The following is a 144,179-nucleotide window of genomic DNA, read 5'->3' on the forward strand; positions in this document are numbered from 1 at the left end:
AAAAGAACTAGAAATTATTACTGTGCCAGGAAAAGGGCAAATATATAGAATAAATAGAAATGTGGAAAATGTGCATGAAACAATGCTGATTAGGAAACAAAATCAGAACAGCACATTCTTTAATAAGTCTCATGTAAAAATAAAAGCAAAAAGGTCTTGTGGACAGAATAAGAGGAAAACAGAATGGAAAAGGGGATAGATCAAATAAAAAACTATTGTTACTTTGCTAAATGTGTATATTTTCTTTTGATCAAAATGTTAATAAATTTGGAATTGGTGGCTTGGTGATTGCTTTCATTCCTTATTTTTTTAGACTTTTGTTATACAACAATGGAGATTGTTATTAAGTTTTGGGTAAGAATTCATTTTTAAAAGGACACTTTTGCTTATAGCCAGATGAATTGAAGGAATACAAATTTCTTTTCCCATAATAGTAATGTTTTTATAGATATGACTTCCCAATGACAGAATCTATTCTCATAAATGGAGAAATCTGAGATCAATGACTCACTCCTCATGGGGGCAACTGCCTCTTTGTTCCTCAAATCTGAACCCCTGGGGAGTAATTAATGTAAAATGTTACCTTCCTTTATGCAGGTATGGACAGTGCACAAGTTAATGGTGCTTATCACTTAAAAAAGAGACTCTGCCACTAAGTGGCTGTGTGACCTTAGATTAAATCACCTAATCTCTTTGGGTCTCAATGTCCTCATCTATAAAATGAGGAACTTGAGTTCAGTGATTTCACACTATAAACCTTTAATCTTACCATCCCTAAAAAATCAGAATATATTTTCCTATAGAGACCATGTTCTAAGTGGACATGCAATTCCCCTAGTGAAATTAGTAAAGTACTACTTTAGGTTTCTTTATGGGTTAAGTAAGTCTATAAGCTGGCCAGAGCACCTGAATCATCATATATAACATTGTTTCTATGGGAAAATACTGAGGGTTCCAGGCAACCAACTCGGAAATGGCCCTTTTGGAACACAATCTACTTTAAACTGTGGACTGCCTGTACTCACTAATCCATATAATTTGTTGTCTTGTCATCCTTGAAGGATTTTCTGTAGAGACTACATGACACTTAGTCTTAACCAAAAGATCAAAAAGCAATCCTTTTAACAATCATTATTATTAAAACTTGTATCAGGATCATAAAGTCAGAAATTTATGATTGGAAGACACCTTAGCATTTTCAAAAAGATAGGACTAGAGGACATCTAAATATATATAATACTAAATCTATCTACTTCAAACTCCTGTCCCAGTCAGAAATCCTTTCCTCAGTCTTCCTGACAAGTGGTCATTTGAGCACAAAATGGATCTGTAAGAAGTGGGGGTAGAGGGGGGAGCAGGAGAGGGAGAGTTCTATTATGTAACCCAGTATAAATCAGTTAATCTCCCTAACCCTCAGTTATCTCATATGTAAAATGCAAGGGTTGGATTCAATAACCTCTGGTTTTGTGATTCAAATGGTTGGGTCATTATCACTCATGTTTGAATCTTTCTGACCTCATTTGGGGTTTTCTTGACAAAGACATCAATGCTTTGCCATTTTTCCGTCACCAAATCATTTTTCAGAGGAGGAAACTGAGACAAACTGGGTTAAGTGACTTGCTTAGGGTTACATAACTCGTAACTGTCTGAGGCCAGATTTGAACTCAGAGAAGTCGTTCTGACTCTAGGCCAAGGACTCTATCCAACTGTGACATAGAAAAGGCTACCAGTCAAGACTAAAGTGGAAGGAGTATTGGTGCATGATTTTTTATTTGCTTGTTTGTTGATGATTGTACACTCAATGCAGCCTCTGAAACAGAGATGCAGCAAAATATGGATCAGTCTTCTGCTGTTTGTGCTAATTTTGACTTAACAGTTAACACCAAGAAAACACACATCTCCTCCATCAGCCAGCAACATACCATCCATATGTGGAACCATCAGTTACAGAAAATGGTAAAGCTCTGAAGGCTGTGGATAATTTTACTTACCTTGGCAGTACGCTTCCCAGGAATGTCCACACTGATAATGAGATTGTCTCACTCATCCCCAGAGCCTGCTCAGGTTCTGGGAGGCTCCAAAGGAAGGTGTGTGGAGGGAAGGTATGAGACTGAGCGCCAAACTGAAGGTCTACAGAGCCATTGTGCTGACCTCGTTGTGGTACACCTGCAAAACCTAGACTGTGTGCCAGGGCCGGGCCAGAAAACTGAGCTGCTTCCATTTGGATTGTCTTAGGAAGATTCTCAAGATCCCCTGGCAGGAGAAAAATACCAGATACTAAGGTCCTTTCTCAAACTAAATTGCCAAGCATTCAAACTCTACTGCAGAGAGAACAACTCCACTGGGCTGGTCACATTATTCAAATGCCAAATGTATGCTTGTTCATTATGGAAAACTCACACTGGGCAAGCATTCACACGGTGGTCAGAAAAGACAATACAAGGACATTCTCAAGGTCTCTCTTGAGAACTTGGAAATTATGTGATATAGGAGACACTGGCCCAGGACTACCCAGTGCGGCATGCCTTCATCAGAGGAGATGCTGTGCTCTATGAGCAGAGCAGAATTGAATTAGCTCAAAAGAAATGTGTTGCACAAATTTAGAGAATCTACCCCAAAAGTTCAGATGGATTATTTGTGCCCAATCCTAGCTCATGTTGGTCTATGTGTCCCAGTTGGACAAGCACACTGTAACTTGACTCTAACATAGTGATGTCATTTTGATCTTCTTCAAGAATGAAGGAAAATAACCAAATTCAAACACATTTGGAACACACCAGAAAGGCAGGAGAGTTGATGTCCTTCAGAGAGGAGAGTTTTCCTTATTGCCTAATTAATTAACTCAGCACTATACAAGGTAAGTAGCCCTGCAATCAGAAGACCTGGGTTCAAATCCTATCTTTCTTTGTGACCTCAGGCAAGTTACAACTTTGCTAGTCCTGAGTTTCCTCATCTGTACAATGGAAGAGGAAGTGTTGGACTAGCAGATTTCTGAGATCTCTTTCAGCTCTAGATCTGGGATGCTAGGAGTCTATTCTGCATTTCTGTTGGGTTAAAAAAAAAAAAAAAAAAAAAAAAAACCTGCTTTCATACTGTCCTTCCTCTCTCTTCCAAAGAAGTTCTTCCCTATACTTAGGCTTAGTTATCTCCCCTTTTTGTAATTTCCAGCCCTGTCTTAGGTTTGGTTTCCTGGAATAACTCAGAATAAATCTATTTCCACTGTCTATATGACAATCCTTTAACAGTCTGAAAATAGTTATCTTATCACTTCACATTCTTCTAGCCCTTAGGTTAAATATATCCACCTTTCCTTGAATAAATTGTCATTCAGAAACCTTGTCATATCAGCTGGCTTCATCTGGACACACCCTGATTTGTTGATATTCCTATCAACATCAGTAAACTATAATTGAACACAAATAGAGATGTGGTCTGAGCAGCATGGTTGTTGTTATTCAGTTGTGTCTGGCTCTTCATGACCCCATTTGGGGTTTTCTTGGCAGAGATACTGGAGGGGTCTGCCATTTCCTTCTCCAGCTCATTTTAAAGATAAGGAAATTGAGGCAAAAGGGGTTAAGCAACTCTCCTAGGGTCACACAACTAGCTAAGAATCTTAAGTTGTATCTTCTTGACTCCAAGCCTGAAACTCTATCTACTGCATCACCTCCCTGCTCTCTAAGTACTAGACACAGGTTATAATTATAAAACAGTAGCAACTACTACTTTTTAAAAATCTGGACCCCACACTTCTATTAATGGGAATAGGGTAAAGAACTATAATTTCTTTTTTTAAATAATAGCTTTTTATTTTCAAAATATATATAAACAGCCCTGAAGTCAGAAGAACTTGAGTTTAAATCTGGTCTCAGACACTTAACATTTGCTAGCTGTGTGACCCTAGGCAAGTCACTTAACCCCAATTCCTCAGAAAAAATTAAAAAAAAATATATATATATATATAAAGATAGTTTTCAGCATTCACCCTTGCAAAACCTTATGTTCCAAATTTTTCTCCATACTTTCCCCTACCCCCTCCCTAGACAGCAAGTAATCCAATATATGTTAGACATGTGTAATTCTTCTATACATATTTTGACATTTATCTTTATGTACGAGAAAATTCAGATCAAAAAGGGAAAAAATGAGAAAGAAAACAAAAAGCATGCAAAAAACAAGAAAAAAAGGTGAAAACACTATGTTGTGATTTACATTCAGTCCCCATAGTCCTCGGTCTAGATGCAGATGGCTTTCTCCATCAATTCCAGTATATTGGAATTGGCCTGAATCACCTCAACGCTGAAAAGAGCCAAGTCCATCATTGATCATCACCTAACCTTGTACTGCTGTGTACAATGTTCTAATGGTTCTACTCACTTCACTTAGTATCAGTTCATGTAATTTTCTCCAAGCCTTTCTTAAATCATCCTGATGATCATTTCTTATAGAACAATAATATTCCATAACTTATTCAGCCATTCTCCAACTGATGGGCATTCATTCAGTTTCCAGTTCCTTGCCACAACCATTTTTGCACATGTGGATCCCTTCCCCCTTTTTATGATCTCTTTGGGGTATAGATCCAATAGAGACACTATTGGATTAAAGGGTATGCACAGTTTGATAGCCTTTTAGGCATAGTTCCAAATTGCTCTCCAGAATGGTGAGATCATTTCACAACTCCACCAAAAATGTATTAGTCAGACCTGTAATTTCATTGGTATAGAAAACACTGAGTGAGGAAATACCCTCTATCAATGCAGAATAGTATTCTGTGACTTGTAATCTTAGAAAGTTGTCTAGAACACTGAAAAGTTAAGTATTTTACCCAGAACCACTATGTGTCAGAAGTGGGACTTGAAGATAGGTTTTCTGGTTCTTGAGACCAGTTCTCTATTTACTGTGCCATATTTATGTCTGACCTGGGACAGAGCATTCTGAGCTCATATTGGTCTGATCAGCCACACTGTAATTCGATTCTAATGTAGTGATGTCATTTTGCCTCTTTGAAAATGCAGGAGAGCAACAAACCCTGTGCAGCTAGGAATCAGCTATATTGCAACCCCCTAAACCTATTCATTCATATCATCATATACAGATAGGTATATATGTCTAAATGAAAAGATGGGACCCACTAAAGAAAATAGACAGCTGCTTGATACTCTTCAGAAAAGAAAAGTGTTTCTTTCATCAATAGGGTAATAAGAGTTGAGAGCTCATTAGCATCTTGGGACTGACTTGTAGTCAAAAGAGATGAACATTCCCTTCCCAACCCTAAGAATGTTTAGGACTGTCTCAGCCTTTGAGTTGAAAGATGGACTTAAGCCCAAGAGTCCTTAAAAGGCTAACGATAGTTTTCAAGACACAGTCTAAGGGGAAGAAGTAGGCAATTTAAGAGCTGAACAGCAGCAGCAGTGAGGTATCAAAATCTCTAATCCTTCCTGGAATATAATGAGCTAAATTGGAAAAAAATGGTTATATAGGGGTAACAGACAAAAAGAAAAAATGAATGGAGATCTGAACTACAGCACACAAAGGTGAATTCAAAGAGGACTACCAGCGTTCCACAGGAATCTTGGAACAGAATATGCAAGTTGAAGCTACTGGTTATACCCATATTTTTAAAGTCTGAGAGAAGGTGTCTCCTTACCCCAACTTCCCTTCCCAATGTTCAGTAACAAGCATTGTAATATTTTACTTAAACATTTTCTGTATCCCAATTTTTGTTTCAAACATAAAGATGACAAGGTTTGGCTAGAAGTAAATATAATTTTACCTAGGGCAGAGAGCCAAGCCTGCCTGAATGTTATTTGTTTGTTGTTGTTGTTCAGTCATTTTTCAATCATGTCTGACTCTTCTTGGCCCCATTTGGGGTTTTCTTGGCAAAAATACTGGAGTAGTTTGCCATTTCCTTTTCCAGCTCATTTGGCAGATGAGAAAACTGAGGAAAACAGGATTAATTGACTTAGTAAATGTCTAAGTTCAGATTTGAACTCAGGAAGGTGGATCTTTCTAACTCAAGATCCAGCACACTATTGACTATGTCATCTAACTGCCTGAATATTATGAACTTTCCTAACTGGGGGCTTTAAAGCCACTGTGATTGTACTAATTTTTTATCTGGTATAAATTCCATGAAGCAGCAGAAAGGGGGACTATTTGGTCTCAAAAGGCCATTACATTTTCCCTTTCCTAAAAAGTGAATAAATTGTCATAACAAGGGATGACTTATTAAAACTTTGGAAAGGGAACAGGGAATAGTGACTAGAGAAAAGTTCACATCCTACACCATCTACTAGGGAAGAGATCAGAAAAGCCTGGGAAGGATTCAGCTCTGCCCTTATCAGGTACTAAGGAGCAGAAAAGTTTGAATGCTATTCAGCCAACTGTACTCTCCATAGAAATACCCATTTTGAATTTTATTATAATAGCTTATTAAAAGTTTGTATTTGTTTTTTCATTTTATTGACTAGTGTTTGTGGTAAGTTAAAGCTCTTGCATCTTTGATACATGAACTATTGTCAAATCAGATCTTTCCATATCACACTTGGTCAATTGATTTGTATTTATTGCTGTTAAGTTTCCTGTAATTCAGGGATTCTTAAACTCTGTGCCTTGGACCCTTAGTCAGTCAGGTGAAACTTGAGAAGGGGTTCTTCTTCTCAGAATAATGATTTTAAATAATCCAAATTTCAGCTGGAGGATAGTGGTAATAAAGATATAATTTTTCCCATTCAATTTTATTGAACCCCAGAATGGGATCCCAGGTTAAGAAGCTCTACTCTTGCTGAGCTATTTGTCTTTCTTAAATCTATCATCCATATTTTTGTCATCTGAAATTTCTATAGGTATGTCTCCTATGTCTTTATTTCAAGCTAATATTAATAACAATGATAATGGTTATTATTTCAAAAACTAGCATTGAAATAGCACTTACTATGTGCCAGCTACTATGCTAAGCAATTTACAATTTTTATTTCATTTGATCCTCATAATAATCCTGGCAGGTAATTAACTATTATAAGCCACATTTTACAAATCAAAATACTGAAGCAAACAGGGGTTAAGTGACTTCAAGTCACACAGCTTGTACATATCTGAGGCTCAGGTGTTCTTGACTCTAGACCCAGAACTCTACTTACACCACCTTAAGGACTCTCCAGGAGCTTAGGGATGAATCCTGGAGCCCACCACAAAAGACCTTCCACCAGAATGGATTTGCTGCATTAAACAAGGTTCTTTAGGTTTGATTGCTATTTTGGGATATTGTTATTCAATCATACATTAATTCAACTTATTATCTAATCTATCTCCCATTTCTTTACTTTTTCAACAAAGGTTGAAATCAATAAATTCTTGGTTGAATTCAAAATACACTTTTTTTGTGTATTTTGTGTATTTCACATATGTTATTAATGACATTGAGTTAAACAAGACACTTAAAATTAGAGATTATTTCTTTAAATAGGATAGGAATTTTTTTTTTAAATGAGCTAAAGGAAGAAGCTAAAAAGAATACTAAAAGGACTTAAAGGAAGAGATTAAAAGAAGAAAAAAAGCATAGGCTATGGTGGTGAAAAGTTTTTGAGGAGGAGAATAAAATGAGTGTCCATCCTATAAAGCCTCAATTTTGCAATTAAGTAGGAGAATAAATCATCTGCTTCAAAGGTAGGAAGATGTAGGAGTGATAGGGAGCTTAAAGAGAGGAAAAGATTTGCAAGATCCACTATAGGGAATGGGATATAAAGTCAGGCAGAATTTATTTTAAGCTAAATCCACTGAAATATTAAAACTATCTGATTTTTCACAGCTTGAGATATGTATGAGGAATTGGAAAGAGGAGCTATGATAGTCAATGTCCTTCCTATGAGGTATAGATGGGAAGGTAGAAAGATTTGCTTTTTCCAGATACACTGTCCCTAAAGTACTTTTGGTGAATCAAAGAAAGTGGTTCAGAGAAGGAGGTCAAAGCAGTGTCAGCATGTGGGCTCATCTGAGGGTTCTCCCATAAGGACTACTTTCTCTCATATACTCCTTGTAGGATGTATATAAAGGTAGACTTAAACCTTTTAGACTGTCAGCAGAGAACACAGGAAGGAACTCTGCTAATTGGGTTCATGGTTAGTGCCTTTGTGGGCAGGAAAGTGGAGAATTTGCTAGTAAATAAACCATTAACATTTACTATCATTTCCAATGCACTCATACTCCTCACAATAGCACTAAACTTGGTCAGAAAGATTTGAGTTCAAATTCTGCCTCAGACATTCACTAGCTGTGAGATTGGGCAAGTCACTTAGCCTCTGGGCTTGATTCAGTTTCCTCATCTGTAAAATGAGTTGGAGAAGGAAATGGCAAACCACTCTGCCAAGAAAATCACAAATGGGGTCCAGAAAAGACAACTGAAGAATAACAATAAAAGTACTAGATCAGTGCTAGCTATTATTATCTAAAAAGTGTTTTTGTTTTATCCTTATTGTACTTAAAGGTCCTTGATGCTCTTTTCCCACCTCATACAGTTGTCAGTGGTGGTTTTACACACCCACCCACCCACAAACAAACAAACAACTGATTTTTTTGTTGCCGAAAAAGGAATATCATCAGTCTAGAAAAGCAAGGGACATTAGAGTCCATCTAGTCCAGCCCTTTGATTTAAATATAATAGGAAATAGGCCAAAGAAACCCAGCTTTTATGTGCATGGTTAGCTTGATGCACAAGGGGCTATTCTTGACTATTCTAAGTACATACAGGATTTTCCTTTGGTTTTAGATTTGGAACGGAGCTTGCAAACAACCAACCTTAATTATTTTGATTTGTTCTCTTTCTGTTCTGGCTGCAGTGAGTGAGGGGGCAATAATTATACTGTAAGCCCATAGCTATGGAGAAAATGGTATTGGTGGTAGCAGCTGACCATTTCCCCGTCTGAGCCAACATAAATTTCTGCTCTTGCTTCTACCCTTGCCATATATCCTCTTATCCTGCCTCAGATGAAAAAAATACCAGAGGATGGACGAGGCTGTGACCTTGCCCCAAGGGCACCAGAAACTGCTGTACCCTGCCAGTGTTTGTAGGCAACCGAGGCTGAAGAGTAATACCCAAAGTGGCTCCAAGCAAGGGAGCAACTTTTATCTATTACCTTGGCAGCATTTGGCAGTAAGCTTGGTAGAGAGAATGCTTTATATCAACAACTTTGTTTAAGCCCACTCTTCCCAGGCACAAAGGTGGTATAGGAAAGAATGTGTTCCTGGTTCAGGAGGAATGTGATTATACTTTTGTCCTTGCTAAATTTTCTCAATAAATATCCTATTTATCTTAGGGAGGGAGAGAGTGAAGTAAGGGAAGGAGAGACAGAGAAGGGAAAAGGGATAGAATTTTCTATCCCTTGAATTCAAAACTTGAAAAGTTTAAAATTGTTTTAGCGCATAATTGGGGGAAATAGTATTCAAAATATATATATTTAAAATATACCTTTTGTAAAAGTCAATTGATGTTAATTGGTTAAATGATAATGTGGTACTGATCAATTAGAGAGATGATATTGAGATAACAACTGGCCCTGGTTAGATGATACTGAAAAATTAGTTTGGTGATTGCTATTTGGAGGAACACAATAGGATTTGAGTGAGTAATGTTAGAGAACTCCAACCACTCAGGGATATCCTAGATATTGTTTGCTATTAGAGAGGGGGAAGTAGCCAGATTTGGTCTAGGGAACTCAGCATTTTGGGATTGAGTTGAGAAGAGGAACCATAGAGTATATATAGACTACATAAGGAATAGGAGTGGAAGTCTAGCAAAATGAATTAGTTTATTCAAGGTCACTCAATATGTTAATGTTTGACCAGGTATACTGGAGTCCCACTCTAAAAGGCATTATTTTTATTCATGATAATGATAATTCAGTTTGTATTTACTGATTGTGCTAATGTCACTTTAAAATGAAAGAATAGGAAAAGTACTATCTTAAGCAAGTTCCTTAAAAGTTTTAAGTAAGGTCTTTGGATAAAATTGTTAGCCACAGATAAGAAGAGATGCCTTGATTCATTTCTACTCGTTGAACAAACATTTATTGAGGATCTACAGCTAGGTGATACAGTGGATGAGAGTGCTGGGCCTATGGTCAAGATGATCTGAATTAAAATCCAGTCTCAGACACTTACTACTATGTAACTATGAGCAAATCATTTAAAACTGTTTGGCTTAAAATTCTTAACTGCAAAATGGGGATAATAATATTTCTCAGGGTTTTTGAGAGGATATTTGTAAAGTGCTTATCACAGGGCCTTTCACTGAGTAGGTGCTAGCTATATTATTCCTTTCCTTCTCTCTACTGTATATTTAATATTGACACTGAGGGGGTGGAAATTTAAAAAAGAAATACACACACACACACACACACACACACATATATATATAAAATCTCAATTCCCTCACCCCTAAAGAAATTTAGAACTTAATTGGAAAAGCATTATTTACCCACAAGAATAACTTTAAAAGATAATTTCAAGCAGGGCTATGCTGGTAAATGTTTAACAACAGGGTTCTAGGCAATATGTGTGTGAATGTGTGTGTGTGTATGTGTGTGTGTGTGCAACACATTTTGAAGTTTAAACAGCATTAACCAATTTCTTCATCATTTTCTTCAATCTTGATAACTGACAAAACAATAAATCAAGTCTTGTTTTATAATATTTGCTGGTTTCCAAAGCGTAAATGTTCATATTAAAAATTTAACAACTGGCTCTCCCGAGCCAGTCCAAGCTAACTCTAGGACAGTCCTGATTTCAAGTTACCAAGTGATTAAAACAATTATTAGCTAACTGTAAATGTTCAGGAGTAAGAGAGACTGAAAATAGGTAAGTAATTTTTAAAAGTTCATTTCAGTAAGACCAGGATTCAAATACAGCCCCAGACACTTATTATGTGACCTGTCTGCTATTTATAACTTATTTGTCTCAGTTTCCACAATCCTAAAATGAAGATAATAATTATATCCTCCAAGTGTTGTTAAAAAAAAAAAAATCAAGTAAAATAAGATGTGTAAAGTGCTCAGCATAGTGCCTAGAATATAGTATACACTATTTTTAAAAAGGGTATTATTATTTGTTCAGTTGTTTAAAATATACTCATAAGGCCGAAAGTCATGAGTTGAAATCTCCATATTTATTTCATATCACTTTGCTTTTTAGCTAACTTTTTAAAAAAGTGTAAAGATCACACAGTTAGCAAGTGACACGAGGTGGGATTTGACTCCAGATCCTTTGAATTCAAAGCCAGGACTAACGGTTTTTATGGGACTTCTTCCCTTATAGCTGACTTCTTACATATTTATTCTCCTACAATTATAGTTTGAGCTCCTTGAGAGCAGGGACTGAATTTTTTCCCTTCCTTTTCTTTATATTTTCCTAGCCCTAAGTTTAGGCATGACACGTAGGAAGCACAAATGTTTTTTCATTGATCCATTCACTCACACACAAAAAATCTAGCATTTAGAATCTAGAATTTTCAACCCTGTGATAGGATGTGTTGGGAAGATATCTGAACACAGAGGGAAAGAGCTTTCCAGATGCCCTGTGTATCACTTTATAGGAACACCTGCCTGGTCTCTTTGAATTTAACAATAGCCCTGGCTAAGGACCCTTTAGAAAATACCCAAGGATTATAGAAAAAGTATACTTATAAAGAACAAATACCAGCACTCTAACATCTCATCCTCTCAATCTTGACAGCCAGGGGACTGGCAAGTAAAGCAGCAAGGCACCTGTCTAAGTGTGTGGGTGTGTGTGTGTGTGGGGACTGATGGAGGAACACAGCCTTGATCAAGAACTAGAAGCAGACCCAGAAGCCCAGCTGAAGCATGATATCATCCCCCTGTAGCATGATCGTGTCCCCTTCCCCCTAAGACACCCAGACCTTTCACTTTTTGAAGAGAAGCAGGTGACCTTGCACAGATTTCCCTCACGTAATTCCAACTCACTTGCATTTCATGGCATCACCTCTCAGAAGCCACAGTCCTCTTGGAGAATGAAGAACAAACAACATAAATATGTGCAATTGGTTTCAGAGACAGCAAAAAGTGGATTACTCAATCTTCAATCATTCTTATGTACCTACTTACTTTCTGGGTGCTAGATTTTGGGCTGGGGGCTGGGAATTCAAAGACAAAAGTCAAACAGTCCTTCCTTTCAGGAGATTATAGTGTAGTTTTAGAAGACTCCAGGACACCTAAAGATATTTACAAAATGCATAAGATAATTTTGGGAGGAAAGTACTATCAATTTAGGGATAAGGAAAAGCTTTTTGAAGGAATTGGCTCTTGAACTAAACCTTCAAAGAAACTAGGGATTCCAAAAAAGGGGAGAAAAGGAGATGTTACATTCTAAGCATGGGTGACATCTGGGACAAAGGCATAGAATTAGGAGATTGAGTGTAGGGATCAAGAAAATAAATAGTCAATTTGTTGGAACTGTAATGTGCAGAAAGGAGGATAATATAGAATAAGGCTGGAAATGGTGGGAAATAAGCATATATATATATAGTATCCACTATGGGGATTGGGATCAAATTGTGAAAGGCTTTACATGCCAACTTTTTAATCCTAGAGGAGATAAGGACTCAATCACTTTAACAGTTACATGGATGATGAGTTGGAGTAAGAGAAACTTAAGTCAGGGGGACCAAGTTAGAGGCTGTTGCAATACTCTAGAAAAGAGGTTATAGGATAGTTAAGAGGATAGTAGTAAAGCGAGAATAGGAGTGATGGGACAAACTGTTATGAAAGGAGAAACAATATGGTCTGGCAGTTGATTGGATAAATAGGCTGAGCGAGAATGAGTGGTGGAAAGTAAACAAAAATCCAGCACAGCTGGATTAATGGAAGGATAATTGATGCCCTTATCTGAAACAGGGAAGTCTGATCGAGGAGAGGCTTTGTATTTGCTCAAATCCATCCCCATTATTGGAAAAAACAACTAACTCAAAGTGATGAAATCCTGGGTAACTAGATGAGGTTGGTGGAGAAAACCTGAGGTACATATAAGAGTATTGAGGTAAGGAGGCAAAGGCACTGATGGGGATCAGTTTTAACTTACAGTTCTATATCCCCCCCCCAAGTCTTGGGTAACCCCACCTTAGTGTATCCAATCAGAAAGCCAAGTTATGATGTCAAATCCCCAGGCTAAATTTCCCTATAAATCCGTCCATGGCCTATTCCACCTTTGCAGAATGCTTCTTGGGTTATTTGGCCCTGGCCTTCTGTCTTTCTCCTCACTGACCCGCTTCATGATGTCTTTCTCCTTATTACAGGTAACTGACTCTTTTAGGGTGCTAAAGTCCTCTGAGCATTTAGTCCCAATGGCATATTCTCACCTCGTAGTATATTCTCTTCTGATGATCAATTCTGATGGATGTGGCCTCTTCAACAATGAGATGAACCAAATCAGTTACAATAGAGCAGTAATGAACTGAACCAGCTACGCCCAGCAAAAGAATTCTGGGAGATAACTAAGAACCATTACATTGAATTCCCAATCCCTCTATTTTTGTCCACCTGCATTTTTTATTTCCTTCACAGGTTACTCTTTCAAAGTCTGATTCTTTTTGTACAGCAAAATAATTGTATGGATATGTATACAATATATGTAACATATTTAACATGTATTGGTCTACCTGCCATCTAGGGGAAGGCGTGGGGGGAAGGAGAGGAAAAGTTGGAACAAAAGGTTTTGCAATTGTCAATGCTGTAAAATTACCCATGCATATATCTTATAAATAAAAAGCTATTATATATGTGTGTGTGTGTGTGCGTGTACATATATATATATATTTTTAAAATATATATAATTTTAAAAAAACTATGTGCTCTTTCTATGGAGCTACTGTGGTAGAGTTAATTCTGTTTAAGAAGAATAGTTTTGGTTTGGTTTGGTTTTAAGGCTGGGTCTCCTTATCTCACTAATCTAGAAATTCAGGGTCTGATTCCATTCTGATTTGACCTGTTCTGTTTCCAACATGGAATATTATGCCCCTCCATAGGCAACCTATTCCTCCCCCTCTCTCCTGCTCCTCTGTTCTCTTCCCATTAATGCTGAAATTGGTGTAGACACCTGATTGGCTTAGCCTATTATTGCTTCCCAATGGCAGGGTTTATAGACATCTGCCACATACCCAGAAAGAAAGTCAATAGAGCTACCACAAAATAGATAGTGAGAATTATGTTGTTCTGAACCATCAAGTAAAAAGAAAACACTTATCAAAAAAAGTAACACTAGAATAAGTCTACTTAGGGAGACAATCACCCTTTGATTTTAAAGCATTTGTGTTCATATACGAGTTGGGTTAAGACTATTTTCTAAATCAATAGTCCTATGTCAAATGTTGTTACTAAGCATTTTGTAACATCAAAAGCTCTAGCCAGAAGGCATCATAGTCAGTTAGGCATATATGTGTGAATCACAAACATGTAAATTAGGCAGGAAGCTGATAGAAAGAATGACTGACATGTTGGGACTTGATGTCAAGTTAAAGAGGATGATCAATTCTTTACATTGTTATCTGAGAAGCTGTTAGTCTGTGCTTCCTAATGAAGCCTCCATTTGGCATGCTGGAGCTAACTGGATGTTCCAGGTCCGGAAATATGATCATGGAATTCAGGGATATTCATACATTCAGGGTATTGCTAAACAGGCCTTTCTGATTCCAGAAATGAGACATGGATGACTACGCCAATCGTCAGGCCCCAACCATTCTACAGCTGTGATCATTGTAATGTAAATAAATAGTATAGTGATTGTACAGCAAACGTATAGAGCAAATAGGAATCTTTGGAGACATCTTTCAATGATTGCTTGTTCTCTGCTTATCTTTCGTATAATGAGAAATCTGTTCATTACCAGACAGTACTGTTACCTCATTCACTGAATTAAAACAAAGTACAATTCAGTTTACTTGGACCGTTTGGAATAATAATAGATCAATCAATCATCAGGAATTTACTCAGTGTTTACTATATTCTGAGGGCTGAAGTAGGCACCATCGGCATTCAAAAGAAACAAAGGGTATCATCCCTGTTCAGAAAGAACTGGAGCTAATAAATAAAAAATAAATAATAAGTCTAAATGAAATCTCTTTTCACTGATTGGGTTATGGCACATGTATTAGATATGATTTCTTTTGTTTTACTGTAGGAAAGAGATTTATGCTTTTATCCTTAGTGAGATTATTGTGATTAAGGGATGGTAATCAAAATCAATTGTCCACTACTTTCTGACTGATGCTTCATGATGGCATGAAGGAGATCCTGGGTTCTTAAAAGAAATGGCACAGAGACCCTACCAAACTGAAAAGGTTTCTAGACTATGGGACTATTTACAGACTGTTGTTTGAGAAACAACTCCATTTTGAGAGCCTCATTACTTGAAGACAAGCCAGCATGTGAGCCAGCATTTCTTGAGGAGAAGATAATTCTACCCTATGACCTTGAATAAATGACTATCTCCATGGCTCTTGGTTTCTCCTCTGTAACATGAGGGGTTGGATTAAATGACCTCTAAGCTCTTTTTCAGCTTTAGAATTATGATCCTCTGAGAAAGTGTAGAAGGATACCTATGTCAACAAAAGAAAATGGTTATTTTTAGCAATATTTAAGTATCTAAGCCAGTAATGATAATTGTGTTAAAGGCAAAGCTCTCCTAAGGTTTCCCCAACCAATGACATTTCACAATAACAATGCCAGCTATATGATAACTAAGTTCCACCCTAAGGTTAGTACCCCACTTTGATGTCATTAGGCCAAACCTTGGAGCTCAGTGTAAATCCACCCCAATCCCCAGTACAAGTCTTTGTTCTTTACTTAGGTTACTAAATATCACAGAAAGATATGAAGTACTTTATCCAAATAGTTCTTACTCTTATCAGTAGCAGCCCTATTCACAAATAAAAAGTATAAAATTAGTTGCTCCACCTAACTGCTTTTAAAACATAAAGGAAAAGAACAGGGCGGGGGTGAGGGGAGTGGGGGGAGTGGGGGGGGGGGAATGAGGTTTCTAACACTTTAAATCTAACTTGATAAATTTAAAGTCACTCCCCTCTGATTTTGTGGTCCTCTGCCAATTAAAGAAAGGATGGTGGTAGTGGTATTTGAATCCTGAATCCCAAGACTCCCAAATTTAATCAATCACTCTCCCTTTCCACAGATTGCATTAGGGATCAGTATTTTTCCACTGCTAATATGGATTCCCCTCCCCACATTGTGAGTATGTATTTTTATTTCCCCTACCTATGGATAATTTATGTTCTTTCCTTCTTTCCTTCTTTCCTTCGTTCCTTCGTTCCTTCGTTCCTTCGTTCCTTTGTTCCTTCCTTCCTTCGTTCCTTCGTTCCTTCCTTCCTTCCTTCCTTCCTTCCTTCCTTCCTTCCTTCCTTCCTTCTTTCTTCCAGTAAGAAAAGAAATGCTCTGTGTAGAATTTAAGCTAGAGGAATTCATGAAATGTAAAAATTTGACTACTCTTCCCATACCATTCTCAGGACTTTGCTATATTTTTTTCCCTCTTGCTTCCAGTCAACCACTTCTCCTTTCCCTCTTCTCCCCATTCCATTCCATTCTGCTGGATATCAAAGGCCAGGGTCTTTCTGATGATACTGTGTCTCATGTCTTCACAACACAGCCACTTTTCTCCTAGTCCAGCCTGATTATAGACTCAAGTCTACAAAAACATAGATTGCAAAAGAGCTAAATTTTTTGTGTCCTAGAGGCATATATCTTTCAGTTACATCAATATTACTATGATGTTTATAAGTTTCATGGGTTGCTCTTTTTTTTTTGGTAGACTAATCACAAATTGATTGCATCAAATCACAAAACATTACAGGGTCTCAACAAGATCCTTTTAATAATCCACAGGAAAAATTAAATGTATGAAATTCCTACTGTAGAGATGATGACATGCTATCAGAAAGCAATCCATTGACATAGTCTGTCAGTTTATATATTTTTGACAGGCACTTTAGATGGACAATAGGTTAATTGGGTAGAATGAAGAGAGTGAGTTGCTTTGTGCTTGATATATTGTAAAATGTTCTTCATGATACCAAATTGCTCCTCAGAGAAAAGATTTATTGTTCAAAAAATACAAATATTCTCCTAATTATAGTATGTGGTTAAAAATAATGGGTATATCGATGATCAACTGATGGTCGTACCTCTTTTTTTAACAATGAGATGATCCAGGCTAGTTCCAATACACTTGTGATGAAGAGAACCATCTGCACCCAGAGAAAGGGCTGTGGGGACCTAGTATATAGAATTTTCACTCTTTTTGTTGTTTGCTTACATTTTGTTTTCATTCTCATTTTTCTTTTGATCTGATAAATGTGGAAATGTGTATAGAATTGCTCATGTTTAACATAAATTGGATTACTTGCCATCTAGGGGAGGAGGTGAGGGGAAGAGAGGGAAAAACTTTGGAACACAATGTTTTGCAAGGGTGAATGTTGAAAGTTATCTATGCATATGTTTTGAAAATAAAAAGCTTTAATAAAAAATAAAATAATAATGGGTACATGGTTATAAATTTTAGAACAAATGAACTCCAAGAAATCAAAGTTTTGGAAGAACCAAATAACAATGGAAAGATGTATGGGTAGGTAGGTACAAGTAGGTTGCAGTATCATCCACATAACAATGAAAAATTATTTTCCTAAAGCACAGGTCTTACTAAACACAATGAATTCCCAAATTCTATCAATTTCACCTTCATGATATCTTTTTTAGATGTTTCCCTTCTTTCTTGTGTTATTGCCACCACCCTGAAGCAGGTCCTCATCGCCTGATAACTATACTAGTAAAATAGCCTTCTGGTTAGTCTTGCATCAAGTATCTCCCCAGTCCATTCCATCTTTCACTTAGCTGTCAAATTGATTTTCCTAAAGCATATCATGATCGACTTCTTTACAATAAACTTCAAAAGCTCTCTGTCACCTCCAGGATCAAACATGAAATCTTCTGTATGACAACCAAAGCCCTTATAACCCATTTCCCTACTATCTTACTCACTTCCATGTATTCTAAGATCCAACTAATATTTGTCTTTTTACTTTTCCTTTCACAAAGACCCTTGATCTCCCAACTCCAGACATTTTTATTAGGTACTTGGAACCCTCTTCCCTGACTTTCTTCAGGTGTCAGTTAAAATATCACCTTCCACAAGAAGACTTTCCTAATCACCTCTAATGCTACAACTTCTTTCTTTGATTATTTCATACATATACATATACATGCACACATACACACAAACATATATATATGTATATGTGTATAGATAGACAGATAAATACATAGGTAGACACATAGATAGACAGACAGACAGATAGAGTGGGTATACGATTTTATTTTGCATTTTTAATTTAATTTAATTTTAATGCAAATTAATTTTCATTAAACTTTGAACTTCAGGGTAAAGATTGGTTTCTTGTTTGTTTTTTTGTTTGTTTGTTTTTTGCCTTTCTTTGTATTCCTAGCACTTAGCACAATACCTGACAAACAATTGTTTGTTCTTTGTTCTCTAAGAGGACCACTATGTTAGAGTTAAGTTTCAGTGTGTCTGACTGTGACTGATAGGAACAGTATGAGCTAGGAATGCTTTATTATAGGTCAGGCACAAATACTCCATGTGAACATTTGGGATGGATTCCCATCTCATGTTTCTTCTCAGCTACTTCAATTCTGCTTTGCTCATAGAGCACAGCATCTTCTGTGAAGAAGGCACACCATGCTGGGCAGTCTCGTGCCAGTGTCTCCCATGTCATACAATCAATTCGAAAGTTCTTAAGAGAGATTCTGAGCGTGTCCTTATATTGTTGCTATTGTTGTTTGCTTCACATGAGTACTCACCCAGTGTGAGTTCTCCATAAAATAGTCCTTTTGGCAAGTATACATTTGGCATTTGAACAATGTGACCAGCCCAATAGTGTTGCACTCTCTGTAGTAAAGTTTAGTTCAAGAAAAGACCTCATTGTCTGGTATCTTATCCTGCCAGTTGATCTTCAAAATTATCCTAAGACAATTCAAATGGAAGCAATTCAGTTTCCTGGCATGGCACTGGTCCACTATCCAGGTTTCAGAAGCATACAACAATGACATCAGCCCAATGGCTTTGTAGATCTTCAGTTCAGTAGTCTAATAATACCTCTTCTCTTCCTCTTTGGAACCTCTTAAACACTGAGGTAGCTCTGGCAATACATGTGTCAGCCTCATTATCAATGTGTACATCCCTGGAAAGTATGCTGCCAAGGTAAATGAGCTTATCCACAGTATTCAAAACTTCTCCATTTTCTGTAACTGATAATTCCAATGTGGATGATGGAGTACCTGTGTTTTCTTGGTGTTAATCGTTAGGCCAAAATTAGTACAAGGAAATGTTAATGTATGATTTTTTTGTTTACAGATGATTGTTTACTCAGTGCAGCCTCCAAAGCTGAGAAGCAAGAAAGTTTGGATACATTCTCTGTGGCTTGTGCTATTTTTTTTTTTTTTTTTTTTGCCTAACAATTAACACCAAGAAAATATAAATACTACCTGACAAATAGTAAGTGCTTAATAATAGTTTGTTGACTGACTGAATTGTTGACTGCCTGACTGATTATGCCATTTCTCCTAAAGATGCATTTTCATAGAACCAATTAAAGATGCTTCGTTGAATACATCTATATGTATTCACAATTTGATGATAGTTTTATTTCAACTTTGATTCCAATCTCCAGATGGCATGTAGTTTTGAGACTTCCAAGTGAGGGGTAGGAGAAGGTTAGCTTTTCTTTACCCAGACACCATGGCAAGAATCAACTAGTCAAAGATGTGCTTGAGTCTCTGGCCCCATTCTTCTTTTGTGTTTCTTTAACCTGAAGACGAATATATCCATGATTAGCGGCGATACTATGAATCTGAGCCATTTAATGATTTGTGAGTGTAGACCAGCCTGGTCTGCTTACGAGAAGATGTCTACCTTCAGGAAGACTGGCCCAAGATTGTCTATTTTAACAGTAGACAAGTATTGGGAGTTGTTTGGACAGTGCTGAGCTGAGGTGAAATATGTAAAATATTGAATTAGCTGTTCTATATATTGTTTTGTGTTCTGATGAGGTTCAGATTAGAATAGTAGTTCCATGTTGTTATTGAATTGTTTTATTTGTTTTTGTCAAATGTATGCCCTTAAATTAAGTGTGTTTTTCTTTCTTTCTTCCTCTTTCCTCCCCCCCCCCCCCCCAGGCAATTAGGTCACATAGCTAGGAAGTGTTAAGTGTCTGAGGTCAAATATTTGAACTCAAATCCTCTTGACTTCAGTGCTCTATTCACTGCACCACCTAGTTGCCTCCCCCCACCCCTCCCAGTTAACTGTTTTTCATTTGTCCCTTTTGTATATAAGAATAAATAACTACTACTGGATACATATTGTACAGTGAGACTCTTTATCAACTTACTATTTGGGGAGACCCTAGAAGTGATCTCTAAATAATATCATCCTGAGGGCACTGATATAGGGACTTAAGGAATTGAAGAATATGAAAAAAAAGGAATCCAAGATCCCCTAGGGCTGAACCTGGCGAAACCTCAATCTTGAATCCAGATCAAAGAGGGATGTGTGCCTTTGCCCTTTGGACCCAGTATTGTTTTTTCTTAAGATTAGAGTCTGAAATAAAACAATGGAGGAGAGAGAGAATAGCAGCAATAGAGAGATGAGAAAATGAAAAAACTGGGAAAAAACTTTCCCAGTGCTACTTTTGTGGCCTACAGATTCTTAGGCTGCCCACCCAACATCTGTATGTTCTGAGAATATGTCCAAAAAGATGTTACCGGTAGAATATGTAGAAGAGATGGCATTTTCAAAAGAAAACTCCAGATTTAATGACAGTTGTCTGCCTTTACATAAGATACACCAATCTTCACATAAGTGAACAACTGAAGTAAGAATCAAACCTCCTTTTTGGATAAAGCACAGTAATATCTGGGCCTAAAGATAATATTAAGACAATGTGAACAACCTGTATTTCCATACAAGGACAAAGAGAAAGGTCATGTCAGCTGATTGAGTTGTACAAAACAAGATATTGAGCCACTGAACTGATAAACTGATAGAAATCATCCCAAAACAAGAAGTGGATGAAGTGTAACTGCAATCACTGAGTGCACATACTTAATGTATTAATTAACATAAACTGCTTCCCAAAGGAGGAATTTTCTGCCATTTTGAACATGGACTGTATGATGAGGGAAGGGGAACATGTCAAGGAGGAACATGCAGTGAGAGGACAAGGAAGTCAGTTAACTTTATCATCTCCAGCCAAGTGAGATGGGTCTCGTACTTCAGGATAGGAAATAAAAGATTCATTTCTGCGTCTGTAAGCTCAGATCTACCCAGGGACTGCTCCTTTCCTTAGAACCATAAATAAACCAACTTATTTCATACACTCCTGGATTCTTATTATCTTTATAGCCTATATTTCCCTATATAGTCATAGGGAAGGACCTTAGAGACCATCCCTGCTTCAGGGCAAGAAGGCACATTAAATGTTTGATTTTTGCCCGAAGGGCAACTATGGACCCAGCCCTTTGTGGAGAAGACCTCAGGAATCCTTTTGATCTACCTCGGAAGTCTCCATGATAATTGCTGAATGAAAGCCAACAGAACTGACTTGATGGAAGACCAAATTCTCCCAGTGCTCAATAAAAGTGAAATATGAAATGATTCAACAGACAAAATAGTTCCCTTCTCCTCTTTTCTTTTTTCCCTTGAGTTTCTGGATCAGAATGTAGGAAGAAGTGAGTAGGTATATATCTTTTTTTGCTTCCTTTACCGCAGGGTTGAGGGACCCTGATACTCACATTTAGGGAAACTCTGACATTAGCTCTATTATGTTGTAAATTTTCCTGGATTAATTCCAGGTAGAGGGAGTTAGGCAAAGAAATGGACAGTGATCCTTTTTGGTGGGTGGGAATCAAATTCCAAGTTCATGTTAGACCATATTGTATATGGAAGTCCTGAGCCTCTTAACTGCACAATCAATTAAAATTATTGATTGAATACCTACTAAATGCAAAGTATTTTTGGAGGGTACTTTGAAAGAGCACCACTTACTTGGGAGTCCAAGAAGATAACTTTAAAAACTGGAGCTGGGGCTCAGAACCTTTGACCAAATAATTTTACTTCTCTGGAGCTCACTTTTCCTTCTCAATAAAAAGAGAAGATGAAATAGATCTTCCTTAAAGTTCCCTCCAGCTTTAAATGTGTCTTTTTAAAGTTCTGTAGAAGATGCAAAGAAGTATATTGTAGAATCCAGGACCTCAAGGAGCTTACAATCTATTTAGGGAAGCAAAACATTTGAGGAGATAAATACCTGTTCTAGATAGCAATACAAAATGTTTTAAAGGGCAGAGTAGCATTAATTGTCAAAGAGATAACAAAGAAAGAATATTGAGTTAGGAGTCTGGAAACCTGGTTTCTAGTCACCATTCTGCCTCTAACCCCTTTGTATGCAAAATTCTTGCTCTCCAATTCAGAGAAAACAAAGTGGTTGGCCTAGTTGTTCAATTTCTAAAGCCCCTTTGTTGGACCTATTGTAAACTCAGATAACTGCTGCCACTATGAAAGGTCCAAAGGAGAATTCACGATAGCCTTGGCTTGCAAGACAGATATTAAGGAGGAGAAAGGACCTGAGCTGGGTATTGAAAGGATGAATAAAATTGACTTGGCAGACTTGGACTTGTTTTCTCACATGTAAAATATGGAGGGGAGAGTAGAACAGATAGCCTTTAAGGCAGAAGTTCTTTGACTTCTCTGTGTGTCTTGGACCTCTTTGACATTCTGATGAAGACTTTGGACCCTTTTTTAGAATCATGTTTTTAAATGCATAAAATGAATCTTGTGGGATTACAAAGGAAGTCAATTATATTGAAATAATGATCTACTGTAATTTATTTTCCTCATTCAAGTCAATGGACTCCTTTTGTCTGTGAATCACAGGTTAATAACCCCTGCTCCAAGACTTCATCCAGCACTAAATTCTATAGTCTACATTAGGAAAAGCATTTATGGTAATGCTTCACAATCAATGAATCAACAGGCATTTATTTAACATTTATATTTCAGGCACTGTTTTAGGTGCTGAGACTACAAACACACCAAAAAAGTAATAGTCTCTATTCCCAAGAATCTAACACTAAATCATATTAATGTGAGAATATTTTTCTTCGCTGTAGAATATAGTCTCTTCATGCAATCAGCCTCCTTGGGCTTCATTTTCATTGATCTGTGCTGCTTTATACTAAAAATAAAAGAATAATTTTACACATAGTCATTTAGCCCTAATCTTCCTTTTTTGGATATAAGATGAAACAGAGGTCACTCCTTCTTCCCCTTCTTGTGTCACTTCCCTCACAATCTTTCAGCTTTTGGTAACAATTCCTGTCTTGTTTCTTGTGGGATTACAGTAACAGAGGAAGCTTTCTAGGTAGAAGTGATAGCAGGAAGAAAGAAAAGACAAGTCTGTTTGGGGAACAGGTAGGAGCCTAGTTTTCTTGAGTGTGACTATGGATAGATTGGCTCCTTTTCATTTCTTCCTTCCTTTTTCCCCTACTTCACCTATCAAAAGTACTAAAAGCAAGGACAAGATGGTAGAGATGCTTGCAACTACGGTATTAACTTTGAATCATGTAACTGCAGTATTAGGAAATTTTGGTCATTCCAGTTCTATTCTAAACTGATACCATTTAATAGATTCCTTTGGCTGTCATGATTCTTAAGTCTGGAAGAAAGACATCTAGGGATGTTTTAGGGATAAAGGCAGGGATGAGAAGATATAAGACCATATAGCAATTGGTTTTTAAGCATTGTTTCTCTTTATAGACAAGTGGAAACCTCTGTTAGGGAAAGTACAAAATCATATTTTCTTGGGTTGTGATATGTGACATCCCTTTCCACTCTATATTTCCTTTTGGTCAATGTGGTCAGTGTGACCACAGCCTTGGATTAAATGAAAGGGTAGTGGTGGTCCTGTAGTGAGAGCTTTATAAAATATATCCAAGAATTCCTTCCAAATGTATTGCCAAGCTGAACACTTACTTAAAATAATCTTCAATATCTGGATAGGGAAGGGATGGAAAATAATGGAAAGAGCTGACTGACAGGAGGCTGGGGAGCTTAAGAATATCGTCAAGCTACAAGCTCAGGAATATGCATGAAGTCTAGTAAACAGTTAATTTTACTTTCCTCCCCTTCTCACTCCTTTTTTTCTTTGCCACTGGTTTTCTGTAGGAACTTGATCCATCTGTTTCCATTTCTGCCTCTACCCCATGGGAAAGTTTGGTGTATTTCTAGCCAATCTGTTAAAGCAGAAAGGGTACTTAATCTAAGTAGGCTGATATTTTCTGTTCTAATCAGAAATAAACTGTACTGTGAGATAAATTACTGGTAAGGGACATTGTGGAGCTTATTAAAAATTAGTGATTGCTTCTGATATTTGAAATGCAATAGATATGGATAATTAGTGGGGAAATGATTCAACGACTACAATAGTGCTTTGAGATAAAATAAGGCATTATGCCATTTTTCTTTTTGGACTATTGAGTACCACAAGATCGTAGATTGTTGGAAGAGACCCCAGAGAGATCATCTAAGTCCAACTCCTTTATCTATACATCAAAAAGCAAAAAAACCAAAACAACAACAAAACCCCCAACACTTTAGCAAAAGGGGTTTAAATGACTTGCCTAAGCTCTCAAAGAAAACAATTCTCTGTCAGGATTCAAATTCCAGTCTGCTGGGTCCCATTGCTCATCATTTTAACTGAAAGTGTACATGCATTGCACGTGCATATTTCTCAAGGAAAAGCAGTTTAGTAAACGTAATTTTTTTTCATAATGAAAGTAATAACACAAATTGCCATGCTTTTTATAATGTCATTAGGTGGCAAAGAGCACAGAACTTAAGACCCGAGTTCAACTGTGACATCATATAGTTAGTAGGTGTGTGAATCTGGGAACTTCACATAACCTCTGTCTGCCTCAGTTGTTTCATTTGTAAAATGAAGATAATCGCCCTACCTAGATAATGTGCTGAGCATAAGGTATGGCACATAGTAATCTTTATATAAATGTTGTTGTTGCAAGCCTTCAATGCTAGCTATTATTGGTGTTGTTTTAATAACATGGGAGCCACCCCGAAGCGAGCAGCTGAGCAGCACCAGAAGCTGGGAGCTTTTCTGTCCTAATAGCTAGGGTCAGGGGTAGCTTATGAGTCTGGAGAGGAAGACTTGGTTAGGTGCGCCCCCTTTGGAAAGAGAACTACAATTCCCGTGATGCTAGAGGGTGGTCTCCGTAATGACGCATTCAGTGATGGGAGGGAGGGGGGCAGGAGGAGGGAGGGAGGGCGAGTGGGTCGGCAGAACTCTTCTCGGTGTTCCCTACTCTAGGCTCAGGCAGCCGCCGCCGCCGCCGCCGCCCGCCGGAGCCGCCATGTTGGTTTGAGAGGCGATGACAGGAGGTGGCTGCTGCGTCTCGAGCTGAAAAGTGGAGGCGCAGCAGCAGCAGCAGCAGCAGCTGGGGGAGGAGGAGGAGGAGGAGGAGGACGGCGCTGAGAAAAAACCGGAACCGGGCTGTAGCGGGGGGAGAAGCACTGCTCCCAGCGGCGTCCGGCCTTGATCCACCTAACTGAGGACTAAAGGCACGGGGGAGGTGCGCAGAGTAGACGTGCACGAAAAAGAGAGAGAGAGAGAAAGAAGAAAAGAGTCCTGAGAAGCCGGAGACGATGACTCCCAAGACTCGGCTTGGCTGCTGCTGCTGCTGCTGCCGTCGGTGGGCGACCCCCACGGCCGCTTAATCCTCAGGGGAGTGCGGGGGTTTCCTGTCCCGCCCGGCCCGGCCCGGCCCGGCCCAGTCCGGCTCGGTCCGGCCCCCTCCTCGCTCCTACCTTTTCCCCTCCCCCATCTCTTCCCTCCCCCTGGGCTTTCGCTTTTGCCACTCACAAGTTAAAGGTTCTTTCTGCCTCTGTTTTTGAATCCCTCCACCCCCACCCCTACCCCCTCTAGCCCCTGGAGTGAAAGTTGAGCTGCTGCGTCCCTCCCTCGCCCCCAACCCGAGATATTCCGACCTTCCCCCACCCCTCAGCCCCAGGGTTTTTCCATCTCAAAGTCTCCCTGTCCGAGAGTTGTGCGCGTTTCTGGGTGCTCTGGGACTGGTCCGGCTCTCCAGCTATTTCTTACTCTGCATGTGTATCTGCATAGTTATCTATGTACACATCGGGACATTTTTTTCTCCTGCTTAATGAGGACTTGACTCGGGAGCCACTGTGAATCATTCTCTGGGCTGGCAAAGGAGGAAGGAAGATTTAACCCCCTCCCACCCCACTTCATGTCCATGTCTCATTCGGCTTGGTCTACCTGGCACGGTTGGTACTGTTGCTGCTCCTGCTGCTGACAGGGATCTGCTGCCATCTCTGGAGTTTTGCTCTTGACACAGAGACAGTTCCTGTGGATTTTGCTTTCTTTCTTTTTTTTTCTTCATCAGAACCTCTACCAGTCCAACAATCTTTTTCTTAAAACAAGTTTCTTTTGAAAGCACATTACCAACTTAAGTCAAAATTGGCAAAGGAGCTATTTTTGTGGCTTGAAGATCTCTGTATTTTTATTTAATCTTCAGGGTATTTATCAAACAGCAAGATGTCCAGTAATGTTCCGGCTGATATGGTAAGTGAAGGATGTATTGTTATTTAAGATGTTAGTTTGGTTTTATTTACTTAAGGAAGGGTGTTGAGTGCAAAAGAGATATTTGATGGAAATAGTTGGGAAACCACAGCGTCTGGTGATTTAGAGCACTAAAGTTGCAGCCCCTGATTTTTCCTCCTTTCTACCGGTGTTTTTGTTTGTTAGAATCATAAAAAATTGGAGAAGTAGGAGTGTTAGTAGAAAATAAGTGATCTTCCTATTTCCTCTAGAACTAAATATAAGATACAATTCTTTACCTTAATGCTTCTGAAATTGTCAATGATATCAGGTAGAACTGGAGAACTGATGTTTATTTCATGTACTGGTTAGAAACTGATCATTTAGAAAAAAATCTGTGTTATAAAGACACAGTAAGATCATTAATGCAGTAGCTGCAAACTTGACATTTTCCAAGGACGGTGAAGTACTATTACTTAGTTAAAATTATATTATGGTCTGTATTATAGTTGTAATTAGTTATCTTCCTCCTCCACCTCCCCCCCAATTTGTTGCCTAATATGTGTCTGTACAATAAGAATATTATTAAGGAAATCTCACAAAATAAGACAGTCATTATGTTAGAAATTTGCATCAGTTTTCCACGACTTCCTGTAACTGTATCAAATATTAAATATTAACATCCTTAGACTTAAAAAACAAACCACACATTATTGAATTTCGTCATATGTTTAATATTTGAAACAAAAGTACTCTTTATTAATGCTTTTGTATTTTAAAGGTTAAGGTTGTGACTTTGTTGATTAGAATGGCTGTGTAAGCTTACAATGTGGGTTTATGGTGTGAAATTACATGCCGCTTGAAATGATAAAGGCTAGTATGGTAAAGCATAAAGATGAATCATCTTATTTAAAATAGATTTGTAGTTAATATAGATGACATTAATAACCTTGTTTTTTGATACATGGTAGCTTTTAGTTGTTTATTGTATAGAAAATAGAGAGCCAAGAGAGATATGATTACACAGCAATAAACTGCATTGGCAGTTTTTTTAAATGGAAAGAAAAAAGGATTTAGTACATGTCGATATATGTTGAACTCTTATCTTGATTTTTCATTTAACTTGATGTATACATGCAGAATAAATGTAAATTCCTGCTTTAGTTGGCCTCAGATGGAATCATTTCTTTCTCAAAAAAGTCCTTGTATTCTCCTTTAATTTCTCTTCCAACACCATTCACACATCCTAAACTCACACATGACAAAAGCCATTTTCTCTAATTGAGGATGCCAGGACATGTTATCTTTCACTCTCCTGAAGTTGACTAGAGGGGTCTCTAGGTAGTGCTGTTTAATGCTTTTTTCTCTTGTTTGGTGTTGAGTAATCTGATAGTTGGGAGAGTATTAGAACTCCAGTTAAGAGATTTGTCTGTAATATTACCATTAATATTATCATTATTAATACTGTTATTTGGTATTAAAAGCCCCACATTTTCTGTCCCAAAAGCTATATTGAAGTATCATGCAAGCAAAATAATGTTTCCATTATCTAGGCCTGGTATTTCAGTTGGAGAAAAACTGGAATAAGCGTAGCATCATGTACAATATTGTCCCTGTTACAGATGACTGTTTTCTGGTCAGAGATAGGGAATGGAAGCCACAGATCAAGTATTGGAATTCGGAAAGAAGACTATGGAGTTTTTAATTTACTTTTCTGCTGCATTGCTTACATCAGTTTTTAACATTTGTAAATTAAACTGAACAATTTTATCTTCTTTAGATTGACATTATTGTAAGGCCTTGGTGTTCTCTAGTGCTTTGAGATCCTTTGATTAAAAGGAATGTGCAACCAGGGCAAAGCAGTGTTATGTAATATGCACATAACACCTTGATGTAGATGTTTCTGAATAGGTACTGTGATCTAGCCCAAATTAACTTGTTCAGAAGTTTTTTTCTAATTGTTTTTAGGAATCTTGAGATTTTACTGTGTCAGTGAAAGCTGTTAACATTCTCTTTGTTGTTAGAAACATAGATGTTGGGATATTACTTAAATGCATTATTTAATTTAACTTTAGCCCAGGATTCATAATCCAAGTTACTTTTTGAAATCATATATAAAGATTGCTTAGAAGTTGTAGGTTGATTACTTCCAGATTTGCCAGACTTGTTGGATGAATAATTTACTCTGTTCATATTTACATTGATTATTCAAAACCAATGGAAGCTGTTTTCACACATTTTCTGTTAGAGACTCCAAAAATTAAAAGCTTAAAAACTATACCTCAGAAACCAAGTTGTTTTATTGCAACAAAATTCCTAAATTGATTAGTATGTATATACTACATTCCAGTAAGCTTTTAAGCATGTATCACACAGGTGAATTAGCACACTTCAGTTTTATTTGGCCAAATTTCAAGAATTCCAAATATATAAAATTCTAATATTAGAGTAAGAATAGTACTTAGAAGGCAACATTATTATTATTCTCTTACATTATTGTAGTGAGTGCTTGTTGTCTGAGACAATACACTTTTGGGGACAGGGTGGAGCTATGGAGCTTTTTGTTTCTATCAATGATAATTCATTCTTAAAGTTCAGTAGTCATTGTTAAATCTGCTGATCTTCTAAAAGTTATAATTGTAACTGCGAGATTTTAAAATACATTTAAGTCTTGATTTTGTATTTTTTAAAAATTTTGTTACTAATCTATTTTAAATTTTAAAAAGTTTTTTTTTTTTTTGGCTCACTACATGGTATACCCATTTTCCCAGCACAAACTGGAAGATGGTTTCTAGAACTAGATTTGTGATCCTGTGGATAAGTTGGGGGTGGGGAGGAAGCTGATCATTTTTTAATGTTGTTGTTTTTGGCACTTTTAACATCACTAGCACCGACTCTTTTTTCTTAGTATTATATGAAATATTTCAAGTCATCTCATATGACATAAACAACTGTAAAATGTATTCAATTATTCCCATTTTACATATGCAAATAGATTTTAGGATCTTTATGCTAATTTGATAAGTATTTAATAATTTTATCAATATTTATTTAATGTTTTTGGTTACTGGCTTGGTTGAATAAGGAAGTTCTAGCACTTTTAAGTTAAATGGTGAAAAGTGTGCTAAGTAGCTTTAAAACATTTTTGATAATAGCTTTTTATTTTCAAAATACATGCAAAGATAGTTTTCAACTTTCACCTTGCAAAACTGTTCCATAATTTTCTTCTTCCCTTCCCACTATCTTCCTCTCTTAGACATCAAGTAATCCAGTATAGTTTAAACATATGCAATTCTTTAAACATAAGCAACTTATTTTTAAAAAAAATTTGAATTAAACATAAAAATCAATATAATAATTTTGGAAATGAATCACAAAAGTATACCATATTTTAACTCAAACAAATACAGTTCTTAGTGGATGAATTTAATGTTTCATTCTGGTTGTTCTTAATGATAACTTGAATTATTTTGATGACTGTAGGTCATATCAGCATAAGACTATTTATTATTTGTCAGAAAGAACGACAGTGGTGTAGACAGGAACGTAATCCATCTTTTTGGAGTGGTGGGAGTTCTCAAGCAAAAAATTATTTGTATTTTCAAGCATTTGTTTTTCAACTACTGAGTGTATCGCTGGACTACAATCCCATTTTTTGGAGGGGGAGAATTAGATGATGCAAGTCTGTCCCCTTAAAGATCTTTCTGTAAAATAACATCTTTCTGTCTATAAGAGGAGCTGAGTATTGATGAAAGAATTCTGGGAAATTATTTTTATATCTTTAAAGAAAAATTCCATATAATGTCATTTTTGTTATTAATAGCTAGGTAGTGTAACAAAATTCTGTTTTCCATGTTAGCTCTGAAGTGATATAATATGAAATTAATTTTAATTTATAGTACTATTTGGAGCCTTGTGCTTTTATTTCTTAAAATTGTCAATTTTGGTTAATTTCTATTTTGTATATAGGAGAAATAATTGGAGCCCTCTGGTGGACAAAATTTTATTACTGTGTAAATGAACAAACCTGAAATTGATAGTATTTTTTTGGATAAAATATCTGAATCTAAAATATGTTTAAAATAGGGTGTTGTTAGATATTAATAAAATTTCTTTTAATCTGATCTTTTTAATTTCTTTTCTAAAGCATAGTTTAAAACAGTTGATCCAAAGTATACATGAAGAAAATGCCAGTTCATTTGTATTAAAAACTTGAGCTGTGTAGACTAGGACATTGTTTACATACCCAAATAGCCATGCTAATTATGATGGGTCTAAAAATTCCTTTTTTTCCTCTCCTCTGCCCATTTCAAGCTCTAAGGTTTTAGAATCGACTAAGCACTACCAATAAATATAGGCAGATAAACATTAGTAAATATTTGTTAATATAATTGCTTATAGTTTTAATCTTTTTATAATGTTTAAAGTTTTAAACATTTTCTGTATTTTGGATTGTTATAAGTAATAGAGTCGTTAAATTCATTCCTTAGTAACAGTCTCCATTTAAGCGAATTGCTAATGGTGGCATGACTAGTGAGTATTGCAGCTGAGATTAGAACCCAAGACATCTAAGTTGAGTGCTCTCTTTTGGTTCCAGTCATTTTAAATAGGTGAATTATTTAGAGAACTAGAGACTTAAGTACTCAATTTAAAAAATAACAACAACAACAACATTTTGTATAGAAATCTTTCTAAAAGTTACACGGGGCATAATTTCCTGATGATTCAGGATCATAATTAGGAACATTAATTATTTTACTGCCCAGTTATATATATGTTACATGTTATACCTTCAGGGCTGTTAGTGGATAGAATTATTTGTTCCTATGTTAAATGGTTTCAGAATACATGTTTTTTGAAATTATGACTCTTTTTATAATTTTTCTTTCCCTTCCTTTGGTATCCATTACTTCTACTGCTTTCTTAGCATGTTTTCCTATGGTAGCAGCTCTCATATCCAATTTATTATTTCTGAATCTTCTGTGGACTTCAAATTATAACTAAATTTGCATCAAAAATAAGAAGAAATAAATTCTTAGCTCCTAAAATGTGGGTTTAACTATATATGAGATTATTTAAATATATTTGAGATTCTGAGGGCTTGTTATCATTATTATTAGAAGTTTTTGTTGTCTGTTAGCAGAATTGTGGATAGTTAAGGTATAATTTGTATTTTTGATGGGAAAATAGGCTGATTTTTATTAAAAGTTGATTTCTTTTTAAAAAATCAGATTCAACTTATTGGAACATTGAATTCCTTTCATCTTGCATTTCTTAATACTTCAGTGACTTGGTATTTAATCAGTATGTATACATACTGAAAGACTATAGTCTTTCCATCTAGGCTGATCATAGCTTCTTATAATTTAATAAAAGATCTTTGAGAATTGCTGAAGCCAGCTTGGTTATGAATGCCTTTCTTTTATCTCTCTACATCTATAGCTATAGCTATGACATAGAAGTTTGTTTTTTACATAGGAATTCCCTTTCCTTCTCTGTACTGTGTTGGGATTTCCTTCTCTCATACTTTTCATTGGCTGGATTACTTGTTAAAATTCCTGCTCTGTCTCTGATTTTTATGTTGTTAGTATGGAATCTGTTGTCACATAATTGGTAGTAGGAAGTAGAAGAAGGAGGTAAGGATAAATTCCATAAATGATCTTTCTTTATTCCCAAATATGAATGCTTACCTAGCCCCCAAAATCATTGTTTCTTGTTCTTGTTTCAGTGTTTAGTCATATATCCGTTTATAGCCAGATCTGTCTTAATATTTAATGGAGAACTATTATTCCTATCTGTAATTACACTGAAGAAATGTACAGAATAGCCTGATTATCTCCCGAAATTTAGATAAATTTTAATTTAGCACTTTTGTATAGTGAGACCTATACACTATACAGTTAAGTATCTTTGACTTTCTTTTTCCACACAGGATCTAAGTAAAAAAAAAAAAGATAGAGAGATAGTGGAAGAGTAGGGGGAATAAGTGGTTCTTGGCAGGAGGGGGAGAGAAAATGTTTTAATATTCCCTTTCATACAAAAAGCTATCCCTTCTCTCCTTCCCTCCTCCTCCAAATAAAACATTAAAAAACCCTCTAAAAGATGTGTGGGAGATAGCATTTTGTTCAGTGGTTGGGCTGGAAGAGAAACCGTGGTCAGAAAGCAGCAGGTGGTGTCAGTAAAAAGGAATTTGGCAAGCTGGTGCCTGAGACTGGGGCAAGAAAGAAAAAAAGCTTCCTAAAATCATAAAATGTGTTTGGGACATGGGGAAAGTGAGGAATGGGGAAATCTTTGTAGCTGAAAGATGGTAAAGGAGATGACCAAGCATCAGTCTTCAAAGCATTTTTGGTACTAGTTCTATGCTAAGTGATAGCTACAAAGAAAGGTAAAACCAGTTCTGACTCTTAAGGAGCCTACATTCTAATGGGAGAAACAATATGTAAAAACTTATGTACATAGGACATTTGTGTGTATGTATACATATATATGTCAAATTGGTGTATTTATTAAACTCATTATATGACAGTGGGTCTTCCACTTTGGAATTATGAAGTTATTTTCCAGTAAAAAACATTATTCAACTTGCACAAACATTTTACAGACATTTATGCAATTAACTAGCTGCTGAATTGGGTTGATCTTCTGTAAAGAATTATAGAAAATATAAAAAGAATGGTTTGACATGGGAAAGATGGATAGGTTGTGATTTTTCTGTAAGTACATTGATGAGATTATAGATTTGAGTGGGCGGGCGGAGGCGGCAGCTAGATGGTGCAGTAGATAAAACACTGGCCCTAAAGTCAAGAGGACCTGAGTTCAAATCCAGCCTCAGATACTTAACGTGTCTTAACTGAGATCTTGGGCAAGTCACTTAACCCCAATTACCTTGCCAAAAGAAAAAATTAAGATTTGAATGGGAAAGATTTTAAAGACTAAGGCAATTTTGCTTCTTATATAATTCATAATCTAGAAGCCCATGAGTTCTTAACATCCCTTTTTTATATATCATAGAACCCTTCCTTTGACTGAAGGAAATGCTAATTTCAGTTATAAGTTAGTACAAATAAAAATGTAATTTTTACCCCCATCTGAGTTTCAAGGATTCCTTGAAATCTATCTGTGGAGCTTAGATTAGGATCCTTAGAATAGAGGAATTAGAAATTAATGTGTTAAAATTCTACATAAGGTTTTGGGAGGTAGAGTGAGGAAAGATCCTCATTAACTGGATGGTAATAGGAAAGATTTAGTTGAAAACATAAATTATTGCTTTAGGTTGTAAAAGATGAATAGGATTTCTAGCAGCTAGGTGGTGTACTGGATAGAATATCAGCCCTGGATTCAGGATACTCCTCTTCCAGAAGTTAAATCCAGTCTTAGATACTTACTAGTTGTGTGATCCTGGTCAAGTAATATACCCTGTTTGCCTCAGTTTCCTCATTTGTAAAACAAGTTGCAGAAGGAAATGGTAAACCAATATCTTTGCCAAGAAAACCCCAAATGATAAAAGGGTTGGATGCAATTGAAAAATGACTCAACAACAAACCACAGGGTTTTCAAGAAGTGGAAATAGGAAATACGAGCAAAGACATAGCACAAAGTGGAATATATGTGGGAATAGTGTGTGGATAACACAGTTTAGCTAGAATGTAGTCCATATGGAGAGGGAGTAATGTAAGATGAGATTGAGTGGTATTAGAGGATCACGCATGTTAAGATTACATTTGGTTCAGATAGTTCAAGTTTTTATTGGTATTAGATTGTAAGCTCCAAGAAGTCAAGAACTGTACTGTATCTCATCTGAATTTGTTTTTTCCTTAGCTCTGCACATAGTAAATACTTTCTAATGTTGTTAACTTGCTGTTTATATTGAGTTTTATGTGGTTTGCTAAAACTTGGATAAAAACATTGAATTTTGTAAAGATAAACTTTTGATTTTTGATTTAAAAAAGATAATTTAATATGCTTTAGAATAATGGGATGTTAGGGCATGAATACACTGTAGATACTGTCTACCCTTTATTTTACAGGCGAATGAGCCAGCGTCCAAAGAGATTATCTACAAATTAAAGGCAGAGCCAGTACTAGAACAAGTATCTAGATTACTAGTCATCTCTGACTGTCTCCAAATCATTTCAGTTGTTCACTTGATCATTGTTAGAGAATTTATCTGTTTCAACCTATATTTTACTGCTTCATTTCTTAATTTAGGCATATATGCATTTGTGAAAACTTCAGTACTAATATTTTGCCTCTTGTATTCTCTGGGATTTTGATTAAGATTAAACTAAATGCCTAAATTATTTGTATGTGTTTTTAATGAATAAAAAACAAATTTGAGTGATTTTTAAGATTAAAAATATTGTCATTAAATTTGTTTTTCGAAATGAATTTGATATATATCACTTGAGACAATGATAAAACAGATTATTATTTATTTGCTTTATTTCATTGTATTATGAAAGTTGGTTTCTTTTTTTCTTGTGAAATTGGCTTGTTTGAACGATTGTAAATAATGATCTCCCTACTAAAATGAAGACAGATTTTATTCAGAGTTTAACATCCTTTGTGAAATTAAAATCTTCTTCATATTCCTGATTTGCAATAGATATAAAATTCCAGAGTAAGGTATATTTTTGATCTTTGAAGGTCAGCTGTATCACATATAATGATTTATGATAGAAAAAAAACAAACTGGTTTCTTTTATATTTTCCCAATTTTAAGATTGGCATGGTATCCTTACATTTAGTGCTAGATTATTGGTTAGATATTTACCACTTAATACTGTCTGTTGACTTGAGCATTTATTTATACATAAGTGCTATGTGAAAGTTAGTATAATGGATTGTAGACAAGGACTGAATTTAAAATGTTAATAATTTTCAAAAGGGACACAGAGATTATAGGATTATAATAATTCCTAGGAAAAGTGCCAGTGACACTTGATTAGAAATAAAGAGAAGCTTGCTATCTTCTATTTTTTTTTAAAGCAGCATAAACAGAATTTAAAAAAATTTCTATTTTTACATATTAAGAGATTTTGAACATTTGAACAGTTTAACTTCTGTGATAATTTTAAAAGAGGAACCAACAGAAAGACTATTTCTATCCATCTATGTCTCATTTAAATGTGATTCTGAAAGTTTTATACCAGGACTAAGACATTTTTTGCTTGTGACTCCTTTTTGCCTGAGAAATTTTGGTGTATTACAAGGTTTACAAATCAAATGTTTACTAATAATAGATAATAATTTCACAACACCCCACATTCAGTTTTGCAACCTCCAAAGGGATCACAACCCACAGTTTAAGAAGCTTTGTTATGCTACATATTTTTGTAATTCAAATCTTATTAGTATTATAATTAATTTCTTTAGGTTAAAGTAAAGTGCTAATGAAGCTGAGTTTGTAGTTTTAGTTCTCATGTATACATTTAGTTTAACACTACACAATCATAGATTGTACTCCTAATTCTAGTTAGTTTTTTCTTAAATGGATGCTAGTAGTTGGACCCAGGTGGGAATTATTAGATAGTGCCATCATGAAGTCAGCAAGCGACTATTAAGATCTAATGTGTGCCAAGTATTGTACAAAGTGCTGACACCATAAAGAAGGCCAAAAAAATCCCTTTCCTTCAAGGAATTCATGTTCTCATTGGAGAGAGAACATTAAAAACTACCTACAAGATACACACAAGCCAAATTAGAAGTAATCCCTAACAGAGGGCACAAACAATAAAGAGCACAGGGAAAGACTTTTTCTAGATAGTGGCATTTTAGCACAGAGGAAACCAGGAGGCAAGGGCAGGAGGAAGGAGAGCATCCCAGGTATGGGGGATAGCCAGCCAGTGAAAATGTATGAAGTGTCTTGTTCAAGGGATGGGGGAGGGAAAGCCACTGTCTCTGGATTGTGAAGTATGTGTAAAGGATTAAAGTGTAAGACTAGAAAGAGAGAAAGGGATTTAGGTAGGTTATAAATGGCTTTAAAGACCAGAGAAGTTTATTTTTGATTTTAGAGGTAATAGGGGAGCCACTAAAGTTTATTGAGTAGGGGAATGAAGTGGTTAGACCTATACTTTAGGAAGATTCCTCATTCAAATGAGTGAAGGTTGTACTGAGAAGACTATTGCAATCTTCCAAGGGTAATGAAGACTTGTACAAGATTGTCAGTGTCAGAGTATGTTGCAAAAGAAGAAATAACAGGACTTGGAAAAAAATTGGATTTGAATTTGGGGGAGAGGGGAACAAAAATTAAGGAGTGGAGGATTACTTATTTTTGACATAAGTAGAGAAGTTAGGAAGAGGTGAGCATGATTAGCTCACTTTTGGACATGTTGACTTTAAGAAGTGTTATGAAGCATGTAGTTCAAGATATCCAATAGGCTATTTGAAGATGTGAGACTGGCAGTTAGGAGAAGGGTTAGGACAGGATAAACAAATCTAGAAATCAACATGTAGATAATACTTGAATCTATGGAAGCTGATAAGGTTATCAAGTGAAATATTGTAGAAGACGAGAACCCAAGACAGAGCTTTGGAGTACTCTCCTCACAACTTTGATGAATATCCTGTCAAAGAGACTATATAAAGGAACAGTTAGATAGGAGAACCAAGAAGGAGCAATGTCACAAAAACCTAGAGAGAAGAAAGTATCAGAAAGAATGCTGATAGTGTCAAAGGCTACAGAGACCAAGGATTATGGTTGAGAAAAGTCTAGTAGATTTGATTATTAAAAGGTCATTAGTAACTTTGAAGAAGGCAGTTTCAATTGAATGGTGAGGTCAGAATCCAGACTGCAGAGATTAAAAAGAGAATAAAAAGAAATGGAGACAAAATCACAAGTCACTTTCTTTGAAGGACATTAATCCTAAAATGGAGGTGAGATAGAGGACAACAGGTAAGGGACATCGATAAATCAACTTTTTTTTTTTTTTTAAATAGTAGAGAGTCCATGGGTATGTTTGTGGGCAAGAACAAGCAGCCAGTGGACAGGGAGAAGGTGAAGGTAAATGAGAGTGGGAATCAGTCAATATTTATTATATACTTGGTATGTGCTAGACACTATGTTAAATTCTGGCGATACAAATATCGGGAAAAGACAATCCCTGTTTACATGATGCTTACAATCTATTTGGGAAAGCCAATACATGAAAGGAGTTGAAAAGTGTTGGGGGACTTGGTAAATAAAGATATGATGGAAAGCTCAGAAGTCCCAAAATAGTACAGTTAATGGAAAAATGAGAAGTTTTGAACTGAGTTCTCTCCTTAAATGGAGGTTTTGGAGTTCAAAGAATGCTGATAATGTGGCTGATTGGATTTGGCTGGATGTTTTCCTGAAGTCTGGTGGAAAAGTCAGAGAAGTCCCAGGTGAGAAATGAGGAAATGGGAAATGAGATAAAACGGGATGGAAGGAAATGAGATAAAACGGGATGGAAGGGAATGATTTGTGCCAGGTAAAGGCTTGCTTTGGCATTGAGAAGGGCTGCCTTTTCATATAAGCAGGAACAAAGGAGGACAAAATACCATTTTGCAGAGACCTGAAGAGATTCAAGAATATGTCTCTTTCTTGAACTTTCTCTTTTACTGTTGCAAAGAATAAAAATGACCCTCATTTGGCAATTTTAGAGTGCTCTTCTACCCTATACTATGCAGCCCTTCCCAATCTCATAAACCAGTCTTACGACTTATGACTTAGTAGTGTCATATAATTCCAAGTATTGGTAAGTTTATACTAGCAAGAATTTATTAAAGAGGCAGTACTGCTTGGAAAGCTTAAAATAGAAATCTGTTGTGTTTAAAGGTCTATCAGTTTTATAGATCATTTTAATTCTGGTCAAATTTTTTTTTTTTTTTTAAAGATGTTACAATATATATTAGATACAATATATGTGTGCAGAACCGAACAGTTCTCTTGTTACTCAGGGAGAATTGGATTCAGAAGGTATAAATAACCCGGGAGGAAAAACAAAAATGCAAACAGTTTACATTCATTTCCCAGTGTTCTTTCTTTGGGTGTAGCTGCTTCTGTCCATCCTTGATCAATTGAAACTGAGTTAGATCTTCTCTTTGTCGAAGAAATCCGCTTCCATCAGAATACATCCTCATACAGTATAATTGTTGAGGTATATAATGATCTCCTGGTTCTATTCATTTCACTTGGCATCAGTTCATGTAAGTCTCACCAATCCTCTCTGTATTCATCCTGCTGGTCGTTTCTTACTGAACAATAATATTCCATAACATTCATATACCACAATTTACTCAGCCATTCTCCAATTGATGGGCATAATTCTGGTCAATTTTTTTAAAAAACAGCAAAGGAAAACATCTTCTAAACTGTTGCACTTTAATTTTTATTCTGTATTTCATCAGGCTCATTCTTTGGCAATGATTCACCCATTATCAGATGGGGAATGAAGTAGAAGTTCTAAGTTAACTTTTTGAAATCCTAATTAGTCCAGTTCTGCATATCAAAAAACTGAGACAAAGCTCTGATTTATTGATATTACTATTAACTATTTAAAGGAGAAATTATGCAGAAAATACTTATCCCATTTGTCTCCTTGTCCCTGACCACTTGGATGTTATTCATTTTTGCATGACTATGTCAATTAAATGCTAGTAAGAAAAAAAGGTACATTTGTATTGCTATGATTATTTTTGGTTTTGTGTTCTTCCACAAAATGAATACACCTCTAAATATTTGGTTGCTGCTGCTGCTATATCCCTGATTTTTCCCTCTTCATGTCATTGGGAGGGAGCAGTTATCTGTATTACCAGATAATTGAAGTGTCTTTCTCTAAGTGACATTTTTTGTCTTTTTTAAAAGGATATCTTTTGTACAAAATGTTTTATGTTTGCCTGGCTTATTGATGAATGTAAACTGAATGTAATTTAAAATTTTCTTGATAACAGAGTGTTATTGTTATACTGTTCTGTATTATAGCGATCTCACCAAATGATCTTAGACTACTCTGTTCTTGTGCTTATTTTTCTTTTCTTACCTCCTAGTTGTTACTTATCACTTCTTGTTGCTACCAATATTTTTTTTCTCTAGCCATTTCTCCAATAAGATCACTAGGTTTATTAAAACTGGTTAAGATAAGTGATAATGGACTCTGAGGGAAGATCTAAAGCATGTTTAGTATATTGCATAAATTTTAGTTCATGGGTCTTGTGACATTTTTTAGGTTTACTAAACTAAAATAGTTTTACTGATTCTTTTATACATCAAATGTCTTTTTTTTCTCCCTGTTTCTCTGCTATGATCTGCTATAATCAGATGTTTATCTGATTATGTTGGATAAATAATGTGTACAATTTTACAATACTGTGTAATGTACAATAATATATACATTTTGATCAGAAGTTTTCTAATCCTCTTAATCTAAACTTTAGATTTCATCATCTGATTGGTGTCTTGGAAATTCCTTTCTTCCTTGGATATTATGATAGTTGCTAGGGATAGCCATAAGTGCACTTGTAGGTAAAGTATTGTCAACAGCAGCATACCTTGACATTGAAAAGGTATTAACTTGTTTTAAGAGATATATTCTTCAAATCTTTTACAGGAATAGATTAATTACTCCATACAGAGATTTTTCAAGTAGGGGGTGTTTTTTTTTAATTTTAAAATTCATATCTTGTTTTTATATCATTAATTTTCAAATAAATTCCTTTCCCTATCCAACAAGCCATTATTTGTGCCAAATATTTAAAAAAAAAAAAAAGAAAGAAAAAGGGGAAACAGTTCAGAAAACCCAGCCTAACACATTAACTATGTCTAATATTATATGCAATATTTCAAATTCTCTAACTCTTCATTGAAGCATTTTCTCACTTATTCTTCAGGATCCAAATTAGTCTTTATAATTATATAGTATTCAGGTTCTCTATCTCTTTTTCTTCTCTATTTACAATATTGTCATTGTTTGCATTTTTTCTTATTTTTCTCTACAAGTATTTGTCTAAATCTTATTAAATTTCTGTGAATTCTTCAAATTCATTATATCCTTAAGTGCAGCAATATTCCATTGTACCCTAGTACCATGGTTTGTTGATCCATCCATCTTTTGGACAGTGTGTTTTCCTCTCAGTTCTTTGCTACAACAAAAATACTACAAAGAATCTTTTGGTATACGTGGGATTTTCCTTTCTGTCTTTGATTTTCTTGGCGTGTATATATTTAGAGGTAGAATCTCTCAATCAAAAGATTTGGACATGTTAGTCATTTTAAAAACATATTTAAATTGCTTTTTGGAGCATTAGTCTAATTCAGAGCTCCAGCAACACTATATTAGTGTGCTTGTCTTCCTGCAGCCCAGGAGGGTTTTCTTTTAAAGAGGGGTTCCCTAGTGTATTTTAGTATTGATTTACAGAACATTTACATGATAAATATGTATAAGGTGGGAGAGGCGAAGTTAACTGAAAAGAAGTTTGAGTCAGCTAATTGAAGATCAAGGAATATAAAACATCTTTAAAATAATTGCAAAAATATGATACTGTTTATGAAATTATATGCACATACTTTTTATAATGTCTGATTTTTTTTGTTGACTGATAACCAAATGTGAACATTTCTATTTACAAAGCACTGATAAAGAAACTGCAAATCTTACTGCATATAGCTTGCCATTTCAAAAACTATATACCCAGGTCATTGTGTTTATTTCAAAGCTCTCTCTTACTTTTCTTTGTTTTTCTCTGAATTGTAGAATCTCCTGTTTATTTAAAAAAATTTATTACATTGTGTTTCAACAATGAAATGTGTCATTGATAGTTTTTTTTTCCATTTCTTTGGCATTATTATTCTAATTCAATCCCTTCCTTCTTTCCCCCCGCCCCAAAAAAAAAAAAAAGACTACAATTCCTTCTCTTTCTACATACTTTTCAAGAACAGCTCAGCCTTTATGGGAGTTATAGATTTTGTGATGTCATTGGTAATCTTTAAGAATGAAGGACAAACAACAACATTCAGTAAAGGAGTATCTCTGGCCTTTTACATTTTCTCAGTAAGTTTTCGTTGGGCAGAAACATTCACTGAGACAAAATTTGTTCCTTTTTTGTGTGTGTGAAAGTTGAGCATCCAGCCCAACCTGTTTGTCTTAAATGCTGAAAGGAAGCTGATTGCCACACTCAAGAATAAAACAAAGGACCCCAGATGTAGTGCTTAAACAAGTTGAGATCTAATGGAAAAAAATCTTTTATCTAAACGGGTTATCTATCAGAATTTTTTGAGTTGATATTTGTTGGTGAATATATCTTTGAGTTTAAATGCAATTTAATAGATTAAATTTTGACTAATTTGTAGGATTATTATTATCTCAACTAACAACAATTGAAGATTGAGGTCAGGGAAATAATTTAAAGATTTTCATTGGCATTACTAAACTGAAATTTATCAGTATGCTAGGTAGCATGCCCTCCAATTGTATTTTTTTTTAAAATTCAGTTTTATTTTCAGTTTCAGATCTCTCCCTCCATCCAAATCCTCCTCCATCCATTGAGAAAGCAAGGAATAAAAAGTCATTGCAAAGCTATCATATAACTGACTTGTGTAATGAAAAGGCAAAGCACTGAATACATCAAAGGATGATTTCACTATCTTCATCATATATTATAGAAAGATAGTTTGCTCCTAAGAAATTAATCTGTAGTATATAACTTAATACATGAATCATATACTGTCAATTGTATAATTTTGTTATTCATCTCTTTCATTTGTGTTCCATTCTTTGTGATCCTTTGGGATTTTCTTGGCAAAGATACTGGAGTAGTTTGTGATTTCTTTCTCTAGCTCATTTTACATATGAGAAAACTGAGGCAAACAGGGTTCATGACTTGCCCAAGATCACACAGCTAATAAGTATTTGAGGCAGGATTTGAATTTAGGTCTTCCTAACTCCAGATCTGGCACTATATTCACTGCATTACCTAGTTGTGTATAGTAGTATAGTATTTAGATTTAAAAAAACAATATAAGCTATGCATGCCTGTAGCTCCTTGATATTGAATATAAATGTTTTCTGTTATTAATTTATATAATAATCCATTTCTCCTATCATCTGGTCATGTGTTATATGTCTGACTTTTTCTTTATGTCCATATAAAATATGATGTCTTGTTTTCTTGGTGACTTAAATTGCTTCCATTAAAATTCTATTTTAGTGACTTTTGTGGTGTAGTGGTGATCCTGCATACCTCAGATATGTTAGTGCAATACAGGTTTTGTCAGGTTCTGTCAGAATGAAAGGCTTGAGGTATGGTCCAGCAACATAATATATGACTCATCTTAGGACCAACCTACTTACATTTTTAAAAAAGCTCATCATTAGTTTGGCAGCATAGTGATAAAAATTTTTGGTCATGTACCAACTATAAAGGGACTGAGAATGCATATACTAACGCAAACATGGATTCCTAGGACATTGAAATTAGTTAACTTTATAACTTTTGCTAAGAAAACGCTATTTCTTTATGGAACTCTTACACAAATATGTATGTGACACATATGCGTATTTATGAAAATAAATACACATATGTATAAATATGTGGCACATGTACTGAAATTCCCTATTGTAAAGAATGTACAGTTAAGAAATTTGAAGCATTGTAGCTGAGGATCAGATCACTCAAAGGTCACTTAAGAAATAGTTGGCAGATGTGAATAGGTTACAGTTGTAAACAAGGATTTATGTAGATAAATCAGTATTAAAGGTTGTCATCCAAGAAAATACACAATTATGAAAAGGATAAACCAGCCATGTAATCAGTGGATAGCCTATGTGCTCCTTTGGCTTCCTTTTGATGTTAAGAGAAGATGAGGAAAGCCCCAAACATGTTAGATATGCTAATATGAAAAACTGATAGGAGGATATGGACAATAGTTTCTTAAAGATAGGCAAATATGGATAGATTGTAGAATGGTGGTATCCAGTAGAAATTGAGAAGTTCTAGAATGCCTATTGCCACAGGCAACATTCTTTCCTTCATCTGAAATATTTTCTTCTTCTGTTCCTTTCCTTGCAGTCACTGAACTCTATCTGCTTTCTCCTCTTCTTCCCCTTTCCTTTCCCCCCTTCCCCTCACAGTATAGCCTCTCTGGTTCTCCTTTCTAATTCTGGCTGAATCTTCACCCATTCTACTCTGCTCACTAGTCTAAGCAAGTAAATTAGAATATGCCTTTCTCATCATTGGAACTTTCAGGTTCCCTTCTTACTTCATCACTCAGTGACTTCTTCCCCTGTGAGGTCCATGTTATTCATGTCTCCCACCCAATCAAAATCCTGATGGTTGTTTTCTTATAGACTTGCAGGTCATTCCTCAAGGAGGAGTTTGGTACTTGAATCACAATCTTTCCTCTCCAACTCCTACTCTTCCCTCATCAGAATATGTGTTAACTTCCACTCAGCCCTTCAACTCATTCACTTCACATCATTTATTCAGTCTCATTTCTGCTACATACAAAAATGGTTATATTCTTGATTTTGCCATTACTCATAATCACCACCATGTTCAAGAATTTTGACATCCCATTTTACCATAATCTACTGGCTTTTTACCTTTCCCTCTTCCTTCCCTTACCAAATCCTATTTTTGTTTTTGTTGTTTTTTGGCGAGACAATTGGAATTAAATTACTTGCCCACAATCACACAACTAGAAGGTATTAAGTGTCTGAGGCTGAATTTGAACACAGGAGTCCTCCTGACTCCAGGGCAATGCTCTATACACTGCACCATCTAGGTACCCTAATCATCAAATCCTACTCTTTATCCATACTGCAACCTCCAATTCCTTTACCTCTCATTCTCTCTTAGGCCATCTCCCCTGCATTAGCCATTTTCAATTTTTTTCTCCTTGTGATTCCTTGATGAACCACTTTAACTCCACTGCAATCTCTTGAGTTTCTGTCTTCTTTATCATATTGCCATTTTTTGTTGCTCAGATATTTCAATTGTGTTCAACTCTTCATGATCCCATTTGGGATTTTCTTGGCAAATATACTGGAGTGGTTTAGCAGCTTCTTTGATTTGGCCAGTTATACAGTCAAAAGTGTCTGAGGTTAAATTTGAGCTCGGGTTTTTCTGATTTTAAACCTGGTACTCTATCCCCTGTACCGTCTAGCTCTCCTTGTTGCCAGTTCCACCTGGCCATGGCTTAGCCTTATACAATCCCTACTGTTGAGGTTGGAAAGGGGAGACCCCAAGAGTTTGGGGTCCCAGACTGGTATTGCAAGGTGTCTCAAAAGTATTTGTAGGCTTGAACCCATCTCCTAGTTAAGGGGCAAAGTTTTATTACAATAGTAATGCCTATTACAAAGTGGGATGAATTGTAAGGGAATTCAGCAGAGAAACAGAAACAAGGAGATTATTTTATACAGCTTTCAGTATATAGATATGTTAATTCTATGGTTCATAGGTAGGAAGAAGTGGTCTCCAGAAAGAATGTTTCTCAGTTGATCAGATTATTACTGATAAGATTACCAGTCAGCAACAAATTGGACTGGTTTTAGTCACTGTTGTCTCAGGAGTTTGATCTGTGGGAGTTTACTGAGGCCAGAAGCTATCTGATTAAGGAGTGGTCAGACAGATTGAGTGTGGGGGTTTCCTGAGGCAGAATCTAAAGCTAGAAGATTTAGAACAGAAGCCCCCCTAAAATCAGGGCACCACAAAATCATATTACTAGCTTTACATCCAGTGCCCTTTTTTTTATACATAAATGGTATTGAACGTAGGTGGTGAAAATCATGGAGCCATTCTAAGTTCACTACAAATTTAACCCTATTTATTTAATTTTTACACATTTAATAGTTTACAATTTAACACTGCAACCTTGCTTTGTACTTTACAAAAAAAAAAATTATTTTTGAGACCATTGACCACTGGAGGAAAGTGGAGAAAATAGAGAATGATGTAAAGTGGTTTTAAGAAGATTAAAAGAGGATGTTCACTTCTTAAATTATATATTTATATACAAGCTAGGTGGCATATTGTATAGAGCACCACCCTTGAAATCAGGAAGACTTGTGTTTAAGTCTAGCTTGAGGCACTTATTAGCTATGTGACCCATGGCTGCTTACTTATTAATCTTTTTCAGTTTCTACATCTGGAAATTAAGCATAATAATAGCACCTACCTCCCAGGGTTGTTGTAAGCATCAAATGAGATAATGATCACAAAGGATGTAGCACAACACTTGGCACATAGTAAGTGTTATATAAATGTTTGCTTAGATTGTGATTGTATAACTATTTCTCCAGTTGTTATACTTGTGCAATTATTCCTCATTCTGTTCATCAGGTACTGTGATGTTAGGATCTGAATGATTTTTATGGGGAAGACGGTTTGATATTAGAAATGTGGACAGATTTCCATTTTTTTCATCTTTGTTCCAGGCAAAACCCCTGATAAATAGTAGTATCTAAATCAATACAATAATCAAGCCTTCAGAACATCTTTATCTTCTCTTTCCTTATACTTCCTACTCTTCATCTGTCATTCTCAAAGCCAAGTCATCAGTTTTATATGAGTTTTGATTCAGAGAAATTGTTAGAGACATGAATGAAGTGTCATTTTCCTACAATTTTGCAAAAAGATGTGGAATAAAACTTTTTGTAATCAGAACTAAAATAAGTCTTTACAGAAAATTTAAAATTAATGCTTTTGGGGATGACATGGACAAGAAAGTTGTACAGGTTGAGAAGTCCTAGATGGGTTGTGGTGAAATTACAAATTTATTCTAATTTATGAAAGCGTAAAAGTGCATATTGTGAATTCTTTTGGAATTAAATATTCTAGTTTCATCCTGTAGATCTGCAATGATAAATTTTCTTCAGTAGGAACTTCTCAACCTTGACAAACAATATAAAGATACTATAGAAATTGAGAATACAAAAGCAAAACCTCTTATCAGTTAATCAACAAAGTATTTAGGATTACCTTTTTTTTTTCTTTAATGACTAGACTTTATAAGAAGGAAGTTTTACTAATCTGTTAGAATTTACAAACTTGACCATTAGTATCAAATCCATGCTCCTGTATACAACTACAACTTGTAATAATTGTTCACTATGGTGTAGATATAGGAATTTCTATGATTAAGATGATAAAATTTTTGGAAATGATGGAATGTGTCTCAAGCTTTAGAAACTGTTCTTGTCTAGACCTTCAGGCTGTTGTAATGACTATAATATGGGAAATAATTAGACTTCTACCATCTTTTTTATTGAGCTTTTAAAAGCTCAATTTTTTTGTGACTGGTCATCTGATCTAGACAGTTTGCTCCCTTTTTCTTTTCTCTGTTAGAGATTAGTAGTTATTTAATAATTGATGTTAAGTATCTCTGAATTCCTGTGGTGTGGGGACCTTGAAGATCTTATTAACTGCCTCTTCCTGACTAATGAGGATGTGTGTGCTAGGCTCTTGGCTTCCTTAGTCAATATAAATTTAAATTTCTTGATCATGAATTAGAAAGCTTGTAAGTATATCTGTGAGCTGGAGACTTGGTTTTAAATATGACCATTTTTCTTTTGTCTCTCTCTAATGTACATCTTTTCTCTCATTTTTCTGCTTAATCCATTCAGAAGAAGGGACTGTGATCAAGCATGTCTCTTGATTTGGGAGAGTTTATCATTGTTGTTCATAGTTGTAAATCGAACATATTAATCAACATATCAACAGATTCTCTGGAGATTTGCCTACCAGAAGAAGGGTGGTGGGTCTAAGAAGCCTCACTGTATGTCCAGTTCTGCTTTCAATTCCTTTCTCTGCCATATGGACCTTACTAAACTGGTGCTCTTATTTTTCATCTGTTATCAACTTGCTCTCCCACTTCAGTAGAATTTATTAAGTGCCTACTGTGTATGTGTAAAATGAGAAACTTCATTGTGCAGTGGATAGAGGGTGCACCTTAAGAGTCTGGACACAGTGATTTCAGTTCCTGCCTCTGACTTTTACTGGCTTGTTGCCCCAGGTTAGTCACTTAATGTTTCAGGGCCTCACACAATTCTTTCTTCCCTCCTCCCCTCAGATTTGAATTTTATTTTATTTTTATTTTTAAAACATTTTAAAGCTTTTTCTTTTCAAAACATATGCATGGATTATTTGTCAGCATTGACCCTTGCACAGCCTTGTATTTCAGATTTTCCCCTTTTCCCCCCCATCCTCTCCCCTAGATGGCAAGCAATCCAATATATGTTATACATGTTAAAATATATGCTAAATCCATATGTATAAACATATTTATACAATTCTCTTGCTGAACAAGAAAAATCAGATAAAAAACGAAAGAAAATGAGTAAGAAAATAAAGTACATGCGAACAACAACAAAAAGAGTGAGAATGTTAGGTTGTGATCCACCCTCAGTTCCCACAGTCCTCTTTCTGGGTGTAGATGGCTCTCCTTCGGCACAAGATCATTGGAACAGGCATCAGTCATCTCCTTGTTGGAAGGAGTCATGTTCATCAGAATTGATCGTCCTACGATCTTGCTATTGCCATGTACAATGATTTCCTAGTTCTGCTCATTTCACTCAGCATCAGTTCATGTAAGTCTCTTTAGGCCTTTCCGAAATCATTCTGCTGGTCATTTCTTATAGAACAATAGTATTCCATCACATTCATATACCATAACTTCATCTGCCAACTGATGAGCATCCACTCAGCTTCCAGTTTCTAGCCACTACAAAAAGCGCTGCCACAAACATTTTTGTACATGTGGGTCCTTCCCTCCTTTAAGATCTCTTTGGGATATAGTAGAAACCCAGTAGAAACCCTGATGGATCAAAGGGTATGCTCAGTTTGATAACTTTTTGAGCATAATTCCAAATTGTTCTCCAGAATGGCTGGATCCATTCACAGTTGCACTAACAATGTATCAGTGTCCCAGTTTCCCACATCCCCTCCAACATTCACCATTATAAGATTGTCATCTTAGCCAATCTGAGAGGGATGTAGTGGTATCTTAGAGTTGTCTTAATTTGCATTTCTCTAATCAATAGTGATTTAGAGCACCTTTTCATATGATTAGAAATGGTTTTAATTTCTTCATTTGAAAATTGTCTGTTCATATCCTTTGACCATTTATCATTGGAGAATGGTTTTAAGTCTTATAAATTGCCTCACACAATTCTCAAAAGCTACAATTGCAGATTTATATTGGTTGAATTTCTTTATTAAGAGCTTCCCTTATGGAAAAACTTGAAGTCCCCAGCCATTTACTAACCTTCTTCCCCCTCCAAAAAAGAGGAAGGGGCTAGGCACTGTGTTATACTGAATTGGCCCTTTCCAAGCACCTACTTTTGGTTTTGGGTGCTTTGCAAAGCCCCGATGATACCAAGGAAAAACAAACTGTCCTTGCTCTCAAATTTATATTCTAATAAGAGACACAGTGTATATAAATCGGTACTAATGCTAGCTAGATTATAGAATCAGTCTCTGCCCTCAGACTTCTTATATTTTCTTTTTCCAAATGCACTGTGAAGCCCAGACACACTCACTGCTTTCCCCTTTTGCTTCCTAAGCAAATTTAAAACCCCTTTTAGATATTGCTGTTGCCTGCTGTTAGTACCTTGAAAATAGATAAGGAAAAATAAGCATGAAAAAATTGCCATCAGGACCAAATCCCTTAAAAAAAAAAAAAACAAAAAAAAAAAAAAAAAACTTACTGTGATAATTTCTGATTTTTACCGGAATGTAAAGTTCAACTTCTCTTTGTTATCTTCCTTGGCTTTTATACCAATTTAACTTTTCCTTCTTGTTTTGAGTCAATTCCATTTAACTCCCCCTCTCTACTCTTTTATTTCTGGAGCTAATGCTCCTGAATCTCCCTTTTAGGGCTCTCCCTAGATCTTCTTTTTTGTACATAGTCATTGGGGAGGAAAGAATAAAGACAACTTTAGGAATTACTCGCTAATTAACAAGGAGTCAAGTGAAATTTGTTTCTTTTTTCTGTGTTTTCACATACACCTAGAAGCATAGAACATTTAGAAGGAAATCATGTAATTCGAACTCTTCATTCTACAACTGAGAAAATTTGAGACCAGGGGAGATTAAGTGATTTTTCCTATAATTATCTTAAGTAGTAAATAGTGTGTGGGACGGGTGCTAGACCAGCTTATCCAAATTGACTACTCAGAGGCATCTTCAGATACAAAGAGGAAGCATTTAATTGGTTCTTGCACAAGAACTGAGCAGACATGGGGCCTGAGAGGCTCCCATCTCTCAGCATTGTGCCTGGCCCAGGGGGCCAGAAATAATGAATTTGGTTAAATAGCAAAAGACCCAAGTGTTTTCATTGGATGCACTGAAAAGCCATTGACCAATGGTCAGCAGTGTTGTCTACTTTCTGTAGGTCAGGTCACTTCTTGGATTTTATACCTAGGGTCTGACTTTTCCTACCATATAGCCCTCTGGGAATAGGGATCATGTGACTTAGGCCTAGGTCCTGATCTAATCCATTTCAGATGTTTTGAGAAATCTTTACCTGTTCCCATTCAAGAGCCAGGATTCTGGTCCAAGTGTCTTAATAAGATTCTATATTCTGAGTAACACTGTGCTGCCTTTCATCTTAACACGTACTTCATATACAAAATCATTTTGGGTTGCTCATTGCCAGAGTGTACATACGTTTTACAATATTTTCTTTATTAGACCAGATAATACCTTTGGAATGATTCTGGTGTGTGTGTGTGTGTGTGTGTACACAAAATCAAGAAAAACAAGAATTAGAAAATGATGAATCTGGAAATGACCTTATGCATCTTCTTTTTACATATAAGAACACTAAGGTTCAAAGAGGTGTGGCTTAGAGAATGTCACATAATTAGTTAATTGTGTTAGGTACTTTGACTTTGAACCTATACTACTTTTCTATACTATGATGCTTCCCCCAAAGGGTTGCATTGTTTTGTTAGACTATTCCACATCTGAGGGTTGTTTTTTGGTTCTGCTTGCTTTAACAAAATGATCTTAAAGGTGACTGCCAGAATATATCATATATTCTGGTACAACAAAAAATACTTCTTTAGTCACATGATAGCTTACATTGTAATGGGAGGAGCCTACATAAAGGGGGATTAGAAGAGGAATTGTGGTTCATGGATTGGAAATTATATAGGTCTGGTTCTGGGTAAGATAAGGGTAAAGCTTTTTTTTTTTTTTTTTTTTAATAGCCTTTTATCTACAGGACTCATGCATGGGCAACTTCACAGCATTAACAATTGCCAAACCTCTTGTTCCAATTTTTCACCTCTTATCCCCCACCCCCTCCCCCAGATGGCAGGATGACCAGTAGATGTTAAATACATTAAAATACAAATTAGATACACAATAAGTATACATGACCAAAACGTTATTTTGCTGTACAAAAAGAATCAGACTTTGAAATATTGTACAATTAGCTTGTGAAGGAAATAAAAAATGCAGGTGTGCATAAATATAGGGATTGGGAATTCAATGTAATGGTTTTTAGTCATCTCCCAGAGTTCTTTTTCTGGCCGTAGCTGGTTCAGTTCATTACTGCTCCATTGGAAATGATTTGGTTGATCTCATTGCTGAGGATGGCCAGGTCCATCAGAACTGGTCATCATCTAGTATTGTTGTTGAAGTATATAATGATCTCCTGGTCCTGCTCATTTCACTCAGCATCAGTTCGTGTAAGTCTCTCCAGGCCTTTCTGAAATCATCCTGTTGGTCATTTCTTACAGAACAGTAATATTCCATAATATTCATATACCACAATTTATTCAGCCATTCTCCAACTGATGGACATCCATTCAGTTTCCAGTTTCTAGCCACTACAAAAAGGGCTGCCACAAACATTCGTGCACATACAGGTCCCTTTCCCTTCTTTATAATCTCTTTGGGATATAATCCCAGTAGTAACACTGCTGGATCAAAGGGTATGCACAGTTTGATAACTTTTTGAGCATAGTTCCAAACTACTCTCCAAAATGGTTGGATTCGTTCACAACTCCACCAACAATGAATCAATGTCCCAGTTTTCCCACATCCCCTCCAACAATCATCATTATTTTTTCCTGTCATCTTAGCCAATCTGACAGGGTGTGTAGTGGTATCTTAGAGTTGTCTTAATTTGCATTTCTCTGATTAATAATGACTTGGAGCATCTTTTCATATGACTAGAAATAGTTTCAATTTCTTCATCTGAGAATTGTCTGTTCATATCCTTTGACCATTTTTCAATTGGAGAATGGCTTGATTTTTTATAAATTAGAGTTAATTCTCTATATATTTTGGAAATGAGGCCTTTATCAGAACCTTTGACTGTAAAAATATTTTCCCAGTTTATTGCTTCCCTTCTAATCTTGTCTGCATTAGTTTTGTTTGTACAAAAACTTTTCAGTTTGGTATAATCGAAATTTTCTATTTTGTGATCAGTAATGATCTCTAGTTCTGCTTTGGTCATAAAGACCTTCCCCTTCCACAGGTCTGAGAGGTAAACTATCCTGTGTTCCTCTAATTTATTAATAATTTCATTCTTTATGCCTAGGTCATGAACCCATTTTGACCTTATCTTGGTGTACGGCGTTAAGTATGGATCAATGCCTAGTTTCTGCCATATTAGTTTCCAATTTTCCCAGCAATTTTTATCAAACAGTAAGTTCTTATCCCAAAAGCCTGGGATCTTTGGGTTTGTCAAAGACTAGGTTGCTATATTTGTTGACTGTTTTATCCCTTGAACCTAATCTATTCCACTGATCAACTAATCTGTTGATAAGGGTAAAGCTTATGTCCTAGGACTCAAAAGTACTTGGGACATCCCAAAGAGAGTTCAGGATATTTGGAAGGAGATGAGAATGATTATCTGCTTGATTAGAGGGAAACTGCTGGTGTTATGAAAGAGACAGAGATAGAGAAAAATAGAGAAGGAGAGAGAGGGAGGGAGAGAGAAGAGAGAAGACAAACACACTTGATTTCTCTGTATCCTTTGCAGTGTCAAAGAACTTAAACATTAACATTTGGATACTTGGTCTCTGTCTCTGTCTCTCTCTCTCTGTCTCTCTCTCTCTCTCTCTCTCTCCCTCTCTCCCCCTTTTTCTAAGAAAGTCTGTCTCTCTTCCCCCTCTCCCTCTCTCTTATCTACCTCTTCCACTCTCCCTCTCTCCTTCACTATGTTAGAAGGGGAAAATAAAAAGCTAAATATTCTAGCTGTGATGCAGAATTCAGAAATGATTTTTTAAAAAAAGAAAACATCCATCATTTTTTAAAAATTTACTCATTAGAAAGCAAATAATTCAGCATCTAAAACTAGCTAACATCTAATCCAACAAATCAGAAAGCTGTGTAAGTTAAAATCAAACATAGTCTAGATATATTTCATAAATTTGAAACTTTAAAAATAGATATTGGTTCAATAGTATATTTCTTAATAACTCCATTAAAACTATATTTAATAATTGAATATCCCATTTATTTACTTTATTACAAAGAGAAGCAAATCCTTTAAAATGAACTTTTTATCTTTAACTAAAATGGAAGGGCCCTAAAAATAGTCATCTCTCATTTCTCTGAATTCTTGTTTTCACTTTCTCCTGAACTTACCACAATGTTTTGCATTGCATTTATTTTTATACATGTTTCTCTTCTACTGGAGAATGAACTTTATATGGACAGGGACATATTTTTATTCAATTTTTAATTCCCTTTAGCACCTAGGACAGTATCTTGCCCATATTAGGTGTTGGATAAATGTTGAATGAATATTATATTAATTGTCTGCTTTGTTTGATGCTTTAGTGGGAGATAAAGTAGAACATATTTGGATTTAGAGGACAAAAATATTCTCGTAATTTGTTCAGTACACAAGCATCTGAAACTTAGTTACATCTTTTTAATTTGAATAATACTATGAAACATTTTCCCCATTCAAAGGCTATTAATCCACAAAGAAAATAATTGGTAGACCACATTCAGTTCCATATCTTAAAATGCCTTACTAAATTATATATAAAAGAATGAGATACAATTATATAGAATAAATGTTACAAATTTTTTTAAAAATTACTTCCCAGTTATATCTAGTTGACAGAGAGAAGGGGAAAGGGATAAAGACTAGAGAGGAAAAGGTGTGGAAGTTAAAAGGTTTCACAGAGAATATGGAAGAGCCAGAACTGTTTATATAGCTATTGGATTGTCTAGGCCGTCCCCACTCTCATGTGCTTTCTTCCCCAATTAGAGAATGAACTTGAGAGTAACAGCTGACTTAATTGTTCTCTTTTTATCTCCAGGGCTTTAACGGTGTGCTTGGCACATAGTAAGAGCTTAATAAATACTTTTTCATTTATTCATTCAATAGTCATTTTAAACCTTGATATTCTTTATAGTTGAAGGTACAAATTAAGATACTGCCTATTAATCACTGTCCTACGAAGTTTTTATTAGTCTTTCAACAGAATTCAGTGTCTTTTTTTTTTTTTTTTTTTTTTTAGCAAAAATAGCTTATTTGCTTTTATTTTTCATTTTAAGGTTGATTTTGAAATACAGATTTTTTTATTTCAGAAGGCTTCACACACAAACCAATAATATTGAGTTTTGCACAAAATAGGAATTTGACAAACTTTAAAAAAAATTTACTTTGGAACTTTAGAATCAGTTTTACCAGCTATGGTTGAGGTTTTTTGACATTAAAAAAAAATCTTAGATTGAATTATCTTCTTTGAAAGATTAGAACTGATTCATTTGACTTAAACTGGACTGGTTCTAAGAAATTATTTCCAGATGATTTCTTTGTTTTGAGTCTTTTAATATTAAATCCAGAGGAGTGGATATAATTTTTGGCTCAGTGCAGGGAGGGGAAGGAAAGGAAAGACATAATTGGGTCCTAGTGTAGGGATAAATGCATATAGTAAAAAACAAAATGAATCCACCAAAAGCAAAATAGGGAAAAACCATCTTTTAAAATTGGTGTTTTGACTTCTATTTTCAGTCAGTTAAAGAACATTTTTTTTTAAACATTTCTTATGCATCAGGCATTATGTTAGGTACTGTGGATACAAATACAAAAGATGGAACAATCCCTGCTCACAGGAAGCATATTCATAACTCTTAACTACTCCTATCACAGAATTTCTTATGGACCAAGGTCTCTATCTCTGCATTGAATCCTTTATTTTGATAGATTCTTTTTTTCCTTAGAAATAAACATATAATTTATAGCCTTTTTAACTTTTAAAATAAACCTTGGGGTTTTATGACATGTTTTAAGTTCAATTTCCCCTTTTTGGTTAAGTTTGTGAAGTGGAAAGAATATAACCAAAGTTTTTTGCATTTTAATAAAAAGTATGGAAGTTAATTAAAAAAAAAAGGTAGTTCTTCCATGGGATTAAACATTCCATGGGATGCTTTTAATGTATGTTAGCTTTATGACATAAAGCTGTTTTATTCATTCAACTTATTGATTATATAAGGAGAATTAGAACTCATTCCCAATTTCATGTAAATTATTTTAATCAGAATACCTCATTTTCTTTTTTTGTAGTGGAGTAGGAGGTCTAGAGTAGATTGAGAATTGTGGGTGACCAAAGGGAAAAAGTTCACAGGTGAGAGGATAAGAAATATATTTACTAGCCTCAGTGGGCACTTTTTCATAAGTTGCTGGGGAGGGAGGGAGTCATTGTGTCAATGAAATCACTTAGACTCCCTGCATTCTTTATAGTCTTCTCTGTATGATTTCACCCTGTATCCTGGTGCCACATAATAGATTAGATATCAGGATTGGTTTGAAAGGTTGAAAAATAGTAGTTTACCTCAGGTTAGCATAATTTTACTCAGAAAGCATTTAAGTAACTTGTGGAAACTGTACTGGACTTGGAGTCATGAAGATATGAGTTCAAATCCAGATGAAGATTCTTAAGTAGCTGTGTGACTCTGGGCAAGTCACAACCTCTGATTGCCTCAGTTTCCTCAACTGTAAAAAGGAGTTAATAATAGTACTATCTTCCAGGGTTGTTGTGAGAATCAAATGAATACTGTTTGTAAAGTACTTCATAGAGTGATTGGCACATAATAAGTGCTTAATAAATGCTTGTTTCCTTCCTTTACAGGTTAGACCAATCAAAGATTTACCAGTTTATCTGTCAAGATAGGTATTGAGGAAGAGTAGAAATGTGAAATAATTCAGGGAGGTTAAGTAAACTCAGGGAGCTTAAGTAAATCCTGTGGTTGATGAGTGGAGTCCCTTCTTGAATTTGAATGCTGGTTGGTTGTCCTTCATTCTCAAGAGGACCAAAATGACATCACTGTTAGAATCGAGTTACAGTGTGTCCAATTGTGACTGATCAGACCAATATGAGCTTTAAATGCTCCACCACAGGTTAGACACAAATAGTCCATGTGAACACATGGGTAGCTTCTCTAATTCTGCATAAATCGCATTTTTTTTCTGAAATAATTCAATCCTACTTTACTCATAGAGCCCAGCACCTTTTCTGATGAGGGCACACCATTCTGGAGGGGTCCTGTACCAGTGTCTCTTAGGTCTTACAATCAGTTCTAAAGTTCTTAAGAGATACCTTGAAAGTGTCCTTTTATTGTTTTTGGTTTTTTTTTGACCATCTTATGATTGTTTATGAGAATTTGAGAGAAACATGAAAAGTTCTATATGAATTGTTGAAGAATAAGCAGAACTAGAAAACAATTTATAGATTAACTACCAAAATGCAAATTAAGACAAGTAGAAGGATTAATTTTAATGGCCAGTCTTGGTCCAAGAGAACAGATAATATTTTATAAGCTTCTCTCCGTTCTCTAGATTGGTAGGAAAGTTATGAATGCAACATTGCAGATGTTATCAGAATTTGCTATAGCAGTCAGTGGTTCTGTGAACTAAGTTATCTCCTTAGATATATTTGGTATAATATTGTATACTTTTTTCCTACATATATGCAATAATACCTTATTTGAAAATAGGCTTCAAGATTGCATTTTGTTCTACTGAGTCAAATGCTTTTAAAAAATCAATAATTTATAAATGCAGCAGGATATTATAGTCTCTGTACTTTCAGTCTGTTGAATGTGACTAATAAACATGTGGTCTACCGTGGAAATATACTATGGTATTATAAAAGCTATTAGGGTAATCAATCCCCATTTATTAAGGGATATAAGATGATAGCCATCTGGAATAAAGAAGAAATTTGTCCATTTCCACTATGGTACAGAATTCTCTAATTATATGAATAGCCTCACACCTTTATATGAAGAGAGTATATTATGTTTATTGAAGAATGGCTCTGCCCCTATTTTTCCAAGTTATCCAAATTTAATAATGGAATTATCTGTAAGATTTTGTTTTAATATCTACCAAATGCAGAAATTTTTTATTGCTAAATAATTTCATGACAAGTGCATGATATATTTCATTTATAAAATATATAGATGAGGAATGTATAATTTTGAAATAAGAGAAGAATATGCTGTGAATATATCTGGTGATTATGCTAAAATTTTTAGAATTGCTTTCACCTGAATTAGAAATCTTTATATTTTCTAAGAAACACATGAAGGAACTGTTTAAATTGTTATGTAAAATTTAAGAATTTATTTTTCTTTCAGAAAAACATAGTTCTAAGATGAAAACTATTGGGGAAAATATTTTCTTTTTCATTGTCCTTATAAAATTATAAACATTCTTGTTTTGATATGTAGAACATATGTTCTACATAAAATTTTGGTACCAGTGTTTCAGAGATATTAAATACCTTTTAATCATTCCATCTTTTTAATAGATGTTTTTGCTTGTTTGGTCTAATTGAATTGGCCTCATGATTTGGTTCCAGATGGCAGTTTTGATATTTAAATTTCTGTTTTTTTCAAGTATGTTAAGGAATCTCTCATTTCTAAAACAGAAGAATATGAGCATTATAAACTAGGCTTTCTGCCTCTAGTCTCTCCTTACTTTAGCATAGCTATACAGTACTGCCTTATTAATCTTTGTAAATTAGAACTCTGATCTTGTCATTATACTACTTAGAAATGATTTGGAGAGTTATATTCTATGTCTGGAATATTGCTTTCAGAACATTTTAGAAACAACATTAACAAAGTGGAGCCAGGTCCTGAGGAGGGCAATCCTAGTTGGTGCGAGTACTGAGTAATGTACTCTATGATTTAATGAGAGGAAATGCTGAGAGTTCCATCATCAGAAGTCTTTCCAGGGAGATTTTGTTATAGCATGTTATGGATACATTGTGAGGGTTCTTACTCAGGTACTAGTTGGACTGGAATGACCTTTGAAGTCCTTTTTAAAATCAGAGATGGTGTAACTTTGTGAATCCTGTTTGTCCCTTGGCTCTTATTATGTAGCAAAAAAAATTGGAACTGGGAAAAAAATCCCCTATGTTGAAGACTTGAGAATACAATTAAGATAATAGCCTCCATGTTAGGCATGTTTGTTTGGTAGGAATTAAAATTCTCATTCCTTGGTGTACTATTTTTTTAAGATTTGGAATAAAGGAATTGTTGAGATGATCCAGCTTCTTCAATTTATAGATAAGGAAACTTTGGGTCTAGAAAAAATTAGGGTCATTTTCCCAAAGTCACAAAGCAACTTTGTGATAGATTTATACTTTCATGATTCAGATATTTCCACCTTCATTGGCCAATTTACTGTCAAACTCAGCCAAAGCAATTGCTCACATGCCTAAGAGTTTCCTTACTCCATTGTTCTCTAAATGCTATCATCAGTCTTTATTACCAATTTATTGTCTACCTGGATTGTTGTAGCAGCTTTCTATGTAATCGTCCCATCACCATTTGCTCCATCTTTATATTTCTAATAGTATAGTCTAATCTTGCACACTTAGAGATCTATAGCTATGTCCCTTCTAAGCTTAATCAAATCACCAGTAGCTCCCTTGTGTCTTCATAGGAAAGTTCAAAATGGCTTGAGAGACTTACTTGGCTAGAGCATAGAGTTCATAAGAGAAAGTGATATGAAATACAACAGGGAGGATCACAGTATTGACTCTAAAAGGAAGCTTAAATGTTAGCATTAAACTGTCTATCCTATGCTTTATACTTCAGCCAAAAGGCTTTCTCCAGCCCCCAAAGGGCTTTCCCACCTCCATACTCTTCCTCAGGCTTTTTTCCTCTGTGGTTAAACTATTTTTCCTTCCTCTTCTTGTTAGCTTCCTACCTAACCTTTAAAGCCAATCTATTTTCCTAAGTCCTCCAGAAGGCTTTTTTCATTCCTTTCAAGCTAATAAGTGACTTCCTCTTCTCTAGATTTCACTTAGGATTTTCTTTTGAATTTCTCCAATATACCATGATTGGAATGTTTACAGGGCTTGGCTTTAGAAGACTTAGTTGTTTATGTTCCGGTTATGACACTTGATAGTAGTGTAATATTGCCTAAATCACTTTATTTTCCTGAGTCGCCTTAATTGTATCTATGAAAATGAGTATGGTATATTCAAGCATTTAATAGGCACCTATGTTATGTCAGCCCCTGTGCTAAATTCTGGGATTACAAAGACAAATATGAAACAATTTCTGTCTGTCTGGGAATTTCTGTTCTGTTAGGGAGAGAATCTATGCCAATCTGGGTAAGTATGATATAACTTAAAGAAGAAGACACTGACAAATGAAGAAACCTGTGCTGAATTTTGCTTTCAAGTTATCTCCATTTTACAGGTGATAAAAAGTATTTTAAGATAATAATACTAATATTGCCAACCTTACAGGGCCATGAGAAAATAACTTTCTAAATCTTAAAGTACTATAGAGATAAGTGATTATTATATATGAGAATTGCTTCCGTACAATATTATAATGCTTTGTGGATAGGAATCATATCTTATCTAAACTTTAAATTTCTTTAGAATCTAATGCAGTGCTCTGTTCAAAAGCACTAAACAAATATTATACTGATTGAAATTCTAAATTTTTATACTCTTTAATTATTGTTCAGTCATGTTTGACTTTTCATCATTCCATTTGGATTTTCTGGCAAAGATATCGGAGTGGTTTGCCATTTGCCAGCTCTTTTTACAGATGAGGAACTGAGGCAAACAGGGAGAAGTAACTTATTCAGAGTCACCTCTAACTAAAGGTGTCAGAATCAGATTTGAATTCAGGAAGATGAGTCTTCCTGATTACAGATCCAGCATCAAGGTATTTGGGTTAACAAACTATCTTTAAAAGCAGTTTCAAAACGAGTTCCAAAAAATGTTTTGAGCAATAGTTGCAATATTGGAGATATTGGAATACTCTGAATGATAACACACTCATTTGGATATATAAATTCTGGTATTTCTTAAAATTGGGTGCAACATGTTAAAATCATTAAATGACATACAAAAGTATAATTTATAAAACTTTACTATGTAAATTTTGGGAATTTCTAAAAATAATATATATTTTTAGATTTTTCAGGTAGCTGAAGTGTTTCCTAGTAGATGAGTGGTTTTAAATAATCTTTTTTTGTTCCTTCAAAAATTGGGACTTTAAAAAGAATTCAAGGCATTAATAGGTACAAAATTTGTGTATGATTTTACTTTGAGCTTAAAATTCAACCTATCTCTCTCTGTCTCTCTCTTTTTGCCTTATGGATTTCCCAACACTACATTACTTAAAAAGTGTGGTCCTTTGAGGTATTTGAAATTCTTATCCTTCTAGTCTTAAAAATATTTATTTTCATTATTTACATGTAGAGTTACTAAACTTAGCATTTCACAAGGATGTACAAGTATTATGCATTATTATTGTTATTCTGTTACTAGTTATCCAAAAAAACTATACTTTATAATTACCTGATAACTATTTCTTAATAAGACTACATACAAATTTATTTTCCTTTTCTTCTCTGCATTATTTTCTAGTAATATCCATGGTTTAAACAGGTTACTCTTTAAAGATATTTAGTATCAATATAGTTGAATACTTAAATGAATAGAGCATTTTAATTTGAAAGCTTCTTTTGAAACATTTTTGGCCTTTGAGCTAAATAAACCTGGCCTGTATACTAATTCATCTTTCTAGGGACATTTCTTCTGTATCTACTGTGATCTGTGAGAGACTGCATCAGGTAATCATGGTAATGTTCTTTTCCTCTGTAGAGTAAATAGCCCCCTGATGATTTTATTGACGTACATAGGGAGGAAGGTGAAGATGATCAGCTGGTTTAGTACTTGTAGGAATATCTCATTAAAGATTTTTATAATGTTCTCACTAAAGCACAATCTAAAGTGATCTGGAATATCTCAATTTTTGCATGCCACGCTTGTTCTACTATTCTAGTATTATGTTTACATGTTAATGTGTTTTGAATATTGCTTAATGTCTGAGTCACTAGACTTTGTTCATGCATAAATTGAATTTTTGCCCAGAAAACTTTGATAATGATGAAAATTTCTCTAGAGAGTTGTATTGGTTTTTTAAGAATTAAAGTGGCTTAGTTATAGTAGTATAAACTTGAACAAAAAGAGCCCTTTATACCAAAAGTTTTGTTAGATATTTTTATCTGACATCTTTCTGGGCCTCAGTTTCTTCACCTGTAAAATGAGAGGGTTGAATTAGTTGATCTGTAAGGTTTCTTTCAGTTCTAAATTTAAAGTCTAAGAAATACTTTATTTTAGGAACATGAACAAAATATTTTCCACTTTATTTGCAGAAACAAGGAGTATTACATTTATGTATTTATAAATAATATCTATAATTATCATCATCATTACCATTTACATAACACTTTAAGGTTTGCAAAGCATTTGAAATGTATTATCTCAGGACTTTACTAAAGGCAAGTCACTTAATCCTGTTTGCTTCAAGTTCCTCATCTGTAAAATGAGCTGGAGAAAGAAATGGCAAACCCCTGTAATATTTTTGCCCCCCAAAACCCTAAATGAGGTCACAAAAATTTAGATCCAAATGAAAACAAAACATCATCATCATCATCATCATCATCATCATCATCATCATCATAGTTGTCATAGTCCACAAAGACTCGAGAGATAGGAATTGTTTCCATTTTATAGATGAGGAAATTGAGGCTCATAGAATATGAGTTGCCACATGATAAAGAGCTCATGTCTTTCTAACTGCAAATCGATTACTCTCTTTTTTATTCCACTAGCATTCTTAGTTACTAACCGTCCCACATGCATTTAAATGAATTTTCATATTCCACACGTTTTATTTGGCTATTTTGGGTTATATTAATACAACTTTAATGTCTAGTGCTTGGGAAGTTGTTAAGTTATAGTCTATTAGTCAGATCATATCTGAAATAATATTCAATTTCTGGGTTCTTTATTTTAGGGGGGCATTGGTAAAATAAAAAAAATGGCAAAAAAATGAATAAAACAAACATTTGGAGAAGTGATCAAGAGTGTCATGAGAAACAATTAAAAGCACTTGGTGAATCTTATCTAGAGATGGAAAAGCTGTGCAACATGTGAAAGATGTCTTCAAATATTTCAAAGCCTTTTATGCAAAAGAATGAAGACTTTTTTTTTTCAATAGAAGTCTAAAGTGGGGACTAGTGGATAAGAATTTTAAGGAAGTAGATTTTGTTTCATATAATAATGGAACAGGCAGTTTTGATTGATAAAAAGTGACTTCTTTGTCACTGTAAGTTTTTGGAGCCTGGATTACTGCTTGTTAAGAGGTACATGGGAGGGATTTTGCCTTTATTTGTCAGTCAGTAAATGAACCTTTTGTCTATCGGCCTCTGTGCTAAGCAGTGGGAATACAAATGAAAGCAAAAAGAAAGACAGCTTACCTTCATGGAGTTTATATTCGAATGGGAAAAACAGAACACAAAAGGAAGCTGAAAGGGGTTGAAGGAAGCAACTAGTATGGGTCCTTCTGAGCAGCCTGGTGAGAAATGAAAAAATGTCTGGCTTAGGTGCCATCTTTAAATAGAGATTCTGGCATGAACCAGTTAGAGACAGAGTATACAGATGCAAGTTGTGTGAAAGTTTGAAGTAATAAGCTTTTTGGAGAAAAAAATCCATAAAGTTTTTACTTTTCTGTGTACTTAAATGCTTGATACTGTGCTAGGCTCCATAGGGAATCCAAAATAAGATCATAATATGAGCTCTTGCCTTCAAGGAAGTTATCGTCTTGGGGAGGCAAGATTTACCCACCTTGAACAACTGAGTAATAATATAAATAACAAATTAAAATACCGTCAGTGGATAAAATAAAAACACACTTTGTGTACTCTTTTAGGAAAAGGACCAGTCCTAATTTTTATTCTACAGTTTTTTAATCTTAAATTATGACACCTTTGAGGAATGACAACTGAATATGAATCATCTTGTGGTAAGAGGTAGAAAAGATTCTGTAACCCATGCCTTTAGCCTTTCAGCACATCACTGCATTTTCATTATTAATTTTATTGCCATCTGCTGTACTAACTCCAGAAGTCTCTCTACTTTGCTCCTACTGTAATGATTCAGTGGCATAAGTGAATAATTTAAAATTCCAGTTAATCGTGACATAATAAACAAAAATATGAAATCACTTCTCTTAATAAAAATGAAGCGTGTCTCCAGTTTTATTTTTAAATTATTTTCTCTGTTGTCTTTGCCTTAGTTTTTCATTTTAGTTTAGCTGCTGGTGCTGACCGAGGAAAACCTCATTTCAAGAATACTGGATCAGTTTACCCAAAAAAAAAAAAAAATTAGTACGTGGGGCAACACAATATGTAGTGGAACAATCAGGGTAGATCACCATGAAACAGCTATCAAGGCAAGATTCAAAATGTAGTGTCTAAGAGTCAGAATCTTAGGAATTTTAGGAATTTATTAGTCCAGTGGTTATCAAAATGTGGTCCAAATAATACCTCCTCCACCCCATCTCATTTAGGGGATCTATGATGTCAAAACTATTTTCAAAATACCATTAAGGCATTAAAATTTTTATTACAGTGAATATCAGTAATGAATATCCACATAAGCAAAAGTTCTTTGACTGAAGTTCTTTTTAATTATTTTTGGGCTAAAGGGATCCTGAGACCAAAAAGTTTGGGAACTGCTGATTCTAGACCAAACCCTATATTTTATAGATAACTAAACTGAGATCCTGAGAAGTTATGTAAATTATCCAGGGTCACACAGTTCATCACAGAGTAGAGAATAAAAACCAGGTCTCCTGATTCCAGGTTCTTTCCATATTGCTGATCTTTAGTCTTCAAATACAGTTGCAGTTGTTAACACTAATGACTACCAGAGGGCATTGGTTTCCTTTTAAACTAGAGCAACTTAGTTCTGCCCTACCTGGCACTTAGCCCTGTCCTGTTTGACCAGACTTTTTGGATTTATAGGGCGTTTACCTGATCAGGTTTCCTCATTGTTAGCATACTTTAAATGGTGTATTTTCTCATGGGCAGTCAAGATTTAAGAAACAAATTCATATTGGAATCTAATTGCAGAAGCCTAGATCACAGGGACCCTATTATAACTTTTGTATAGTGACTAACAGGATGCATAAACACAAGAACACCTAATAAATTGTATTTGCCTCCACCTTCAGAAGGACCTTAAAATAAACTGGCAAGTCATTTGAGGTAAAGCTATGATGTACCCTTTAAAAGTTGGATGTTCACTCACTTTGACTGACTGAAATTATGGTCTTTATTCTAGCTGAGTGATTTGGTTGTTTGCATTTTTTAAAAAGATACTTTCATCCCTGAATAATTTAAGAGAACCACAAAGTAGCACTTTAGATTTTATACACAAAGCAGTATTCTGAGAGTACAGCTGACTGATATTATTGCAACACTTATTTGATTTCTGTAGAATCTGTTCTAAATATATTTTAAAAATATAAAATCTAGTATTCAGACACCTAATGTTAAAGACTTTGAACCAAAAGGATAGCAGTTAGAATGATTAATTTTGAAAGATTATTGTAGTATAACTTTTTTCAAACTGGGTTTGGGAGAAATCATTTATTAAGAATGGGAGAATTGTGAATGCTGATTCTGAAATCTATAAATCAAGTCCTAATCTCTCCGTTTAGTTTCATTACTTCATCACCAACTGTTTTCTGTATAGTTCTCCCTTAATTCCCTAGAGACATCATGAACTCAGTATATTTAAATAAGAATTCATTATTTTTCTTCATAAATTCACCTTTGCTTCAAACTTGCCATTTTCTATTAAGAATACTACTATCTCAATCAGTTTCTCAATTCAATCATCCTCAAATTTTCTCTCTCCTTCATTTCTCATATCTAATAATTGAACAACAAGTTGTCTTGTTAATTTTGCCTTTGTAGCCAAACCCTTCTTGCTCACATGCTGCTCTTTCCCCTTCTCTATAGTTCACATTTTGTCTGTATTACTATAATAGTTTACTAATTCGTCTCCTTTTTCTAATTTCTTCCCTCTAATCCATCCTTCACATGGTATAAAAGTAATTAATGCTTTTTTATTGGTACTTAATGTCCTCTGTAGGATCATAAGATCATTGGTTTTATGACTGAAGAGATATATCTCAGAGACCATCAACATCAATCCAATAAAATATATATTGGTGAGGAAACTGAGATGCTCGTGATAGTTATTTTACATTACACTTCATATTTTCCATTTCAGCCAAACTTGTCTACTTGCTGTCTCCCAAACTCGTCATTGCATTTCCTACTCTCAAGGTGTTGGTTCTCCATCCAGTCTACCATGCTGTCTTCCAGTTTCCATTTAATGGAACCTAACTAGTCATTAAAGGCACCACTTGGATGCCTAACTGTGATATGGAGGTAGCTCATACTTATAAGCATATTTTGGGAACCCAAGTTCTAATTTGACGAACTGAAGGAGCATTAATATGTCACAATATGAAGAGCTTATTACTTAAGTGTGGAAGCACTTATTACCAGAGGGTTGGTCAGCAAGATATTTGATTTTTTTTTTCATCAATAACTTTGAATGTTTTGTGATTCTCTTCAGTAGTGGGAATGTCCATACTTTTGAATTCCCAGATCTTTCTAAGTCTCAAACTAAAAGTATACCTAAATGCCCTGAAGTTTCTAAATATGTTTTTTTTCTATGTCATGGTTAAAACCCATCAATAAGCAGGTCTGATATAACTGTTAGGACTTCAGTGGAACCCAGTTCATAATCATGCTAAGTTTTAAGAACCTTCAAAGAGAAAAATTCATAGCATCCTAGATTTAGAACTGGAAGAGACCTTCAAGGTTTTATAGACTAATCCAGTATAGGTAATAAGCAACAGCTACTCTTTTATCCAAGGCAGCGATATTTAAATTTATTTTATTATGTACACACTATAGGAGAATTCTTAGTATGTATATACTTTATATGTAAATATATATATACATATACTCAGTATGGACATTATAAAATAATAAAAGAAAATTTTAAATAAGAGGTTAAATGATCTTTTAAAATAAATTTAAATTCAAAATAATTTTTGTGAATGGATCCAAAAGCCTTTATTTCCTCATTAGAAATTAATACATTTGCAGTATTGATTAATTGTAATTTTTTTTTAATTTTGATTTTTTTAAATCATGGTTTAAAAATTTTTGATACAGCAACTTGTATGTTTGGTTTTAAATTGTTTATTTTGATAACTTGGTTTTAATTTAATGCTTATCATAACTGATAACTATACTTGATGATTATGGCAGTAATATATACATAGGATGAAGCTCTTCATTAAGATAGTTCATAGAAATCCATTATTTCAAATAATAGTCTTTAATTTTTAATGGGGGTAGAATGTCTAACTTGGTCAGTAACTCAATCAGTGTTTAAGGATTTACTGGGTAATAGGCACCAGTGCTAAATATTGGGGATATAAAGGCAAAAGTAAAGTAGTTCATGACCTCAACAAACTTTTGTCCTAATGGTAGAGATAATTAGATGCATTATATAGAATATGTATAATATAGAACACTAGGTACTTTGGAAGGAAGAGAGTGCCCTTGAAGATGGTAGAACCAGGAAATTCATAGAAAAATGTGATGCTTTAGCTGAATCATGAATTTAATCAGGAAATCCAAGAGGTAGAGGTAATAAAGGAATATATTCCAGGCATAAGGAATAACCATTGAAAGGTATAGATAGAAAGGAAGATAAAGAGGAGAATGCATTTTTAAAATTCTTCCTACATGCTAGACACTATGCTAAATACTTTACACATATTATTTCATTTTATTTAACAACCTTGCAAGGCAGATACTATTATTATCTTGATTTTACAGTTGAAGAAACCAAGGCAGACAAATTAAGTGACTTTCCCTGAGTCACACAACTAGTAAGTGATAGCATGCAAAAAACAAGAAGCCAATCACTTATTCCCCAGACATAACTTAAAAGAGGGAGAGTAAAGTATAGATTGGAAAAGGAGGAAGGGAGGATTGCTTTAAATATCAAACAAAAAGCTAATTTTAAGTTTTTGAGAAAGTAGTGAGCCACTGGAGCTTATTGCATAGGGATAGTGATGGGATCAGAACTAGGTTTTGACAAAATCACTTTGGCAGTTCTGTGGAATATGGATTGGAGTGGGGAGGAACAGGAACTAGGGAGATTTAGAACAAGACTTCTCTCAGCAAACATTTCAATCACGCTGGTGTTTTGTAATAACCTCTTATTTGGTTTCTCCAACTCTTGTATTTCTCATGTCCAATACTTCCATAAAACAGCCAAGATGATATTTCTAAAGTAAAAGTTTGATCTTGGCTCTTCAATTTACCTACCTCAGATGCACAAGGATGGTAATAATAATGTTTTTTTAGCATGAATAGGCTTCAAAAGTTGTAAGCCAGAGGAATCTAAATGAGAGTATACATTTTATATGTAAAGTTTTTCAGAGTTTGTAGAAAAAAAAAACATATATACATATATCTGAACCTATAGAATGGTTTATAACAGATGTCTGATTATTAGATGTATGTTTGCAGTTAAAAAAAAAACATACATAAATTAGGCCTCCTAGCAGCTACAAATATAAAGATTATTTCAAAGAATGAAGTGCAGTGTTTTCAAAAGAAATCATTTTTATTTTTTTGCAATTCTGCTTTTACCATATTTTTAAATGTATGTATGTATACAGCATAACATTTAAGAACTAGATGTGTAGTGTATAAGACATTTGGTCCTGGAATCAGGAAGACTCAGTTCAAATCAAGTCTCAAGACATTTACAAGCTGTGTGACCTTGGACAAGTCACTTAATTGTTTGCCTCAGTTTCCCCAACTGTAATATGTGAAAATTAACCTTTGCCAACAAATCCCCAAATAGGGTCACCAAGAATAGGACATAACTGAAATGACTGAACAATAACAACAACAAATGAAAGCATAACATTTAATAATTTACCATAATTACATTTGGAAAGGTGTCTAAAGGAAAAAGAAAGTCAATGATAAAATTTTCCACATGAATTACAAATTCAGGTTATATTAATTTAGAAGGAAAAATGAAGAATACAATAGAAAAAATACTGAAATTCAGAGTCAGTGGGACCTGCATTTGAATTCTTGCTCCACTCTTTTATACATGCATAATAACCCCAGGAACATAAGGATCTGTTGTTTTAAATGTTTGATCATACTGTGATATGTCATTGGGAAGGACCTTGAGGCAGTTGGAATCAATCCAGTGCGCACTCAGGTTTTCTAGAGAATGCCTCCCTCCCCCATTCCTAAGGCAACCTGTGACAGCTGTCATGCAAACAAGGGGTTTTCTTACCGTATCCCACAGTTTGGGCCAGGGACAGCGCCAGGTGCTGGGAATACAGAGAAAGGCGCAAGAGAGACCCTGCTCTTAAGGAGTTCACTGTCTAATAGGGGAGATAATATGCCGACAACTGCACAAACAAGTTATACTCAGGATAATTTGGAAATAATCAACAGGGAAAATGATTAAAATAAACATTCACTGAGAAAAGCTCCCTTTAACATAGGGACTTTAGCTGACATTTGAGGGAAGCCATGGAACAAGCCAGGATATGGAGGTAAGGAGGACATTCCAGATATGGGGCTGGGGGTGGGGGTGGGGGCGGAAGGACAGCTAGTGAAACCTACCTGGAGTCCTGAGTTGGATTGTTTTGTTTAAGGAGGCCAGTGTCTGGATCACGTGGTTTAGGGTGTCAGAATACTGGAAAGGTGGTGGTAGGAAGGAGAGGTAAAATAGAAGTTTGGGCACATGGAGGTGGGGAACAGGTTACTTACGTTTTTTATATTTGAATATGGAAAGGAAAGGGAGTCCCTGGAGATTACTGAATGACTTGGGTACACTTGTGCTTTAAAAGGAAGATCACTTTAGCAATTGAGTGGAGGATAGATTGGAGGGAGGAAAGACTTGTGTCCTTGCCCAATGGTGCCACCTAGTGGCTACCACAAGGGGTCTGAGTGGTCATTTCTTTCCTGCTCCCCATCTTCTCCCTCACTTACTCTTTCTCTCTTCCCCCCCTCTCCCCCCATTGTGGGATGGTGCTCACAGTACTTCATTTTCTTTGTGAGTCTTCTGAAATTTGATTTCATCTTTAGGTAATCCATTTCTTACACATTCTTGCCTACTCATTAACCCCTTTTTCCCCCCCTTTCCTAATTCTTTCCTAGAAGCTAAAAAACAAAAAAGCCCCTTCCAATTTTCCCACATTCCATTCATGAGTCCCCATTCCCATTAAAAACAGTTATCTTGATTGATAGCCAAAGGACATTATTAATAATATATTTCTGTTAAAGGAAAATAGTAATTTTAATGAAAAAAGACTCTTAAGAATGCTCAGAAGTCCAAAACACATTCCTCTTTTCTTGTTATATAAGATAAATTTAAAGGTTGGCCTTATTAGATTTTATTTTGTTCATTTACTTTATTACAACAGAATTTTCTGTTGTTTTTCATATATATGAACATACATTTTAGAAAAATGGGATGTTAATCTCTGCCTTGGTTTCCTCATCCAGAAATTTATAAAGAATATTTAATATATATATATATATATATATATATATATATATACACACACACACACACACACACAACATATATATATATATATATATATTTAAAATACAAAAATGTTTTATAACATTAGGTGTGATTCTTTAGTTTTGTTCTTACCAATTATTTATTTATTTATTTGTTGAGGCACAGAGGATTACATGACTTGCCCAGGGTCACACAGCTAGGAAGTGTGAAGAATTTGGGGGCAGATTTGAACTCAGTCCTCCTGACTTCAGGGCCGGTGCTCTATCCACTGCACTACCTAGCTGTCCCTACTCATTACATTTATATGTGACAATATTATGAAAATCGCCATAATAAATGGTAGAAACCATACAAAACTCATATATTTAGAGACATAAAAAATACTATTTTAATCCAGACTTTGAAATATTACAAGCAACCTGATTTATTTCCCTTTGGAAAAAGTACTCTAGTCTTTCTCATATTCTCTTGATTGATTTGGCTAGCTCATCAGTTAAGTTCTTATTACATATAACTATTTAGAAATTTTTTTTTTAACCTTTACTGTTTCTGGGATAGAAGTCGCTTACTATTCCTTCTAGATTTTGACTTCTCTGCACTTCATAAGTTATTTTAAAATGAAGATATTCAAATAGAATGACTGCCAAATTTATTAATATATAATAATTAATTTGTTATGATTTAAATTGGTTTTGAAAGATTATACAAAATCCATTGTGCTCTACATTTTTAATTTGGGGGAAGTCATTATATGTGAAGATGCTGGTGAAAAGAGAAGTGCGTGACATAAAGATAAGAGTCCTGGCTTGGCAAGTAAAAAAGACCTGTTGTCAAATTCCTCCACTGTTAAATTTACCAGCTTTGTAAATTTAGGCAAAACACCCCACCAGTTGGAAAACAAGTATAATAATATCAATATTTCTTACTTTGTAAGGTTGTTGGGAAAATCATAGGAAATGCAAACTTAAAACTGCTATAAATTTCAGCTCTGACTAAACATCTGTACTAAACACCTTTTGGTTACAGTTTTGTTTCTCTGACAAGGAAATATTCAGCTTCTTCAAAGTGCTTTGCACATGGGAAATACTTAATAATTTAATTACTGAATCAAAATAATTACATTATGAATTATCTCTTTTTCTAGTAATCACTTTTCTCATTTGGGTTCTCCTTATCCAGTAAAGGTTATTATATTTAATTTTTATTATTTTTTATTTTCTAAATTATAGCTTTGTATTGCTTAACTCTATTCTGTCTTTGCCTTCTAACATAGCTACTGGCATTCCTCATACTAAATTGTTTCATTGATGCTTTATGAAGGCATCCTATTTTTTCCAAGGTTATTATAAAAGGTAATGTATTGCAGAATGCTTTCATCTCTAATGATTAGCATCTAGGAAGAATAATGTAGGTTAACAAAGCTGTGATGATATCCTTAATTCAGAGAATATGTTTTGGTGCAGGATTTTGTTATTATGACTGATGGTTTATAATAGAAAAGCTAGACAGAAGTGTATATCTTATTCACCTAGTTCTTTCTTGATATATATTTCTTTATAGTTTTTATAGTTTGTCACATTCATTCCATATATACTAATAGATTACTTATTAAAACTCATCAACCTTATCTGTGAAGAAATTAATGAAACACAATTTTATTTATATAAATTAGTATTCTAAATGGATTAATTTACAAATAATGCCAATATTTAAAAAGATGATGTCACAGCTTTCTGTGGCACCACTAAGTGACAGTGTCTTCTAGTTTTAGCTCGATGCAAAACGGCTCTTTACAGCTGAATAGATAAATATGGGAACTTCGAAACAATTGTTTTCTTGATAGAGAGATAGAATGTACTCTTCTTAACTAGGATATCTTTCTATCATCTTTGCACAATGAATTATCTGACAAACACTGGAAAGAATAGGGTGGTTTTAAACTCTATTCTCTTTCTCTCTTCTTTAAGGCAGCTGTTTGTCATAATCAGAGTGGTATGCTTTATTCCTTTATAGCATGGCATTTGTAATAAATACAATAATTTGTTGTAGAATTGCATTTTTTGTAGCATTATCTAAAAACAATATTTCTTTTCAGTATTTTCTAAATAACTATCAGCAAATCATTTTTCATTCTGCACTGAAGTATGTTAATATTTGTACACAAAGGCGGAACATAACAAATATTTTTAGAAATATTGTCCACATAATGGATAAGTAAGTTTGCCACAAAAATTATTCTTGAATAAACAGACTGGCTTGCCTCCTGAGCTCGATCTCCTCTCAAAGGATACCTTTGGCAATTTGAAACCTGTAGGCTGAATTCAACTGAGGTATACTGGAGAGAGGGCTCTCTTTGGAGTAAGGAATGTTGGGATTTAAATCTTGTGTTTGAGCTACCAGGACTTCTTTAACTTTTTCCACTCATGATCCCTTTTTGCCTAAGAAAGATTTACACAATCCTGGGCATATAGATATACAAATCAAACAGTTATTCATAATAGATCATAATTTTGCAATTCTCACATTGTTAGTTCACAACTCATTGTTTAAGAAATTAGGGTCTAATCTAGATGTGTAATCAGGCAGCTAATTGTCGCAGTGGATAGAGTGTCTGGCTTGCAGTCTTCCAGATCTAGTTTGACACTTAACTAGCTGTGTGGCCCTGGTAAGTCACTTAACCCTGTTTGCCTCAGTTTTCTCATCTGTAAATGGACCGGAGAAGGAAATACAAAGCACTCCAGTGCTTTTTTAAATCAGATTTTAAAAATGAAAGAATTCCTCTTATTTGCAATTTCTCGTTGCTCACTAAAAAAAGGAGAAAAGAATAGTTAATATTTACATGGAGATTTAAGGTTTGCCAATTATTTTTACAAATATCACCTTTTATTGGCTTCATGGAGACTGTAATGTTTGAGCTAGATTTTAAAGAAGAATTAGGCTTTCGGCAATCAGAGATGCAAGGGCAGGAGTATTTCCTAGAAATGGAAGAGTTCAATTAAAGGAGTCAAGGCAAGACTAACAAAAATATAACAATAGCTTAGGGGGCACTGAGTAATTGTATTTAACTCAAGCATAAAGGGTAGGAGAAGGAAAAATGTGAATCATTCTGGCCACATAGAGTAGAATAAGAATGCAAAAGGTTTCAACTATCATGTTGTCATGTAGTATTTATCTCATACACAACAGAAAGTCTTTATAAGTGGAGACATATAGATATATTTGTGTCCCAGGAAGAGCAAACAATTAACTGGAAGAAACTTAATATTTGTGAAGAAGCTATTATAATGACAATGATTTCTGTTATGATTTCTCTAATTACACAAACTTTTATCATATTGCTCTTTCTGTTACAAAAATATGATACATCCTTCTACAATTCAAAAATCCTTCAAAGGCTTCCCATTGCTTACCAAGTAAAGCTCAATGAGGTGGTGAAAGTGGAAATAGCAAAAAAGTATTAGTGTTCTTTAGAAATAGTTGGTGTTTCAGTGAATAGAGCTCTGGCTTTGGCATCAAGAAGAATTGATTGCAAATTTAGCTTCGGTTATTAGCTGTGTGACTCTGGACAAGTGATTTAATTTCTCTTTGGGAAAAGACCCACATGTGTAGCAAGGAAGTGGAAACTGAGTGGATGCCCATTAGTTAGGGAATGGCTGAATAAGTTGTGGTATAAGAATGGAGTGGAATATTCTTGTTCTAAAAGAAATGATCAGGAAGATGATTTCAGAAAAGCCTTGAAAGATTTATATAAACTGATACTGAGAGAAGTGAGTAGAACCAAGATAACATTGTACATAGTAACAATAAAATGATGTGATGATCAACTGTGATAGAAGTGGCTCCTTTCAGCTGTGGAATTATTCATGGCAATTCCAATATTCTTGGAATGGATAGTGCCATATGCATCCAGACAGAAAACTATGGAAATTGAATGTGGATCAAAAGCATAGTATTTTTACCTTTTTTTTTTTGGGGGGGGGGGGGGGGAGAGTGTTGTTGTTTGCTTTTTTCCTCATTTTTTTTCTTTCTGATTTGATTTTTCTTGCACAACTTAACAAATGTGGAAATACGTTTAGAAAAATTGAACATGTTTAACCTGATTGCTTGTTGGCTTGGGGAGGGGATGGAAAAGGAGAGAGAAAAATTTGGAACACAAGGTTTTGCACAAGTGAATGCTGAAAACTAACTTAGCATGTGTTTGGAAAAATAAAATACCATTGGAAAATATTTTAAAATGTTATTTTATCCTTACAACAAACTTAGAAGGCAAGTACTATTATTCTCATTTTACAGATGAGTACACAGATTGAGAAATACTTTACAATAGTATCTTAGGTCAGATTTTGTGCTGGATCTACTGTACCACCTGACTAATGTAATTAGATTAGTTTTTATGCCTTATTCTTGATTAATCTAGGAATCATATTTTCCTAAATGTCCAGAAGATTCTGTGCTAAAATTTTAAGCCTTATGTGATTCCTCCTTAATACTAGTAGTGTACAATCTTTGCGTATTGTCTACTATATTAGATTGTGAGCTTCTTAAGAGCAGGGATTGTCTATGCACTTGGATTAAAAAAAAAAATTTACATGTTTATTTCAATAGAAATTGTTTCCTTTGTAGGCCTATGTTTTTATTTTATGCTTTTTAAAATACTATTCTGAGAAAGAATTCACAAGCTTCCCTAGATTGCCATAGATTTCATGACTCATACAAAAATATTAAGAACCCATATCTTGGGTTCATTCTTCATAATTTCAGAAGAATTTTCAGTGATTTTGTGATATCTGTAAATTATTTTAATATGTTATAATGTAATTATTCTAGGCCTACAGATTTGAACTGATTTAAGCCTACTAATGTGCTATTTAAATAGGAGGTTATGGATTTCCCTGTACATATTTAGGTTTTTAACTTGCATTATTCTTATTATATTTTTTCAGTATTTTTTTTGAACAAAATAGTCTCATTCTTTGTCCATTTTTACATTGACCTTTTCGTCAAAGTTTGCATTTTCCTCATTGCTTTAAAATTCTAAGATTATTTTCTTGTTCATATTCTGTACTTGGTGTATAAAATTCATAATTAATAAATAATAGTGTGACAAGTATAAAGATCTCTGGATCTGGACTTTGAAGACCTGAGTTCAAAATAGATCCATAAAATTTAGAACTTGTAACGTTGAACAACTCACCTACTCTTTCTATTTCTGTAATGGTTCTCTCAACTGAAAATAAGGGATTTGGACTAAGTGATGAGTTGAGGTCCCTTCTAGGTCTCTATCTATAATCTTGTGATTTTATTGTTATAAAGAAGTATTATATATCATTTGTTAAACACACATGTGTACAAAAAACAAAATCAATCACTGCTTTGTTCTTATATTTCATCAAATAGTAGTTGACTCCATTTCTTTTTTTTTTTATGTTAAACACATATAGTTCTATACATATTTCCACATTTATCATGCTATATAAAAAAAATGAGATTTTAAAAAAGGAAAGAAAAAAATGAGAAGGGGGAAAAAAAAGCAAGCAAACAAAAAAGGTGAAAATACTATGTTGTGATACACAATCAGTCCCCACAGTCCTCTCTCTGCCAGTGGTCCTCTCCATCACAAGTCTGTTGGAATTGGCCTGAATCACCTCACTGTTGAAAAGGATCATGTCCATCAGAGTTGATAATCACATAATCTTGTTGTTGCTGTTTGACTACATTTCTTAACCCGCAATCATTTTGGTTTTCAACCTATCACTTGACTAAATCTGGCATAGTAAAATAAAGTGGAAGACCTGGGGTGAACTAGTAGAGATCCAGTGTTATCATAACAGAATTTCTCAATCTTTTTATCTTTAAATCTCTAGGCTCCAAACTTTTTTATACCCCATCAATAAAAATTTGGGACATTCATTATGTATCCCCAAATGGGTATATTTCTTTATAGATTAAACATTTGCTCCAGTGATAATAATTATGTACATTATAAGACTCTTAAAAATAGAAATTAAGAGGAATGAAATACTATTTGATCCCTAAAGTCAATAGGGAATTACTGTGGAGTAAAACCATGGCATCATCAAACTAGCATTGTAGTAAGATCATTATGAAACTATGGGGAAAGACCTGAGACAGGGAAATCAGTTAGGAGGCTATTGTACATTGGAAGTTAGGGGAGGGCAGTTAGACGGTACAATGGATAGAGCACCAGCCTTGAAGTCAGGAGGACCTGAGTTCAAATGTGGTCTCAGACACTTAACACTTCCCAGCTGTGTGATCCTGGGCAAGTCACTTAACCCCAATTGCCTGGGGGGAGGGAGGGAAAGAAATTTGTTGGAAATTAGGAAAAATGAGGAGTCAAAGATGACATGGACGATATAAGAAACTGGGTTACTAGAAAGATGGTGGTATGGAAGATACCTGGGTTTGGATGGAAGCTAATAAAATGATTATCTACAATCCTGATCACAATTCATCATGCTAACTTTCACCCGATGTGACTTGTGTCTCATCTAGAATGGAAAAGAGGGAAAGCAGGCCTATTACCCACAGGTTACTGCCTCCAAAAACAGATCATGTTCTTTGTGGGATGATCTAGAGGTAAAAGTGTAGGGAAAGCATTTTCTTATTGGGATCTCTGCACATTAGTTTAGGTTTTAACTACCCCTGAATGGCCTGTGATAGTTTTAGAGGTTAGAAGCTGAAGGAAGGAGTATTGGTATAGATATAGTTGTATATGTGATAATTAGGTGTGTGGGAAGGAGGGAAATAGATTATATCTTCTCTTTCTGTGATTGACCACATACCCCTTTGTGCCAGGCCTTAGGCTCAGTAGGGTGACTTTTTGAACTTTAGTGGAAACTACTGTTCTATATTAAAAAACTGGCTATATCTTCCTTCAATAAGAGTTAACTCAAAGCTAAATAATTCTTCTTTTAAAGGAGAGAAGGTTGACCATGCCCTACAATATAATATATACTGTATTGTATATATATATATATATATATATATATATATATATATATATATATATAGTCCTGAGTTTGGAATAATTACATTAATAATATTTAAATAATGGAAACTTTAAATGTGTAGTGATTCAGATCATTTCAATTGATGTTTGCCTTTTTTCTCATTAACTTTTTTATGCTTTTCTCCTTTTCAAGTACATTAGTTATAATTGGAAATAGTAGTTCTTTGAAAAGCTGAGTAACATCTACAAATGTGGTATGGTGTCATTTTCTGGAGGTGTTTAATAATGTTATCTATGCAAGATAGATTTAAAAGACCTTTTATAAAGATATGAACATTGTTTCTTTTTGGAATGTTGGAAGATTGTCTGTAGAAAAATAAATGCCCTCTGAAATCATGTCCTTTTAAATCACTGATTCTTTTTTATTCCCCTCCCCCCCAATGTATTAAAAATAATTTATTAAAGAGAGATTGTCCACTAGCACAGGACTAAAACTTTTTCTACTGGCAACCCCTTTTCACCGAAGAACTTTTTATGTGATCCGTGGTAGATAGGTATATTAGTCAAACATTTCTTATATAATTTTGCAACCCCCCCACATTAATTTCCAGGTGTGAGCCACATTTTAAAAACCTTTGTAATAGTAGGAATGAGGAAATATTTGCATTAAATATCACCACTAAAAATCCAATATCTAGGATAAATAAAAAATTGACACATAAGATTGAATTTACCAATAGATAAATGGTAAAATTCAACAGGAGACTTTCAAACTACAAATGACTATATAGAAATGTGCTCTAAATCACTCATAATGAAAGAAATATACATTAAAATTTCCTTGAGATCATAGGACTTTTAATAGGTTTTAATTCATATACCCTGCAAATAGCCAAAAATTGACCAGAAAGATTGACAGAAAGATTAGAAAATATTGAAAAGGACTCTGGGAAGAGACACACTAATCAGTGTGTCTAACCAGTCTGGAAAGTAAGTTAGGATTACCAAAAAAAAATGACTTAAGTTAATTATACTCTTTGACCAAGCCATTCTATTTGAGCATTTTCTCCAAGAAGGTTATTTAAAAAAAAAAAAAAAAAAAAAAAAAAAAAAAAAGTTCATAATATACACATAAATAACAGATATCAAAAAATGTTTGAGCAGTAGCAGTAGTAGTATAGGCCTGGAAACAAACATGGGTTAGCATGGATTTCAGAAGGTTTAAACCCAATCTGATCATAATTTATAATCTTTCTTATGTAGTGCTAATATTTCATTCAAACCTTTTATGACAGTGGTATTGGTCTGTAGTTTTCTTTGTCTGCTTTGTCTTTCCCAGGTTCAGATATCAAAACCATAGTTGTGTCATAGATTGGATGAATGGCTTATTTTCTTATACAAAAAATGCAGATAGTTGGCGCAACAGATGGAGTCTTGGACCAATCAGGAAGACCTGAATTCAAATCCAGCCTCAGATACATGTCTGGAGCTCTGTGTCTCTGGACAAGTCACTTAACTTATATCTACTCCATTTTCCTCATCTTTAAAATCAGAATAATAAGAGCATCTGTTCTTCAAGATTAGTGTGAAGATAAAATAAGATAATATTTGTAAAATACTTTGATTTGATTACATAATCATTATGTAAATACTTACTAATTTAAAAGTTATTAATTTTCCTTATAAGTTTGTGAGGAAAAAATGAAATTGTAATCATAAAATATTTTGCAAACTTCAAAGTGCTATATGAATGACAGTAATTGTTATTGTTGTTGTTATTATTGTTTATTTGGTATTGGAAATGGTTATTTTTTGAATGTTTGAAAGAATTCATTTGTAAACTCCATCTGCTTTTAGAAATTTTCCTCCCTTTGGAAGTTAATTTTATAGCATTGTAACATCAGTTAATCAGTAAGCATTTATTAAATACCTTCTTGTATTTACTGGAACAGTGGAAAAAAGACAAAAGTGATACAGTACCTTCCCTCAAACATCTTATTCTCAATCAGAGAAGACAACGTTTAAATATAAAGTATCCATAAAAATAGATAAATGTAAAGGAATTTCGATAGTTGGAAGATGGGGTAATACCACTTTACCATAAAATATTCCCTACAATAGAGAAAAGAATCTTAGCTCAGAGTAATTCTTATACTATTCTATATTTTACATTCAGGTTAACATCTTAGGTATTATTTTTGGTTGTCTGTTTATTAGTCTTCAGGCAGAAGTGTATTTATTACCTCTTGCTAAATGTAGTAATGGTATCTCAAAGGTAGTTTTAATTTAGTTTAAATTTTGAAGGATTTTTTTCAAGGATATCTTATGACTTAATATTTAGTGTTTGCTACTTTGCTATCATAAAAATTTGTAAGAATGTATTTTTAGAAGAAAAGAGTATCTTAAAGTTGTTCAACTTGATTCTCTGAATTCAGAGGCCCACGTGACATGAAATCTTAGACATCTCGCTAATATTGAATTAAGATGGATCTCCTCTTTATTTGAAGTTTGAATCTCCTCCAGCACCCAGCATAATCCTCTATCCACTGTCATCACTTAATGTTTAATATTGTGGTGGTGGTATCACAATAAAATTCCAAAATATTTCTTTATCATCTAAGGCATAAGAGCACATTTCATTTGCTTATTCACTGAAGTGGAAGTTTGTTAGGCAACTGTACTTTAAAAAGTTTCCCAATGTATTAATTTAAACAGAAGTGTATTATAATAAGACACTGTGATATGTATAGACTGCAACATTCTTGATAGACTGATATGATTTTAACACTGGTACCTTAAAAAGTACTTCAGCTCTTAATTCTGTATTTCATTCATGTTCTAAAATCTAGCACAGATTTTACTTTCCTTGCTTTCTATCACTAATGAATATGAAATTTGAAGTTTCTAAACAATAATGGCTAAGTAGTAAAAATAATAAAATAGTGATCTTAAGTATTTCTATTTTATTAGAATAATTGCACATCAGAAATAGCTGACAGTTATTTTTAAAGAAAATTGTAAGATAAAAATTGAAGTATTTTATACCCTTTAGAAAACTAGGATTAATCTTAGCCTTCTGGATCTTGCAAGATATAATATTATACAATAGGTGTATAATATTACACCTATGGCAGTTTCAGTAAGTTTTATTTTATTGATGATGGACATGGTGAGGTGAGATAATGAAGAAAAGAAATTCTGTTAACCTAAAGAGAACATCTCAGCCCATTTAAGCAATTTTAATAGCTTGTAGTGTGGTAACCTCAATTCTTTTTTTTTTTTTTTTATTATAGCTTTTTATTTACAGGATATATGCATGGGTAATTTTTCAGCATTGACAATCGCAAAACCTTTTGTTCCAATTTTTCCCCTCCTCTCTACCTCCTCTCCCAGATGGCAGGTAGACCAATATATGTTAAAGTATATGTTAAAAAACAATATATGTATACATGTCCATACAGTTATTTTGCTGCACAAGAAGAATCAGACTTTGAAATAATGTACAATTAACCTGTGAAGGAAATAAAAAATGCAGGCAGACAAAAATAGAGGGATTGGAAATTCTATGTAGTAGTTCACATTCATTTCCCAGAGTTCTTTCGCTGGGTGTAGCTGGTTCTATTCATTACTGCACTATTGGAACTGATTTGGTTCATCTCATTGTTGAAGAGAGCCAGGAAACCTCAATTCTTTAATGTCATTATTCATGTCTCACAATTGTGTGCAGTACCCTTTCCAGAAATTTAACCCATTAAATACTTTCTTCACATTTTTCCTATCCTCTTAATGACTTTTTAAGGAAGGCTTCCCATCTGAAAGTATACCACAGAGTTTGGTGAATTGTGTAAAACTTTAAAAATAAAAATATTTCTATCAGATAAGTAGTTTAAAACTATTTTGTGTCTTTCTGTGACAACTTCATAAGTAGATATGAAAATTTAGTCAGTCAATATTATTTGTGTTTCAATGAGTTAAACAATGCAGATATAAAGAAAATGAAAAGGCAAGGCCTGTTCTCAAGGACAGCTCAAGAAGCTACAAGCCAAGTGAAGTGGGGGAAATAACATATAAGCATCTGTGTACAAATTGTAAGATAAATGTGCACTAAAATTTTTTTCTCAATAGCATTTATTTTTCCAATTACTATCTAAAGATAGTGATAGTCTTCATTATTCATTTTTATAAGATTTTGGGTTCCAGATTTTTTCCTCCTTACCTTTCCCCTTCCTAAGACAGCAAGCAATATGTTATAGGTTATACATGTACAATCATTTTGAACATATTTCCATATTGGTCATGTGAAAGAAAAAGCAGACCAAAAGGGAAAAACCACGAGAAAAGTGGAAATACTATGTTTTAATCCTCATTCACTATCCATAGTTCTCTCTTTCTGGATACAGATGGCATTTTCCATCCCAAATCTATTGGAATTGTCTTGGACCAAAGTATTGCTAAGAAGAGCTAAGTCTATCATCTTACTGTTACTGTGTCCAAGGTTTTCCTGTTTCTTTTCACTTCACTTAGCATTAGTTCATGAAAATCTTTCGAGGCTTTTCTGAAATCAGCCTGCTCATCATTTATTATAGAACAATAATATTCCATTACATTCCATAATTTAATCAGTCATTCTCCAACTAATGGGCGTCCCCTTAATTTCCATTTCCTTGAATAGGCAGCAAAATTATAAGAGAATGGGAAAGCATCCTCTAGAAAGTGAATTTTTAAGCTAGAACTTGAAGGAGAGAACAGGCTGTGAAAATGATCAGAATGAGATAGAGTATTTAAAGGAAGGAGGGGAGAAAGGCTATAAAAAGACTGGGCAGGTAGAGGAGAGTAGGTTACCAAGCAGAGCATTCAGCTGGAGCCGTTTTAAACCGGGAATCATTGTATCATAGATTTAGAAGCCATTTTATCTTGTTTAACTTCTAGGCCAATAGTACTAGGCCTTACTTTATCTGTAAAATGGCATAGATGGGTTTAAGTAAAATGCCCCAAGTCACATTGGTAGGAAGCAGGTGACAGTGTTCTTTGACTCCAAATTCAGCCAAAATTCTGTTTCTTGTACCAGACTTTGAAATTTTATGTAGCAGAAATGTTCTCATTATTTCAAAAATTCCTAGAGAGTAAGGAACATGGTATTCTACACTGTAAGTGTCAAATGCAATACTTTTAAGAGAGACAGGAACTAGATTAAATTGTAATGGGAAATATTTAATAAATAAAAAATACATTTAAAATATTGATAATATTACATTTTAAAATTACTGTTAGTATATAGCCACAGGGATCCTGATGCACAGATTAATGACTCCTCTCTCTATTTGAGTTTGATACTACTCTTCTATATCATTAGTAGTCCCCGTTGCCTAAAAAGTAGCTATAATTTAAAATCCAGAGGTTGATCATAAAAATTGGATCCCCTAGGGATCGTACAATATAGAGGGATCTGTAGTCCACGTTTAAAAAAAAAGTCATCTCAAGTGTGTAGAGCTTTTATTTTTAGACAAGCATGTATATTTAAATGTGTCACATACTGAGTTATAAATAATGTTCTCATGTTTACCCCACTATTAAAGCAGCTGTCTTTTACACAAGCTGAAATTCTCTTTAAAATACTTGAATGTTGAATTTGACTGAGGTCTAAAATAATGAAAATACCTATCATGAAATGGATATTTTAAATAACCAATGCATTATCTCAATCTCAGATTTGGGGAGGGCCTCAGAACCCATCTAGGCCAACCTATAAACTGAACTTCCATAATATCACTAAATGTTATCCCTATCTGAATAAGGACTCATTTGGGGGTGGTAACTAAGTATGATCTATTCAACATAGCATAAACTTATTGGAAAGACTTTCTGATAACAGAATTTATCCAACTCTGAGAAAGTGTTTATTAAAATACATTAAAAATGTAGCTGCGACCAATAAGAAGACAACTATCTAGCTGTTACAAATTTTGTGTTATAAAAGCATTTGTTCCTTTCAATATTTTTTCCAGATTAGATTCTAGTAATTTATTGTTTTATTTCATTTTATTTCTGCCATTACATTTCTTTCTCTCTCTCTCTCTCTCTCTCTCTCTCTCTCTCTCTCACACACACACACACACACACACACACACACACACACAAAATCTAGGGTCACACAGGCTAGGAAGTGTTAAGTATCTGAGGTCATATTTGAGCTCGAGTCCCCCTGAGTGCTCTATCCACTGTGCCACCTAGTTGCCCCTAAAACATATTTTTTGAAATATTGCAATAAGTTCAAGTTTGGACCTAAAATCAAGGCAACCTTCTGAATGTAAGCATAACATGAAGACTAGTTTTACTGTGGTTTTGAATATAGCAATTCATTCACCTATTCTTTTTCTTCATTTGGAAATTAGATTCATTAGCATTAATATACTTATATTGTATATATTGATTCATGTTACTTTCCAAAGAGTACATATAATTGGATTGAATTCATGAGTCCAACTGTCTCCCAGGGGAAAAAAATAAAAAGAAAATGGGACTCTAGGTTTCTGGTTTGGGATTGAGGTCATGGCTGAAGGACCAATAGGTATAAATTATTGACAAAACATATGTATGGGTAATTTTTCAACATTGATCCTTGAAAAAACTTTTGTTCCAGTTTTTCTCCTCCTTCCCTCCACACCCTCTCCCCTATATGGCAGGTAGTCTCATACATGTTAATTATGTTAAAGTATATGTTAAATACAATATATGTATACATGTTTATATAGTTATCTTGTTACACAAGAAAAATCGGATTTAGAAAGAAGGTAAAAATAACCTGGGAAGAAAAGCAAAAATGCAAGCAAACAACAGAAAAGCGTGTAAATGCTATATTGTGATCCACACTCATTTCCCAGTGTCCTTTCCCTGGGTGTAGCTGGTTTTGTTCATTACTCATCAATTGGAACTGATTTGGATCCTCTCATTGTTGAAAATAGCCACTTCCATCAGAATTGATCCTTATATAGTATTATTGTCGAAGTGTATAATGATCTCCTGGTTCTGCTCATTTCACTCAGCAACAGTTCATATAAGTCTCTCCAAGCCTTTCTGTATTCATCCTGCTGGTCCTTTGTTACAGAACAATAATATTCCATAACATTCATATACCACAATTTACTCAGCCATTCTCCAATTGATGGGCATCCATTCAATTTCCAGTTTCTAAGTTGCCACAAACATTTCTTTCTGGATGCAGATGTCATTTTCCATCTCAAATCTATTGGAATATGAAAAGGGCTGCCACAAACATTTTTGTATATACAGGTCCCTTTCCCTTCTTTAATTTCTCTTTGGGATATAAGCCCAGTAGTGAGCTTAACCTTTTCTTATTAAAAGCAATATAGCTTTTAATTGATTTTTTTTTTATAAAATTAAATTGCAAAAAATTCTCAATATTTCTTTGAATTTATGTCTTCACCTGGTGATTTTTCTGTGTGAAAGATAAGAAGAATGGCAAAGAACACAGGAATAAAGTGTCTCTATTTTTAAAAGAACTACTCTCTCTATTCTCCAGACACATTTGGAATTGCCTTTTTGAGATCAAAGAAACTGAAAGAAATATTGCCTTGACATGTTTCAGGCAGCTGGTACACAATCTGCATTCAGCAAGTTAGGATTTGTGTTTTATTTTAAATTGCAGGCTTGAAGTCTGTAGAAAATGCAGACTGAAAAAAATTCTCCCACTTAGCTATTTTCAATTTAATACTCATCAAAATGGTAAGCTCTACTGGAAATTAATTTATTCCCCCTTCCCCAGGACCTATTTCTTACTCAAATTGTATCTTTTAAGTAATTTTTGAAACTTTTGTAAACTGTTGGATTTTATTGTTTAGCCCAAAGCCATTTTTGATCTCCTGGACTAATATGCTATCTAAATTGCTAGAATTTTATATTGTTACTTAGGAATGGACTCTTGATTTTGAAATGTAGAAAGGGAGGTGTCAAGCTAATAAAATTAAAAAAAAAATTATCATGAGTCAGTTTTGTTACATAAAATGCTAACAATTTTGCAAACATAAACCTAGATAGTAAGATAGATTCTGAAAGAGGTTGCTTAGTTTGTTGGGTTTTTTTTAAGTGTGGAAGGAAAGTTTGGCAACAAACAAAATTGTCAGATTTCTAAACTATCTTTATAATTTTAGTAGCAGTGGAATTTTAAGATGTGGATTATTTTGTAAGGAATAATGTTTTTTGGACTTAGAAAATAAAACCAGGAAGCAATAAGATCCGAAAATTTGATGGCAAGTGGGAAAATTGGACATGTCTTCCAATCAAATTTCTTTAATTTCTCAAGCATTATTATGAATAGATGACCATATTGATGGGTTCTTTTTTTGTTCTTTATTTAAAATATGTAGTTTTCCATTTTGTACACCTCAAGTAGTATGAAGTTTGCATGTTAATTTATATCTCTTTTCTTTATATCATGTAATATTAGTCAAGTTTAAGAAAAACTATGCTATAGGCACCTCAGATTCAATATAACCAGTACTAAGATCATCATTCTTTCCTCCCAAAAGCATCTCCCCTTTTCATAACTACTCTGTTTATATGATGGGTGCTATCCTCTGGATCTAGTTTTTCAATCTAAAGATCTTAAAATTTTTCGTTCTCAGTCACTCTTCATACCTAACCAGTTGCCAGATACTGTTCTACCTATACAACTTCTCCATCATTGCCAGCCCCCATCTTTTCTCATCATAATCATTCTGGCTTGGTTCCCAATTAACTTTTTTGCTGGACTATCATGAAAGCTTTGTAATTGATCTTCTTACTTCCAATTTTCCTTACTTCCCAGCCATCATCTACATGTCAATAAAATCCATCTTTCTGTGGTCCCTCTAAACTGGCTTACTTGTGATCCTTCACATACAGTATAACAGTTTCCTGTCACTGATTTTCTACAAGCTATCTCCTGTGCTTGGAAAGTAACCCTTCTCACTTCTACCTTTTAGAATCCTTCATTTCCTTCAATGGTCAGGTCCAGCGCCACCTTCCCAGCTTGAGATCAACAAAGGCTATGTTCTCCCCAGCTTAATTGCTTCCTTCCTTTCCATCCTTCCCTAATTATCTTTTATTTAACTTGTCCACATATATTATTTTCCCCATCAAATATATGTTCCTTATGGGCAGAAGGACTATTTTATTTTTGTATTTGTATATGTATACCCAGTATTTAGTCCAATATCTGAACTAGCTAATATAGTTGGCTCTAATAAATGTTGTTTGAGTGATAATCTTCTCAGGTGTGCTATCCTGGGAATCCTTTTGGATATGGATTTAACTGGATCCCAGTTGACTCTTAATTCTGTGAGCCACATCACTTAATAGGGAATTGAGAGTACATTTATGACTTCTTCCTTCTTATTGATGTAGCTCAGCTCCTTTTCTACAACTTAATAGCCTAGTACTTTTTTTTAACCTAGGTTAATTTTACCTAGGACACACTAAAAGTATGTGTCAGAGACAGAATTTGAATCCAGGTTGTGCTATTCTGGGACCTGCTTTCTATTCATTGTTTCAACATTTACCTTTCTCATCACTTAATACATACATACATACATATATATTTTGTTTGTTTGGAATTTTCAGATGGAAATTTAATTCTTTTGTGTTTAATTGCTCTGTTTTGTAAAATATAGTGTGATCATTTCATTCTGGTTCACATTTTTCTCTAAATTGATTTCATGTGCAAAATTTTTATACTGTAAAAGTGTTTCTGTAAATTACTTTATTAAATAATTGGTGATACCTATGAAAAAATGATATGATATAAAGTATCAGTTTTTTTCAACTTTAACAACAGATATTAGTGAGATCTTCCTAGAGATTCTTCAACTCTAAACAAGTTTAGAAAATAATGCCCTATACAGAAAGAAACTTTTGCAGACGACTTTCTCTTACAAATAGAATAATTTGAATGAGCTTCTAATATAGACTAATCTTAAATCTCTGAAAAGAACTAACATATATTGTCATAAGTACAAAGTTTGTCTAAAGCCTTAATGTCACAAAGGTGCTGTTTTTATAAAAATTTAAGAATCTTATATTGAGTTAAAAATCTAGAAGCTTAGAGAATACTGAGGGTATAACTCATTTAGCAGTGCCTTAATAGGGTAGTTTGTAGTCCATTCATCAAAAGACTCTTTTTTAAGTTCAAAATATGTGCATTAGTGTGTGTATATATGTGCATAAAAGTAGAGTATGCATCTATAAATAGTGATATTTACAATCAATAAAGAACAATCTTATGGTAAATAGATTTAAAGTATATTCCCATTAGTAATTGGATTGGTTTTAAGTACCATGGTTTTTGTCATTTGATATGGGAAATAATCAAAATTGGGGTATTTATAGAGTTTTTATTGTTGCTGTTGTTTTGCAGTCTGATCATTTCTGCAAGGGGAATTCAAAGAAATTCTGTCATACAGAATGTAAAGAACATTTACTATACTTGGTTCCTGGCTCATATTACTCCTTTACAGTCACACCACTAAGATAATATTTCATCAGATCTCATATATTAAGTGAGATTATAATGTCTATTCTAGACTAGTAAGTCTCTAGGAAAACTACAAATATATGAAAAGTGCTTTTCAGTAAGAATATTTTCATTGTCTCATTATACTAGAAATTGTGCACTAGATAGCAGTTTATTCAATATTCATACTCAAACATTTTATAGCACTTGCCACATAAAATATTAGTGATTTGCCTTATTTCTAGATTTATTTAATATTAATGTTTTTCAATTCAAGGTTTAGTCAAATCCTAGATAGAGCATTTTTCATTTTTTCTCTACAGATCAAGGGAAGAGGAGATGATAATTGGTAAATCAATTTCATAAAATAAATGTACAGTGAGTGAAAATATGTGCTAATAGGCTAATTGTACACTATTTTAAAGTCAGACTCTTTTTATACAGCAAAATAACTGTTTGGACATGTATACATATATTGTATTTAACTTATACTTTAACATATTTAACATCTATTGGTCAATCTGCTATCTGGAGGAAGGGGGGTGGGGAGAAGGAAGGAAAAAGTTGGAACAAAAGTATTTGCAACTGTCATTGCTGAAAAATTACCTATGCATATATCTTGTAAATAAAAAGCTATAATTTAAAAAATGTGCTAAAATAGCGGTCTTTATACCCCATTATTCTGTTCTTTCATCCCTCAGACTTCCACAGTGAACCTTTCTTGTTTATTACCCCCTCCCCCCAAATAATTAAACAACTGTCCATACTGTTGAGGAGAAAGCAGTATATTAATAATTTAATTAGTAAAGTTCTAATTAGTTTTTTTTATTTAAATAATAAAAACTATTCAGACTAAAGATGCTGCTTATAGAATCTATAATTGAATAATTCTTGGAACTTTTTTCAGCTATGTCCATTTATATTGGTTCATCTCTAAGTTATATATGTGTATGTGCCTCTTTCTAAAATGTAGTGTCAAGACTGATTGACAAAGTGATCTTAGAGGAGGGAAAGGGACCCACATATGCAAAAAATGTTTGTGGCGGCCCTTTTTGTAGTGACAAGGAACTGGAAACTGAATGGATGCCCATCAGTTGGAGAATAGCTGAATAAGTTATGGAATATTATTATTCTGTGAGAAACGATCAACAGGATGCTTTTAGAAAGGTTTGGAGAGACTTACATGAACTGATGCTGAGTGAAATGAGCATAACCAAGAAATCATTATACACGATAACTGTGAAAGATGTGGCTCTCTTCAACAATGAAATGACTGATACCAGTTTCAATGATCTTGTGATGAAGAGAGCCATCTATACCCAGAGAGAGGATTATGGGAACTGAGTGTGGACTACAATATAACATTCTTACTCTTTTTGTTGTTGTTCTCTTGTATTTTGCTTTCTTATTCATTTTCTTTCCTCTTTGATTTGATTTTTCTTATGCAGCAAGATAATTTTATAAATATGTTTACATATATTAGATTTAACATATTTTAACATGTGTAACATATTGGATTGCTTGCCATCTGGAGTGGGGGTAGGGGGAAGAAGGGGGAAATTTGGAACATAAGGTTATGCAAGGGTCAATGTTGAAAAATTATCCATGCATATGTTTTGAAAATAAAAAGCTTTAATAAAAAAAGTTCTATTAAAAAAAAAAGACTGATTGACAATCTTTATAGAATTATTTTATTTACTGATAAAGGTAAAGTGGCATCAAAAAAATCAAATCTTTTGGGAAGTAATTCTTTTTCTAAAAGGGTAGATGAATTTTCAAACATCATTGATATCCGAAGAGAAATGTAGACTTTTAAAAATGTATCACTTTATGAAATAGATTTAAAATGAGTCTAATAAGAATACTATAATTTTACTTTTTTAAAAAATGGTCTTAAATGTCAAAATATTGCAGTATTTTTATTTGTTACAACTTAAACTAAGCAAAACTAAACAGTTTTTTTTGTTTGTTTTTGATAAATAAAAATTATCACAAAATGGTTGTATCTAAATTTTATCATATGATTGAATTAAGACATTACATTAATACTTTCCTATAAAATAATAAGCCTTTTTTTTTTAAGAGTTTTTTTTTTCTTTTTCAGATAAATTTACGACTCATCTTAGTGAGTGGAAAAACTAAAGAATTCCTGTTTTCTCCTAATGATTCAGCAGCAGATATTGCAAAGCATGTGTATGACAATTGGCCAATGGGTAAGTAGTCTTTTGTCATGATGTGTGTTATTAAGTTATTTGTTTTTTATAACTTAGAATAAGCAGGGTCATAAGACTTATGTTGGAGGAGCTGATTTCTAAAGTTTTTTACAGTGCTAAGTAATAGGATTCTATGTTATTTTCAAGAGTATTGTCACATTAAGGGAACTGATGTAACAGTGATGGCCACTTGCTATAATTACAGAATTTCTCTTTTCTGATAAACCCTGCTAAGAGCTTCACAATGTAATTAGTAGTGAAAATGGAGCTTATAAAAAAACCTTCATTTGGAATTCTCCTACCTTGATTGTATCTGTAACTTTGCTATATAATAAAAATCAGTTTTAGGCTATAGCCTTTAGCCCAGACAGAGGTCCTAAATCACTAGCTAACTAAAGCCTATAGTCGTGACTTTTTAGTCACTTTTTTAGGAGTTGAAGCAAGTTCCAACAGATATTTGAAGTTTGTCATTTTTTTTTATTCCACTTTGTCTTGTTGATGCTATTAGCTATAGTAATATAACTAGAATAAGTAACAATGTAGTTCAACTTTAGAACTATAAACTAAGAAACCTTTAGCATTCTACCTGGATTTTCTATGAAAAGGAAATATAAATATTTATTAAATCTGTCCATCTGTACCCCTTTCTTCTCTTCCTTCAAAAAAGGCCATAAGATAGTTGACACTTTAACAAAAAATTACTAAAACAGCAAAAAAGAAAATTTAAATACAAACAGGATATGTTTTTTAAAAATTGGAGCAAATTCTTTTTTTTTTTACAAAGGCCATTTATAATTACAGGTTAGTAAGACCTTTCTACTCTGGATAATTATGAGATCAGGAAATGTTAGTTTCTCTTTTGTGTTTTTAAAGAGCCAGTTTGAAGCAGCCTACTTCTTAAAATAAAACCTCTCTTTGACACAAAAATTCCATTTTCTATTAAACTTTTTCTGTAGTAGATCTTTACCTTTCTGAAATTCTCTCTCTAATCTGAGTAGCCTCTTTTCTTCTGAACTTTTTAAAGCCCTTTTTATATGAAAGACTGAATAATATGACTTTTTAAAAGCTGATTTAATTTAATTTCATAAGTTATGAAATTTTGAACTTGAAAAATAGGATTTTAAGGGGGAAACTTTTAATGCAGAGCCACTTGTGTATATAAAAATTAATCACTACTTTTCTCCCTTTTCCTGTAATCTATAGATGAATGATAGTCTCTGAATTCATGCAGTTTTATCTGAGCCTGGACCTGTGCTTTCAAAAGGCAGAGAAAGGAGAATATATGTGATTGGGAAAGTAGGTAGAATTGGAGCCAATGAGGTTTTGAAAGAATGAGACTGAGGGAAATTAAAAGAAAACTAAATAAAAAAGATTCACTTGAAGTATGAAGAAGAGACTTAGGAAAATATTGTGTCATGCTTTTCAAAGTCTGTCCAGCCACTTAACACAAGGGTTACTTGTATAGTTGCTTGGACATGTGTATATAACTTATTCCTGAATGAATTTAAATATTCTCTCTAAAAACATGCTTTTGTCTTTTATTTTTTAAAATTTCTGTTAGTGTCAATATTATTTACCCAAATCTGCCTGATCCCAATATCCAGATTAATAATCATATTTGTCTCTTTGAAATGTTCATCAAGACCCTTCCTAGCTGTTTTCAGGCCTATTGTACCAACTTGATCTTCTTTCTTCTGATCCATTCTGCTGCCAAAAGAGTTTTACTAAAGTACATTTGGGATCAAAGCATTACCTTTTTTTAGATACCTTCCATGGTTCCATATTGCCTAACAAGATAAAATTTACACATAGCCCAAAATTCACAAGTTTCCCCAGATTGGTCCTAAACCTGCCTTTCTAGCTTTAACTCAGTTAAATTTCTTTCAGTATCCCTCTTATTCAATGGAGCAGCTGTGACTAGACTTTTATTTTTGCTTGAAATGTCATCTTCTTCTTCCTAAATCTCAATAACTTTTAAGACTTATTTCAAGTTCTAGTTTCCCCATGAAATTTTCTCTATCCAGAATTCATCCTAGGCAAAAATGTCCTCTTCAAAGAAAGAAAAGATTACTTCTTTCTACTTACTTTAAGTGATTATTGTGAGGCCCTAATAACTATATGAGTTGTGAATTATACTGTATAATTGTGAACTATTATTATTATATTTTGGGTGGCTAGTGTTGGGTCTGGAGTCAGAGTTACTTATCTTCCTAAGTTCAGATCTCACCTCAAACATTTTAACTTTCTTCATCTGTAAAATAAGTTGGGAAAGGAAATGACAAAATAGTTCAGTATATTTGCAAACTCCATCCCCTCCTGCTGCTCCCTCCAAAAAACAAACAAACAAATCCAGAAACCCAACAAAATACAAATTGCAGCACAAATAAACATGAATGGAACAATTGAACAACAAAAATTATTACTATTATTTATTTCTCTCTTTTGGCATTTGTCACATTCTATATTACCTTTTCCCCTGAAGGATTATATTCAATTTTGCTGGGTAGGTGATTCTTGATTGTAATCTTGACTCCATTGCTCTTTGGAATATCATATTCCAAGCCCTCTGGTCCTTTAATGTAGAAGCTGTTAAATCTTGTATTATCCTGACTGTGGCTCCACTTGAATTGTTTCTTTCTGGATGATTACAGTATTTTCAACTTGATCTGAGAGTTCCAGAATTTGGCTATAATATTCCTGGAAGTTTTCATTTTGGGATCTCTTTCAGAAAGGAATTGGTGGATTCTTTCAATTTCTATTTTACCCTCTGGTTCTTAGAATATCAGGACAGTTTTCCTTGATAATTTCTTGAAACTTGGTGTCTAGGCTCTTCTTTTAATCATGGTTTTCAAATAGATCAATAATTTTTCAGTTACCTCCCCTGGATCTATTTTCCAACCCAGTTGTTTTTCCACTGAGATATTTCACATTGTTTTCTTTTTTTCATTCTTTTGGGTTTATTTAATTGTTTCTTGACTTCTCATAAAGTTGTTAGTTTCCATTTGCTCAGTTCTGATTTTCAGGGAATTATTTTCCTCAGTGAGCTTTTGTATCTACTCTCCCATTCGGCCAATTTTGCTTTTTAGGGCTTTCTCCTCATTAGCTTTTTGTTTCCTTTATATCACTCTCATTTATCTTCCCAATTTTTCTCCTCTCTCTCTTACTTAATTTCAAACTCCCTTTTGAGTTCTTCCACGGCCTGAGACAAATTCTTATTTTTCTTGGAGTCTTTGGATATAAGAGCTTTGACTTTGTTAGCTTCTTCTGCGTGTGTGTTTTGATCTTTCTTTTCACCATAACTTTCAAAGATCAGCAACTTTTTCTGTTGTCTGCTCATTTTCTACCCTATTAATCGGCTTTTAATGCTTTGTTAAAATAAGGCTCTGTTTCCAGGATGGAGAATACACTGTCCCAACCTTCAGGGGTTTTGTGCAGCTGTTTTCCCCTAGGGACCTGTAAGTCTTCAATTCTTCCAAGGTATTATGATCTGAAGAGAATGTGTTTGAGTGACGCCAACCACTCTTTTCTGCCCTGGAATTGTGAGGAAGGTCCCTGCTTTACAGTGGCTATTATTAAGTTCTAATGTGCTACAGCAGCAGAGTGCTTCCTCAGTGCTAGTAAAGAGTCCTCCTTCTGAGGACTTGTATATGGGCTGAGTCCTCTGGAAGCTGCTGCTGCTACTCCAGCGGGGGCCACTGCCAGCTTAGTGGCTCCCAAAGATCCTCTCCTGGTTTGCTGGGATTCCCCTCTCACCCTAGTGATTCCCCTCTCACCCTTTTTGCTGACCTTCCAAGTTGCCTGTGGTGCTCCTGGGCTGAGAGCACATCAGTGCTTTCACTCATTCACAGGCCCTAAGGACTGCTTCAGGTTTCCTGGGGCTGGGACTGTGGTAGTTCCACCTTGGTGCAACAGATCTTTGTTGTTGTCCTCCTAAGTGGTCTTCAGCTGGAAGATTGTTTCACTCCATCTTTTTGTGAGTTCTGATGCTTTAAAATTTGTTTAGAGTCATTATTTAAAGGAATTTTTTTTGTGATACACCTGCCACGTGCCAGTGGCTGCTGGACGTCTAACTCAGACCTGAAGAATGGATCTCTTCATGTGAGAGGATACAAGGAGACAGAGAGAGTTGCATTGTCTGACCTCCCTCCTCTTCCCTCTGCCTCCAATTTATTTCATTCCCAGTCTGCAACGCCTGTGTCAGTAAAGGCTGCTCTGCAATTCCTTCAGATGTTATGATCCACAGCTGTGGAGGCTCTCGGGGAATTGACCTGTCCCTTCACTTAGGCAAGGTCCTTTGGGGGGAGTTTGGGGCAGAGCTCGGGCAAGTCCTTGGCTTTACTTTCTGAGGCTGCAAATGAACTCCAGTAAAGTGCTGAAGATTTCCTGTGTCTGTCTATAGACTTCTGTGAGGGTATTTGTGTGGGTGGGGGGGGAGTGGGGGAGAACGGTCTTTTTGTATATATTTTGTTTTGTTTTGGTCTCTTCTGCATCATTCTGCACTGCTACCCAATAATGTTCTAGTATGAAGCTGGGAAACCTTTTTACCCATGTTAAAAAGCTATACTTGAGGCATACCTCCTTTATGTTTGAAGTACACTTTGCATAACATTGTACTCCTTTACAAAAACTGCCCCCCATACCCAGCACACATCCTCCCACTCCTACCTAATGGAATCCCTGACTTCTTTTAAGGCTCAGCTTAAGTGTCATTCCCTAAGTGAGGTCCATCCCCAAAGTTGTACTAGTCCTTCTTTCCTCTCTTGTCCTTCCCTTCCCTTCCCTTCCCTCTCCAGTACTTTGTATATCTATGTATTTATTTAGTTATGTACATGATATCTCCTTTCAGTAAGTAGAACGTAAGCCAATGAGGCACAGATGATATTGTTTTTCTTTGGATCTCTAGGACCTAGTACAGTACTTAGTATATTTAATAGTTGTTGAATTAATTAACTAAAGGGAGAATAGACACTTTAATTTAAATTTATAACAAATTTACCATATCTAGAGGTTCCCCATTCTTAATCTAAACAAAATATTTTACCATTCCTTAATGGTAAAATTAATTATTTTCTTGATATTTTACTGATCTATTCCTTATTATTATTATTATCATCATTTTGGATCATAAGATTTTTTTTGTTTAAGTGACTAGTCAGGAAAGTTAATTTAAATTCATAATTTTTGCTTTCTTTTCTAATTCACTGCAGTTCTTAGTTGTTTTGGACACTGTTTATTCCAGAGATATTCTCTATTCACCTCCATCTCTTTCCTCCAAAAAACTCTCACAATTTAAAAGGGTAACAAAGATGTTCCATACTACTATTGGTATCCAAGGAGGAATTTTTGTTTTGTGTTGGGTGGAACATGCATGATCAGACTTACACACAAGAAGTCAAACCTCTGAAGGTTTTTTGAATTGTGAACAGAAGGACGCAGCATGGAAGCATTTACCTTTGTATGTGTATATATAAAAGCATTAGCATCTATGTGTCTGTTGAATTGAATTGACAACCAAAAGAGACATAAATTTTAAAAATTCAAACCATTACATCTTAACCTCTTATACAGTTGATGTAAATTAAAGTAATTATCAAAATTTTTTATTGAAATAAACCCTGTTGTCATGTCAAGATTTTCAATTTACTCCATTGAGGCCAAAATTTGTCTTAAATCCCCCTTTCAAGTAAGAACATGCTTGACTCCTAGAGACTGAAGTATATTATGATAGTCACTGCAGAGTTCCAAATGAAGCTAAGTTTCAAATGTTGCATCTTGCCAAGCTTGAAACTGGATCAGAAAAATGTATTACTCCCTACCTATCTTTTGGAATTGATATAACTAATTCTTTCATTTCTTTTCAGACTGGGAAGAAGAACAGGTTAGCAGTCCAAACATTCTTCGACTTATTTATCAAGGACGATTTCTACATGGAAATGTGACACTAGGAGGTAATAAAATCATTTTTGTAGGAGAAATTAATTATTAATAGTAGGCTTTGTTTGTGGGTTCTTTTAGATTATTTTCTTAATATTTTGTAAAACCTAAGTATTTAACCTTTTATGAATCAGACTCTTTTCTTATTTTTATTTTTTTAAAAACAATAGCTTTTTATTTTCAAAATATATGCAAAAATAGTTTTCAGCATTCATGTAAATGAATGTAAAACCTTGCATTCCAAATTTTTTTCCCTTCCTTTACCCCCACCCCTTCCCCTAAACAGCAAGTAATCCAATATTTGCTAAACATGTATGTTTCTTCTATACACATTTCTACATTTATCATGCTGGACAAGAAAAATCAGATAAAAAAGGAAAAGAAATGAGAAAGAAAGCAAAAAATAAGCAAACAGCAACAAAAAAAGTGAAAAAACTGTTGTGATCCACATTCAGTCCCAATAGTCCTTTTTCTGGATGTAGATGACTCTCTCCTTCCATTGGAATTGGCTAGTCAGATTCTTTTCTGTTGTAGTTAAGCTATTTTGACATAGTTGAAAGATTGTCATTTGAGAGGAGCACACTTTTTAATTGTTTCTCAGGCCAAACTGGTTTTGTTATTTTTTGATAGTTTGTTGGAATATTATGGTCATGATATGATAAGAAACAACAAAGTAAGGCTAATCTGTCTCTACAGCAGAGTTGCTAGTCATGTGAGGAATAAAAATAAATGGGTTTTTGCAAAAATGCTTATATTAATTCAGCTTAAGGACGCCCCCTTGTGGGTAAGTTTTTTGTAATTAGGTTTCTTTTTGTTTTTGTTTTAAATATTGGAGTCATCAAATAATTTAATTTTAGAGCTGGAGGGAACCTTAGTGATCATCTGGTCTTTCTCTCTCATTTTACGGTTTAGAAAACTGATCTTTTGAGAAGTACATTGACTTTCCCAAAGTCATAAATAGTAGGTGGTAATATGCTACTTCCCAGTAATATATTAGACACATTGATAATTTGTATTTAGCTGTAGGATTTCTGTCATAAGAATATAAGCATGTATAAGCCATGTATAAGAAGTTATATATAAGAATTCATTATGCACAAGGCACTGTGATAGGCAGCAAAGATGCAAAGACAAAATGAACAAAATTAACTTTTCAATGTGCTTATGTTTTAATTGAGAAAGTCAATTATTTAGGAAAAAAGATATGCTTCTAAACTCTCAAAGTCAGCCATAAATCTGCATTATGCATGGATTAGTGGAAAGATTGGGGGAAGGGGAAGGAGAGAAGGGAGAAGCAATGTGAATTCCCTCCTACATTTTTCCAAGTTGCACCTTTTGGGCACTCTCTTGATTCTCCTTCAATCTCATATTACTCTTCCCTTATTCTCCTCTATTGACTCATCATCAATATCAAGGCTCTGGGGTAGGCTGTCTTCTTGACGCCTGCCATACTCTTTTAGTTAATTCATTATCTCCCATCAGTTTAACTGTCATCTCTATGTAGATGATTTCCAGATCAGTAGTCTCTATATATCCAGCCTTGGTCTCTCCCCTGAGTTTTAGTCCCCCTCACCAATTGCCTTTTTTTTCAAACTAGATGTTCTGTAGACGTCTTCTGCTTAATGTGTTCCAAACCAAACTCATGATCTTTATGCCTAAACACTCACCTCTTGCAAACTTCCCTGTTTCTGTCAAAGGAACCACCATCTTTGTATTCTCCAGGTCCGTAAGCCTGGCATTACCTTGGAATCTTCATTCTTCCTTCATTTGCAAAATCTTGTCTTTTCTATCTCTACATTATTTCTCACTTGTTACCCATTCTCTCCATTTATATAGCTTTAACTGAAGTTTATATCTTCATTATATCTCACCTTGATTATCAAAACAGCCTTTAAATTGATCCTTGCCTCTTCTGGTCACGCTAGTCTTTCTTTAAATGTTTGTGCCAAAATAATTTTCCTTAAATATGGGTCTGACCATGTGACTTTCTACTCAGGCAAGTCTAACAGCCTCCTCTTACCTCAGTGGTAGAAGGTAAAACTCCTTTCTGCTTTCTTGAGCCTTTTATAACTTAGCCTCAGCTTGTTTTTCCAGTCTCATGGACAATACTCCCTCACTCATACTCTTTGATTAAAATTGGTCTTCCCTCAGGACAGGTATGAAGCCTGGGTATATAGATCTGAATCTGGAGCAAAAGAAACTGAGAAAGATAACCTGGAGAAAGAAGTGTGCTCAGAAATGTAAACAAGAACTATAGATGTCTTTAGGTCAAAGAAAGGAGAGCCATGGAAAGATTTCTTCCTATTTTAAATAATTACTGAATACTCAACGTTATCTTATTAGGGATTTTTGTTTAGGTGATGAATATAATAAATCTGTTTATTAATAATTAATTATATGATTGTTACATAATTAAATTATTGTTTAGCTCAGTAATAAGTACTGAATTAAATAATTACTGAATGCTAATTAATCCGTGCATGACCAATCCAGAATAGCAGGTATGGGAGGAGAAAGATCCATTACCCCTCTTTACCGACCCACTTTTCCTTTTTACCACCATCTCTGTCTAAATGTCCATGAAACGTGGGGCACTGATTTGTCTCTCTTTTTCCTGAGGGTAGGCAAAAGGGTCTTGGGTTTTTGCTTGAGACTAGGCCTTGCCCTGCGTTCAGCAAAAAGAGGGAGATATTGGTACCCTATCTTGTTTCTTGGACATTTAAACAGGAATAGTGATACTGGATCCTTCTCCTGCCATATCTGATGCCCTAGACTGTCCATGTGTGAATTAACTAATGAGACCTGACTCTAGGTAAAAAGGCAGAATCTTTTGCTGTAGAAAGAAGGTAGGTTATCTAGCCAAACCCCAGCACCCGTTGCATCTTCTGACAGTTAGGGAGGTGCAGCAGCAGGAGGATTATCTTTAACATAGGAAGAATTAGGAATTTATGATAACAAGATCTTCCTCCCTCCCTCAATCCTGGTACTAATTAAGGGATCCTTTAGTCCTGCCTATCTAACATCTTATATAAGAGAAAAGTCCCAGCTTGGGCAGACCTTTATATTTAGGATAATGGATAGTTGAGAATCCACAGGAATCTCTGGGTTGGAGGTAGGAAAACTTCATACTCCTTTCCCCTTTTCCCAGCTCCCCAGTACCTAGCTCATTCCCAGTCCCAGTGAAACCTCTAAGATTGGGGACAGCCTACCAGTTTTCCCCATATCACTGCCCTTCTTGTCTTGGCCTGAGGGAAAAGGAGATGCCTGGTTCTGTGTTAACAATTTGTTATCTTCAGAATTTGTTGATACTTGGGGCAAAAGCCCTGTTTAAACTCCTTGATTAAAACTCTGCAACCAGACTATGGCCCAAGTGAGAAAGATTATCTTCAGATTCTGAAGTTGTCTATGTAATACTGATAAAATTGAGTGATTCAACTAAAATTAAAATATCAGATTGTTGATAATGTGTAGATTTGTTTTTTTAAAAAGTGGATTACTAGAAATTTTTATTTCTCATCTAATATTAGTACTATGTGGACAGTGATACAAATGTTCTTCCTGAATTTCTACTCTCCTTCTGTAGTCTCCAAAGACCTCCTTAGAACTATTATTCTTGTAGCATAATTCATTCTATATATTATGTCAATATCACATAATAATTTTGTCCCAAAAAGTTATTTCAAATATTCTTTCGGTGACCTTTAGCATCATAGTGATTTAACTGTTTTAAACACAGAATCTATTCTAAATTGATAAGGTTCCTTCATTTATAACATGAACAAAAGTATAAAACCTTTTTAAGAAATCAAATTTACTCAAAAGTATAAGCCCAAACTTAATTAAGTTTAATAGGCTTAAATCTATCATTATTCTAAGCCTTTCCACCTAGTAGAATATTACCATTAACTTTTTATTTCCCTGTTAATGCATCACCATTACCAAAAAGTTCATCTACAAGTAATCAGTCTATAGGTAGTATAGGTTTTGTATTCAGGTTCATTTTTAATCCAGTTAGGATATAGAAGTAATAAATCAGTTTTTTCAAAAAAAAAAAAAAATTGGGAAGGTTATATAACGAAAGTCCAATTTATGTTTCCATGTTAAGTGAAACAATTGTGATCATCAAAATGTGTTTTTATCACATGCACACACGCAGAGACATGCTTACATAATAAGTATGGAGCCACCCCGGGAATCAGAATGAGCTGAGCAAGGGTCATGCCCTACCTCCAACACACGTTGGCTATTGTAATACTAAACAAGTCCCTGTCTTCTCAGTGTGCCAGGCAGCTCTCTAACACCAGAAAGTTATGGGAAAATGGCTGGTTCTGCCAGTGAAGGAAATAGATACAATACGAATGCAATACAAGAAATTAACTTTTTTTTCTCACTTCATTGAAGTCATCATTGCCCCATGTTCAAAATTCGAAGGGTATAAAAAGAAACAAATCTAAAACAACTCTCCCCTTAAATGATATGGACATTGGCCTTTATGAAAAATGTTGAGGAAAACTGGAGCTTTATTTTTTTTTTTAATTCTGTATTAATTATTCTATAAGCCAGTGATCAGAATAGCAGTCAAGGTTTATTACTGAATAATGATTTTAACCTTATTCATAGTGAAATCATAAACTGAATGGTAGTAGAACTAAATAAGTGTTATGACTATTGAAACATCAGTGAAGAAAGCCAGATTTATTCAATGTTTGTCATATTCACAGAATTACAAAGTAATTTTCTTTTTGTCTGTGTGTGTTTTTTTTTTTTATTATAGCTTTTTATGTACAAGATATATGCATAGCTAATTTTTCAGCATTGACGGTTGCAAAACATTTTGTTCCAATTTTTCCCCTCTTTCCCCTCATCCCCTTCCCCAGATGGCAGGTAGTCCCATATATATTAAATATGTTAAAGTAGATGTTAAATACAATATAATGTATACATTCCATATGGTTACACAAAGTAATTTTCTTTGGAAACTTGAAGAAACTGCAAAAGTTTTTATGAACAATGCCAGGACAGTAATTCTTTTAAACTAACCCTCTTAGAAAAATGGTTGTCATTACATTGAATTCCCAATCCCTATATTTATGCCCACCTGCATTTTTGATTTCCTTCACAAGCTAGTTGTACAATATTTCAAAGTCTGACTCTTTTTGTACAGCAAAATAACGTTTTGGTCATGTATACTTATTGTGTATCTAATTTATATTTTAATGTATTTAACATCTACTGGTCATCCTGCCATCTAGGGGAGGAGGTGGGGGGGTAAGAGGTGAAAAATTGGAACAAGAGGTTTGGCAATTGTTAATGCTGTAAAGTTACCCATGCATATAACCTGTAAATAAAAGGCTATTAAATTTTTAAAAAATGGTTGTCTTCTTGATATAGAAATTAGAATGCAGGGAAGAAAGCTCAAAATGAAATTTCTGTATCATTTTTATTTTGGTTTGTAGAAATTTGTTTGGTATAGTTGATTGTATCACATTTTTAACATACAATCAGAGAAACAAATATATCCCAATTACAATGCCTCAACATTCTTCCTTATTTATTTGAAATAAATAGTTTTTTTAAAAATGTAAAGCATTATATAAATGTAAGGGTGCTGATGATAAAAAAAAAATTACATGAGTCCATAAGTTTTTTTTTTTTAATTCTTATAAGTAAAAATCTCACAAGATTAAGAGTAGTTGTCAAAAGATAGATATCACCTAGGTATTGTAATTTGAAAATCAGGCATGGAATTATTAACATGTGAGACTGTTGTTTGACATCTTATAATTTTCAAAATAATGAGATATCATTCTTTTAAGAATAGACTATCAGCTCCACAAGGAAAAGGCCAGTGCCTAATTCTTCTTCAAAACACCCACACAGTGCTCATACAATGCCTTGTACACAGTAGGTATTAAGTAAATATTGTTAAGAATAAGCAAGTGAGTTAATATATTTGTTGGTCATGAGAATATATATTTTTTTAAATATGAATTTTTTTTTGTGTGGATGTAGTCACCTTATTAAAGCTCAGTAAAATGTGCTAATCCAATTAAAAAGATGATTTCAATTCTCTGTAGCTAAAAAAATGTTTTTTGATTTTTTTTTTTTTTTTTTTTTAACAAATTACTGTTTTTCCTACAGCATTAAAACTTCCTTTTGGCAAAACAACAGTGATGCATTTGGTGGCTAGAGAGACATTACCAGAACCAAACTCTCAAGGTAAGCTGTCCAACTAGAGGCACATGAGCAAACATTCAAATATGTCAAGGCTTGCCTTCAACCTTCCACAAGAAATCTTCAGTTTGTGAATGTTTCTTGTTAAACAAATAATCAACCACTCTGGGATTTAATAGTTTTTAAAAGTATTTATTATAAATCTTTAATATATGTAAATCATTGTTGTTCATCTTTAGTCATGTCCGACTCTTCATGATCCCATTTGGGATTTTCTTAGCAAAAGTACTAAAGTGATTTGTCTCTAATCACAAAGCTAGTAAATGTCTGAGGCTAGATTTAAACTGAGAAAGATGTCTTTATGACTCCAGGCCTGCCACTAGCTATTGTGTTACCTACCTGCCTAATACATATAAATAAGGAATTTAAAAGTTGTGTTAGGTTGATTTCTATACTTTCCTTCAATAGGATCTTTAAAAAAAAAAAAAAAAGTTTCTAGCTTGTAAATTGGTATTTTTGTTTGTTTTCCACAGGTCAGAGGAACCGTGAAAAGACCGGAGAAAGCAATTGTTGTGTGATCCTGTAAAATGCTGATGTTTCTGCTAAGTGTGGTGTCATATAAGTCTTTGTCTTTCATGCTGCTGAGATAGAAGAGATCCAACATTGCTTCAGACATGCTTAGGAACAGTCTGTAAATCCATGGAACTGAAAATATTACATGAACACTGTTGTTGCATTTTCTCTTGCAAGAAGAGATTCAAGAACATTTTCACTTTGACTTTTTATTTCTAGTTATTTTTATGTTGAGCAATCTTATAATTCATTGGTTTTTGAATGCAGTCAATCCAGGAGAAAATGTTAACATGTTATCTTCCACAGCAGAAACCATTTTGCTGCCATAAAAATTTTCATCCAGAGAACTAATAAATCAAGTGTTCCAAATGCAATTTGCACTAAAACTGGTTGACATTATTTCATTATTTTCATCAACAGAATTTGTAACTCTGTTCATGACACCTAGAAATAATCTATTATAAATTCCATACTGGAAAAACATTCAACAATTAATAATGTTCATCATTGGCCAACTTTTTTTTTTTTTTTTTTTTTTTTAAGGAGAAGGGGCAGGAGAAAAATGGAAATTAAACTAAACTGTTCAGTGAATTCTACCAAAGTTAACCTTGGTGGCAACACTGGCATAGGTTATTTACTAAACTGAGTGACTCTATTTTAACTGCAACAAATGAAAAAACAATGTGCCTGTTAATTAAAGCACTCTGCAGAGAGCTGTTTAATTGTTTTCATTAATGATGTGCACTCTTTGGTCATACAATAGTTGAGTGCTTGTTCATACAGCACAATTAGGGCAAAGAGTGTTTTCTAGCCTTAATATGGGAGGGGTAATTTCCTGTAGTCCATAGGCTTTTATTATTGTGCGTAACTATTAGAAAACCTCATCTACTGATCAGTTTTATGTATTTGAATATCAGCAAATTGATGGTTTTTTCCAGTAATTTTTTCTCATCTGTACCTTAGTGTCCGATGTCATGCTTACTCATTAGACATTTCAAACAAATTCTTAATATTAAAAAAAAAAAAAAACCCTCTTTGACATAGTACTAGTTTTGTTTATGTAATCTACATTTGGTATTAGTGCTTGCAATTGTATTAAAATCAAAAGCTGATTTTTAAGGCATACATGATTTAAAGGGATGCCATTCTTTTGTTTCATACCAATAATTTAAAACTTGATATGCTCAAGAAATTTGCACAGCACTAAAGCATGAGCTAGTTTCATCTAAATCTGTAAAAATATAAAAGATTTTATATTTTTTCACTGGGAAGAAATTCTTCCTGGGTGAAATTACAAATATGTGTAGAATATATTTAATAAAAATCTTATAAAATACTTAACTATAGAATTTAAATATAGATTGGCGTGTAGTATAATAGAACAATATTCCATATAAATAGCTTTAGCTTTCACACAAATTAAAGTCACAGGCGGACCTTGTGTTCTGTATTTAATAAGTGTCCACAGCCCTTAAACATACAGGTAAACGTTTCCAGATGGTCAACATCATTTAAATGTAATCAGGTTATTTTATTCATTGTTATTGCTTTGATGAAAAGGCTTTATATGCAGTAGATCTACAAAAGTATTGTTCATACTGATCAGAATTAAATTTGTATAGAGCAGAGTTTTAAAACAAATTGTAAATAGTACTAAACATTTTCTTTCTGCAACCTGTACTGATAAAATCCTTCTGTAAACTAAATAAAAGAATATTGTAGTGCATTTGGGTGGTAATTTTAGAGGTCCTTGATTAGATCAATAATTGTTTAAGCAGTTGTCATCATGTTTAAAAACTATGTTTTTTATTGGTATTTTCTTCCGAGTCTTGTTTTTTAAATTACTTAATATATTATTATTTAGTTTGTGATGTTCCCAATGTATTTCTTTGGTATTTAATCTGATTTATTTCCACACAGTTACTACATTGAAAAAATTTATGTAGTCTGTGTTCTCATTAAAAATATTGTATTCATAGATACTAAATATTTATATTCTTATTATTTATGCTCTAGTTCACATAAGTGTCATATCAATGTAATTAAAGAATAGTCTGACAATTTACTTGGTTAGGCAAATGCCCCATTGTTGACTTTTGTTGGACCATTGTAATAGTCTCCCAACAGTTCTTCTTGCTTCATTCTCCCCCTAGTATAATTTATACTAATTGCATAGCTGATCATATAAATTGTTCTAATAAGTCCTCTTGCCTTCACCTCCATCCTTAACACTGTAGCTGTAGTCCTCCAAACACTTTTCTGTAGTCAGTCCTCATTGTTTACAGGTCCTTTTCCTGTCAATTGAGGCCAGCCATAGTCTGGTACCATCATTATATACCACCATAGGCTGTAGTGACAGCCTAACCTCAAATGCAGGTCCTTCCACCTGCTTTACGCTCCAACCAGTCTGACCTACTCTTTGTTTCTCAGTCTTGCACTTTTTTGCCTCTTTACTTTTCTCAACCTGTTCCATGTCCGTAATGTCTTGTCTGTTCTTCTTCAAGCTTTGAATTTCTACTTCTTTTTTAAAGCGCGACTCAAATAACCATCTCTGTGAAATTTGTTTCCCTGACTCTCCCTACTCTAGTCTTTAAAAACATCCTCACAAAGCACTTTATTTTGCCACCTATATAATGCACTTATGTTTTGTTTTTTATTATTTTTATCTGTATTTGAATATTTTTTCTCCTTCTCATAAACTCCCTCCCTCTCTCTAAGTTCCATAAAAGCAAAATTTTGCTAAATTTTGTATCTCCTCCAGCACTTAGAACAGTGTTCTGCACTCATAAGGTACTTAATTCTTACTGAATTGAATAAGTTATTTAGAAATTGCTAAATAATTTAAAGAAAGTAATTAGTAGAGAAAGAATTCATTGAGACATTAAATAATAGGTGCGCAAAATAAACAAACTTCAGTGCTTATTAAGGACCCACTTTTTGCAATTCAGTGTTCTAAGAACTAGGAGAGATGTAGAAGTTGAATTAGACGTGGTATCTTGCTCTCATAAAGTTTACAATTTTAATAAGAGGATGCAACATATACATAACTATAACACAGCCTCATTCTATTTATTTGTAAAAAATAAATGCATAATCAATACTCAGGTTAAAATGAAAACACTAGGAATTTGTCTTAATTTGACACAATGTGAGATGAATAAAATATTGAAACATATTTGTACTACATATCAAAGTTTAGGTATACCCTGGCAGAGCTAAATTTGGATTTGGATCCTAACTCAGTCAACTAGCTTTATAAACAGAATCAAGTCACTTAATCTCCTCGAGCCTCCTCACCTTCCTTATCTGTAAAACTGATACAGTAATATTTGTGTAGAACATTTCAGACAGTTGTGAGGAAAGTGTTTTGTAAAACTTAAAGGTCTATTGAAAGGTGGATTTTTATTATTGTCATTGGCTTAGAGATGGAGAGACCTCAGAAAGAGGTTTTCCATTCCTATTCTTAACAAATGGTCATACAGAGACTTACTGAAAAGAGAGCCTATTCTGCTTTTAACAGTTCTAACTAATGGGCAACGGGGAGGATGCAATACATACGTAACTATAATAGTGTTTCTTATTTCACTTATTTTTCAAAAATAAATGCATAATCAATACTTAGTTTAAAATAAAATCACCAAAAATTTGCCCCAATTTAACAGATTGTGAGATGTTGTCCTACATCAAAGTTTAGGTGTGATTGGATACATCCAAAGCCTCAGTGCCAGAAATGGCAGCTTTGTTGTCTAATGGTTCAAGCCCTGGAACCAATAGAGTAACACAATAAATTTACAGGCATTTTATTTAGTTGCACAAGCACCAAGACTTCTTAGAGAGGTTTTCTTTATTAGCATTATTTAACTGATCCTATTTGACTGGCGTGCTACTCCTTTTCTCAGTACTACTCAGGAGCTTTAAGATTTTTCCACTTTAATTGATATTATTTTTAAAGCCTCTATTAAATCCCACAACACAGGAATAATTGTGAACCTACGTGTCTTTAGCCTAACCTTCCCCTTCAGTTTTTCTTGCTTCTCTCTGCCTTCTTAGAGTCAGTGTTATTTTCCCATTTTTCTTAAAATTCACAACTCTATGTTGTCCTTTAGATCATTTTCTTTTATGCCACTGAGTCTTAGTCTCATTTCCATAGTTTCTGGTACATATGTAATATATAACTCCACTTATGGCCTGATTTGGGTAATACATTTGTCTTATTCTCAAACCAGCTTAAGTATCTTGCCATCTGTTCTTGCATCTTTGCTGTCTGGTGCTTGGATACAGTTTCTTCTCCACCTCCTGATCTACATATATTCCATGATCAGATTTCTTTTGTGTTTAAGAGTGTGACCCTTCACAAAGAAGTAAAAAAAAAAAAAAACTTCCAAGTTTTTCCCTAATTCTAATTTGTTGAAGATTGAAATATAAGGCTTCACAAAAAACAAAAAACCAAACTCTAGATTGGTCATTTTCATTAAGAAATGTATTCTGTCTTTGAACTTTATTAATAAGTAAATGAACTTGGGTGTTAAAATTCAGCTGACAATGGTCAGCTGTCATATTTCAATGAATTAGAACTAACAATTAGTTCTAACTCTATACAGAAGAATTTGGCAGGTAATTGGCAGGTGCTATGATATCCATACTAAAACTCAGGTAGTTTAAAAAAGAAAGACCTGCTACATAATCCAGCCTTCTTGTTATCCTAAATCTGATAGCTGTTTAATTTTCCTAATTTGGGGACTTAATATATTTAAAAATATCAGTTAAAGTCTCCTTTGTTAATGAGAAATAAAGACAATTCAGCCCTTTCACAAATATTCTTGGAAAAATCATGACAAAAGCACTATATGTTTGATCACTTAGCCATTTACCTATATCTTCCAGGAATTTTTATTCACTTCTTCCCTCTAGCTTTGAATTCAAGTCCTTGAATCAATAATAAGCCTTGAATCAGGGCATTAAACTTAAATAAAAGTAAGCAGTGGATGGGCCAAAATCCTAATCCACTTAACCATATAGATTCATCTAGTAGATGCTGAACGTGATAGTGGATGGTATCTTACAGAAATGAGAAGTGCAAGAAATAGATCCCACTTCTGAAAGCAATTTATATTGGATTTAGTAGCTATGTGACCTTGGACAAGTCAAGTATTTAATCTCTCTAGTTAGTCTTCAGTTTTCTTGTGTATAAAAGAAGGGGACTAGACTAGCTCAGAGGTTCCTTTTTTTATTTATTTATTTATTTATTTTTTTTAATAGCCTTTAATTTACAGGATATATATACATGGGTAACTTTACAGCATTAACAATTGCCAAACCTCTTGTTCCAATTTTTCACCTCTTACCCCCCCCCCCACCCCCTCCCCTAAATGGCAGGATGACCAGTAGATGTTAAATATATTAAAATATAACTTAGATACACAATAAGTATACATGACCACAACATTATTTTGCTGTACAAAAAGAATCAGACTCTGAATTATTGTACAATTAGCTTGTGAAGGAAATCAAAGATGCAGGTGTACATAAATATAGGGACTGGGAATTCAATGTAATGGTTTTTAGTCATCTCCCAGAGTTCTTTTTCTGGGTATAGCTAGTTCAGTTCATTACTGCTCCATTAGAAATGATTTGGTTGATCTACGATTGCTGAGGATGGCCTGATCCATCAGGACTGGTCATCATCTAGTATTGTTGTTGAAGTATATAATGATCTCCTGGTCCTGCTCATTTCACTCAGCATCAGTTAGTTAAGTCTCTCAGGCCTTTCTGAAATCATCCTGTTGGTCATTTCTTACAGAACAGCAATATTCCATAATTTTCATATACCACAATTTATTCAGCCATTCTCCAACTGATGGACATCCATTCAGTTTCCAGTTTCTAGCCACTACAAAAAGGGCTGCCACAAACATTCGTGCACATACAGGTCCCTTTCCCTTCTTTATAATCTCTTTGGGATATAATCCCAGTAGTAACACTGCTGGATCAAAGGGTATGCACAGTTTGATAACTTTTTGAGCATAGTTCCAAACTACTCTCCAAAATGGCTGGATTCGTTCACAACTCCACCAACAATGAATCAATGTCCCAGTTTTCCCACATCCCCTCCAACAATCATTATTTTTTCCTGTCATCTTAGCCAATCTGACAGGTGTGTAGTGGTATCTTAGAGTTGTCTTAATTTGCATTTCTCAGAGGTTCCTTAATGGGGAGTTCATAAACTTTTTTTATTAAGGATTGACTAATTTCAATATAATGGGTTTTCATTAAAATCTCATGTATTATAAGCATTTAAAAACCTTATATTAGTAGGGAATCTCTAGACACCAGACTGCCAAAAAAAAATCCTTGACACAAGAGCCTCTGGATTAGAAGATCTAAGCTCCCTTCTAAATCCACTCTAAATCTTATGATCCTATGACTGTATGAATTACAGGCAGCCCAAATACTGCTGAATAGCCTTCAGAAAAATAATCATTCAATCCTAAGCTCATAAAATCCCAGAAATAGAAGGCATCTCTCACTATCATCTAATTAAACATGTACCTAAACGAGAATTACTCCAACAAGGTCCAGAACAAATGATGTCCTAAGACACCATTTTACATTTTGGGAACTTAAGGTTTTCTTTATATCAAATTTTACTCTTTTAAACTTCCACCCATTTCTCCTGGTTCTGCCTGTTTTAGTCTAGCAAAACTGATCTACCCCAATTCCACATAACAGTTCTTCAAATACTTGAAGACAATTATTTCCTCACAAACTTTTTCTTCTGCCAGTTAAACACCCCTAATGGCATTTCCCCTAATCGCCTTACAACCTTTCTTGCCCTCCTTGGGGCTTACTCCACTTTATCAAACATCCTTCTGAAAATGTGATTCCCAGAATTCAACACGGCTGACCAAAGCAGAATAATGAAGAACTATTGTTCCTTTTGTTTGTGTTTTGAACTCCCCTTCTATCCAGCCTAAAATTCTTCTCATCAGTTTTCATTAGTGGCTATTTCAGATGATTATTCAGAGGCAGCTAGGCAGCTCACTGAGTACTAGATTTGGAGTCTGGAACTTGAGTTCAAATATGGCCTTTTACTAATTGTCACTTAACCATTGTCTCACTTTAGTGTTCTGATCCATTAAATGGAGATAATAATAGCATTTACCTCAGGGTATTTGTGAGGATAAAATAATTTTTCCAGTACTTAGCCCAGTGCCTGGCACATAGTAGGTAGTTAATAAAGGTTTATTAATTGATTGTAAAAGTACTTAACAATGGACTATGTGATTATGAAGCCTAATAAATAGAAACTTTTGTTTAGCTATACCATCCCTAGCCTATACTTGTGCAACTAATTTTTTGAGCCCAGTATAAATCCATTTATCGCTATTAAAATCTAACTTATTAGATCAAGGCCATCATTTTGACCTATATATATTCTCCCCCCTCCCCAATTTGTTGGCTATATTCTCCCAGTTTTGTATTATTTAGGACATTTCAAACTTTAGATACTATATGTATTCACAGCAGAACATTATTTTTCTCTCAAAATCTATCCCTCTTACAAACTTCCTTATTTCTTTTACAGGTACTATCACGCTTTCACTCACTGAGGTTTTTATTCCCAAGTTATATTTAATTCCTCACTCTATTTTATGCCACAAATCCAATCAACTGCCAAGTCTTGTCAATTCCAGCTCCATGATTTCACACCCTTCTCTCTAATCACTTGCCCACTCCAGTGCAATCTGTCATCCCTACTTACCTGCACTATTGGAATAGTTTTCTAATTGGCCTTCCTGCACTCAGTTTCTTCCTTTCCATTATTCTCCATGTAACTGACAAAATGAGTCCTAAAGCACAGGTTTAACCATATCAATGCCCAATTCAATAAACTCAGGGTCTCCCTATTACTTCTAGGATGAAATAAAAACTTCTCTGACATTTAAATCCCTTCAACTTGCTCTCACTATTCCTCTTCACATACTCTATTGTCCAGCCAAATTGCTTTCTTGTTGTTCCTTGCACATAATAATCCATCTCTCATTCCTGTCCATCTGTCTAGGCTGTCCATCTAAATTATTATGGACGTCTTCCTCTTCTGTACCTCTTGTGATCCCTTTTCCTTTAGAGTCGGCTCAAATATCTCCTCCTACACGAGTCATTGATCCACTCAGCTGAGCGTGCCTTCCCCACCAAATGTAGTTTTTTTTTTTTAAATACATTTCTATGTATATACAATGTTATCATCACATTAAAGTATGAACTCCTATGGGCAGAGATTTTCATTTTTGCTTTTTTTTTTCAACATAGTGAATAGCATGTCATTAATAAATTTTTGTTGATTATCATTCTCAAGCTTGGTAAATATCTTGTCTATGTCTAAACCATCTGAATCAGTGATCGAAGCTTTCCACATCACAGAACCTAGTGCAGATGCCTGAGAAAATAAACTAGAGAAGTTCCAGATTGATATTAAGCCATTAGTGATTACCCTTCAAATGCAGTCATTCAACTAGTTTGAAAGATGAATAATTGTTCTATCATCCAGTCCATATCTCTTTGTCTTGTGCTCAGGTATACCATAGGAAAGTTTGTGAAATATTTACTTGGAATCTAGATAAATTTTGACTAAAACATCCCTCTGGTCTACTAACCTGTAACCCTATCAAAAAAAGGAAATGACGTTAGTTTGGGATGACTTGTTCTTGAAGAAGCTATGATGGATTTCAAATCATCATTTTCCCTTTCTTAGTTCTCACATGCTATTCTTTTAATGACACATTCAAGAATTTTGCCAAGAATTAAGATCAAGATGAAGATTTATAGTTAAGGTGATAATGTAAAAGGTCATACAGAAGTCTACCTCTTTAAAAAAACACCATAGTAGTTCACTTAACACCAATTGCCTCAGCAAAACAACAACAACAACAAAAAGCCACACACCATTGTAAATATGATAAAATGAAATATAAATATGATAAAGTGAAAGTAAATGTAAAAAAGTGATAAAGAAAACTGAAGGGAAAAAAGGAAGTATACTTCATTAACCCATTCAGAATTGCACAAAAAGATGCCCAAAATGGGCAGAAAGGTCTCTCCACCAATAAGTCTGGCATAATTAAGGGACATGTGCCAGGAAAGTGGAGGCCAGCAAAACCAGAAAGATTAACTCTTTCTAGGCAGCCATTGTAAGCTTCTTCAAACAAACTTGAAGCCAACCAGCACTCTAAGAGAGGAATGTAAGCCATTGTGAACTCAAATAATTGGGGTCCTTCAGCCAGACTCTAAACTTGGCCACAGAGACAAGGTAGAATAGAAGCCTGATTGGAATTTCTCTCTGTTTATCATTGCACAGAGAGACAGGGCTCTTCCATGCACTCCTCAGAGCACAACAGGTAACAAGACCAATTTAATGACTGGGTAAGCAGGAGGTCTGAGACCAGTAAGCTATTGAGGCCAGTCAGAGACACAGCAAGGGACCAACTTCCAATTGGTCATACAAGAAGACAGATTTTTATCTAATGTCAGAATTTACCAAGGACTACTAGGGGCTGATCCAAATTAGTCCTATCCAAACCATTGATGAAGCCAAGGATTGGCTTGAGAACAAACCCAGTAAATAGGAGAAACAAGTAAAATATGTAGAAAAAACATGCTATCATAATAACTTATGAGCCTTAGCAGAAATTAAGAACCTTGGCAGAAAAAAAGACTTGTTTGCAAAGACCATAACAGTAGAGGGGAGAAATGATGCAAGAGAGAAGAAGAGGAAATTTCAAATAAAAGGAAAGTTCAATGGTGGAAAAAATTGAAAGCAGAATAAATAGCTTTGGACTGAACATGAACTATCTAACCTACATATGGACTCTGAAGATGGAATGAAGCAAATAGGACTCAGTGACTCTGAGGGTACACTTATTTTCCAAAATAACAAAAAGTTTTAGAACAAAGTCAAAAGATTGAAATGATAGAAGAAAATGTAATGTTTCTATCAAAATTAACTGACTTGGAAAACTTATAGCATGCAATAGATTTTCTCTCCTGGGAAAAAAATGTCAAGGGGAGATAATCTAAGAATCAAGATTTCCTGAAAACCATGACAGTACTCTTCCCCCTCACCAAAAAAAAAAAAATCTAAACATCCTATTTCCTAAAAAGAAAATTGCTCAAGAAGCAAAACAGAAAGAATCAATGTTACCTTCTGAAAAAATTCCAAACTAAAAATACTCAGGGTATTGAAACCAGAGCTTTCAAAGAAATTATACAAGTAGCCAAAAGCAAACTACAGTTTCAGTATTAATACAAAACTATAGAAAGTATTATTAGAAGAAATTCTCATGATACAATATTACAAAAGGAAAAGCAACAGATTTATAACTAAGAATAACTTGTGGGAAAATATGTATAATACTTGGGGTTGGGGGTACATTAAAATGCAAATACATAACTAGAGAAAACTAAAAAGATAGATACAATTGAATAATTGGAAGTGAATAAACAATAATAATGGAAATATGTTCTAGTAGAGGGAAAGAGACAATTGCCCCTACAGAATCCTAATGTCTTTAAGGGTCAAAATGGAAGTTAGACAAATAACACTGAGGGTAGTTTTCTTCTGTTTTGTTAGTTTGAGAGAAAAGAAAAAGTAAGGTGAAAAATAATACACTAGGGGAGAAATGAGAAAGAAGAAAGAGATGCTTATTATTTCACTTCAATGGGGTCCTAGAAAACATGGAGGAAATTTGAAGGGGAATAGCTGTTTCAAGACCTCACACTTGAACTAAATAAAGAAGGGTTGAACAGACTGACATACACAAAAGAGTAATGTAAAAACGCATTAAACTCAACAAACATTTGTCAGAACTAAAAGAGAGAGGAAATATAAGAGGGATAGTTGAGTCAAAAAAGAAATAATTAGAAAGAAAACAAATTTTAGTTTTAGAGAGTTATTCATAAAAAGGATTATTAAAAAGAGAGAGTATTGTATAAGAAGTAGCAGTCAGGTTATATCTAGACTTGGTAAAGAGAAGAAAGGTAAAGAAATAGGAAAAGACACTTCACTTGCAGATTTCCTCTTTTTCTCTACCTCCTTCTATATGAGGGGACAAGAGAGAAGAAAAAGGAAAAAACCCATAAGAGAATATAATGGAGGGAAATATAAAATTAGGAATCATAACTATGGACATGAATGAAATGAAATCATACATAAAATGGAGAGGTGTAGTATTAGATGAGATAGAATAAAAAGCAAAACTCAATATATTTCTTAAATAGAAGCATGTTTGAAACAAAGATTCATACAAAGTTAAATTTAGACACATAGCAGAAACTTAATATTATGCTTCAAGCAAGCTAAAAGAAAAGATGGATAAAAAAGAAAGCAATCATGATTTCAGACAAAACAATAATTAAAAATAGACATGTTTAAAAGGAATAAGCAAGGAAACAATAACGTCCTTCAAGAAGCCACATAGCTATCTATCTACATACATACACATACACAGGCACACATATATACATATACAAACACACACACTAAATGATAGAATCGTGTTAGAAAAAACTGTCAAATTACAAGACAGTAGAACTCAAATTGTTGGAAATAAATTAAACAAAAATACAAATAAAAAGAAGTACTACTTAGAATTTTATAAAAGATATGATAGATCTGTGATTAATATAGAATAGGAATTGAAAAGAATATGAATATTTCTCACGTGTGAATTTACAAAAATTGTTCATAGTTAAGTCATAAAATCTTCATAAACAAACACTGAAGAGCAAAAGTGTTAAATGTATCCTAGTAAAGCCACAACACAGAAAAATCACAATCAATTAATGTCCTTTAAATAAGTGATTCAAACTTAAAAGGAGACTAAATAAATTAATCCAAAAGAATTGGTGAGGCAAGGAAAAAAATCAAGCTCTACAGACAATGTCATAAATAAAACAACAAAAAGACAAAATATCAAAATTGGGGGGAGTTAGCCAAAAAAATCCTGAAGGGCAAATTTATATTTCTAAATACTTCCATCAATAAAAGAGAGAAAGAACACATCAATGAACTGGACATTCAGCAATAAAAAATCAGAAAAAACAACAACAAATAAAAATCCTAAATGAATACAAAACTATTAAAATCAAGGAAAACACAAACTTTTTTTTAACAAAAATGAATTCACAAAACTAGATTTTTAAAAAATCCCAATAAATTAACAACCAGTTGTAACTAAGCAAATTTTAAAAGACAAAAAAAAAATTGCCAGTATAAAAATGGATAAAGGAAAATTCACCACAAATGTGAAAAGAAGTCAAGTTAATTATTAGAACTATTTTGCTCAATTATATGCCCTCAACCTGATAGGGAAGTAAATATTTTAACCTTTAAAAATACCATTTTTTTTCTTCCTCCCTTTTTACTTTTTTATGCTTCTTGAGTTCTGTATTTGAAGAACAAATTTTCTGTTCAGCTTTGGTCTTTTCATCAAAAATAAATGAAAATCCCCTATTTCACTGAATGTTCATCTTTTTAAAAAAAATGAGTAAAAATGCAAAAAGACTCTGACCATAGATAGCTATTATGAAAGATAATGCTTAGTTTTGCTGGATAGTTGATGCTTAGCTGCAGTCCAAGCTCCTTTCCCTCTAAAATATCATATTCCTAGGCCTTTGATCTTTTAAAGTGGAAACTGCTAGATTCTGGGTAATCCTGATTGTAGCTCCTTGATATTTGAATTGTTTTTTTTTCTCCTTGATCTGATAATTCTGGAATTTAGCTACACTATTCCTTGAAGTTTTCATTTTGTGTCCCCTTTCAGGAACTGATCACTGAATCTTTTCAATGGCTATTTTACTCTCTAGTTCTAGGACATCGAGGTAGTTTCCCTTAATGATTTCTTAAAAGATATTGTCTAGACTCTTTTTTTCACCATGGTATTCAAGTAGTCCAATAATTTTTAGAAAGTCTCTCTTGGATTGATTTTCCAGATCAGTTGTTTTTACAATGAGGTATTTTATATTTTCTTCCATTTTTTCTTTTCTTTTTGTTTTATTTTGTTTGATTAATTCTTGATGTTTCATTGAGTTATTCACTTCTATTTAGTCAAATATAATTTTGAGTGAATCATTTTCTTTAGTTAGCTTTTAAACCTCCTTTTGAGTTTGGCCAATTGATTGTTTAATGAGTTGTCTTGTTCATTGGACTTTTTCCCTTATTTCACCAATTCAATTTTTTAGGGGGTTATTCTGTTTTCCTTTCACCAATTCTGTTTTTCAAGGAGTTTTTTCTTTTTCCATTTTACTAAATCTATTTTTTCAAGGAGTGAGGTTTTTTTTCCAGAAAATTTCTGTGTTTCCTTTTCCAAAGCTCTCATTTTCTTTCCCCATTTGTCTTCTAATTCTCTTTTAAGATCTTTTGTGAATACTTCAAAGAGAGCCTTTTGAGTCAGAGACCAACTCATATCACTCTTTGGGGCTTCATATGGAGACATTTTATTTTTAGTGTCCTCAGGGTTGGAGATCTGTTTTTCCCTATCTCCATAATAGCTATCTATGGTCAGAGTCTTTTTGCATTTTTGCTCATTTTTAAATGAGCAAATTTAAATTTAATAATAATAATTAATAAAATTTAAATTTAAATTTAAAAATTAAATTCAAAGGTTGCAGTCTGCTTTGGGGACAAAGGAGAGATTGTCTCAAGATCCTCTACAGGCAACAATGTCTTTTCACTGACTGGAGTGATGCTGCCAGCTTCCTTCCCATGCTACCTGTGCATCGCCAAATCCCACATGTTATGCTGGGCTTCAGGGGCTCACTATTTGCCTTCTGTACTTGTGTTGGAGGTTTCACAGCTAGTTTGATGGTCCCCTGGCTTCTGAATCAGGACAGAGTAGCCAATGCTGCTATATTTTGACTAAGTGCCTTCCACTAGATTCCCCTGGGGCATGAAGGTCTGTCCTTTCTGGGCCTCCCTGTGATGTACCTGAACTGGGCATCCCCCTCACCTGCTTGAGACAGACCTTTCCTGAAGTTTTTCCAAAATATCTTCTGCTGGAAATTTGTTCAGTGGAACAAATATTTGTGGGTTCTGTTCCTCCAAAACCTTTTCAGAGGCTTGATCTGGTGTTTGTTCTTAGGGAAGCCAAGAAGAGCTCAGACAAAGACCTGTCTACTCTCTGTCATCTTGGCTCTACCTCCCCTGAATTGGCATTTCTCAAGGGAAAAAAATGTAAGCTATCAATAACCATGTGGGGAAAATACATCAAACCTTTAATAAGAAAAAATGCCAATTAAACAACTCTAAATATGTTTCATACCCATTATCACCAACAATTTTTTTTTTAAATAGAAAATGACAATTGTTGAAGATTCTTCAGGAGTACAGGAATATTAAAGTATTGCAGTTGAACTGTGAATTATCCAAAACAATCTAGAAGGCAGTTTGTAAATGTCTGCCAAGCCACTAAACTAATTTTTTTGTTTGTTTTCAAAGAGGGCTAAAATAACATTACTATATTGAGGATAAGATACTATGTGCCCCACTGTGACTGATTAGACCAATACAAATTCAGAAAGCTCTACCACAGATCAGATATGGATAATCCATCTGTACTATTTGGATTAAGTGGAGTAGAGTTGTCTCTGAATTAGCACACCTCATGTTTTCTTTGAGCTATTCCAATTCTGCTTTGCTCATAGAGCACAACATTTTCTTTGATGTGGGCATGCACTGTTGGATGGTCCTGTGCTAGTGTCTCCCAATTTTCAAAACAGATTCCAGAGTTCTTCAGAGAGACCTTGAGAGTGTCTTCGTATTGCTTCTTCTGGTGTCTATGTGAGTGCTTGATTTGTGTGAATTCCCCATAAAATAGTCTTTAAGGTAATTCAAACATAGCCAGTCCTTCAGAGTTGTGCTCTTCACAGTAGAGTTTAAATACTTGGCAGTTCAACTTGGAAGAAAACCTTAGTGTCCAGTGCCTTACCTTGTTGGATGATCATCATAATCTCCCTAAGATGATTCAAATGGAAGTGATTGAATTTTCTGTCATGGCACTAATATACTGTCCAGGTTTGATAGGCATACAATGATGAGGTCAGCACAATGGCTCTATAGACCTTCACTTTTGTAGGTAATCTAAGATCTCTTCTCCTCTGCACTTTCCTTCAGAGCCTCCCAAACACTGAGGTAACTGTCAATCTCATCATCCATCTGTACATCCCTGGAAAGTATACTGCCAAGGAAAGTGAACTTATCCATAACATTCAAAATTTCACCATTTGCTGTAAATGATGGTTGCCTATATGGATGGAGTGGTGCTTGCTGATGAAGGACCTGCGTTTTCTTGATGTTAATTGTTGGGCCCAAATTAGTACGAGCAGCAGAGAATCAATCCATACTTTGTTGCATCTCAGCCTCAAAGGCTGCACCATCAATCAACTACAAACAAAAAACCATGCACCAGTTCTCCCTTCATTTTAGTCTTGGATTATAGTCTTTTCGAGTTTAAATCATTTACCATCAATGCCGTGGCTGATGTGGATGTGATTTTTCATCCTTGTTGAAGGCATCTGACAACATTGCTGAAAACATCATGCTGAATGCACAAGCACAAGAGCAAGCACACAGCCTTGTTTCACTCCATTAGTGACTAGGAGAACAGCATCCATGATCCAGAACCTGTGCAAGCACGTCTTCATGAGAATGACAAACAATACCTATTGTAATGGTATTATTGCTTCTCCAGACAATCAAATTCTGCTATGATTTTCCACAAGCTTCCACTACTGGTAGCATCAAAGACCTTTGTCAGATTTATAAAGATTGTGTACACACCACTATTCTACTCCTGGAATTTGTCATGGAGCTATCAGGCAGAAAGCACCACATCAACAATACCTTAGCCCTTTCTAAAACCAGATTGGCTCTCAGGAGATGACCACTAAGTGAAAGATTAGCCTATTAAGGAAGACTGGGAAAAATCTTGCCAACAATGACTAAGAAAGAGGACCCTCCTTTCACTCCCCATTATTGTCACAGGACAATCTATTTCTTTTTCCTTTATTGAGATGGACACTCGAGGCATCTTTAAACTTCTAGAGGGATAATCTCCTCATGCCATATAACCCAGAAAATTTCCATCTTTTTTTTTGTATAAACAGTGAACCTTCTACTTGATAAATCTCAGCTGGAATGGAATCCACTTTGCCATCAGCTAAAGAAGAATTGACTTCATTCTTAGGTATTCAAAGGTTGATTGATGATGGTTTGTTGAAAACACCATAGAAGCATTCAGTCCATCTCTTCAGGATCATGTCCTCATCAATAATAAATCTGGTTCCATTAGCACTGGGTACTTGAGATGTATATATATCTTTGGCCCATAAAGAGCATAATAGGGCATCACAAAAATGCTTTGGATTGTTACTCTCAGCATAAAACTGAATTTCATCTGCCTTCTTTTTTATTAAAGTTTTTTATTTTCAAAACATATGCATGAAAAATGTTTGGGGCCGCCCTTTTTGTAGTGTCTAGAAACCAGAAATTGAAGGGATGCCCACCAATTGAATAAATCATGGTTTATCAATGTTATGGAATATTATTGTTCTATAAGAAATGACCAGCAGGATGAATACAGACAGGCTTGAAGAGACATAAATGAACTGATGCTGAGTGAAATGACCAGGATCAGGAGATCATTATACACTCTAACAACAATACTACATGTTGATCAATTCTGATGGACATGGCTCTCTTCAAGGCATCTCCTTGGATGAGAGGATCCAAATCAATTGATCTGTAATGAACAGAACCAGCTATACCCAGAGAAAGAACACTGGGAAATGAGTATGGACCACAACATAACATTTCCACTCTTTCTGTTTTTGTTTGCTTGCATTTTTGTTTTTTTCTTCTTAGGTTATTTTTACCTTCTTTCTAAATCCAATCTTTCTTCTGCAACAAGATAATTGAATAAATATGTATACAAATATTGTATTTAACATATACTTTAACATATTTAACATGTATGGGACTACCTGCCATCTAGGGGAGAGGGTTGAGAGAAGGAGAGGAAAAGTTGAAACAGAAGTTTTTGCAAGGGTCAATGTTGAAAAATTACCCACGAATATGTTTTGTATATAAAAAGCTATAATAAAAAATGAAAATTAAATAATGCATGGATAATTTTCAACATTCCTCTTGCAAAACCTTGTATTCCAAATTTTTTCCTCCCTTACCCCATTCTCTCTCCTAGAATCAAATAATCAATATATGTTGTTCTTCTACATATATTTTCACAAATATTATGTTGCACAAGAAAAATCATATCAAACAGGAAAAAATGAGAAAGAAAACAAAATGCAAACAAATAACAAAAAGGGTGAAAATACTATGTTGTGATCTACACTCAGTTCCCATGGTCCTCTCTCTGGGTGTAGATGGCTGTCTTCATCACAAGACCATTGGAACTGGCTTGAATTATCTCATTGTTGAAGAGAGCCACATCCATCAGAATTAATCATCATATAATCTTGTTGTTGAAATGTATAATGTTCTCTTGGTTCTCCTCATTTCACTTAGTATCAGTTCATGTAGGTCTCTCCAAGCCTCTCTGTATTCATTCTCCTGATCATTTCTTATAGAACAATAATATGCCATAACATTCATATGCCACAATTTATTCAGCCATTCTTCAACTTATGGGCATCCACTCAGTTTCCAGTTTCTAGCCACTACAAACAGGGCTGCCACAAAGATTTTGGCACATACAGGTCCCTTTCCCGTCTTTAGTATCTCCTTGAGATATAAGCCCAGTAGTAGCACTGCTGGGATCAAAGGGTATGCACAGTTTGATAGCTCTTTGAGCAGAGTTCCAAATTATTCTCCAGAATGGTTGGATCCATTCACAATTCTACCAACAATGTATCAGTGTCCCAGTTTTTCCACATCCCCTACAGTATTCGTCTTTGTCTTTTCCTATCATCTAAGCCAATCTGACAGGTGTGTAGTGGTTATCTCAGAGTTGTGTTAATTTGCATTTCTCTGATCAACAGTGATTTGGAGCATCTTTTCCTATGATTAGTAATGGTTTCAATTTCTTCATCTGAAAATTGTCTGTTCATATCCTATGACTTATGATTTTGAGTAAGTTCTCTAAACATCTGCCAAGAATCCTGAATCTCTTTAAGCTTTGCCTGCACTTTATTTCTGATGTAGTACTTTCTTAGAGTTAGATGAACTATGCTGCTAGTAAACACCATGGAGTTTTCAATTTTTGTTTAGCAGCTTTAGAATTTCTACATCATTTTCATCAAAGCAATCTTGATGCTTGTGGGTTTGGATCAAATGAATAAATACGGTGCTGTACACCAAATCTCTGAAAGCTGCCCACTCCTTTTCTGCTCTGCTCTTGCCAACCATGGATTGGTTCAACTTTCCCACCAAGTTAACAACAACTTTTATGAAAGGAGAAGCACTCTAATCTGTTGACATTAAGTCTTCTGGTAGTCAACTCTTGCCTTGAGGCTGTTGCTTTTCTTAAATGAGAATATTTAGCTTAGGGAGATTAAATCTATGATCAGTCCAGCACTACACATCAACTTAATCACTCTCATAGCTTGTATGTCTCTTCTCCTTACAATGAAAGTAATCTATTAAATGTCAATGTTTGCTGCGAGAGTGCATGAAGTTTTACTTTTAAGTGAATGGAAGACAATGTTGGTGATAAGAAGTCATGAAACTCAGAGGTCTTCAATAGTAAGTGCTTATTACTGCTGTTTCCAAATCCATTCTTCCCAAGAACTTCCTGCTACTTCTGATAATCTGCATTAAAGTCACCAGAATTATATGCTTCTTTTTTTTTGATACATGAATGATGAGGGTCTCTAGGTCTTCATAAGATTTTTCTTTGACCTCATCAGGGTTTGTCATAGTGGGAACATACCCACTGATGAAGGTGGTGTGTCACTTTTGGCAGTGCAATTTCATTGTCACAAGTCTGTCATTTACTCCTTTTGTAATTATACAAGCTTGCTGACTAGATTAATTTTGCTTGCAAAACTTACACCAGCTTCACAGTGTTCCCCTTAACTCTGGCTTTCTCTTCAGTAATCTAGTCTTCATTTTCCAACTTTATTTCACTCAGAGTTGCTATTTGTATGTTATACCTGCTGAGTTCTCTTGCAATAGGAGCTATTCATCTTTCAGGTCTATGGATTTTATGTTCATAAGTTTGCACATATTCCATGTACTGATGGTGAATGGAATCATCTTCACAAAAGTGTTTGTAAATGATAAATGATAAAAGGATATGAACTAACAATTTTCAGGTGAAGAAATTAAAGCCATGTATAATCATATGAAAAATGCTCTAAATCATTATTGATTAGAGAAATGCAAATCACAACTCTAAGGTACCACTTCACACCTAATAGATTGGTTAAGATGACAAAAAATAATAAATGTTGGAGGGGATATGGAAAAATTGGGACATTAATGCATTACTAGTGGAGTGTGAACTAAAGAGTTCTGGAGAACAACTTGGAACTATACCCAAAGATCTATCAAACTGTGCATACCCTTTGATCCAGTAGTGTCTCTATTGGGTCTGTATCCCAAAGAAATCATAAAAGAAGGGAAAAAACCCACATGCACTAAAATGTTTGTAGCAACTCTTTTTGTAGTGGCAAGAAACTGGAAATTGAGTGGATACCCATCAATTGGGGAATGCCTGAATAAATTATGGTATATGAATGTAATGGAATAATAATATTGTTCTATAAGAAATGATGAGCAGGTTAATTTTAGAAAAGCCTGAAAAGATTTATATGAAATGATGCTGAGTGAGGTGAGAAGATGCAAGAGAACATTGTACTTAGTTAGAATAAGATTATGTGATGATAAACTATGACAGACTTAGGTTTTCTTAGCAATGAGTAATTGAAGACAGTTCCAATAGATTTGGAGTAGAAAATGCCATCCATATCTTGAGAAAAAACAAGAGACTGAGTGCAGATGGAAGCAACCTATTTTCACCTTTTGGGAGGTTTTTCTTTTCTTTTTTTTCTTTCTTGTGTTTTTTTCATTTTTGTTCTGATTTTTCTTTCCCAACATGGCTAATGTGAAAATATACTAGAAATCACTGTACACGTATGACCTATTTTAGATTACTTGCTGTCTTGGGGAGGAGGGAAATAAAGGAAGGAGGAAGAAAAACACTTGGAACTCAAAATAGTACAAAAATGAATGTTGAAAACCATCTTTGCATGTAATTGAAAAAGTAAATTTTTTAAAAAGTTGTGTGTGTGTGTGTGTGTGTGTGTGTGTGTGTGTGTGTTTTGACCAAAGAGACAATACCTACCTACTGCAGGAAACAGATCAGAGTTGAATGAAGCAGACAATTTTTAGGGCACCTTCCTCAGGAAGCGAGTAGTGTGATCCTTAAAAAAAAAAGAAAAGCTCAGACACCCACTGTTGCTTCAGTCCAGCAAGAAAATAACCTTTTGGCCTGGGTCACCTGTGTGCAAGGTTGTGGCTACAGCTCCTAGTGTCTGCATCTGCTGTTTCCTCACTTGCCTGTCACCACAGAACATTGAGATAGGTAAAGAAATGGTAAAATTGTATGGGTGATATCTTTTGACTAGTTCATAAACAGGATTTAAGTGAGGCAAATTTGTCCTAAGGCATTTAAAGAGAGAGGGCTCTCAGAATCATTAAAGTTCAATAGCAAGACAAAAGTCAAGATAACTGATGATGGATCAGGATGCAATAGACAATGCTGGAGTTTTTGATGTCTAACCAAGCTCTATGTACTCCACAGTGCCTACTTCAGCTACCTTAATAGCTTGGGAACAAATGGTTCTCATCTGCCCATTCTGCCTGGAGAAGTCTTCACATGCTTTGGCCAGACCCTTCCCTAATTCACTAATGAGTTGGAGACCCTTAATTACCCTCAGCCTGGTTTAGCCCATCTGCCAAAATGCATGTTATAGCTTCTCAGAGCAAGTGAGAGTTAGGCTAATCAGGTGGTCACCAAAGTTGTTGAGTAGCCCTGAAAAGGACTTGACAGTCTTCACATCAGAGGTACTAGTTTTTCCTGAATTCCCTATACCCCAATTATACTCCTAAGCTACATACATTAACTATACATATATTCCCATGAACATTTGCATATGTATATATATATGCATATATATATATACATACACATAAGCATGTGTAAGTGTAAATCAGAGCTTTTTAAAAAAAATTTGTTCTTTCTCTTGTTGATATGGTCTGTTTGGAGGAGGGGGTTGGGGGCAATTTTGTGGTTCTTCTTCCTTTGTCTTGAAGAAAAGCTCAAAATATGTTTGACCCCTTTCTGACTCCTTCCCCTTTTTTTGAGGTTTTCTGTTTTTTTATTTTCAGAAAATTGAATTTCAGAAACTTTCTTGATTTTTCTTCTAAACTAGGTAGTCTAATATATTTCAGAAAGAATGGTTCAATAGAACCCTAGGAAAGGGATTGGTTGTTCTGTCTGTCATACCTTCCTAGAGGTTATTTTCAGTGAAAATTGAAGGCTCCATATCTATTCGCAATTCTCTCTCTCTCTCTCTCTCTCTCTCTCTCTCTCTCTCTGTATATTTTCTCTCATAAATCTTAGCTCTTCTGCATATGTGTTCTCTGTTTAATGATGACCTGGGTAATCTACTATTATAATTTGTTAAGGCAAAGTGTCTAATGAAGTTATCTAATTATACTAACTTTTATTTTGATAAATAACAGTTAATATACTTGTCTACAAGCTGTTTTTTCCAAGATGATTAATGTATATGTTAATTTTCTATACTTTTCTATACTTAATAAATTCATGATTTACAAAAGATCTTTGAGATCATAGGAGTTTTTGGATGCAGTCTTCCAAGAAACACTGTTGTAAAAAACTAAAGGCTTCAAGTTCAGAAGACTAGTAAAACTGTGTAAAGGAAGTTTATATTTATTAGAGACTTCTCAATAACATAGGGATAGAGATTGGAACTTTGATTACATTGGTAATGTACCAATATAACTCCTTCCCAGAAAACATATGACTAATGCAGGTCAGCATCCTTTTTTTTTTTTTTTTTTTTTTTAACTGCTATAGAGAGTTGCCTAGGATACTGAGGAGTTAAGTGATCACACGGCTAATATGTGTCAGAGGCAGGACACAGAACCAGGTCTTCCTGGCCAGCTTTCTATCCATTATAGCACATTTCCTCTTTCAATAACAGTGAACATAAATTTGGCTTTGTAATCTTGCATCAACTATTCTCAGTTCCTTTAGTTCTGGCTATCAGGGACAATCTTTTCCATCTCTAGGAAAACCTCTTGTTATCTAGAAGTAGTAAGATCTAAAAGTTTATCTAAGCTATTTCAGGTTCTCCAGGTTTCCATTAGAAAAATCTACACTATCTTCCTTTTGACATCTTTCTTGCTGATTCTTGAGTGATATAAGAAAAAATGGAGGTAGCATGACAAACAAGATGGAGAGAGGAAAAAAGAGGAAGGGAAGGAACAAAGGAGGGAGGGAGGGAAGGAAGGAGAGACAGAGACAGAGAGAGAGAAAAAAAATAGTAAGAATAGTACTTAAATTTTTTTTCAATATTATGAAACAAGTAGATCATGCTTCTTTTTCAGTGCTGCCTACATTATATTAATTCTGAGGAATTACTGCTGTTTTCCAGTGTAGTAAGTAAGCACTACAAGAACCTATCTATTTTTTGGAGTCACCTTATTTTTAGTCAAATTCACAAATGTACCTATGATCTCACTTATTTCATCTTTTCTCCACTGATGCTGATCTCAGCCTATTTATCCCTTCCTATCCCTTATGATTCCTTCCTCATTTGGTCATTTGTTGCAGTCATGTCTGATTCAAACCATTTGAGGTTTTCCTGGCAAAGATACCAGAGTGGTTTTTGCTATTTTCTTCCCCAGTTCATTTTACAAAGGAGGAAACTGAGGCAAATAGGATTAAGTGATTTGCCCAGGGTTGCCCAGCTAGTGAGTTTCTGAGGTCATATTTGAACTCTTCTGGCACTCTGTGCGCGGGACCACCTGGCTGCCACAGTGGGATCCAATCAATGTGCTTGAGGTCTTTCTGGCTTTCTTCTCACATCATTCAGCTAGGAGGCCCAGTGGATGTAGTGCTGGGCTTGGAGTCAGGCTGACTGATCTTCTGAGTTCCAATCCAGTCTTAGATACTTACTAGCTGTGTAACCCTGAGCAACTCACTTAACTCTGTTTGCCTCAGTTTACTCATCTGTAAAGTGAACTGGAGAAGGAAATGGCAAATCACTCTCAACCCAAAATGCAGTCACAAAAAGTCAGACACAACTGAACATCACAACAACTGCCTGACATTATGACAATATCAACCCATTCCTTGAGTCATCCCTTGCACTTGTCATGTGATTAGAGTTCATTTTCTTTTCCAATCATACTTTTGTGATCTCCCATTTAACATGATTAAAAGTTGTAGGCGGCTCACTCTATACTTTCTATAGTTTATTCATTTTCAATTCATTAGAAACTTGTTTTCTGATCTGCAAGCCTTCTTGCTACAGTCTCTCCTAGCAAGTATTATTCTTACCCTTATCCCAGCATTCTCTTAGAAAAAAGCAGATTTCACTCTGTGTGGAATACAGAATGGCAGAATCTTACTCTTTCTGAGGCAGCCGCTACGACAGGGATCACCAGCTCTGCCCAGAATGCACATTATCTTCTCCAACCAAGTCTGCAAAAAGCTTAGCCAGCTTAGTTAGTCCAACTAGCTAGAGAACTAAAGAACGGAGGGAGTTGGAGCATGGGGCCATCATGCAGGGCTGTACCAGGACTAAAGGAAAGGAGATTGGTATTCATTTGAGACCAGTTACTTGGGACAAGGACAGAGGCTGGTGAAAAGTGAATTCTCCATCGTATGAGAAGACTAAGACTGTTTTGAAGTCCATAGACCAAAAAACAAACAAACAAACAAACAAAAAAAACACCCACCATCAAAGGGGAAATGAGTCAGAAAGAGAGTGGTGGAGGAATACAGGAGGAAAAAATTAAAATCACCAAAGCTCTCAAGGGGAAGGAAATTCAATTAAAAGCCTATGAAATAAACAGAGAAATCAACAAAAATGAGAAGAGAAAAGGGCTTCTAAGATACCTTAAAAACTGTAAATAGAACAAAATAAATATCGCTAAACAAAGGAAATTGAAGCAGCACCTGAAGAACTCTGTAGAGTATGGAAGGGCTCTAAGAAGTATTTAGATAGAAACAGGATTCATGAGCTTTCTAGCAGAAATCCTGGGAAGAACAGAAAAATTCACAATGGCAAGTCTCTTCTAAGAAACAAAAGAGGAAACTACAGACAGAATACAAATATAATGATGTGAATAACTATGCAGAAGCAATAATTTTATTTTATTTTATTTTTAAACGTGCAATTTTTTTTTATTAAAGCCTTTTATTTTCAAAATATATGCACAGATAATTTTCAACATTCACCCTTGTAAAACCTTATGTTCTAAAATGTTTTTCCCTCCCTTACCCCCACCCTCTCCCCTAGAAGCAAGTAATCCAATATATGTTAAACATGTAAAATCAATAATTTTAAAAGAATACACAATATATCTAGACAAACAAAACGTGTTGATCTTGAGAACTTTTGAACTCATCTTCCTGGTGTTCTGTCCACTACGCCATCTAGTGGCCCCGCAAAGAACACAAGTAAAAACCAAGAACCTCAGCACCATAATGTAAGAAATACAAGAAAACTGCCCCAAACTTTTGAATACAGAAAACAAAACACCAATCAAAAGATTATCTCCAGAAAAAATTTTCTATCAAACTCCAAAATCATAAAAAGGTAAAATTTAATAATCCTAATGACAAATATGAATTTTCATAAATGACTGAAAGACCTTCAGAAAAAGACTTAAAAAAGGACATTTAACTAATATAAGATTATTCTGTACCCTCCTGAAACTGCAGAGAGGAATGGAATAATACATTCCTAAAAGCAAAAGATTTCAGCATCTTTAAGCTAGCAAAAATTTTTTTTAGTAATTTCTGATCTCTATGTTGTAATGAGAAAGAATTCCAATTTTTATATTTAATAACTACAAAAATATTAATGAACAAAACTATAAAACAATTATGAAAATTGAATGTTACTTATAAATGTGGACGTATGGTCAGAAAAATTGCATATGTTTAACCTATATTGGATCATTTGCTATCTAGGGAAGGAGAGAAAAAAATTTGAAACACAAGGTTTTGCAAAGGTGAATGTTGAAAACTATATTTGCATGTATTTTGAAAAATAAATAGTTATTATTATAAAAAAATGAGTTACAATTTTTAAAAATGTGTCCCTAAAGAAGAGCTATCTATTATATCATATATATATATATGAAAATATCTATTTCTACACTTTTTCAGAGGATGAGAGAATGGTAGGCTAGGTGGTCCATTGAGTATAAAACATTGACATTGGGAATGTATTGATTTTTTTTTTGCTGATTTTTTTCTCTTCCTATTTTTTTCTAATGTGTGTGTGTGTGTGTGTGTGTGTGTGTGTGTGTGTGTATGTGTGTATGATGGGATGCCTCTCCAGTAGGAAGGAGAGGTAGAAATATAGGTAATACAAAAACAAAAGATCAGTAAAATTTACTTTAAAAAGAAAAAATGGAGAGTTCTCATTTGCATATCCCTAATGAAACCCGCAATAGGATACATAGCTTATCCAGGAAATTGTGTATTTGGTGATATGTGGGATAAAGCTGCCTGGTAATAGATCTAATATACCAGCTGCAAAGGACAACACATCTTTCAAGAAGCTGTTTTATATTAGGTTCTTTTTTCTTTTCTTACCCTGATCATTTTTTATTTTTGATAACTTTTGTACTTTGATGTTTTGGGTTTTTTTTTTAATTAGATTTGCAGATGAAGTCAATTCAATTCAATAAACATTAGGAAATTATTAGAAAAGTATGGAGGAGGTCCAAAAAGAAATGATTTAGATCTTATCAAAACAGCCAGTTCTAATTGCTCAACAGTACTCTAAACAAATAATTCTTATTAAATAACTTTTTGTGAAACATATATGACATATGTGACTCATTCTACTTTAGTTATAGTCAATTGAGAAGTTTTATGATTTTGTATCCATAAAGGATCAGAAAGAATTTTCTATACAAATACTTTCTGAAACATCCCTAACCATTTGGCCTTTTCTCAAAGAAATCTAATCACATGACACTTGTTACTTCAAAGACAGCCCACTCCATTTTGGACCTGATCTATTTACTAGTAAATTCTTCCATATAGTCAGCAAAAACGGACCCATAATATTCACTCATTGGTTCTGTTTCTTCCCCAAGGAGCTAAGAAAAACTAAAGCTATTGCTTTTTAGTCCACTTAGTAACATGCTAATTATCTTAATATCATGCTAATCATTTCATATCTTAGTCACTGAAATAGCCTTCTACTTAACATTTTTTACTCCAGGATTTCTTCTAGCTTATTCATCTGATCTTCCTTAAATATTGCATTTATCATTACATCACTATTTTTGTTCAATTATAGTAGTTTTGTGCTTGTCTCGTCAAATCTAAATTTCTTGCCTTTATTTTCAGGTTCTTTGTAATCTATCCTCATTTCAAGGATCCAGCCTAATTTTTCACTACTTCCAAGCATATATCTTCCACTTGTTTTATCAATTTTCCCACTTTCTCCCAATCATGTCATATTCATTCCTTCATCTATGTTCTTGCTCATATCATTTCCCTTTTCTCTATCTAAATTCTATATATGTATCAGGCCTTCTCTAATTATCCTAGAACTTATTGCTTTATAATTCTTTATTGATAATTATAAATACAATTAACAGTCCACAATTAACTCACTTTTCTTTTTTAAAAAGATATTTTGTATTTTGCAAGACATTCTCACAAGTAGGTAGTGGAACTATTATTATTCCCATCTTTTAAGCTTTTGGATTCTCAATTTTCTCATCTATTTTATATCTAAATCTAGATTTATATCTTGATACAATGACTCCAAGCAGAGTATTCTTTTCACAATACACTGTCTCACATAGTAGAAAAATCTATGAACTGAGAGGGAAATAGTCTTCCATCACCTAGTTATGTAAGCTTAAACAAGTCTATAACCATTTTCTCAAATGTGAAATGGAAGGGTTATACTGGATTATCTCAATGATCCTTTCAGAACTAAAATTCTGTGACTCTATGATAAGTCACTTCTTGATTCAAGAGTGAACTTTTGTGCTTATAAATGCATATTTATTTTAGATTCTATAACACCTCCATTTTCCTAACACCTTTCTTTCAAGGTTGACTGGGCACACATAGAACTGTTTATTTGAACTGCTAGGAACGAAGTCTCTATAGCTGGCATAGTCAGGAATTAAATGAAGAGCAGAATTTTTTTCTCTTATATGATAATTCTCCTTAGAGAGAGGTCATTTCTTTATGGATGAAATAAACAGCTTGCATGTGTCCAATTACCCAGAGTATCCATCGGGACCTTTCTTTGGAGAGCTAACAGTATTCCCACTGAACCAGTTCTAGCCCGGTTGGTGACACTCCAAACCCAGCTTTCTGCACACATTCCAAAGGAGGCTTATTACCAGGTCCAGAGGAAACCACACACAAACTATACTGGCAAACCCCACACTAAGAAACAATTGCCTTTTGAAGCTTTGAGGGAAACATTTCTTTGGCAGAACCATTAAGCCATTGGGTTAAATCTTAAATAGCGCTTTTATTTCAATATGTTGATAATTTAATGAGTCTGTGATCTCATCAATGTGGGCAGTCTATCCCTCAGGTCAGTCTGAAACACATCCACAGTTTCTCATATCTTGGAATTCTTGTCCACGTTCTTTCTTACCTACTCTGTGTCCAACACCAGAGGGCAATGTGGGTGTCAACCAAGCCAAGTTGCCTTTCTGTCAGGATCTCAGAACATCTGGTTACCTTTCCCCCCCTGGGTTCCACCACTGCATTGCTGGTCCTGAATCTTAATTCTGAAAGTCTCTTGGGATGTATCCACTAATCAAATCACTCATTTCTCCCCACTCACTTACAATACTAGATACTTCCATGTTTAGTTCTGTTAGTCCATCACCATCTAGTACACGGACTCTTCTTCTTCATGTATCTCACATCATCTCTATCATCTTTTCCTCTCATTCACCAGAAAGTCTGACTAACTACTCAAAGGGCAAGAGATTGTTGCAATGTATTGTTTTTATATTTTCCTGAGCACTCTTTGGAATGAATTTATAAATTGGCAAGTTATTCCATCTTTCAATTATTTACACAGGTGCTCCACCAGCCAGGATCACACCATATGTGGAACCATCAGTTACAGCAAATGGAGAAGTTTTGGATGCTGTGGAGAAAGTCACTTACCTTGGCAGTATACTTCCCAAAGATGTACACATTGATAATGAGGTTACCAGAGCTAGTTCAGTGTTTGGGAGGCTCCAATGGGAAGTGTGTGAGAGAAGAGGTATGAGACTGACTACCAAACTGAAGGTCTACAGAACAATTGTGCTGACCTTATTGTGTGCTTGTGAAACCGGTGTCATGCCAGAAAACTGAATCACTTCTATCTGAATTGTCTTAGGAAGATTCTGAATATCACTTGGTGGGATGAGATACCAGAAACTGAGGTTCTTTCTTGAACTGAACTGCCGAGCATTCAAACTGTACTGCAGAGAGCACAACTCCAATGGATTGGCCATGTTATTTGAATGTTAACTGTAACTTGCCAAAATGATGATTTTTGTGGAGAATTACCAGAGCAAGCACTCACACGGTGGTCAGAAAAACCGATAACAGGACCTCAAGGTCTCTTTTAAGAACTTTAGAATTGATTGTATGATGTGAGAGACTCTGGCACAGGACAACTCAGCATGGCGTGCCCTTGTCAGAGAATGTGCTATGCTCTATGAGCAAAGAAGAATAGAAATAACTCAAAAGAAATGTGAGGTGGGCAAATTTAGAGAATCCATCCCAGGTGTTCACAGGGACTATTTGTGCCTGACCTACAGTTGAGCATCCCAAACTCATATTGATCTGATCAGCCACAGTCAAATACTCTGTAACATGACTCTAACATAGGGATGCCATTTTGGTCCTCTTTAAGAATGAAGGACAACAACCAGCCAACCAACCAATTAGGATTAGAATGGTTTACCATTGGGCTATTGCATTGAATATCCATTGTCCCACCATAGTTCTTGATGAACTTGAACAACATGTCATCAGTTGCTTTTTTACAGTTTTTGTGAGATGGAGACAGGAACGGTTCTAATTGGTTTAAAAGAACTGATTGTTAGGCTTTCAGTGTGAACATTTATAATTTGGAAATCAGCAAATGCCACAAATCAGGGCTTGGTTTATTGTTTTGTTGATTGGCTAGATCAGGAGATAGCAAGTTCTAGTCCTAGGGTCATATTCAGCCCACATCTTATTTCTACATGCCCCTTGACATATAAAATTTATATATATTGACAAATAAAATTTATTTTTATTTTATTCAAAAACAAAAAATCTATTTTTGTAGATAGAACCCAATAGAACCTAATAATTAAGATTAAACTTAAAAATGTGTCTTTTTCCCTCCCAGAGAGGTGGTTGTTAAATATTTAGTAGCCCATACCTGGGTGAGAGGTCTTTGAGAGCCAACTTTAATTTTGAGATGTACTAGCTGAGCCTCTATGATTTTTCCATCTTCTAAGTCTTCAAAGTACAAACAAAGATAACTGTGGTTTTTGCCTAAACCTTCACAAATATGTCAACACTGTAGATTGATTCTCAGTAGCATCAACAATAAGAAGAATTCAGTAACTACTTACTATTACCCTGGTCCTATGCTAAATGCTGAGGATACAAAGAAAGACAAAAAAAGTTTCCTGTCTCTAAGGATTTCACATTCTAATGCAGGAGACAATATTCAAATAATTATGTATATCCAAGATATGAGTACAAAATAGATGTAGAGACAGGGAATTAGTGGGGGCTGGGAGTGGTTGGAGTAGGAAAGGCCTTTTGGTAGAAGACAAAATTTGAGTTGATTGTTGAGGGAAGCCAAGGAATATCCGATGTTGATTTCATTATTCTGTTCAGCCCTCAGTTTCTCCCTTTAAAATGTGGCAGGTGCCTCAGAGCTTCCATGGGCCATACATTTAAATTGACTGAATATTGCTAGACAGATAAAGACCCTTTTCTCATTTTTCTCTGCCATGGAGATCTGATGGTATTCTTTGCATTGGTGCAAACAGAAAACTGCTGACTGCCTTGCTAGCAACAGTCTAAAATATCTTGAATTCACAACTTAGTGCATTGATCCACTTTAGTTCTCTTGTTCCATGTTATGGTGATATGGAACCATTGTGGAAGAGACATATGGATGGTATGGCTCCATGATTTTTCCACTCATTAACAGTTCCTTCAGGTTATCCCCAAGGTCTTCCCACTCAAATAGGGGGAAACTTTCAAGATGACTCATGAAAAGATCAATAGAAGAGGTTTGTTACTCCTTGAGCACATGTCACATCCCACTCATACAGTGATTCCCATCTTTGAAATGAGTTTCTTTCATAAATGATCCTTCTGTTCATCAAGTGTCTGACAGTGGCCAGTTTAAATTCTCCAGTTTTATTGTCAAAGCAGAAAAGAAAATGCCTTTCTACATCTACTGTCATCACTGTTTCCTGTCTCCCTCTCTGCCATGGATTGTCACAGGGTGTGACTATTGAGACCCAGGTCACTGTCCATAGTAATTCTGCCAATATTTAGAACTCCCATGATCAGTGCTGATGGGTCACAGCTATAGTGTCAAGTCAACTAATGAACAATTAGAAAGCTTCCACTAGGTGCCAGGCTTTGTGCTGAGTGCTGAGCATACAAATAAAGTTTTAAAAAAATCATAGTCAGTCTCCAGGAGCTTACATTCTAATAGGGGAGACCACATGCAAAAGATTACGTACAAACAAGCAATGGACAGGGTAAATTGTAAATGATTGCCCGAGGGAAGGTACCAACATGAAGAAAGAAAGTGGTTTTGGCTAATATTTGAGGAAATACAGGAATATCATGAAACAGAGATGAGGAAGGGAAAACATAAAGGACAGAAATGAAAATATATGGAAGGGCTTGTATGAAAGAATAGCCAGAAATCCAGTATCACAGCATCACAGAATATGTGGAGTGGAAGTGGGGTGAGAGAGATATAAGGAGACTGGAAAGGCAGGAGGAAGGTCACCTTATAAAGGGCTTTAAAAGTAAAATAGCATTTTTTCAGGGTTCCCAAGTTTTAATTTCTATTTTTAAATAATATTTTATTATGATATCCACACCCAGAGAAAGTACTGATTATGCCTGAATACATCGAAGCATACTTTTTTAAAACTTTATTTTTCTTCAGGTTTTTTGGGAGGATGAGTATGGTTTTTTGGTTTTTTGCAATGTATCTTTTGCATAACTTCATACGTGCTTTTTCAGTGGAGTGGGATGGAAGGGACAGGATCTAGAACTCAATGTTTTAAAAGCAAATGTAAAAAATTTGTTTTACATGTAATTGAAAGAATTACATAGGTATACATACTTTATACTTATAAAAATATTTTATTTTCCCCCAACTACATGTAAAAACCATTTTAATTTTTTTTTTAAGTTTTGCATTCCAAATGCTATGCCTTCCTCTGGTACATCCCTCCCTCCCCAGGATGGTAAACAATCTGATGTAGGTTATACGCATGCAATCCCATAAAACATTTCAGTATTCTGTGTGCTAACCCTCATGACTTCCTTAAGGTAATTCAAGTTCTTACTGATCAGGGCCCAATACAGATAGCCCTCATGCAGCCCACAGAAGCCTAACCACTTGGGCTACATAGGTAACTTTTGCAAATGTTTCTCAGAATGATCAGAACACATTTATTGCTTGAGATCTCCATCTAGTTGGACATGATGCTTTCTGTCTACAATCCTTACAATCATTGCTGCACAAAATCCTGTGAGTTCATGTAGGAAGGACCCAGATAAGGTTCCAGTAAATTTCAGCTTAAAGTCTGAGATCAGGAGCAAGTTCTGTCCTCGGTTACTGAAGCTAGGCTAGTCCCATTTAGCTTCAGATAAATTAACATCTGACTCTCCTCTTAAGTAGTCATTTGGAATAAATTTCTCTTTCTATACTCTCCTGCTGGGTTTTGTTAATATTACTATTGCAAAAAGATTGATGATTTCTGTGAGTTCATTTGTATTCTGATACCTTTCTGAGCTTAGTAATATTTTGATTATTCTTGGGTTGAATTCCTAGAATTCAATAAGTAAATTATCATGTCATCTATAAAATAGGGTTTTCTTCCTCCTCTTGGCTTCTTTTTAATCTTTTATATTGCTATAGTTATTACTTCAAGTACTATATCAAGTAAAATGTAGACCATGCCTTTCTTTTGGGAAAGTACTTAGTAGAGATTCTTTATGATCCATGAGCTTTAAAAACTGTATTTCAGAAGAACTGGCTTCCTCTGTAAACCTACAAGCAGCTAGCTGGTACAGTAGATAGAGCATTAGACTTAGAGTTGGGCAGATGAGTTCAAATCTAGCATCAAAAATTTGCTAGTTGTGAAACCTGGGGAAGTTACTTTACTTTCCTCAACTATAAAATGGAAATAATGATAGCACTTACCTATTTTTTTTGTTGTGAGGATCAAAAGATAATACTTATGAAATACTCTGCAAAGTGTCTGGCAAATAGTAGATGCTTAAAGAATGTTTGTTCTCTTCCTTTGTTCCCCATAAGTATTTCATTTTATGCATCTAAAAAACAATATTCTGAGAAAGGATCTATAATTTTCTTTTTTTTTTAATTTAATAGCCTTTTATTTACAGGTTATATGTATGGGTAACTTTACAGCATTAACAATTGCCAAACCTCTTGTTCCGATTTTTCCCCTTTTTGCCCCCACCCCCTCCCCCAGATGGCAGGATGACCAGTAGATGTTAAATATATTAAAATATAAATTAGATATACAATAAGTATACATGACCAAACTGTTATTTTGCTGTACAAAAAGAATCAGACTCTGAAATATTGTACAATTAGCTTGTGATGGAAATAAAAAATGCAGGTGGGCAAAAATATAGGGATTGGGAATTCAATGTAATGGTTTTTAGTCATCTCCCAGAGTTCTTTCTCTGGGCGTAGCTGGTTCAGTTCATTACTGCTCCATTGGAAATGATTTGGTTGATCTCATTGCTGAGGATGGCCAGGGCCATCAGAACTGGTCACCATATAGTATTGTTGTTGAAGTATATAATAATCTCCTGGTCCTGCTCATTTCACTCAGCATCAGTTCGTGTAAGTCTATCCAGGCCTTTTTGAAATCATCCTGTTAGTCATTTCTTACAGAACAATAATATTCCATAATATTCATATACCACAACTTATTCAGCCATTCTCCAACTGATGGGCATCCACTCAGTTTCCAGTTTCTAGCCACTACAAAGAGGGCTGCCACAAACATTCGTGCACATACAGGTCCCTTTCCCTTTTTTATGAGGATCTATAGTTTTCATGAGACTGCCTGAGGAATTCATGACACAAAAAAGGTTAAGGACCCCATTAAACAACTAACTCTTGGCTTAAATGTATGCTTTTTTTTTTAAAATCATGTTAAGAAAAGGTTCTTTGGTTCCTATGCTTTTAGAGCTTTTAATATAGATAAATGTTGTATTTTGTTGAGTGCTTTCTGTTCTGTTAATATAATCATGTTTTAAAATTATTTTATTATTAATGTATTTTATCAATTATAGTTATCTTAATGTTGAATCATTCATTTATTCTTTTTGTAAATCTAATTTAATGACAATGAATCATTTTTAACTATAGGTTTTTTGTTAATATTTTATTCAGCATAGTCACATGAATATTCATAAGAGGTATTGGTCATCACTTTTCTTTTAAAGCTTTCTCTCTTCCAGTTTGATCAGGGACATTAAAAATAACCTTCAATGTTTGGTTTTATTTTATTATCTCAATAGTCTTCTTTGCTTTCAATTTTATCTCTTCTCTGATTTTCAGGATTGTTATTTTTGTATATTTTAAAGGATTATAAATATTTTATTTTTCTTGGCTTTTTCACTTACATGCATAATTTATTGATCTTTTCTTTTTTAAGGATTAAAATATTTTTATTATGAACTAGAAAGATCACCAACAAACATGAATGTTTCCATATACAAAGAAGCCAAGAAAAAGAATTTTATATGAAACTGTGCATTTCTAAGAGGCAGCTTATTTTGATATTTATGTCCAATTTAATGCAGTAGTACCAATGTTGTCCTGTTTATCTTATTTCTGCTATCTTTTATGTATTTTTAATGTTTCATTGATTCCTTTTCTTTTTTTTTTTGTCATTACTAACCACCACTCCTCACCACCCCAAAATAAAAGTCCTCCCTTGTAACAAATGAATATCATCAAGCAAAGTAAAATTCTCTCTGTGTGGATGACACTCTAATCTCCTCATTAGGGCTCCTTATCCCAGCCAGAGTAAAAATATACAAAGAGGGTCTGATCCGGATAATGATTAATTCTAGAACAAAGAACAAACAACCTCTGGGTTGTAAGCTTTATTTTATCTGTTCTGTTTCAGCTGAGCTGGTTTGCTCCTCTTTTGACAGTGCAGTGGCCCTCTGCTGCCGGGGGCTTACCAGATTCAGTGGCAGATTCAATATAGATGCCCAATATATTGTTTGTTTTTTTTTTATACCTTACTGTAGTCCAGAATCCCAAACCATTCTTAGCCTCCCTTTGTAGGGATTACAGCTACACACCGAGCACTATGCCCAGCTATGTCTTATTCTTCATCTACAATCTATCATCTCTTTACTAAAAGGTGGGAGGCAATGCTTGCTCCACCATTAATTGACTAGAATCATAACTGGTCATTTCATTCATCAGAATACTTAAGTTTTTTCTTTTCCCTTTATACTCTTGTGGTCCTTACATAAATACAACTGATTCTCCTCACTCCATTCTGGATAAAGTCAAGGAAATCTTTCTGGGTGTGTCTGAATCCACCCTTTTTGTTATTTCTTATGATACAATAAAATTCCATTATATAACTAGGCCATAATTTATTCACCCATTCCCCAATTCATGGTCATCATGTTTGTTTCCAGTTTTTTACTATAATGAAAAGTGTCAACTATGATTATTTTCATATATAAGGGTCCTCTATTTCTGCCTTTGATATCTTTGGGGCATGTAACTAGTAGTGGTTTTATGAGACCAAAGATTAGAAACATTTTAGTTTCTCTTCAGATACAGTTCCTAACTGTTTTCCAGAAGAGTTGGACCAGTTTATAGAAACAACAGCTAATTCATATATTTGCCTTCCAATATTCCCTTCAATAATGATCAATTTTGAATCTCTTATCATTACCATGTGAATATGTGATAGATAAGTATAAGTTAGACATTTATTATTTTATTTGCATTTGTTATTATTAGTTAAGTGGAACAATTTTTCTTATGGTTATTGATAGCTTAAATAGTTTTCTTTTGAGATATTTTTTAAAAAAATATATCTAACCTGCTTCAAATCTCCCTCTCAACTAACCTCCATTCTCACATCTTCAACTGCTTTTCAGACATCTGGAACTGGATGTCCAGGAGATATCTTAAACATGTCCAAAACCAAACTCGTGATTTTTACCCTCAAATCATCCCTCCATTCTTCCTACATTTACCATCCTCCCTGTTCCTCAGGGTCACAACCGAGGTATTTCTCCTGATCTCTTCACTATCTTTCACCTTCTTTTCACCTCCAATTTATCACAAAGATCTATATATTTCACCTTTGCAGCATCTTCCAAATATACCCATTTTCTCTTCTGGCATTGCCATTTCCTTGTGCTGGCCCTGGATGCTCCTGCAATAACCTGCTGGTGGATATGCCTGCCTCATGTTCCTCTACTCTAATCTATCCACTATTGAACCCCCAACGTGATTTTCTTAAAGCACAGGTCTGAGCACATCAAACCCTACTCAATAAGCTCAAGTAGCATCCTAGCACCCCTAGGATCAAATATAAAATCCTCTGTTTGACATTTAAAACCCTTTATAACCCACTCACTCCTAACTTTCTATGTTTCCTAAACCCTAATCCCTGCCAAGTACCCCTGGATCCAGTGATTCTGGCCACTTGGCTGATCCATAAACAAGACTCTCCATCTCTGAACTTTGGGTAATTTTCTCTAAAATTCAGAATGAGAGAGGGAGAGAGATAAGTGTTGTAGAAAGGTCAGTAAGGATGAGGACTGAAAAAAAAATCACCAGCCTTGGCAATCAAGAGCTCATTAATAACTTAAGAGAGCAAGTTTAGTTGAGTTAACCAACTTATAGATTGTTAACCAAGTTACTGATGGCTGAGAAGTGAACGAGAGGAGAGAAAGAAGTGGAAAAAACAACTTCAGACAACTTAAAATTTTTTTCAATTACATGTAAAAACAATTATTTTAATATTCATTTTTAATTCATTCATTCACTTAATTTTGAGTTCCAAGTTCTCTTCTTCCCCCCTCATTGATAAGGTAAGCAATTTTGATGTGGGTTATGTATGTGCAGTCATGTAAAACATATTTCCATAATAGTCATGTTGTGAAAGAAAACACAGATCAACCTATATGTGTCAGAAACTGCTAATTTTATTGTTCAGTCATTTTTCAGTACTGTCTAACATTTCATGACCCCATTTGGGCTTTTCTTTTTTTAAATTTTTTTTATTTAATAGCCTTTTATTTACAGGATATATACATGGGTAACTTTACAGCATTAACAATTGTCAAACCTCTTGTTCCAATTTTTCACCTCTTACCCTCCCACCCCCTCCCCTAGATGGCAGGATGACCAGTAGATGTTAAATATATTAAAATATAAATTAGATACACAATAAGTATACATGACCAAAACGTTATTTTGCTGTAGAAAAAGAATCAGACTCTGAAATATTGTACAATTAGCTTGTGAAGGAAATAAAAAATGCAGGTGTGCATAAATATAGGGATTGGGAATTCAATGTAATGGTTTTTAGTCATCTCCCAGAGTTCTTTCTCTGGGCATAGCTAGTTCAGTTCATTACTGCTCCATTAGAAATGATTTGGTTGATCTCGTTGCTGAGGATGGCCTGGTCCATCAGAACTGGTCATCATATAGTATTGTTGTTGAAGTATATAATGATCTCCTGGTCCTGCTCATTTCACTCAGCATCAGTTCGTGTAAGTCTCTCCAGGCCTTTCTGAAATCATCCTGTTGGTCATTTCTTACAGAACAGTAATATTCCATAATATTCATATACCACAATTTATTCAGCCATTCTCCAACTGATGGACATCCATTCACTTTCCAGTTTTTAGCCACTACAAAAAGGGCTGCCACAAACATTCGTGCACATACAGGTCCCTTTCCCTTCTTTATGATCTCTTTGGGATATAAGCCCAGTAGCAACACTGCTGGATCAGAGGGTATGCACAGTTTGATAACTTTTTGAGCATAGCTCCAAACTACTCTCCAAAATGGTTGGATTCATTCACAACTCCACCAACAATGCATCAATGTCCCAGTTTTCCCGCATCCCCTCCAACAATCATCATTATTTTTTCCTGTCATCTTAGCCAATCTGACAGGTGCATTTGGGCTTTTCTTGACAAAGATACTGAAGTAGTCTGCCATTTCCTTCTCCAGCTCATTTTATAGATGAGGAAACTGAGGCAAAAAGAGTTAAAGTAACTTGCCCAGAGTCACAGAGCTAAAAAGTATATGAGGACAGATTTGAATTCAGGAAGACTCCAGGTCTAGTGCTCTATCTACTACACTACCTCATTAATTACCTTGTTGATCTACAAAGCAATCCTGAAAGGTAAGTGCTTTTATTATCACCCTTACATAGTTAAGGAAACCTGAGACAAAGAGAAGTCAGAAAATGTGACTTGTCCAGGACTTGTGCTAGAAAGTATTCAAGACTGGACTTGAATTCAGATCTTACTGACTCCAGACTTTCATTCTATCCACTGGATAGAGAGATCCCATTGGAGAGATTTAGTTAGGTAGGCTAATGGGAAAAGGAGATTTCAGTAAACTAGGGGGAATATGTAAGGAAAGACAAGGGGGATGAATGTTTAGAAGAGTCATTTAAACATAGTAATCAATGTAGTACATATTGAATCAACAAACGAATGAATGTAGAAAAATAGAAGTAAAGTTTTTTTAATCTAAGTAGGATTTTTGTGATACATCCAAAAGTCAGACAGACCCAAGTTACAATAAGGACTTTAGTTTTAGATTTTAAACCAGAATGGGCTAGGATTCCGTGTGGCAAAGTTAGTGGGAAATCTTTAGTGAAAATTGTAAATGGCAAAAGCCATTTTGATTTCCGATCTTTTCTTTTTTTTCACACTGAGCTGGCATATTTTGAAAAAACAACAAAAACTCCAAACATGTGGAAACAGCGATGGCTGCATCATCTTGCTTCAACTGCCTGAACAGGAGCCATAGTCTGAGAGCTGCACTAATGTACACAGTACATGCCACTGAAGAATGCAACCAAAATCTAATCCTGTGACCGGATTTGTTTTAATGAAAGAGAAATACCTAAACCAACACAGGCTGCTTTTTTCCTAGCACGTACACTTCATGGCCTAATTTAAATGGACTTCTGAGTTATTAATATTTGACTCCCCAGGAAGCTGATTGGATCCCACCAGCAAAGGCTTGTTATGAGCTCTGACTCAGAAGGCCCTTGCAGACCATCATAGTTCACAGAGCAGAGATATGGGAACCATTCTATTTTACTTTTAAAATGAGAAACTTGGATCTGATGGATTTTTTTAAAATTAAAATTAAAAATCATACAATTTCTAAGCTAATTATGTTCTGCACACAATTTATGTTTAGATAGAAAATAGACCTGATTTGAAAGCCCTTCCTTTTGAAAAATTCCATATGGATTCCTTGTTTTGTTTGTTTGTTTGTGTTTTAAAACAATCTTGTGATATAATCTAATTTCATTCTATTATCCAATCATTCTATTTAACAATAACTGTGAAGCTTAAGTCAATTAAATGTTTTGCCTATTAAAGCCAATTTTCAATTGTTTTCATAACCTAAAATGGGAACAAAATTGCAATTACTAGGTAAAACAAGGGTTTATTAAGATGTCTTCATATTTTATCAAAAAATCAATTGAAGACAAGTAGCCTATTAAGGGTTATGGTGCAATTTAATATTAAGTAATCTTTAAGTAGTTGGGAGAGCAAACAAGGAGAGTTACCTAATGCTAAATAAATTTAAAATAGTTCTTGGCAAAATCTCACTATCAATTAAAAAGGTGATGTTCATCTTTATTTCTTTAACACTTCATCAACATTAAAGTATGAAGAATTCATCTCAATACCTCTAACCTCAGGCCTTCCTGGTGTCTGAGGGAGGTGAGGAAGGCTATATCTGGAGGTTAGGAATCCAACAGGATACAGCAAGTAGATGAGAAAGCTAGCATGAAGCACCTGGACGTTTGAACCCTTTTTAGGAGAAGTTTTCATTGAAATAGTGTTCTATTTCCATCCGAATGAATGAACATTTATTAAGCACCTACTATATGCTAGCCACTGTGCCAGACATGGAAGATATGCTTATTTAAATAAATAAGGAACGTTTGGGGGTGTTTTCTTATTTTAAGGAGGTGGTTTATTGTTTGAAACTGATTTCTTTGGTGGTTCAACCCAATTCCTTGAGCTAAAATGTCCTGCATTGAAGCAGACTAGCAATTTATAATGATTGGTAGTTCTACAATGTTTTCTAGTTTTCAAAGAACTTTGCATAAATTATGTCATTTGACCAGGTGAGAACACCTTTATTGATTGAATCGACATATCACTAAGTCAGGCATGTAAAATCTGTAATAAATTTGGAAGTAATGAAAGCCATCAGGTAAAACAAAATGGTGCTCCCAGGATGTGAATTGGGATTGGCTCAATTGACTCAATCGCACCTGTTGAGTCTGAATAAAATGAGAAATAGGTTCAGAAGGCAAGCATTTGAGAGGGAGGTCAGCTTAAGAGGTAGGAGCAGTTCTAGCCAAGGTGCTGAGAGGGAATGATTTGAGGAAAGGAGTCATTCTGTCCTTGCCTTGATCAGAGGATGAACTTGTGAATTTCAAAAGGCCAGAAAGGTTATCAAAGTGCTACTAGTATCCCCAGCAGAAAATTTAGCCATACCCCATGAAGACCTTCTGAAGAGGAGACAAGAACTTCCAGGAGCTGTGATTAATCTCCTTTCCCTCATCACATGCTCTAAATCCTCTTTTCCTTGGTACTCTGTCTACAATTAGGGCAGTTAGGTGGTACAGTAAATAGAGAGCTGAGCCTAGTCAGAATTCATCTTCCTGACCCCAAATCCAGCCTCAGACATTTCCTATCTGTGTGACCCTGGGCAAGTGGTTTAACCATGGTTGCCTCATAGTGCACCACTCTAATATCTTTGCCAAATAACCCCCAGATAGAGTCATGGAGAGTTGACCATGGCTATCAACTTGTTGAAGAGTTTTCTTGTGGGATTTTTGGGTTTGGGAAGTGTAGATGGAAGAAGAATGTTTCATATCAATTGGTCTTCCTATATCAGCTTAATCAATACTTTTTTTTAAAAAAGCTCATTGGTTCATTGATATCAACTAATAATCAATAGGGGAAATATACCATGGCCTATAAAAATGGCTAAAGTTTCTTCAGTTAATAGTAATAGTGTCATTTCATTCATTCAATGGCTTTCAATCTTTTCAGATTAATTAAGGACTTTCTTTGATTCAATAGAGGTGTTTTTACCTGATTAATGTGTCTGCCTTGTTAGCTATTTAAAGAAGGACAGAACGATTCCCCACATCACTATCTACTGTAGGTGCTGCTATTGATCAGACTAAGAGAAGAAAGAAGTTTAATTAATTCTGTTAGTGGAAATATTTCTTGGGTTTACCTTTGACCAAGATAAAAGAAGGATCTTTGAGGAAGTAGGGAAGGAGGCATTAAATGGTTTTAGGAAAATGATTCTCAGGATACAATAATTTCAGCTGACTGTTGTTCTCTCTAGTGAATCAGAATGTCACATGAATTTAGCCATGACGTTTTATCTTTTGGTGAATTTTTATATGTTGATATAAATACCATAAATTGCAATTCCAGATTGGCTTAAGTCAAAAAGGTTTTCCAAAGACTTGATCAGAGAGATTTCCAGTAGAGATTAGTCAGACAGTAACAAGCAAAGGGCAGGTAGGTGATGAAGTAGACAGAATGCTGGGCCTGAAGTCAAGACTCATCAGATACTATGTGACCCTGGACAAGTCACTTAATCTTGTTTACCTCAGCTTCCTCATCTGTAAAATGAGCTGGAGAAGGAAATTGCAAACCTCTCCAGTATATTTTTGAGACACAAATGGGATCACAGAGTCAGAAATAAGTAAACAATAGTAAATAAGCATTAAGTACTTACTTGAGGGCTAAATGTGGGGTGCATATAAAAGCAAAAAGAAATAAAACTTTGACTTCAAGGAACTTGCATTCTAATGGAGGAAGCCTACACAAAGTGGGGTGAGAGTAGAATGGCAGGATATTAAAAGCCAGAAGGTCAGAAGCATGACCTGGAATAAATAATAATAAGGATGTCCCAGACACTAAGGGAAGTTCAAAAATAAATCTGCAATTGAGGCATACTGTGGAAGTCAGGAAAGTCAGAAGCTGGGAGGGGAATAAAGAGACCTGGACTCCTGCCCAAATGGATCTTTTCGCAGGAACTCATCAATGGGAGAAGAGGACCAACCTGGCGGAGAAATGTTCCAAGGGAAGAAGCTCATAAGGAGAGGACAGATTTTTCCAAGGTGAGGAGGTCCTACTGAGGAAAGATCCAGGAAACACCACAACTGATGTTTGAAATCTGGCAAGTCAGAAGCAAAACTGGGAAGGAGACTGGAGCCCCTATCCTTAAGGACCTCATAGTTTTGTGTGGGAGACCACAGAAATTGTGCTTTAGATTTTTTTCTCCAAAAGTCAGGTGATGCAGTTAGTGGCAGTGCAGAGAGCTGTGGGAA

The 144,179-nt window shown here is 34.6% G+C and overlaps 1 protein-coding gene across 1 annotated transcript; it reads left to right on the forward strand.

Annotated features, from left to right (window-relative positions):
- Window positions 1-25,427: 25,427 nt before the first annotated feature.
- On the forward strand, window positions 25,428-103,724 carry UBL3 (ubiquitin like 3). The gene is made up of 5 exons (XM_003764491.4): window positions 25,428-26,728; window positions 89,209-89,317; window positions 95,179-95,265; window positions 101,393-101,470; window positions 101,959-103,724. Exons 1-5 carry the CDS (start codon window positions 26,702-26,704, stop codon window positions 102,009-102,011), a joined length of 354 nt encoding a protein of 117 aa, XP_003764539.1. The 5' UTR covers window positions 25,428-26,701; the 3' UTR covers window positions 102,012-103,724.
- Window positions 103,725-144,179: the final 40,455 nt, after the last annotated feature.

Source organism: Sarcophilus harrisii, chromosome 3 (assembly GCF_902635505.1).
Source record: "Sarcophilus harrisii chromosome 3, mSarHar1.11, whole genome shotgun sequence".
NCBI lineage: Eukaryota > Metazoa > Chordata > Mammalia > Dasyuromorphia > Dasyuridae > Sarcophilus > Sarcophilus harrisii.

Excerpts from the sequence above, each read along its gene's own strand:
- UBL3 (XM_003764491.4), top strand. The coding sequence starts at position 26,702 with ATGTCCAGTAATGTTCCGGCTGATATG. Across the intron at positions 89,318-95,178 it reads GTATGACAATTGGCCAATGG|ACTGGGAAGAAGAACAGGTT; the intron begins GTAAGTAGTCTT and ends ATTTCTTTTCAG. Across the intron at positions 101,471-101,958 it reads ACCAGAACCAAACTCTCAAG|GTCAGAGGAACCGTGAAAAG; the intron begins GTAAGCTGTCCA and ends TGTTTTCCACAG.